At 41.0% G+C, this 121,896-nt stretch overlaps 5 protein-coding genes across 23 annotated transcripts in view; 2 read left to right on the top strand and 3 right to left on the bottom strand.

Moving 5' to 3' along the window:
* The first annotated feature begins 2,190 nt into the window (after positions 1 to 2,190).
* Positions 2,191 to 15,993, top strand: arhgef33 (Rho guanine nucleotide exchange factor (GEF) 33). The gene is made up of 17 exons (XM_073481239.1): positions 2,191 to 2,242; positions 4,680 to 4,717; positions 6,328 to 6,492; positions 7,774 to 7,895; positions 8,123 to 8,271; positions 8,347 to 8,481; positions 9,259 to 9,385; positions 10,923 to 11,055; positions 12,274 to 12,381; positions 12,662 to 12,754; positions 12,881 to 13,029; positions 13,156 to 13,245; positions 13,412 to 13,590; positions 13,957 to 14,417; positions 14,507 to 14,731; positions 15,633 to 15,772; positions 15,870 to 15,993. Exons 1-17 carry the CDS (start codon positions 2,191 to 2,193, stop codon positions 15,991 to 15,993), a joined length of 2,490 nt encoding a protein of 829 aa, XP_073337340.1.
* Positions 15,994 to 21,630: 5,637 nt separating this feature from the next.
* On the bottom strand, positions 21,631 to 61,656 carry LOC141009132 (mitogen-activated protein kinase kinase kinase kinase 3-like). 4 transcript variants are annotated; one of them, XM_073481568.1, is made up of 35 exons: positions 61,424 to 61,614; positions 46,972 to 47,029; positions 46,291 to 46,381; positions 46,042 to 46,106; positions 45,836 to 45,891; positions 44,771 to 44,818; positions 44,234 to 44,276; positions 43,970 to 44,042; positions 43,142 to 43,273; positions 42,729 to 42,791; positions 42,492 to 42,573; positions 41,979 to 42,095; positions 39,782 to 39,860; positions 39,593 to 39,651; positions 37,524 to 37,586; positions 35,126 to 35,178; positions 34,652 to 34,690; positions 32,526 to 32,600; positions 29,807 to 29,858; positions 29,279 to 29,660; positions 27,295 to 27,401; positions 26,961 to 27,002; positions 26,692 to 26,776; positions 26,442 to 26,521; positions 26,209 to 26,269; positions 25,978 to 26,095; positions 25,765 to 25,823; positions 25,541 to 25,644; positions 25,039 to 25,210; positions 24,874 to 24,942; positions 24,651 to 24,743; positions 24,431 to 24,501; positions 23,328 to 23,383; positions 23,148 to 23,201; positions 22,208 to 22,385 (listed from the first exon to the last, which is right to left on the bottom strand). In XM_073481568.1, the coding sequence occupies exons 1-35, from the start codon at positions 61,520 to 61,522 to the stop codon at positions 22,298 to 22,300; spliced, it is 2,988 nt and encodes a 995-aa protein (XP_073337669.1). In that variant the 5' UTR covers positions 61,523 to 61,614; the 3' UTR covers positions 22,208 to 22,297. The 4 variants fall into 4 exon arrangements, with proteins under 4 accessions (XP_073337670.1, XP_073337671.1, XP_073337669.1 ...); XM_073481569.1 differs by lacking the exon at positions 32,526 to 32,600 and having other exon boundaries at positions 21,631 to 22,385; positions 29,456 to 29,660; positions 61,424 to 61,656; XM_073481570.1 differs by lacking the exons at positions 23,148 to 23,201; positions 32,526 to 32,600 and having other exon boundaries at positions 21,635 to 22,385; positions 29,456 to 29,660; positions 61,424 to 61,637.
* A 1,343-nt stretch (positions 61,657 to 62,999) lies between these two features.
* thumpd2 (THUMP domain containing 2) lies at positions 63,000 to 67,610 on the bottom strand. Its single transcript, XM_073482074.1, has 11 exons — positions 67,426 to 67,610; positions 66,682 to 66,820; positions 65,930 to 66,412; positions 65,673 to 65,806; positions 65,305 to 65,382; positions 65,113 to 65,165; positions 64,898 to 64,985; positions 64,470 to 64,541; positions 64,151 to 64,265; positions 63,688 to 63,808; positions 63,000 to 63,490 (listed from the first exon to the last, which is right to left on the bottom strand). The coding sequence occupies exons 1-11, from the start codon at positions 67,582 to 67,584 to the stop codon at positions 63,148 to 63,150; spliced, it is 1,785 nt and encodes a 594-aa protein (XP_073338175.1). The 5' UTR covers positions 67,585 to 67,610; the 3' UTR covers positions 63,000 to 63,147.
* Positions 67,611 to 74,020: 6,410 nt separating this feature from the next.
* On the top strand, positions 74,021 to 78,490 carry LOC141008920 (uncharacterized). Of its 2 annotated transcripts, none has more exons than XM_073481279.1 (7): positions 74,021 to 74,144; positions 74,386 to 74,618; positions 75,351 to 75,545; positions 75,679 to 75,845; positions 75,980 to 76,129; positions 77,674 to 77,846; positions 77,924 to 78,490. In XM_073481279.1, exons 2-7 carry the CDS (start codon positions 74,433 to 74,435, stop codon positions 78,340 to 78,342), a joined length of 1,290 nt encoding a protein of 429 aa, XP_073337380.1. In that variant the 5' UTR covers positions 74,021 to 74,144; positions 74,386 to 74,432; the 3' UTR covers positions 78,343 to 78,490. The 2 variants fall into 2 exon arrangements, with proteins under 2 accessions (XP_073337380.1, XP_073337379.1); XM_073481278.1 differs by having other exon boundaries at positions 75,676 to 75,845.
* Positions 78,491 to 98,232: 19,742 nt separating this feature from the next.
* slc8a1b (solute carrier family 8 member 1b) overlaps positions 98,233 to 121,896 on the bottom strand; it is a 129,536-nt gene continuing 105,872 nt past the window's right edge. For 3 of the 15 annotated variants that reach the window (XM_073481943.1, XM_073481948.1, XM_073481946.1), the window contains exons 5-10: positions 120,603 to 120,748; positions 116,947 to 117,046; positions 104,525 to 104,710; positions 103,910 to 103,999; positions 98,658 to 98,761; positions 98,233 to 98,505 (exon numbers count right to left, since the gene is read on the bottom strand). In XM_073481943.1, the coding sequence (XP_073338044.1) occupies positions 98,233 to 98,505; positions 98,658 to 98,761; positions 103,910 to 103,999; positions 104,525 to 104,710; positions 116,947 to 117,046; positions 120,603 to 120,748 (899 nt within the window). Of the gene's footprint in view, positions 98,506 to 98,657; positions 98,762 to 103,909; positions 104,000 to 104,524; positions 104,711 to 116,946; positions 117,047 to 120,602; positions 120,749 to 120,826; positions 120,844 to 121,714; positions 121,729 to 121,896 lie in introns of all 15 variants that reach the window. The other 12 variants (XM_073481944.1, XM_073481945.1, XM_073481949.1 and 9 more) reach the window with 8 other exon arrangements.

The following is a 121,896-nucleotide window of genomic DNA, read 5'->3' as shown; positions in this document are numbered from 1 at the left end:
AAATTTGAGGTCAATATACAGGAGCATAAATGTTTCACTGAAATGCTGTCTGCAGCTATGAACAACAAAGGAAAGAGTTCTGACCTTTTTTTTTCCCCAACGTGATCCATGTAGTTCTTGTTTCCATCTAATCGTATTAGACTCAGAGCAAGAACCAAAGACACAACAACGTGCTCATTATATTCCTGTTTTGTGCTGCAACTCCTGTGGTAGGAAAACACATGTAGCGCAAAAGGGCAAGTCTACACAAGACAAGGCCGGTGGAATAGCAAATAATGAGGGGTAGGCTGAAGTTTGTACAGCTTTTTTCTACTCTATCTGAAATACAGAGGCAGTATACTCCACTGAGTCAGGGGTTTCTTACTGGTCTGGTACTATCAGAGAGGTTCTTGTGTAGAAAAAGGGCATGGAGTACTGATTCCTTACAATAAGATCATGTTAATTAAACCTATGTGGTTGCCATGATAACATTATGTAAAGGATAATGCCCGACGAAGTGTCCATTATTAGGAATCAATTGACATTGTTTAAACCTTTAAAAGTGTTTTGAACCTCGGTAGTTACTTGACATTGAAAATAACTTTATTTTCAGAACCCAATAAAGAAATCACACACGTTTTGTTCTTGTACAGGGATGAATGGACAGTACACTCTCCCTGCACACATTCACATGTAACCACAGAATCAGATGATTATGTGGAAATTATTAATTTGCTGTTGAATTTAGTAGCAGCTCAGCTGTTTGTCTCTGGGCTTTATTTTCTCGACCACAGATAGAGGGACAACCAAAACAGAGATCCTCCTACTGTGGACAAAAGGAGAGAGACAGACAGGCAGGAGCAGGCAGACAGATACAGTGAGGTAATGACGTGGACACAGAGACAAACAGGCTTCTGTCAGCCATGACGCAGGAGGCATCACACTGACTTTCAGGATAACATACGCATGCACACGTGGACGACGTCACTATTTCTGAGGCAAATACCCAAGACCTGAGGTTTAGAATTGATTTACACAACAATCCCGAGTGAACTATGACAACCTGCACTTTTTACGTCTTTCTAAAAGCAATTTGGCATGTTTGTTCTGGAGAAGCTTATCATAATGTCATGCACTTCAGTTTGAGGAATTGCTGCATAATGGTTGCTCTTCTATAGCTGACCCTGACGTTGGATGTTACTGTTTATATAGAGAAAATAAAAAAAATATTACCCATGGATATATCTTCCCACCTTAAATAATACACATATTGGAATCTACAGTGTGCAATCAAAGCTACAGATCACCAAGTGAAGAAGTTGATTTTGCAAACAAAATGTGAAATGGACACAAGAGATGCATCATAAATGGATTTTTCCCTGAAATTGGGAAAGTTATATTATCGAATATTTATCAATATTGGTGAAATTCAAGACGATAAATAGAGCTGATTATATGAAGCCTAATTGCTTTATTTTACTTAAAAAACAAAGCGTCTACAGATACAGTAATTGATGGTATACACCTTTAAAGTTGGTACATGATCCGCAAAACATTTTTAAAAAAGAAGAATTTTGCCAAAACTACAGGTTATAACTTATTTTTAAGCTACAAAATGTGAAATTATCAGGTATCGGATCAGTATCGGGGGAAAAAAATCATGCATCCCTGGTAAAAACACATGAACACCAACACACGCTCTTAAACCTATCTAGACTTGATACAGCAGCTACAAAAAGGCTTTCTCCCCTTTATTGGAACTGACCTACTGTTAAATCCACTTCAGAGGACTGCAAGTTGCCAGTTCCACATTCACCCATCGCCTTAACTGGCTTCTCCATTCCCAGCTTACGCTGACCAGTGCTGTTGTGTAAATCATCCTATTTAACAGCCAGTCACGCCTCCTTAAATCTAATGAGTTAGCTACGGCAAGTGACTGTACGATGAACAAATGTCTCCCTCTCTCCTCCTTATCTGTCCCTTCAGTCCTTTTCACTCTCTGAAAACAAGGACCTCGTTGTGCAAAAGCGAAATCATAGGACTCACATGCTTTGGAGCAGAGAGAGTGAGAGATCACAGCAAAGGATAGGGTTGGTCAGAAGTAAAGAACAAGGCAGGGGAGAGGACTGAAGTCATCTGGAGCTGGATAAGGACTTCAGAAGTGGACAGCTTGAGAACTAGACTGGACCAGACTAGAAAGGATACCTGAACATGGAGAATGGCAAAACAGAAAGAGAGGAACAGACGGAAAGTGTGCCAGAAGGTAAAACAGGTGTCAAAAGACTTGAGCTCTCTTGAAGGCAAAGGTTCTGGTTTGTGCTACCAACAGTTATGATAATTGTGGATCCATTTTTTAATTGTGTCTTTCAGTAATCAATGAATTGCAGAACTTTGCATAACTGCCGTTTGTTCGTTTCGTCCAAGATGTTTCATTTACAGCCATATAAAACAGAGAAAAGCAGCAAATCTTCGCGATTGAGGTTCAAATTCGCTTTTCCCAGTCAAACTTTTGTTTAACATAAATGCACCACAGACGTTGCAGTGATCTCATGAAAAAATGATTAACCAGGTTTTCTCGAATGGCTGTAGGTGATCTGAAATGTACATGTGACAGGTTTTGACCAACAAAGGTTAATTGGTTTGAATGATGTTGACTGCAGAGGATCATCTTTGATCTCCCTCCCTTCAGTCTTTCTTTTTGTTAAAGCTTGAGGTCACTCTGGGACAGTAAAACTTAATAAAAACTACATGATGACAACTTTTTCTGGCCTGTAACAACTGAGGCCAGCGGCAGAAAGCCAAAGCTGTCAGAGTAAATGTGTCCTGCAGACAGAAAGCCTGTTGTTGGACACTGCATTTTCCTTCTTTTGCTCTTTCGCAGTTTTACGCAGTACAGATGTAGCTCATTGTGCTTGCAGGTCAATTATGCAAAGTAATACATGTTAAGTACGTATTTTCAGATGACCCTCAGCAGTGTTGACAGCAGACTTGACCTGCGGCATTTCCACAACAAACAGAAGCATTGTGCTTTTGTACAGCCCGTTAACTGTCTCCATTAAATAGAAAAGTCCATCATAAATCAGAATATTCTTCTGCAGCACTTTTCTCCAGCAGTACAGTCATTTTGTAAACATGAAAAACAGTCCCTCAAAACTCTCAGTATGTGATTACATCAGGAGACTCTTACTGGAGCTACTCCATTTTCAAAGAAAGATAATTACAGACATACAGTCACATGAAGACGAACATATACAGAGTTAAACGGCATAAAATTAATCTCCCCCTCCCGAATACCAAGTCTCCTCTGATTGGTCAGCTCACACACGCCTGAGCCAGCATCGCTTACAACAACAGAGCAGCTGTGCTAAATCAATTCTTTTGTGCTAGACCAGCCGCAAAGGCATAAATCACGCAAATGTGTGACATGGAGACGTATAGAGTGATGTCGTGAAGTCACGGAATTAAAGGCGGGACTACTCACGAGGCGTTTCAGGAGCAGAGTTTTCAGTGGGAGAGAGGAGCTTCTGTTGGTGCGGACAAGATCTTTTACATGCACAAGAGCAGACACAGCCTCCATCACAAAGACTTATTACTCTGTTTTGGTTAAAAAAAATGTAACCATGAATTAAACCTTTAAGTATGCATGTAATGTGCAAGGATATCTGGTGTTTAACACTGCAAGTTTGGATAGATGGAAACATCTTTTAGTCTTATACTCTAATATAGGTCACATTCACATGGCGGCCATTTTCCTTGCATCACGCTCAGGGTGTGGAGCCTGTATGTAGTCGAAACTGACACATTGTTGTCATTTCACCTTTTCCTGATTGATCAGCAATTAAAAACACAATTGATAGTGAAAATCAAAGAGACATCTGTCTGTATTTCAAGGTAAAAGGTACATTACTGTTTGATAGTATTACAAGATACCATATAGGGAAGGCGTTCATTCATTTTAAAATATCAACTAACATCTCGGACATGTTTATTTAAGCCTCGAAGTGAAACACACTGGATGTTATCAAAAGGTAATGTTAGCTAGGAAGTGGTTGAATGCTAACATTAGCTGATGGGTTCATCAGATATGTTGTTTTATCTTGAAATACGGCCCGATGTTCCTCCAGAATTCACTATCCATCATCTTTTGAGTTGCTGATCAATCAGAAAGCGGTGAAATGATAACAATTTGTCAGTACGACCTGCGACCTGAAACACAGCAGCGTGTAATTATCCCTCCATTTGAGCTGTGTGACGTCAGAGGCAAATGGCTGCCGTGTGAATATGGTCTATCGCACTCCAAAGAGAATAGTTTTGTGTAATAATTCACATGATTCACAATGTTTTAAGTTTATGTTCCTTGATTGAGACTGTCTGGATTGAGTCTGTGAAAGATGCTCCTGTGAGTTAAGAAGCGTACATCCTTTAGCGTGCATAGCATCGACTCTACATTTTTTTATACGGGAAATAGATGAACGAGTGAATACATAGAAGAGTGATAATGAATGAAGACGGTTTTCTTGTGACAACAGTGAGGCTCATTGTTCCCACGACATCCAAGTAATATTGAATTACATTTTCTCCGGTTTAATCTTTAAACATGTTATCCAAGGTCATCCTTTCATGCCTGCTTATGAACATACTAACAACTACAACTGACTGATCCTAACTGGGTTTTTTGTTTTGTTGTTGTTTAGATAAAGAAGAAAATCTGGAGGAGGCTAATCTAGAGATTGCTCAGGTAATCAAGAACTCTTCATTGCCACACAACTAAGTAACCTTTTGACTTTCACCTCATACGGGGTGAAGTTAAAAGTAAAATTGCTGATGTCAGTATTTTGGAGGCTGAAATGATATTTCCTCTCTTGTCATTCAAGCCTTCCCTCCATCAGTTGGGTTACTGTGCTCTCACGCAGCTATTAACCTCCAGCTAGCCAACATTTACTCTTCAATTTTTCACGGGGAAACTCTTGACCACATGATATGAGATCTTCTTTTAGGATCCCAAGCAAACATTAGGGTCATAAGTCACAGACAGGTCAAAGGTCAATCTAGTCATGGGCTAGGCTTTTTAACATGGTATGATTTATACTTACAAATATTTAAGAGATTTCTTGCAACACAGACCGAGATGAGAAATTTACACCCCAGTAAATATTGCAAACAAGAAATTTAAAGCTACAGATGAAACAATATCTGTTGTAGTCCTGCAGATTTAACTGTGACAGGGGATATAGTGATGTGTCTTACCAAATGTTAATACATAACAGTTTGGGAGTAAACAGTGTTGCGCGTCAGTTCATGTGAGTAAGTAAGGATACGAATAGTGCTCGCTTAGCCTGATGGCAACGTAGCAGAAAGAACACAGTGTCCAAGCTCCTCTAATCACAGTGCATGTGGTGTGAAAACATAGTGTGTGGAGAATCGTTTCATGTCACTTGGACTTAAACTCTCATTAGGTCTCATGACTTTTGATGAGTGCATATCCGCTCACGGCAGAGCGCAGACGAGCAGAGCTGCAAGTATTTGACTATGTTTGCACTCACAAATGAGAGAGCAAATAAAGTTTAGGTATCTGCATAAGTTTTGTGTGTGTTCAAAAGATAGTATTTACTTAACTTGGTGTAAATTAACAGAGTAAATTTGGGCTTTTTAGCCTGGAGCTCACAAAAGCTGCCAGAAATTAAATATTACCGCTTTTGGTTTTAGTCTTAAATTGTCTTTAGTGAGGCTTTTTAACACAACTATTAATCACAGTATGTTTTCATGAACTTATAAACTTTTTATTGTTTAAATTACACCCCGATCTTTTGATCTGCATGTGTGCACAGGCATCGGAAACCTCTGATAGCATCAGAAAGGAAGAAGCGGCGGAGGCAAACAGGACAGACGGGCTATTTAGTCTGCTGCCTGATGCCTTTCACATGACTGAGAGAGAGAGAGCGAGAGCATGACAGAGATGGAGAGATTGGACGAGGGAGCTGCTTCAACCCATGTTATGTTCCCATGAGCTGATTCAGTTATCTCTGCTGAATAAATTCAATCAGCTATGAATGAAAACTAAGACTAACTGCAGAGGGAAAGGGAGGAGGAATCCACTACTTACAGCATATTATAAAGGAAAGGAGGAAAAATGTACATTTTTTTTCTTTTTATGGTCTTAAAATAACCAATCAAATCAAGAAAATTAAGGAATTTAAATTAACTCAAATAAATACAGCAACTCAAATAACTAGCAAAAGAACCCAGCAACTAAAAGGATTCACAAAAAGTAAAGAATTAACAACATTTGAAGCAGTCATCACCCCCAAAATATGCTACTAAAAGAACATTATGCCCCTTGTGATGCAGCTGCAGGGCCTGGTGGCTGAGTTGCGTGAGGGGCTCCATGCTGCCCTGACAGAGCTGTGCGAGCTTCGCCAGAGGGACCACGGTCTGGAGGAGAAACTCCAGGCCCATCAGACCGATGTGGATGATAAGATAATGGGCCTCAAGAACTCCCTCAACACTTTCAAGGTGCCGGAGAGACGCTACACTGTGAAAACACACGCAGGCACACACAGTCTATTCTCGGTGAGGCGGAGAGGCCTCCGTAACATAATTTAGAGCATCTGACTGAACCTGTAAACTAATTTCATTTATTAGATAGGAAGGCAGCTCCTTCAGACACTCGCACTGCTATTCAGCAGCAGAGGAAACACTAACTAGGCATGTACATCTTCTACGTAAGAGAAGAGCCGTTTACTGTTTGGACGCACAGACACAGATGTACCAGCGTTATCAGCCTTAGCATGTGCTATTTTCTTTATGAGGTGATATGTGGAATTGAAGTGGAAGTTTGTTACATGCACATGCCAGCAGTATAACAAATGTGTGTATGTGTGAGTCTTATTTATCATGATTATCGCACCACCGATGATGCACACAACTAGCTAACTCTATGTGATAGCAGCACTTTTTGGTTGAAGTTACATTTTAAATACGTTTCCCATAATTCCCATCTTTTACAAAAAAAAAATCAATTTATTTAATAGACCACAGATATATTTAAACTTTACACGTCTTTGTGTTGCAACTTTATGTTTCTTTATGTTAAATTTGTGTCTTGTGTAATGCTGTGCTTATGCTGTGGTCAGGTTTAGGCACAAAACCCACCTAATTAGGGTCAGGAAATGATCATGTTTTGGCTTAAAATGACTGCACTGGTCGCCACAAACATGCTGGATATGTCCCGAAATATCCACTTTTGTTGCCAGAAACACGGCGGGAAATTGTCCTGAGGTCTCGTTAAAAGTACCTGGTTTTGTCGTCACAAACATGGCTGAAGCTGTCCCAGTGTCTTGTTAAAAATAACCTGTTTTGTTACCACGACACGGCTGGAGATGTCCAAGGTCTCATATCATCTAAGTCGCTTTGGACAAAAGCGTCTGCTAAATGCCCTAAATGTAATGTAAATGTCATTAGAAACAACAGGTTTTGTCACCAGAGACAATGGTAGAAATTTTCCAGAGGACTCCTTAAAAATATCTCGTGGTTTCACACTCAAAAAATGTTGAAACGCAGTCTTGAACCGTTGTATCAGTGGTTTGTTTCTCATTTCATCCTGTCGACGGGGCAGCTGACAAATCTATCAGAGCCAAAGCTGCTCTCGAAGAAAAACGCCTGTTTCTTGATTTTTACCTCAAAGCAGTTCATCAAATTTCATTACAAATCCGACCTGGTGGCTCACAGTGTGAAATCCAGCACAGACTCTTATCTGTCACACTGATGTGGTTCCTTGGTTTAATCTGTTTTCAGGAGGAGCTGAATGTGGCGTTGTTCCACATAAAAGATGTTTCCAGCAGACAGAGAGAGGTGCAGAGGAGGATAGAAGTGTTGCAGTCAGAAAACACCAGAGACATCATCTCTGTTCCACACAGGTAGGATGAAGCAAGTGTGTTAAGAATATAGAGTAGATACATTTGAACTATATTTATCATGCTGTTTAATCACCTCGTGAATACCTACTAAAGCCATCAAAGTGTCATTTAGCAAGTCACAGACGCAATATTGTTCCAGAGCTGTTCCCTTAAACAAATACTTATTGATAAAAGTCTGTGTTGTGTAACGTAAATTATTTTACTTCTACTGTTAATTGTTCCAAAAGCAGGAAGAGCTCGAAGGCAGATCTGCTAACAGCATCAGGGGACGACCACATCTGTTTGCCGAGCCCAGCAGAGCTCAGTGTTATTCAACAGTTCTTCTCCAGTCTGCCACACAGCGGCTCACCACAGAGGAGCAACACATCCACACACAGTAAGTCTTTTGGTTTTCTGTCTGTCTTTCTATACATCTATAAGACCCATTCCCTCACATCTGTGTGTGTTGCAGCCTCTACCTCTGAGCAGGAGGCTCAGCAGCAGCAGCAGCAGCAGCAGAGAGGCTGTCCGTCCAAATCTCCAGCGTGGGTCGACAGGAAGAACGGCAGAGATGACGCAGAGACAGCCAACAACCCCACTGAAAACAGTAAGATGTGACATATGCGTTACCTGGAAACAGACAAATATTGTAAATAGAGTTAATATTGACTGAACGAGAGATTAATGACACCACGCTGATGGTTAGATTGGTTCCCTATAAACCTCACCTGCACGAAACTGCACAAAATCTCCAGGAAAAATTCAGGCTGACTGACAAATCAGTCAGACCACTGCCTCATGAGGTGTCTGCCATTCTGACCTGGGGGCTTCCAGCTCATACTCAACACAGATGTTCCTGTACACTATGTCAGCCACCTGGTCATGGCCCTCCATGTACGCCCCGCCTGCCTGCAACTTACAACCTGCTGTTGTGTGCTGGATTGTCTCAGGGGCATCTTTGACCTGCATCTGTGGGTCCTGCCAGGTGTGGTAGACCCCGGCCTCAATGGATCTTGTGCTGAGCACTGGTTCCTGTGCTGCCATGATCAGTGTCTAAGTCTCTCTGGCACATACCGTGCAGGGGTTTGTCCTTCCATGATGCCTTCTCGTGCTCTTTCTTCTCCTCCTCACTGACCTTATGCTGCCTGCTTGCTTCTTGATATCAGTGGCCTCTACTTACTCCTTTGGCCAGTTTATTAGGCTGCCCACCTGGACAGCCACGCCCTGACCGGGATTCAAACCCCCATCTCCTGTTTTTTCTAAAAAACACTATATGTCAGGCCTTCGCTGTTTGACAAGACTCATAGAAGAAGAAGAATACTACATATGACTTATTCGTAACTCAACATAGTTTGATTTAAATTGTGTTCCTGTGTGTGTGCAGATAAGAGACAGAGGGTGGCTCTGGAGCTGCTGGAGTCAGAGAGAGTTTATGTGTCTCACCTGTCTCTGCTACTGAAGGCCAACATCTCCTTTAATGGATCAGAAGCTCTGACTCCCAAAGACAAACGGTAAGTCGGCATTTACACAAAGACAACTGAGTTACAGAGAGCCAGTATCTCCAAATCTCACCTGGTCATTGACAACAACAAAAGACATGGCGGAGGCATTTATACATTTAAGTAGTTACACACACAACCTATGAAAACACAGACTGACCCAGACATCCTCAACTTTATCTGATTTCGTAAAGGTCTGTCTGATATGTTATGAGCAGTAAACTCAATTATATCGCAGGTTAAAATCATGCATAAACACACCGACAAACTCATCAGCCCTCAGACTTTATTCCAGGAGTGGCTACTGATCTAATTTGTGCGCTCACAGTGAGGGGAGGACAGGAAATAAACTAATCAAATAAAAGCGGGTCATAAACACCAGTGAGAAAGAGAGGACACGCTTTAAAAAAAGACTCTGCACAGCTCGCTAATGTAATCACTGCTTAGCTTCAGCACACGTGTTCCCAATGACTGAAATGACCAGTGACAAGGTCCAAATGCTGAGCGGGGCCGAGCAGTATTTGTCAATGATTGCATTTGTTTTGACTCTTGCTCTCCAGTATTTATATTGTTTTTCCTCTATTCTAGCAGCCAAGTGTCAAACATGATTTGATCCTTAAGTTTTACTTTTACTTTGTCTGAAAATGGGAGAATTTACCAGAATTAACTCAAAATGTGGTGTTTTTATTACTGTGAACGCAGACAGAAGCTCGGGAAGTTTTTTATTTTTATATTTAAAGCGGTGTACTTGGTTGTTTTAGACTTTCATGTGAATTTTTGTCAACATCAGACCTTTCCAAAGTGAGTTACAGCAATTTATTATAATGTTACCTTTGGCATTTTTCTGTGAAAAACAGGCATAAATAGGACGGCTATTAAATCATGACGGAGGACATTTACGCAAAAGTGATTTTTTTTTAGTGAAATCACTGCCTGTTGGCCCAGAGAAAGAAACCACCTTGTTTCCTTGACAAATCACTGCTGCAGAACGTGATGGCACAACCACACGAGACACTGAAAATCCAGGAGACTTCACTTTACATGAGTTTTTAAAGCATGTAGATATGATTAGGATGGGATTATTAGTCCAAAAGGTATTAAACATCTTAGAGCAACATCTATTTTCAGCCACCGGCGGCTGTCTAGGTCTTTGAGGGTTAACTGTGTATACTACATGAAAGGATGTTCACAGTACCTCTGTATATGAGACAATTTTGGAAGCTGAAAATGAATCCTTACTTGTTTTGTTTTTTTCCAGTCGTCTCTTCTCCACAACAAGGCCTAATTTCAAGCAATAATTTACTGTTTGAACAAATAATTATAAGTAAATACATTTGAACAAGTACTTTATCTCTATATTTCATGAAAGTGTGACTAAAATACCACACTTTGGAAAACAAACCTCTAAAATGTAACGTGGAAAAAAACAGCATGTCTCCGAAACCATGACAACATATAAGATTTCATCATCATTTGTTCTATATTTATGCAACAAAGTTAAATATACTCTATTATCGATCTCTTTCTTCTTCTTTCTCGCTGTCTTCAGTCCGTTTCCCAGCTCTCTGAGGTTCCTGATCCAGCAACACCTTGAGCTCCTTCATACTCTTCAGGAACGTGTGCTCAAGTGCCAGTGGCAAGGCATCATGGGAGATGTGTTTATGAGGCTCACCAGCAAAGAGGTATAGCACAAACACAGAGGTTGAATACAGGAAATAACTTGTATGAAATGTTGTGTATTTTTCTTTTTCTTTTCTTGCTAACTTCGATTGTTGTTGCTGAGAGTTATTATCCTTTTCTACCTCGCATTGGATTCATTCCTTTGCACTTTCTTCTTTTTGTACTATTTTGGCCAATATACAGAATACTAAAGGAATATTTATAGTGTAATACAATTCAATAAACCACCACCACCACAAACCACAGCCTCTAAAACCACCATAGAGCATTTTGTTGATCATAAAATCTCAAGAAATGTGGGAAAATATTGATGTTTCTGTGGATATTTTTAACAACCATATGAAACAAAAGATGTGTGTTTCCCGTGGACTCATTTGTAAATCAAGATTTTGGCATTCACAGTGCACAGCGCTGTTCCAGCCTCGTTAATGCAGAGGGGTCAAAAGGTTTGGTCTTGTGACTGCCCATTTATAATGAATCTGAATCCATTTGGCAACCGTGGCGGAAATTAAACAAAATGTCAAATTCCAGCAGAGCCGCATTGAGAGCCGGAGTACAGACTGAGGACAAAGACAACAGAGATGCTTGTTATCACTGTACAAAAATGAACAGCAAAAAAGGATATTAGACCTGAGTTGACAAAATTACAGCTCTTTGAAAGACTTGCACATCCACAGGTGTCCCATAAACACAGAACAGTGGTGCGTATATAAAATGATTTTTATGTATATACGAAGCGTTAAAGGTTCCAGTTGAGAAGATTTAGGAGGTAAATTTGCAACAATAACGTCTGAAGTGTAAAAAAACAAAATGGCTTGTTACGAAGGTCAGTTTGGTTTGTTGCTGCTGAAAGCCAAAAGCAGACACAATAACACTGAAGGTAATGAGTCTATACCATTACATCCAATATGTGGCCAATTGGCTCTGAGTGCATGGGAGGAAATGCAGTAATTGGTTGGAACACCTACCTGTTTAGGAAAACTAAAATTAGATTCACAGTTGTGGGTCCTCTCTCAGCGATGGTCTGAGAGCTTGAGAATTGCATTTGCATGGGGTTGTGTAGATAATGACTTATTTTCATTTTTGGGTGAACTTAATGTGGTCAAATCAGTCACAAGTGACTGACAGTGAAGGGAGGAGAGGAAGTGGAATATGTGTGTGGTTGTTACATGAACACACACATGCAAACCCACACTGTATCTCCCTCTGTCTCCCTACAGAGTGATTTCTTGGACTTCTATGTGTCTTACCTGAAGGAGCTTCCAGACTGTCTCTCAGTCGTCACCATGCTCGCCTCCAGCTCCATGAAATCTTCTGCCTTCCTGGAGGTAACGCAGAAAGAAGTGACGAGGCTATGATAGGACATGAAAGCATTAGCATTAGAGAGTGAGAATGCAGGCAGGATAAGATAACAAGTCAAAAAGAGATGACACTGACAACAGTACAGTGATTTACAATTAGTTGAAACTCAAGTTTACAAAGTTAAGTCATCTAGCTGAATAGAGACACATTGCTTATACCTGCTCTACTAACTGGTTTTGTCCTTTCAACCTGATTGGTTGATCTGTGTTGCCCTTTTGCTGATTGGCTGCGTGGTGCTTCTATCAGAGTGACATCATGGGCGACGAATCCAAACCCTCCCTCTACACTCTGCTCCTTCAGCCGGTTCAGAGGATCCCCGAGTACCTGCTGCTGCTGCAGGTTAGATTAACAAATACACCTAAAAGTAAAATAATTACTTCAGATCTGAGCACATTTCATGCATATGGCTTCAGCAGAGAATAAAACTCAAAACAAAGATGTGTGAACATGACTGTGTGTGCACAGGGGCTGCTGAAGCAGACAGAGGCAGAGCACCCAGACTACTACCTGCTGCTGGTGTGCATCCAGCAGTTCAGGTCCTTCACGGCCCAGTACCACCACCTCCTCCAGCACAACCAGGAGCTCCTGCTGCACAACCGCAAGGAGGTGAAAAGGTCAGGATTACCAGACTACAGAAAAATAACATTACACGCAAGCTTGAGAGGTCAAACAAGAGATATTGTAACTGCTTGAACCTGATAAGATAAGTTTAGATAAGCAGGGTTCTGTGTGTCCTGCAGGTCTACCATGAAACAGCTGCTGAAGACAGTGGAAAGTGGGATTCAAGCTAACAACATTGGCTCACCGTACCCTTGCTCTAGTGCAATGCTGTGAGTATTTTTTACATTGTTTCTTAACTAGCTCATGGCAAACTACGTCCGTCTCTTATTTCTTGTTAGACAGTTAGCATACACCGCCTTGAATCAGAGCGTATTTCTTTAAAAAGCATGATTAAGCTTGATGAATCTGCTAATATGAATCGTCTATCCCTCACAGAGAACATGCTAACCAGGTGAAGCGGAGCAAGCAGCGTCTCCTGGAACAGATCCAGTCACATCGTTTCCATGAGTGGGATCAGGAACAGCATCCAGAAAGTCCTTGTTACGACGCGGAGTGGCCGTCTCAGCTCCCGTTCTTCAGCCCCGACCTGGACTCACGGAACCACAAACCAACAGGTCTGTGGTCACAGAAGCTTCTGATTATTGTAATAGATGATCTTTCTTTGGACTTTTCTTTCGATCAAAGTTTAAACCCGTGCAAAATTAAAGAATCCGTTAAGTCCAGGGCAGAGGACTCATTGTCTTGTACTGGGTACTCTCAGCATCTTGGCACCCAGGTACAGTATCTGTCCCATGTCATAATTTTAGACTTTGTAGCCCTGAGCGCAATTATTTTCTTTAGTTTTTAGTTTTAGTTCATGATGTCACTTTGTGTATCCCATGTAGGGATTCTACACAAACAGATATGCAACCCATGTCACTTAAATGCTTTTGGGATGATTGCCCCATCAGTCAACCAGTCAACCAACCTTTGGCTTTCAGGTCTTGGCAGCATCCCAGAGAGCGAGGCATCTGACAGGTCCATATCATGTCAGCATAATCTGCCCTCCAGACCTGCAGACTTCCATCAGGTTCAGCCGGGCTCTGCTCTGGCCGATGCCCTTGGAGAGTTCCTCCTCCCTCCAGATCCTCCGGGCATGGAGAGGCTCTATGAAGAGGAGAGAGGCTCCTTTCATGATGTCTCCATGTTCGACCACTGCTCCTCTGGCTCATCAGACTCCTCCATCGACATTGCCTTCGTGAAGTGCTCCAAAGCTCCCTCAGCGTCGCATCATGCAATGGCAGCGAATGTTTCAACAACTCGTGATGTCTTTGGCAACGGTAGAAGCCAAGGTAATGGTTACGGCAAGCTGCCCAACCGAGGGTGTGCGTCTCCGGATGAAGCTGTGATGATGCGCCGCAATCAACATCGCCCCCTCCAGGCCAGCCAGCGTAAGAGCAAGGTGAGCTTGTTTGTATGTATTCTTAACAATTCTTGAATAATTATATTATTAAAAAAAACAAAAACGTGTATGTTTTCTCTTCTTTCAAGTCACTGAACGGTCTGCAGATGGTCAGCGCAGTGAGTAGTCTGGATGGTGCTCCTCTGTCAGACCATCTCCATAGAGTGGGACTGGGCAGCCATGCCAAGTTGGAGCGCCAGGGCAGTAAAGGCAGCAAGGGGTGCCCTACCCCATCCCATAAGATCCATACCCCGCTGGGGAACAGAGTGGATACCGACAAGCAGAGCGACGATCTTCACGGGCTGCTCAGCATTGTGGGTTTCAGCAAAGATGTGAACACATTGATGTGTCTTTACATGGACTTGATAAACCTTTTCTTTTTTATATTAATCATTTAAAAACCCTGTGCAGTCAATTAGCGGAGGGTTTTGCGGTGGTGTGGGAGGACACAAATGGGTATTTTGGTTTAGTCCTTAAACTCTGCCCAGTTTCCAGTTCCTGGCTCGGTTGCAACAACTCTTGCAGAAAGACTTCTCCATCCACAACAAGTTTGCAGAGTGCTTCTCGCCCCCTGCTGGTGTAATCTTCTGACAGCACGAGGTTGTCTGAGGCATCAAGCAACGTATTAGAAACTGAGCAATTTGGCGGACGTCTATTTGTTAGTTCATGTGTCTTTTTTTGGCCCATATAACAGAATCTGTCTCACCCTGACAGTGAAATGTCATAGAAAACTTCTGTTATAAGCATTATAGTAGTAGGCTTTATTTATAGTGTCATTTTCTAAATTTTGTGTAAATGGCCTGAACATCAGTACTGTTGACCTGCTGGTCTGATCTCCAGCTTATGTGATTGGCCACCACAGTGTGACGTCAGGTTGTGTTTCTCCAAAAGTAGATTCTGTTTTGACTTTTCACTGGAGGGTTATTACATTTTTTTTTGCCTCAAAGCACGACCTGCATTTAAAATGAATGGGCATTATCGCTGACATGCCTAATTTGGTCTGAATGAAGCCTTAACCAGTGCAGGAGGGATTCATTATCTTGTTCGGCTACACCTCGACAGGCCCCAAAACTGCTGATCCTCACAATGAGAAACTAGGCATGGTGGGTTAGATACAGACAGACCATTTTTCCCCACTTTGCTATTAAAGCCAAAGGCAACATTTCAAACCAACCTTGATAAATATTGTAAATATATTGTGTTCAACCCCACCAGGACTCCGGGTTCCAGTCATGGGGGGACGAGTCAAAGTGGAGGAGCGCGACAGAGGAGAACAACACGCCCTTCAGCGAGAGGAGTCGGAAGCAGGACAAAGGAGGCTTCAGGAGCTCGTTCAAGAAACTCTTCAAAAAGAAGTAAGGATGATGATGCTCTCAAGAATTTCTGAGGTGGTTAGTCTAAAGGTTGATTCAGAAATACTTTTAAATTTCTCCTGATCTTTCTTCCTCGCAGGGGCGGTGATGAGAAGAAAGAGAAGGGAGGTGAGAAAACACCAGAAAAGCAAAACAACGGTGAGACTTCGGGGAAAAATCCCAACTTGGTACATCTGGAGATGAACCGTGGCACAGCTGTATGAACACCACTGTATCACACACACACACACACATACACCAACGCTGTCACAGACACACAAACAAAAGAAGTCGATTACAGTTGTTTTTTTATATTTACATCTGCTATATAAATGCTGTTATATAAACAGGTATAAGTCATGTAAGCTAAGCAACTTTTCCTCTAATCATTTGTGTAGTGTAAATGTGATTTTTAGATGAAAGACAGAAGTCCTTCCCCGTCTGTATACTGAGGGAAAGCACCTGATACGGCTGAAATAAACAGCACTGATGGTTGAATTCTTGCTCATGTTTTGTGTTATTTTGACAGTCTTGGTAACAGTAAGAGTACAGTATTACTTACGGAAACCAAAATGTTGTTTTGAGCCCATCTAGATTAAATTAGGAGAGAAATAAAAGGGGAAATTAAAGACTAAATTAGGCTTTTTGTGGGTACAAACTGGACCACTAGAGGGCAGAGTAAGAGACTATCCACCCCATGTGTAAATAGCTCTGCTCTAGATTTAGGTTCTAGTTTTTAATAACTTACTTTCTTTTCCTCTTGTGTAAATTTCGATATCGACAGATGGTCCCCACTTCCTCTTTCATCAGGGGAAATGGCAAATTTGTTTTTTGGAAATTTGGATTGTTCCTAATTTAACAGGCTGAGACACTCATTTTAATGTGTTTCTCTGAGAACGTCTGCTTTATATTTTAAGCTATAATCAGACATTATTATGTTGTGCATTTACTCAGGAGAATAAACTGTTACTTGTGTGTGTTTGTCAAAAGGCAAAACAGGACACGTTTCTCTTTGTGACAATAATTTTTATGCATTTATCAGAATTGTTTTATTGAGAGGTGAATGTGACGATCAGGAGACGTTAAGGATGTTGAATAAAAAATGTCCACACTGAAAACGTGTGATGTTGCTCAGCTGGTCCCTCTTTCATGAATCACTGGTTATTAATACGACAAGAATAAAATAAAAAGGACTTCCTTTTTATAGATGCTGGATCTTTCTGAGACACATTTGTGATCGTGGGCTGTATAAATTTCACCAGACTTGACTTTGATCATGATCTTGAAGGGGTCATACACCAAAAAGGTTGGCAACTACCGATCGAGGCAAACTAAATAATGTGACTGTGTGGTTTGAAATGTAAAATACAAAACCTCAACTACACAAGAGGCGGACATTTAAAACTATTCAGGCCTGTAGATGGTGCCGGTTGGACTGGAAATGCAGCCCTGCACCTGGATGATATGAACTGGACCTGGATTCAGGTTTACATCAATGTTATTGTGTCATTATTCTCTTTCAGAATCAGGAAGCGACCCTTTTTAGTAATCACGGTTCTTACTAATATTATAAACCAACATGCACAGTAGCAGGAAACAAAACAAGAAACAACAACCACAAGACACCAGATGTTTGAGTTCCTTCTTTTTAATGTGTTAACCTGTCATCTCATAAATCTGTTACACTTCTGAACCAAAATATAGGCAATTATACAGTATGTAAAACAAACCCATTTTTATTTTACACTATATACATTTCATAACGTGTGCATTGCATCATGAAAACAAAAGACAAAGGTGATGTAATAGCGACAGAACAGAGGAGACTTGCTGCGTTTTGTTTCATATTGGGAGGAGACCTGGGCCCGAACAATAACTCATCGTTGATTACTTTAATCTGATTGGAGCACCGGATAGACACATGAAAACTACGTGTGCCAGAGAGAAGAGAAATCCCAGGAAAATCATCTTGATGCCAATTTAGTATCCACAAATTTGGCGCCCACGACATCTCAAAGCAATCCACTGAGTTATTTTCACACATGATCTGACCCAGGGAGTAGCTGACAATTTGAAAACACAAACAGACTTTTTAACATTTTTCAGCAAAACCCACAATGGAAGGCCGTGTCGGCACCTGCTTTTACATGATTATAGATTAAACTCGGATCTATGACAGCAGAAAAATGATCAACGCACATTCAATCCCACAGAAACTTGCTATTGTTATTCTGCAAAAAGGGACACTTTCTCCAAAATTAAAACTCATGACAAGAAAGAAAAATGGTACGACTTTTTGAGAGTGCTTGTAGAGACTGTTTCAACTAAACCAATACATGTTTTCGCATGAATTTAGATGTGAAGCTATGATACAGGATGAGTTTTTTCAGGCTTAAGAAACAAAACAAACAAAATAAAAGGATAAAGTAATTTTCAGTGGAATCTCATTCACTTTGTCTTCACGTGATAGCTTTTAGTAATTCCTTTTGTTTTGTTCGTTTACATACGTCGACGGAGAGGACAAAGACATTTTAACGAGTCTCAGAGTCACTAAACTTATACGCTGTTGTTGGCTGTCTTTAAAATCAGACATATTGTTTTTGTTTATCATCTAGAACATTCCACGAGGTAGACCATCTAAATTTGGCCAGAAAATTTAAAACATGTTTTGGCATTATATTAAAAATTTTAAATATATGTTCTTTGACATCGACCGGCCCCTGACGTAAGAGAATGTGTGAGACTTTTTATTTTTTCCAAATATATGATCAAATATATGATAATATATGATGATTAAATGATATTCTAACCAATCAAGGAACCAATGATGAACCAATGAAATCGAACTTATTGAGCCTAAATATGAAAAAGGATTAATAAGACTTAATGGCTGATGTTGATATACTCAGTAGAACTAATATCTTTTTGACAGTATTTGTGTTAAATAACCTGATTGCGTGGATAAAACCTGGTTGCAGCCCTGAAACTATGACACTTCTGTATTTATAGGTGTTGGCTAGAAGCACATTTAGTAGCATGATCGTGGCTTAATAGCTCATTTAGGGTTGTGATCACTTCCAAGGCAAGAAAAAAATAATGCATTTTTAGTTTGATTTTGACAGTTTCCTCCCAAATTTCTTGCCCTGAAAGCGGATCAACCGCAGCTGTCGCCAGTAGAGTTCAACTGATTCGACGTCTATCTCTTCTACGGCTGATTTGTAGTTAAATGACAACCATTAGAGTCCTATGAGAGCACCAAATAGAGGTGGTCAATACTACATGGCAATTAAGTGTAGTATCTTAGTGTCTTTATGGGCATTTTATACATGAAAAGTGAGCGCGAGCGACAAAAAGTAGGCAATTTATATCCTCACAGTGGATTCAAGCTACTCTACACTTTACTGTTTAAGCTACATCACAGCAACAGTGCAATAAAAGCATCAGGAGCTGGAATCAAGTGAGAGGATCTGTTTTTCCACAAATAGTGACATGGTGTGTGGGGGACATGCTACCATGTTGGTAAAGTGACAAAAAAAAAAAAAAAGGTTGCGATTATGACACGTCAACTGGAAGGACATTTCCACGTACAAACCGGGTGATAAGAAGTCAAAGAGGAACAAAAATGTTACATTCTTTTCTTGAATCATCAAGATGGCGACATCTGCCTTTTACAACCACTTTCTCAGCGACTCGCCTCACGCAGAGCTGAAACGTTGCCACCTGTGAGTAATTCTTTCTGGACAGGCATCTTGAAAAATGAAGCCAAACGTTTTAGCTCTGCAACATTTCCGAGTTTAGTGGCGGTGTCTCGTCTAAGCTCAGCTAAGCTAGTGCCCATGTCCTCTGAAGCAACCTCTAGTGTCACAGCTTGTAAAGACTGGTAGTGTACTGCCACATGTAGCGTCTACTACACACCACACGGTGCACATCTACATGCATGTAGTGTGATCTCTCGTACAGATGTTGGCCTTTAAAAAGGTCACAGCAGTGAAGGTTTGGAGGTAAAACTTCTCCAAATATGACTAAAATTAATAAAATATGTGGACTTACACAGAAATGTTCCCACCGCACTGCTGGGTTAGCTTCTCTTCTACTAGAGATACAAGTGATTCATTAATTGTCCCTTCTGATATCGCTGAAACACACGATAAAGTTTATAATCTAAGCTAAAGGGGTGTCTACTATCATACTAGACAATAAAGCACATTCAGCATTAAAACAGCGCTAAAACACATTATTTTGTTAGCATCAACTTAAAAGGTGCAATATGTAAAAAATTGTCCAGCTGTGGAAGTCATACTCCAAACAAATAGGGGGCAGCACCTCATCAGAGTAACTGTAGATGCCATTAGCTAGTAAGCTCAGTTAGCTGTGCAGCTAGCGATCCCAAGCTGAGTCTGCTCAGACTGGAGGCTTGGAGCACAGGAGGAGTGCTGGTGTTTTTGAATGTTTTTAACTAAAATTCTTACATATTGCCCCTTTAACAAGCGTTTAATGTGAACAAAACAACTTTTTTCACTGACATTGTGTTCAATGTATCCAGCATAGTAGTACACACTTATTTACTCGACGTCCTGTTTCAGCTTCTTATAAAAACCTCTATGAGAACGTCCATTTTGTTTTGGAAGCTAGCGGAACAGAAGCTAGCTACGAGTGGGCGTTGGGCCTTGAGCTCGTTATTTTACAGTAAATACTTTTCATCCAGACTAAATGTGATTGTGTCCTTGCTTGACAGATCTTTACCAAACGATTCTTAGTGTTTGTTCGGATTGTCTTCGGAGCACCACATGGGTGAGGTTTTCTGCCACGAGTTGCTTAAATTGTTCCAGATCGTTCATTGATTTCAAACATTTTATGTAATTGCTTTAACAAACTCCTTAAACTCCACCCATGTGGAATTCCACTGACATTAAATATCATGCCAGAACTGATGGCTAAGGCTAATATATATATATACCAGGTCTACTGCATATGTATAAATGATTTTTCCTTCTGTGTAAATCCAGCTTTTATCTCGTTTTTAAAACATCTGTTGTTGCTCTTCAAGTGGCCGCGAGCAGAAAAAAAACAAACTGTCACCTGTTAAAGACCAGATCTGTACATGATGCACTTGCATGTGCATAATCTATGTCTACGCACACACACATACACACACACACTGTGCATACACACAAGGTCATATATTATAATGACATCACATTTGTTTGTCAAATACCTTTTTCTCTGTGCAAATTTTAAACACCAGTGGTTCAAAAAAAAAAAAAATCAAAACAATAAAAAAAGCTCTCTGATTAAAACAGCATTAAAAAAAATGAAAAAGTTGACGTGAAAACAGGAGAAACAAACCAAAACGAACAGAACTTGTAACGTCCGCTGCCATGACGACTGTTGCTGTGGTGCAAAAGACGAGCAGGAAGTTTCGATGGTGGCACATGCAAAATGAAAAATGACCAATCAGTGCTGTTTCCTGTGTTTGCTCAGTCCAATCATGAGTGTTATTAGAGTAATATCCCATTACTAAAGCTGTCCACCTGAGGAGACTGCAGGGCTCGTTGCTTCCTGACGCTCGTCACATGATCAGGTAACCAGGAAGTCGATTTACCGCCCCGTCGCTCCTCCACGCCTGTCTGTCTCTCTGTTCGTCTCCACAGTTGTACAGAGCAACTATACACACGCCTATCTACACGACCAGTCTTTTTAGTGTTCGTCTCTGTCAAAAAAATACTACATTTATATTTACAACAATTAAATAGAGGTCAATTAAGCACTTGTGTGGTGTGGTGACGGGTATCGGAGTTCAATGCTAGCAGAGGTGGCGAAGCTTTTTAGTTTGTTTTCTCTTTTTTTTTTTCTCCTTTTTTATAAAAAAACGGATAAAACAGGAAAGCCATCCTGGTTGTTAAAGTTACATCATGCCACAATAAATAAAGGTGTCGTTAAAAAAAAGTGTGTGGGGGGGAAAGGAAAGTAAAGAGGAAAGGACGATGAAGGAGAGAAAAGGTTTTCTGTGCAAGATGGCTCTTCTGTGAAGCTTTAGCGCAAGAAGCAGTCGCAGTAGTAGTAGTAGTAGTAGTATGTGTAGAACTAGTAGTAGAAGTAGTGTTGAAGTCAGACTTCTGTGCTGGATGTTTCCCAGTGTGCGGTATGCAGGGGGAAGGCGGTGGGATGGTATCAGGAAGGATTTCTGGGTTGCTCTTGAAGACATTCTCCGACTATCTCAACCCGAGCTGGCCTCGGACCAGCAGGAACGGGTCCACGACCCCCGCTGCCTTACTACAACACGCTTAACTAACACTAACACTGCGGTGCATTTTAAATGTCTGCAACTGGGAATCCACATCTGCACCCACGAATACGGCTCATCTCCCATTTACACGGCCGACGGGAGGTTGGGTGGGGGTTAGCGGTGGGGTTGGGGGGCTGAGAGTTTCTCCCGGTTGCTCGCTCGCTCGCTCCCTCGTTTTGCATTAGTGGTAGGCTGTTTTAGAGAGGTGTGTTTATGTGCATGTGTGCTTGTGTGCGTGTGTCTCAGTAGCTGTTTTCATGGCCTGCCAGGATGTAGAGGTTGCTGTGGGCTGTAGGGTTGTCTGTAGGCCGGCTCTCCAGCACCACCACCCTGCAAGACAAACACAGACACAGGCAAAAACACAACATCCGGTTCAGTTTCGAGGGAAAGTAAAACATTTAGCAGTCATTATTTCGCCTTTAAATCACAGATGAAAGAACAGCCCAGTCTGCGTCAGTGTGTTGTTAGTTTTCCTGACTGAAATAAACACAACACTGAGGAATATAAAGTGTGAAGAAACCCAGGATTTATTATAAAATGTACAAAAACCCAGCAACCCACACAGGATTTGGTCCAAGCCTGTAAAAGCCCTGTTATTTGAAAAAGGCAGCAGAGGGAGATGACTTGCTTTGACACTAAGCGCTTCACAAAGTGCACTCTGTTTACCCTGAGGAAACCCTGGGAGGAAGCTGTTAATACTGTTTAACAACGATCCAAAGGCTCAAACATTCACACATCAGATCTCAAAGGGGACTCAGCTGCTCAGTAATGGGACACAGACACCAAAATTACCTGGTCAATACAACAGTAGTGCTTGGTAGTTCAAATATTCATATTCTGTGCAGGTTTTTTACCAATTCCTGACACACACTTTGACTTTTTGCCATTTTCAGTTAAAAATAAGATGATCTTGGTGTCTATGCTGTCATGACTTAACAGGTAAAAATCCTCCCGAAAATTTGCTGATTTTCCTCAGACACTCTCTCTTCCCGATTCTTAAAAGCTCTTCATTAGTGACATCTGACGTCAAGCAGACCTCGAGATTCCCGAAAAGAAAGAGGCAGCGTTTTAGGCTGCAAGCGGTGAGTGTACCTGCGCTGATTGAGGCCTCTGTTCTCGGCCCCTGGATCTCTACAGTCGGCAGGTCTTCAGTGATGAGACATCAGAGAGGATGTTAATGTCTAGTGTGTCTAGTGTGTGTGTGTGTTTTTGTGATAATGTATGAAGTGAAGAGGAGGTGTGTATGTGTTGTGTGTGTGTGTGTGTTCTCACCTGTCTGATCCCAGTAGTCTGAAGATGCGTGTGCTGTCAGAGATCTCCTGGGTGATCTGATGAATAAATGATAAAGAGAGAAAAATAGAGGAAGAGGCAGAAAGTCAAGGTCAGACCTCGCCAAGAGAAACCAGCTCAAATGTCTCTCCAGTATCATGACTGAGTAAAACAGGGACGCTCTGATCGATGAGTTACTGATCAAATTTTGTCTGATATTTATAACAAAATTATTGGATCATGGTCTTATAAATAGAAATAGATGAGGCAAATAAGTGAATGTCACTGAAACTGCTTTTGAACCAACTATGTTTCTCTGTAGCCCAGTGAGGCACATTCATGCCGTATCATACAGGCCATAATTATAAGCCACCAAGTGGAATAAATGCTCATATCGTCATGTGGTTTCACTTGTTAATGAACTATTAATTCCAGTATATGTACCGTGGTTAAAATAGCTAATTAGGCTTTGTTTTCCCTTTGGTGCATCTTGGATTAACGCATGAACGCTTCCAAGTTTCCTGTTCTTCCTATTCTGCCAACATGTCAGTGTAAGACCTATTAGGACCCTTTGAGAGAGGGGATTACGTCTCATTCAGGAAATATTGACCATGTTTATAATAAAAAAAATCTAATAATGCAAGCAGATGAAAAGGGGGGACACGGCTTGCACGGAAAATGTTAAGGGTTATTTTGTTTCATAGTTATCAGAGACTTTTGAGAGAAATTTGAGAGTCTGCTTCTTGCTGAACAACTCTTCATCCAGGTTCATCATCACGAAACAACAGATGATGGTGGAACATAAGATGCAACGAGTCTGGGGCTGCATTTATGTTACAAGGCCAGTTGACGAAAAAACGTATCAAATAGGTGATCTCTTATCAAGATGTTTCCCTGTTTCATGTGATTTTTCAGGGTTTGGAAAATCTACCTCCACTATTTATCAAATATCAGTTACAATTTAGGATTTAAGCAGAAATCGCAATCCTCTTATAGTCTGAGATTAAATAACATCCTGCCATGATGCCTGAAAGTCAACCCCATTAAAAATAGGTCAAAGGTAATCTTACCCTTAAACAAACACACACGCTCAGCATCAATCTCACCTCATTGGTCTTAAAACTCCGTCCCTGCATGCCATGCCTCCAGAATGCCAGTACACTGTCTTGGAGACAAACTGCAAAGAAATGAAGAAAAAAAAAATACAGAATCAGCTTGTATTGTATAAAACTGCAAGAAGATGAATTTCAAGTTCCTTTAACTGCAAGAAATATCGCTTATCCCTCAGTTCATGGCCCTAAATCATGCTGTGTGGTTTCTCCTTACCTGTGGCTTCGATCTGGAAGTTGAAGGTGAGCTCGGCTGACAACTTCCTGCTGGATTTCAACCTTCCCTGGAGGTTCACTATCTTTATACACCCTGTAAAGAGAGAGGGAGGGAAGGGGAGGAGAACAGATGTAGCTCAGTGAAATTCTGGTCTCGTTATTCTGACCTAATGCAGTTAAATATGCTCGGTCCAAATGCACAAATGTGTAAAAATGCTACTCACTGTCGAGGCAGACCAGGATAGTGTCTCTCTCTAGCTGAGTGACGTGGATCACACACGTCTGCGGTGTGTCTGAACAGAAAGATGAGTGTTAGTTTGGCATCAACGCTGAACACAAAACATCTCAAATCAAGTGCTGTTAGTTCAACACAACAGAACTCTTCTCACCCGCTTCTGTGAACCAGGAGGAGGTAGAGTTGGGGTTGACGGTGCCGAACCGGACCACCTGGTTGAGTTCGGTGCCTTTACTGACCGCCACACAGATCAGAGGGTAGGTCTGCTCCGGGACCACCAGCATCTCAAAGACCTCCAACGGACACGGCAACGGGAAGTCGATGTTCTGTCGAGAAGATGAGGAGACAAGAAGGTAAGAAAGGGAAGCCGACTCTGATATTGTTCATTATGTCAGAGGTTACAGGACTACAGACATCTTAAAAAAAACAGGCAGTCATCAGGTCTGTTCTGCAAGTTCATCTGTATCTAAACCTCCCAAAAAAACAAGGTATTTACAGATTAAGGATATAAGGTTTTTCTATAACTTTAGAGCTTTTCAACCTTACAAAACCTTGGACATTAGACTTAAACTTAAAATGTGTCTGTGTGTTACATGTTTATGTTCGTCACACTCTTGAAATAATTGTTTCAAAGGTTTTGAAGAGCAAAAACTGACCTTGATGAGCATGAACTTCTGCATGGACTCCACCCACTCCAACAGCATGACACTAGACTGGAAGGCTCCACACAGGTACTTATGGCCTGTGTACGGGTTACGGACTGCATGGAAGCAAAAAAAAAAACAGTTATTAGCAATTAATATTTTTATATCTTGTTAAGTCTTAGTGGTGGCTTTGCTTGTGTGCATAAAACTCATAATCACCAGTGACATGAACTCACCTACGCAGCACTTTTGGCACCCTTTAGTGTCTGGAATTTTATTGGACACGGCAAACTTCCTACAAACAGACAGACAAAAAAAAATAAAGGATTTTAGTGTCGAGGTCAACATCATGTTGCACAGATCATTCAAGTTGTTCTAATGTTATTGAAGTTATCTTAGTGTTCAATGACTAAAGACAGATGCATGTAAGTGTAAGATAAGAGTCTTACCTGGGAATTATCTTATCAGGCAGCTTGTGTGTGGGAATGGCTACTGGTAACTTCTGTAACTGTCTGGCCTGTTCGAACAGACCGCTCAGACTATGGGAGTACAGCTGAGAGGCTTTTCCTGGAATGGAATAAAACAGAACGGAAGATAAGAAAGATAAAGAATCAATAATGTAGACCTTAAGATACGAGATGTATTGACCTGTTGTAAGAGTAAAACAATTCATAGCTCACCGGATATGGAAAGAAGACAATTGTTCATGACATACAGCCAGGTACACCGCCGAGGAAAGAGCTGCACACAGATACAAGGTAGAGAGCAAATGAACACTGTAAGACAGCTAGCTTAATTCATTTTTCACAGTTTCACTGGAAGCATGCGTCTATTTTATTTTCAGTAAAAAATATCAACCAAAATAAACCTAAATTATTACTGTTAAATTAAAATGCATGATCTCCAGCCTCACCTGTTCCATCGAGGTCTCATGCAGTTCGTTAAGGTTTAACGTGTAGATTCCCTCTTCAGCTCCGAATATCAAATACTGATCTGAAACACAAAAAACAAACATTTTACCACTTATTAAAGCAAAGCAGCAGCTCATAGTAGACAACACTGACAAGTTATTTCTAGTGTAAGTCCAGTTTGATCCAGGATGTAAATAATGACATCACCCTGTAAAATGATAGTCAACACTGTATCTGGTTCTTTCTGTTTACCTCTGGTGTCAGGATTGATCCAGGAAGTGGCACAGTGGATCTTTAAAGGACAGCCGTTGAACACCTTGGAGAAACACGCACCCATCTGCGAATGGGAGGAAGAGAAAAGAGTTACAGAGTAAACCAACTTAAGAATACAATGTAATGCAACAAAGATCTGAAGCAGGTGATTAAACATGTGAACTTTCTCATATAGAAAGGATCTGTTTCCCTGCACCACACCACCACTCACATTAAATGTTGGAGAGCAGAAACAGACTGTTACTTACATGGACTTTGGGTGTAGGGGGGAGGCCGTTACTGATTGGCTTCTAGGATAGACAGATAAACACACACACACACACACATATATATAGTTAGCACTGGACTATTAATGATCCTGTAACACACTATAAGTGAATCTTACACAGGGTATCAAAATTTGACAAGCACAAGCGACTCACAATATGATTCTTGATGCATCTAAGACCCTATTTTACTACCTTCTGCCTGACTTATTCATTTGCACCACAGCATCATGTCTGTTATGAAAAATTTCAGCAATGGCTTCACTGAAAGCTAATTTTCTTTTCTGAGGAACTTCCTGGTGTTGAGCCTCCTTACCGGAACATCCTTCTTGTCTTTCCGTATGGGGACACTAGGGGGCATAGTGGACTGTCTGTCTGCTGGACCGTCCCTGTCTCCACTGTGTGGAGAGTTCAGCCCGTTACCTACAACAACAGACACAACTCAACATGTGACAGAGACACTAAGAGAGAGAGAGTGTGTGTGAATATGCAGCTGCGTGTTTGAGAAAGAAGGTGAGTGAAGAAACAGAAATAGAATCAGCTGCACACTGACACCATTATCGGCTTCAATGAGTGCAATCTAATCTGCAGGACTGCAGATATATCAGAGCTTAAAACAGTAACAAACAAACTACTGGGAGCAGAGAGGGAGGGAAGGAGGGAGCAGGCTAGCAGGAAGAATACAGAGGATCAAATATAGTCATGAGCACAGGAAGGTGTTAATGCACCACGGACATCCTGCTAGATATCGGTCAATACCGGTCAAACTATGACTGGTACGTTTGTCGACTCTACCACTCTCGCACCCTGGCAAGTATCCAACACATCTGCTGGAACTACTCTGTTATAAAAAGGTTTCAGTTGGCTGTTAAGTGGTAAAAATAATGAGGCCTGTTTGATAGGTAGGATCTGGGGCTAAAGACAAAACTAAAACAACACTTAAGACACATATGCACACACACAGTGCAGCTCCACCAAGGTGTGCCTGCTGAAGCCTCTGAGGACCATGCTGGCATATATTTCTAATCTTTGTTTTCCAATATCTGATGAAAACTGTATGAGAATGTGGGTAATATCCAAAATACTCCAATTATGTTGTGAATTTCTATGAGTGTTATTTTTATCAAGCTAGAATTTAATCTGGTTTGTTCGTGCTTTGGTGTTTCTGTTCCTGTTCAGCTTCCAACATCACTCTCGCGATGTGAGTGATTTTGGGCTGTATATTTAAAATTGATTGATTTTAGGGGTAGACGGCTTATGGGCCAGGCCGATTTAGGGGCCCGATATTCAGCATTTTTCTGATTATCAGTATCTGTGCTCTGATGCAGCAGAATCTCTTTGTCTGCAGTCACCAATTACTGGTCTCACTTAATGTCCCGCCCACAACACTATGTGATTGGTTACAAGTCACAAATAAAAGCCCATCAGCACCAAATAATCTGAATCTGCAAAGTAACTAGTAACTAAAGTTATCAAATAAATGTAGTGGAGTGAGATTACTTGAGTATTTCCATTTTTCCTCAGAATTGTACTTCAGTACAGTGCTTGAGTAAATTGTAGTTAGTAACAAGCCTTTAATGGTTTTTCTCAACTTTGATACTAAGATTTTTATTTTTACTGCAAATGTATATCGGTTCCAATTATCGGTTATTGGCCTCACTGATTACTAATAATCGGTATCAGCACTGAAAAAAAAAAAACCCACATCGGCCGACCCCTAGAACATTTGCCTCAAATTCATTGTTTGTTGGACGAAACTCTTATCAAGCCAGTAATTCAGTCATCAAACAATGAAAAGCTTCTATGTCAGATTTAAGAGTTTAAAGCTGCTGACAGGAACAGGAAATACCAAAGTGAATCAAAGTAAAACAAATCAAAAACAGAGAAACAAAGTTCAATCAGTATTATTAAACCCCTTTACAGAAGTCATCGGGGCAGAGATATGTCGACTAACATTCAAACTGAATGAAAACAGACTTTTTGCCTCTTCCTTCTTCCTCCTATGAAGCGAGGGGGAGTGGTAGCAGACTACTAGCTTTGGATTGATTGGGTTAAACAACCAATCAGACTTCACAAAACAAAAACAAAACGATACAAAAAAAAGACAAACACTTATACTGAGCAGGAGCTGATGGACAAAAGGAACTACAAACAAAAGATTTAAAAAGGACTGTTATTGATGGACTCATGGAACAAAGAAATCAGACTACGAGGACTGACTAATGGGAGACCACACAACCAATCGGAGGGGACGACAGGGTCTGCGGACACTACCGATCTATCAAGTGGGCTGCTCTTACTCTCTTCCTTTTCCTCCTCTTTTTCCTGCTCCTCTTTCACCTCCTTCAGCACCTCCCACGCCTCCTCCAGCTCCTCCTCTGTGTGAGGTGTGTGGAGCCACTCCCAGAAATGCCTAAAGCTCCCATCATCCTCTGGGGCAGATTTTTCCTCGTCCGTGCGTTTGGGGCTCTCGTTACCTAGGCTACTGCGGCGGTGGGGCGGCAGCTTCGGGGGCGGGGGCCGCGGAGGGACGTTGGAGGGCTTGGCGGGGCTCGCCGTCTCTGGGACCGGACAGCGTTTGATGGTGCCTCCACCTCCGCCGTCGTCCTCGCTGTGTGATTGGCTATCGTCGTGTTTTTGTTGTTGCTGCTGTGGCTGCGTGGACGAGCAGATGGACTTGGGCTGAAGGGAAATAGCAGAAGGATAAAGAGTTAGCTTATTTCTGTCCCATTCTCAATGACATTGAACAGAATTAAAGAAAACAACACTACAAAAGACTAAACTGAACATTTAAATGGATCCTAAAATGACAAATCATTTACTCGTACCTTGGGAGGAAGCGGAGGCGGGACCTTTGGCCTCATGATAGTGCTCGATTTACTGAAGAATAAGAAGATGGATGATTTGAGACTGCTTGATAAAACACTCAAAAAACAGACGTACAACTGATATTTATGACAAACAAGAAGGGCACTGAAAACAAAATTCACATCAGTCAATGAGTAACCACTGAGGCTGTGGTTTAACTTGTCATTTTAAGGACAGATTTCTGAAAATCACATAGTTTGAATCAAAGATATGCGATCACATTGTTTATATCTCGTTTAAAACATTTTATATGAAAGTTGTTGAGAGATTGTCTTTGAGACTAGATGGCGGGGTTTGACGGGGTCATCAGATGATAAAAGAAAGCCTGAAATGACAAGTTTAACCACAGCCTGACACTACTGGACACCGAGACAAACACAGGATCACTGCTTTAAAAGGTTTAACTCTTCATACAAAGTGAGACCATGAAGACAAACTACAGATGGAGCATGTGTAAAGGCTCTGAGAATAGAGCGCTGATACTGAAAACAATGATAAGATTGTTGCTTAAAAGGATAACATAAATTTTTTGTTTGTTTGTTAGACAGATGAGTCCATCAACAAAAGTGTAAAATGTTTTGTGTTTGACTAATACTTGACTTTATATTTGAGGCTTTTAAAAGGTGCGATATGTAAGGACTGGCCACCTGTCGTGGGTCACTCCAAACAAATGGGGAGAAGCATTTCAGCAGAGAAGGCTGTCACCAAATCAGATTTTCACTACACGATTATTTGGGCCAAAAGAATTCACGATTAAGATTTTCTTGTTGGTATTACATGACAGAATGGTCCGGGGCTAGCTGGTTAGCATGCTTACTTTGGTAGATATCTCTCTTAACAGAATAAATTGACATAAACCTGTTATTTCTCGCCATTCTGTCGATAATTTCAATTGAATTTTGGATGCTTTAAACCAAAAGTCTTACATATTGCACCTTTAAGCATCTCCGAATGCCTTACAAATTTGAATTTCCCTCCAGACCAGCACTATATTCACAAAGACTTTATCCATTTTGCCTTATAGACAGACTTATATCAGAGCACTAAGATTGAAACGGACAGAGCAGATCACAATGAACAAAAAGACAAGAACACCAATAAAAATGAGACAGTGAATCAGCTGAGTGGTGGTCGACAGATATATGGCCTCCACCCTTAATGTGAACTTTATCATTAAAAACTGATCGGTTACGGACAGTTTACACCTCTGAGCTTTTAAAGGGTGGAACAATACATTTAAAGGTGTGGCATGGTGGTGATTGTCACATGGCAAAGAACCTCCTTCAGTGGAGCATTAAGGGTGCTATGAAAACACCTGTGTGTTGGCAAAATAAAGATCTAAATTGAAAGCAGGAGGATTGGTAACAGTCTGCTGATTCTACGTCTACAACCACGATTCCAAAAAAGTCGGGACGCTGTGCAAAACATGAATAAATAAAATAATATAATCACCTGTTTACCTGTGCAATGTTCCAAACAGGTGTATTTGGAGCATTTTACAACTTTTTCCAGTCTTTTTTGAAGCGTGTTGCTTTCATCAAATTCAGAAATGGCATGTATTTACAGAAATCAAGGAGGTTGATGAGGTCAAACATTAAATATTTTGTCTTTGCAGCGTCCTAACTGTTGTGGATTCTGGGTTGTAAAGGTAAGAAAATGGCGAATGGAAAAGGAAGTTGTCCGTGATTATTTGGAGCTGGATCATACTTCTTACTTGTTTTTTATCAAAAGGAAAGCACAATAAAGTTCGTGACAGTGAGCTAAAGAATTAAGTGAGTAACTCCATGTCGCTAGTCAGCATGGAGGTTATGTTTGTGTATTTATTCTTTTTTTGTATTTTATTTTCATACAATCGATTGTCGCTGCAAAAATGTAGCTTATTCAACATGATTATAACCATGAACCATCAGTCTGACTCCACTTTACACTACTGGTTACAGTAATTTTAGGACTTTGGGTTCTTTCTATTTTTGCAATCAGTGCGCTGTGGGTGTGTGCTGAGACTAACGCCTGTCTGACTGCAGTGGAAAATATATGTCTAGAAAGGACACCCTGGTCTACTGCGGACATTTGGCTTTTACACAATAAGGGATGGGGCTGGACGCCAAATAAGCAGCGCACACACACTATCCCACACACACAGCGAGGAGGCACACAGATGGCGATGCAAGCGAAGAACAAAACAAGACAACAACAAAGATTTCAAGGTCATACCCAGACCTCATATTTGAAGCATCGAATTATTGCTAAGAATCCAGGGGAAATTAAACGATATACCAAAGGTATCTGACATTCAGCTGGGTTGACATTAAGCTACCTACTAATGGTTTAAGTTACTCCCTGTGTATAAAATCTAGAAATAACTGAAAAATAAACAATAAAACCTTCTACATTAACAGCCTCCAGGTGAGTTTTTAGGGTTAGGGTTACTGTTAGTAGTTATTACACTCCACACAAGACAGCATAGAAAACACACCGGCTGTAAACACACACACACACACAAACACAGGTGGCATATGTGGCATGATGGTGGGGTGTGAAGCATAGAGATGCGTGGATGAAACTGTGGCAAAGACAAGAAGCCTTCCGCCTCGTCTTACTCCTCATCCTCGTCGAGACGAGGGAGGAGAGACACGAGTGGGGAGAGGCTTTCAGTTCTAAGACTGGTAGGGAACTTACTGAGTGTGAGTTTCATCATCATCTGCACCATCATCATCCTCATCCTCATCATCCCCTAAGTGTGCCACATGGCCCCTGGGGGAGGAGGTGAAGATAGGAGGGGGGTGGGCAGAAAGGAGAGGGATGGGATGGGAGAAGGGGAGGAAGGAGAGAGAAATAGAGGGTTGAGGTAGGGAGAGCATAAGATGGGGAGGTTAAGGGAGAAAATGGAGCAAGCAAAGGTGACAAGAGGAGGAAGAGGAGGAGGGGGAGGGGGAGGGGAAAGGGGAGGGAGATCTGTGTGAAGCTCGGTCCGTAAACTACCTCTAACCCTTAAACTCTGGGCAGATCTGAAAGGACTGAACAGATCCAAACAAGAAAAGAATCACAATCCTCCAACAAAAATCAATAATCGGTGGATGTGATCTTCCAACCAACAGCCACAAACAGACACGTCTACACTCAACCTACTGTTCAAACCTGTACAGTCCTTACAGATCTACAAACCCCACAACAGTGAACTAAACCTCTGACTGCAGTCACTTCTACTTTGCTGTTTTATTAATCAGTGTGAAGCTCTTGCCAATTAAATACAATGCAGATGTTTCACAGTAAAGGTACATCAGGAAGAGGTAGGGGTCCTGCATTTTGGTTTTGATGTGAAACATCTGTACAGGTTGTAGCTTTACACTGATCAAATTAGAAACCAATGAAATCCATTAGTGAATAAAAACAGCATTTCTGCTCAGAAGAGAATGTTGACAATGACAGTCATTATGTAATTGCTCCTTCTTGAGGATTTTAACCTTTTTATTTGCTCATGTCAGCCATGGCACAAGTATTTTTTGCCATCCGCACCAAGAACGATCACCATAACAATATCCAAATAGATCGTTTTAAGAATCTTTCTAACTCAAGTGGATGGTGGAGTCCACACCACAACTATAACGACAATGACAGTGGGGAACGATATCATTTGGGACATTTTCCTACAAAATAATGTCGCAGGAGTGCTTATATCATATTTTTTTCTTCTGTGTAGACAAAGTAAAATTGAAAAACATGCTGTGACTCAACGGGAAACTAGAAAAAGGCAGTCAGACAGTTAACTGGGTCTGAAAGTCTAAACAACAGTACCTTCATCCTCCTTGAGAATACCAGAGGGGTTGGGTTTACCACATCAGAATAAATAAGGTGACTATGACCAGGTGACTCTGACATTCTGCCACGTGTTGTTACTGCACAGTAGCATTCACGTCAGAGGCACCTCGATACGCAGGTCTGCAGACTGATTTACTAACTGTCCTACATCTAGGAACAGATGATACAACCTTAAAGACTGAAACAAGGTCATGGTTATCTACTGTACTCCTACAGAAGGCTACTACTAAAGGAGACAAAAAGGAATAGAAACTGGGAGCAACTCAAACTAAAGAAACTACATTTAAGTGTGTAGCCAAACAACCTTGGATACTATCATACTTTAATCATGATTATTATCAAGATCATATATGTAAAACATCGATTCAGCAGACCTGGCTTTCACATAATAAGGATTTACAGGGAAACAAATGTCAAATTTGGCTTTTAGTTTCTGAAAGGGAATGTTTAGAGGAAATCTTTGAACCCTCAGTGTTACTGTGCAGACCCAAGAATTAAGTGAAACACATGTTATATCAGATTGTCTCAGAGATTACAGCAAAGCACAATAATGGTGATCATCATTATTTCGGGGCAAGTAAGAAGAACGTCTCTATAGAGGTGCCAGTAAAATTACTGAAGACACCTACTGCAGCTTTGGCTAAAAAACTGTATATGCGTGCATGTTTGTATGAGAGTGTGTGTGTGTGTGTGTGTCTGACAGTGTGAGTGCATGTGTGCAAGCCATGCCCTGCAGGAAGCCCCTATAATGCGCAGCATTTTTCCTGATGACATCAAAGCGTGAAGCAAGCCGCAGAGGGAAAATAAAACCCACAAGAATCCAAGATGCCCGGAGCCCGACAGCCTGAAGTCATTACGACAGCGTTAGTTGCGTGTGATTGGCCGAGATTAGTCCTGCCGTTAACAATGATTGGCTGATGGGTGGGCGTGGTTAGAACATCAGCAGATCAAGATCGAGTTCCTGGATGTATCAGGATGTGACTTACCTCTGCTGTAACTCCTCCTCCACAGATTTGAGAAGACTCCTGTTTGAGGAGAATTGTGTAAATGAGTAAACATGATTATGATCAACGAGAAAGAAAAATAAACATATCTGATTTCTAGATGTGTTCACAGGGATTGAAAATCTACATGCTTGAGAAATCTTTCAAGTCCTTGCCAGGCAGTGGAGGACATTCTGCTGCCCTGACGTGAACCTGAGCTTGCTGCTTACAAAGCACACTTTCAAGCAGAAAGCTCACACAAACACACAGATTACAGAACATCCTCGAGCGGCAACTATGAATAAATCATCAAACCTACTGCACGAAAACTCTCCCTATCTCACATTCTGATGGTCTAACTGCAACTGCAGACTAAAGAACTGGAGAAAATTGAAGCATCACAGAGATAAAGACACGAAGGTGCAACTAAAAAAGAGAGAAAAAGACGACAAGAGCGAGACAAAAGGGTTGTCTTACTTGTTTCCTCCCAGTAGACTTGGTGAATCGTGCCCGTACTCCAACTGCAAGTCCTACAAGACAAACAAAGTACATTACAACTGTGACAAAAGACTTCATAACTGGCTCATTTAAGTGACATGTACTTCATTTCTCCAGTGACACAAAAAGGGCTGAAGATGTCGGCTAAGTGCCAGATAAACCACATACACCCTGTTCAACTACCAAATTACTAAAGGCGCTGCAACTGTAGTGGCTGTGGTGACAGTTATAGCAGCCTACAAGAAATAGTAATACACCCAATAAAACAGCAGTTTCACCACAGACATACACAGATGTACACAGTGAGAGTATGACTAACTTTGTGTGCAGATTTGACTCTTGCTGAGTTCACATTGTGGCCTAGGAATATATAATATTAACCACAACAGCAATTCCCTTGTTTTCATAAAGATATTTGACAATTACAGGTTTGCTAACACAGTAAAAACTGTACCTTATTGAATTTTGAGGTGCAAAATAGGTTCTTGAATAATTTCTCCAAAACAAAATTGGTCGCAGTAAGATTTTTCTGGACTCTTAAAGAGTAAGTCCTACTTCAACACCACTAGATGAGGTAACAAGAATAGCAGGTCGTCACATGTAGATACCTACAGTCACCCATTTTTTCCTACAATATTTACTTAGTTAGTATGACACAAGCATTAGTTTCAAACCAGTTCTTCCCAAACTTTTTGGCTCGTGATGCCCTAAAATGAAGCAACATCTATGTGTGAAGGTGTCATCATGTGATTGCCTCTGTGTGAACATGAACTGAGAGCAGTTTAACTTAGGTCCCATTGCGGTGAAAGTGTCTGATATTTCACAAGGAAAATCCAGAGAAAGTATAAATAATAAGGATAATAATAATAAAGAATTTTGCCAGCTGAAATGTAAACTATAGCTAGCAAGTTTTATACGCTGTAGCTAGCCAACTAATTAAGCTTCGTGAGAGTCTGATGTGTAATGCTAACCAATAGATATGCTAGTTGTGAATAGGGATTTCTTTAAACCTGTAACCCCACAAACAAACCTAGTTAGTCAATGTGCACCTTTTGGTTTGGAATTAACAGATAAATGCTGATAAAGGGAAATGAGGCTGGTGAGGGACAGCATCTTGCCCACTGGCCACAAGTTAGATATGTTTACCCAAGGGGGAGCCCAAGCCCTTGGTTGGGAACCAATGTTTTGGACAATTTATGCTAGTAACCGTCAATGTGAAGTCAGGTACTGTACTAATATATAAAAAACAACTCAGCAAAGTTTTTTTGAATGTATGCTGAATAGCTATGATTCATCATTACTCATTTTAAAACCAGGTGAAAGTTGATTCGAGTGCAGCTCGACAATAAGCAGCTGAGTTAAGCACCGTTCTCTGACTGAAATAAAGGAAAGCTTGGTTTGTCATATATTGCATGAAGCCACAATGTGAATGCAGCATCGTCACAAAAACACTTTTAAAGATAGTCCCACAATGCAACAGACATGCAGAGGGAAAGAGACGGACTGTAAACAAACACAAACACACAGACACGCCCAGACACACATGAAAAAGGGCCTCATTGCTTTGGTCAACTACAGGACGTAAGAGGTTAGAGGACATAGAAGCGGTAGAGTAAAGAAAAGAGACACACATTCTGTAGAGAGAAATATTAAAGAGACACGCCACCACAAATATCAAGTAAAGCAAACATTAAAAGGTCTAGTGTGTGTTTATAAATTTCGATATGTTAAGTTTTGCGATGTGTTTAAGCGTGTCAACACACTGCAACACTACAAACCTTCAGAGGTGCAGCTCTGCAACTGAATCTGAGCTCCGAACTTCATATTTATCACAAATATACTATATTTATAAAACTATATTAATAACTTGATTTGATTGACTGATATGTGACGTGTGTGTGAATGTGTGTATTATATCCAAAAACAACAACAAAGAACATCAAGGATTCTTATCACCATGACAACTACAACACCAGTTAGTGAGGCGAAAGCCAAAGCTGGAAAAAGAAGAAGAAAATGAACAGAAACAGATGGACAGACCAAAATAGATGGAAAAAACTGTGAAAATGAACAGAAGTACATGTTGGATATGGAACAGCCAAAACAATCAGCACTCTGGAAAATAAAAAAAATAAAAAAATGAGGAGAGAGACAGCAGCGAAGGCCCAGAAAACAAGAGAGCCAAAAGAAGGACCAGGACCTGTCCTTCAGAAACAGATAAAGAATTAAAGATAAATATGGCCAGAGTAAGACGGAGGTATGAATAAATAAAGGAATGGATAAAGATAGAAGTGAAAAAGAAAAAAGGTGGATGTAGTTGACCGAGGGAGAAGCCGAGAGGAGAGAGAGAGAGAGAGACTGATAGAAAGAGTACTACCAGATTAGATCTCGCGGTATAGTAGAGCTCCTCAACACAGTCCAGATAGGGCTCAGATTCACACTGGTCAGCAAGACAGAGCGAGAGAGACCTCAGTTAATACATTAACCTGGACTGATGGAGGGAACGGGGAGGATGCAAGAGAGGGTGATGGATGAAAAATGGATTAAGGCCAAAATGGTCGCTGAAGTCCGTGAAGGAGGAGGGAGATACTGGAATATTAATCTGAAGAGAAGAGGGGATGAATGGGCGTGGAGACTGAGGGAGGGAGGGATGAGTAAATCGGTGGAGGTGGGGGTTTAAAAGCAGAACGGAGGAGGACAGACATTAATAAATTACATTAATAAATCATAGGTGCTATTTAAAGCTAAGAGATAACTTTGTATGATGTTCTTTAGTGTTCAAACAAGACAATTAGTAGCCTCAGTCTTATTCCAGTAGTGTTCCTGGCTGTATGTCTTCAGAATTAAAACCACATGTTACCTTAATTCAGGTTCCAGTGTCGCTATGGGTGTGTTTGTTTTTGTTTAGTATTACACATGAGAAGTTAAACAGACTGACATTGACTCCTCAAAACATCTGCAAGTCTCTTTTGAGGTAGATGCCACAAAATCCTGATGCTAATCCTCTTGGAAACAGTATAAAAGTTTTCAATAATACATAACAATAATAATGTGGTAGTTATTTACTGGTTTTTAAATGCTACACATAGCAGCATAATCCTCAGAGTCACATTGGGTCAGCAAGACAGAAAGAACCCGGTGTTATTAAATTACTTTCAAGGAGAGGGCAGAAACTGAAGGACAAAGGGATGTAGATGAATGTTGCAGACCTACACTGGTGACTGTGTTTCATGACATCAACATAAATTGATGGATAAATAGGTGTAGACAGAGAGGAGACAACGAGGCATTTTAGGGTGGATTTTCTCAGTAGACTTGAAGGGAGGAGGAATACAAAAGGGAGTTTGTGGAAAAAGTGCAAGTGCAAAGGAATGACAGAAAAAGTGAGAGTGAAGGAGTGAGGGAGCGGAGGACTTTAACAAGACGCTGTGGTCGCACATGAACCCTGCACCATCCCATCTGTCCACAAGTAAAACTTCTTTCAGCAGTTCTAAAAGTTACAGGCACTAACAGAATCAGCTTTAGTTTCTAAAAAGTTCCTCAAAGCTTCTTGTGATGTCGCACATTGCTTGGCTTTCTCAGTCTTCAAGTGCCCTATAAATGTTCAATGGGCTTGAGGTCAGGTACAGGACGGTCTGTAACAGTCGGGGCTTTTTGGTCTTCTTTGGTATTCAAGTAATTCTTGCAAAGCTTGCAGTCCATTTTCAAAGATTCACCTTTTGACCCCACTGTATGTCAATCAATGCTTGTAAATGAGGAGGCATTGTAGCAAGAGAGCTAATAACTCTATTCACATTTCATGTTGTGGCCATGTCGACGGTTGCTGGTCAGTCAGTGTCACCAAAACGCCAAAGAACAAAGGAAGTTTATCGAGGTCTAAGTGTTGGTGGCAACAGAAGGCTAACCCAGATAGCTGAGACATTGTTCTACCCAGCCGTCGTCCAGCATTGACAGGGAGATCCTGAGGTATTCTAGGTCAGGTTCACATTATCCCTCCAGCATGTTCTGAGTCTATCCAAAAGTCTCCTCTGATTTGGACGTGCCTGGGAGGCATCCGGATCTGACAACTGTCGCACCTAAAACTGAGCCTCACAAAGCTCCTTCTGGGTATCTAAACTGCTCACCGTCCCTTAAGGAGAGCTGAGACACTCAAAGAAAACTGCCTGTATCCAAAATCTCAATATCACATCTTTGGATTATGGCTGGCATAGGTCAGGGACATCCCTACATAAAATGTTGCAGTTTTAAAACTGCCAAAAAAAAAAAAACCTACTGTGGATGGGCTTCTTGTTTGGGTCAACAACGACTGACGATGACAAGGATTGGTCAGGGTGCTTCCTGTGTTTAGGTGAGGATCAGCCATGCTGGTGCTCGTGAAGTGACAACCACACAAACGTACCCTCTCTCACACACTCTCACAAACATATAGAACAGCTAATAACTCACCGGTTCATGATGAGGTTCTGTCTCCTTTCTCAACGGAGGATCAAACTTCACTTGACCAACTGAGGAAGAGAAAGTAAGAGACGGACAAACGGGTGAAGAGAAGGGGAAGGGGGGGGCACCAAATGAGATCAGAGAAGTTCAAACAAAGAGTTCAGGAGTTAAAAAGACTCTCAAGGTCTGGTCACTCACAGTTGATCTCTGACAGCGTCTTTCCCTCCCTGGCGCTCCTGCTGGTGGAGCGAATACGATGAGGAACAGAGACCGGAGACTAGGAAAAAGAAAAGACACACGCAGTCAAATTGCTGTTCAAAGAACATGCACAGTTTAGAGGTTACATAGGTTTTAAAACAAACAAACACAATGCTTCTGCTATTTCCTGTTGGTGGGGTATGATGACACAGCAAAACAGCCAGCCGCACTCTGCAACCAGACAACCAAAACATAGCAACAAAGTGGACGGAAAAGACAAACCTTCCCTGGAAACAGTATCAACATATCTGCTTAGTGTTCAAACAGTCGTCAAGAGTCCCTGTAAGGTTGAAATAACTACTGCATGTGTGATGCTCGTTTATTTTCTTGGGAAGAGAGGTACTGTTACAGGAGCTTTGTGTTTAAAGTTCAGGTGGTGATTCACAAATTAAATCAACAATTCCCGAGATGGCAAGCTCTACCTGACGTCATGTCTTTGACACTTAATCTTCATAGGGAAACTACAACACAGCAACCTCAAACCATGCTTGTAAAGCACTGAAAAAAAGACAAACCAAGACTTTACAAAATGCATCAATAAAAGCCACATTTGTTGCACAGATTCACTCATAGATTTGTCAACTTAAAACCACCTCTTTTAGGTGTAATAAAGCAAATTTTCTGAACACTCGTGGTTAATGACTGCAATGACAAATGAAGACGGCTTCCACAACTGACATGCATCATGTCTTTTCAAACCATCAAATGATGAGACAAGATTTTGATATTTTAATCAGAGCCTTTACCGTGCCGCTGATGTTCACATATTTTTCATAACCTAAATGTTCCTTAACATTAAGTCAGGTATTAGAGAAAATGTGAAACTCAACTGCTGTCCCACTAAATTGGACAAAATAACAAACCACAAAGCCAACCCAAGTTGACCTGGACGTGGTTCAGATGCATTACTCTAGGGAGTGTGATGATGTAACAGTTTGGCAGCCATCTTCATGAATTGAGACATTTCTTTACGGGCCAGCCGCTGCCACAGAACTAGAATGAATAGAGCCGATCCTTATTATGACATTGAGTGGTCTGCTGTGGTTTAGCCAGGACAGCAATAATGTTGTCATGAAAGTGCGCATAGCATTTGTTGCGTATAAGTGGTCAGTATGCATACTAAATAGTTGTGATATTTATGACAGCTACGTAGAATTTAAAGGAATAATTCGACATATTTAATTTTATACTAGTAAAAACAGAAAACACTACAGTAGCCATACTTAAAACAAGGCAGTGTGTTCTTCATCAGGCCAAAAATGTATGTAATGTTCAAAAATCAACTAAATTCCTTTAAGTTTATATAAAAATAATCCGACCAGCTGACGTGCATGTCAACAGATGAGCATGAAAGTGAAGTACAATTGCTCACTGGCATGTTAAACTATTTATGCAGCTGCCATGGTAATCCATCAACTGTCTGAAAGTCACATGCCAATGCCAGTTTCCATGACAGCACCAGTAGACACTGAATTGAATCCAGTTTCTATTCATTCAGTTCTGTGGTCCTCCCCCAAATCAAGAAACAACTGACAGTATCGTTTGTGTTAGAATGACATCACTGCAGACACCGCAGCCCACATCGGTACCTTTCTGCGGGCCGCAAAGCGGGGTGCACGTCGAGCACCAGGGCTTACGGGTAGGAAATGACCCCTGTACTTAAACTGAGGAGGAGGTAGAAGATGGGGGATGGAGACAAGAAGACAGGAGAAAAAAGGGAAGGGAGGAAGAATGAGAATAGAAAGGAAGAGAGAAAGGAGAAGTGCTACAAGGGGGAAGAGAAGAGGAAAGAGGAAGAAGATGGGCGGAAGGAAAGAGAAGAAATGAGAAGAGAAGAGTGAAATGGGAAGAGGGCAAAGAAGATAAGCAATGAGAAGGCAAGAAAAGAAAAGAGGGAGAAGGGGAAGGACAAAGAGCAGAAAGATGAGTCACATGTGCCGGGAAAAGAGGGACTGAGGTTGAGGAGGGTGAACAGTGGTTGACGAAGAAGGGATTCAATGAGTAAATGAGGAGAGAGAAGGGCACGATGTGAAGGGAAGGAAGCGAGATCCAGCAAAAACATGATCACCACTCTGTTGACCTGTCTGCAAGCTTGATGGTGTTTTGAAAGCTAAAACCTGAGAGGGTCAAAGGTTACCTCTGGCTCAGGGTCGTCATCGTCAAAGTCATTGTAGGTGCTGTGGTCAGGGTTGTTGGCTTTGTCCAGCAGCTCGATCGCCAGCGTCCTGCTGAGAGGCTGCGACACAAACGGGTGCTGGAAAACAAACCGAGAGAGGGAACCAGTTAGAAAGATAAGTTAAAATAGCTTTTTTTCCTTTTTTTTCCTGGATGACAGCCGACACAATGTGATTAGGTTTGGACTGTATGCCTGACTTCTGTCATTTACATTTTGCAGCAGTGTTAGTCCAGTTTATGTTATACACAGTGACATTTTTATCTTTTATATATAATGGGCCACTGCAGCAATTAATGCTTTTGTTTACATACATAATACAATAAACCACTAGCATAATAACCTTTAATGAGGAAATGGTCCACTCTGCAGTGTCTATCTATATATAGCTTGGATGTGTAACCCTACAACAATTCAAGAACCCTAACCATCGAGCTTCTTTTAAAGAATTGTAAATATGTTGTTTTATTGCTTTACCTGCAGCAGTTTCTCAGCTGTTGGCCTCTTCTTTGGGTTCTTGGTCAGAGCAAGTTTGACAAAATGGTGGAAGTTGTTTGTCCTGCAGTCCGGCAGAGAGAGAAAGACATTGAAAGCAAGGGACACATTTGATACAAATTGGTGATTTCATGTACAGTGTTGCATCTCAGTGGCTAAAAATACTAAATAAATACAAGTGAAGAAAACAGAGACATCATAGACAGGGTTGTTTCTTACCACTTGAGTTTATCTTTCAACTTGGGAGGCTGGAAATTACTCTTGGTCATTAAGAAGAGAGCCCTGTGGAAAAACAGACAGAGACTGAAAGTCAAGACTTCATATCAGAGTACTGCAGACTACTGTGTGGTGGAAGAAGTTGTTATATTTCTACATTTATCAAGGTATAGCTGCCTTTTTCCCATCAGAAAGCAGGAAAAGCACAAGTGTTATAAATAACAATGATGGATTTTATGGTTCTGTATTTGGTAAATTATAAATGTAATCAAAGTGAACTGATGCTTTTTGAGAAGTTAAGCATAAACACTGATGGAATGAGGCTCCTTCAATCACAATAAGAATTTAATTCTAACATTGTTTCACATCCAGTGCAGGTCTATGCCATCATCACACACATGCACACACTCCTTTACCTCATGGGGTGCAGGTCAAACATGGGAGGCTGCAGTTCTGCCAACTCTATTGCAGTAATGCCTACAGCCCAGATATCACACAGCTGGTTGTAACCTCCTTTCCGCTCTACTGCTGCTACCTCAGGAGCCATCCTATGGAGAGAGAAAGAGAGAGAGAGAGAGGGTGAAGAGAGAAGGTGGGGGAGTAAAATGTGTGCTCATTTTAACCAAGTAAACTAAATCAGGTCAATTAAACAGTTAGCACAAGAACAGATTTTGAATTTCCTTCAGTATTTCTGTCTGGCTGCAGCAACCTCACAACATCAGCCTCAGCATGTTTAACACTATGTCTTTTCCATGATTCTGTTTCTGTTGGAGCCCTCGAAGGATCCTAAAATACTCTTCATTGCTGGTTTGTTTCATTGCGGATCCATTTTTGAGTCACATTCTGGTATATTCCTGTAGCATGACCCATCAGACAAATCCCTTCACGCAATGTCACTCTGTATGTATAAACAGAACAACTGTGTCTCTTTTCCCCAATCCTTAAACTCCATGCCCTGTTTTGCTTTTTCTTTGATGTATTCAGGAAGCCTTCTTAGCACCTTAGCCAAGGGACTACTAATGAAGAATAGCGTTTTGGCTGCTTCTGTCCCTTCTCAAATAAACAAAACTGGAATAAACTTCACACTGCCTGACATCAGAGAATTTACCAAATTCCCAAACTTTCCCCAACTGGTCGATCGTCTCTTGCATGAAGTAGGAAGTTTATATACATTTGCTCTACCTGCATACAATACTATATGCAGTACAAAGGGAACAGATGGTAGTAAACAACCACAAACTAACCAGTACGGAGTTCCAATGAACGACTTCCTCTTGGCTAGAGTTGCTGTGATCTGGGCCGATACTCCAAAGTCAGCTACGGGGTGAAAAAGACAGATTTAAGAAGTGAGAAAGAATGAAGGGAGGCAGAGGATAAATAAATAAGTGAGTGTCAGAACAGAAATGATTATAAGCAGAGGGAGAGTGAGAAATTCAGTAAACAAGGCTGTTCAGAGTCAGTCTTTTGAAGCAGAATGTAATCACAGAAGCCTCGCGTGTTCCTCTCACCTAGTTTAACGTAGCCGTTGTCTGTCAGAAGGATGTTGGCACCCTGTCAGAGACAAACACGCCATGTATCAGCACCCAACGCACGGAAATCACATTTCAGCTCAATTTAAATGAACTTGAGAACAGGTTCAGCAGCACAGGTTTGTTGCAAAGTGGTTTGTCATTGATTAACGCAGCCTGCAGCTATTAATCAATCATCATTTCCCACATTACAAACACCATCAGCACCAATAATGCGGGGATCAATTTTCACTTTCAACATCACTAAATGCATGTGCTCGTACACTTTGATGACTTCTCATGAATTTATCATTATTTTTGTTCTCATTAATGATAATTATTACCAGAACTGCCTTTATAACACTTAAACACATGTGGTGGTTTGTGAGGCTGTAGTCTCTGTTGCCATCATACTGAATTACACTATCCTGAAAAACAATATTTTTTCCAAACAGGGAGTCAAATTGTCACTTGGAGGCCTAAAGATTTGAAGGTTTTGCTAACGTGAATATGTCATACAGTTTTCTCCAAACTCACCTTGATGTCTCTGTGCATTTTGCCTTTATTGTGTAGGTAGTATAAACCCTGTAAACAGAACCACACAGCAGCTGGTGTTATTGGCACATGCAGAATGATAATGCAACAGTTACAAAATTACAGCTGGGCACTGAAAAACAGATTGGAGAATAGATATTTTTTTGGTTAAATCAAAATCAAAATATTTGGGAGATTGGGCTCAATTTACAGTTGGCAGCACAGACACATATCTGTGCCTCTACTGCATGTCTGGCTCAAATGTACGACTCTGACACTTCCTCCGTTCCAGTTCCAATTCCAGTTTTGCCTCGATAGATGTTTATTTCTAATTTAAGTTTCACTTTGATTGGATAACAGTTTTATTTTACAATTAATATGCAGAGCACAAGTTGATTTTTGGACATCAACATCACATTTCTTAAAGGCTGACTCCACCAATTTTGCACATTGAAGTGTGTTTACAGGTCTTGGGGAGTACTAATGTATATGTGAATGTGCCGCATGTAATCTAATAAACTGCCTCCAGTGATGTCACTCAGTGGTTAAGTTGCATTGTGGGTAATGTAGGTGCCAAGTTTTGAAAAGGAAGAAGAATGTGTGGGATAAAAAGGTGATATCTCTGAATCTGCTGTATCGATTTTGATCATTTGTTTTTAAACTGTCCATAGCGACCCCGACAGTGTTACAGGAGTGAAATGCTAGACCTGTGGAGTGCTTTCCAAAACCTGGTGCCTATGTTTCCCAAAATGCAAAGCCAGTGAGTGACAACATTAGAGGCAGATTAACAGGTTACATGCAGCTTCTTCTGGAGCTTTGTACTACTTTTTCACATATGCAGTAGTACTTCCCAAGAACTGTAAACACACTTTAATGTATGGAATTGGTGGAGTTACAATTTAAATAGCTCAAGGTGATTTTCTGACTTTAAGGCACTCATCAGAGGCGATGCTTAAGTGTTGACTGGAGTAGTTAAGCAGAGGACTAATCTCCCAAAATATGCCTATTTGTTTAGTCTCTTAGTCAAAAATACAATGACACTGACGTAATATACAGTGCATACGGTACCTGCAGGGTCTCCCGTGACATGTAGGCTATCTGTGACTCTGACAAAGGCCCGGTTACTGGAGGAGTGAAACAAGAAAGAAAGAGACAAATCAGAGAGATGGATGGACAGCGGGGAGTGAGGAAAAGGTGCAAACAAAAAACAGCAGGGTTAAGATTAAAATGTGTGTGTGTGTGTGTGTGTGTTTTTGGGTGCATGCTGTTCCTACCGTGATAGATATCCTGCAGAGAACCTCCTCCACAGTACTCCATACTGATCCATAACTTATCTCTCCTGCACAAAGAACACTGTGTCACTACAGCTTCATACAAAATCCAATTTCCTCTCACACACTTCTTCCGTCCTTACATACACCGGCTCACCGCTCTTTTGTCTCTCTCTGGTAAAATGCTTGAAAGTCAAGCACTTTGACAGCAATCATAACTAATTCATTGCACTGACATACACAAACACTTACCGGAGATAACTGCCAAAATAGGCTACGATATTGGAGTGTTTACAGTCCTTCATCATTATAATCTCCTGCTGGACGACAGCAAAGTCTTCACCTGGAGAGAACACATATGTGCACACAATAATGCTCGTTTTAATTCTTGACGTGGCTATTATTTACAAAGCAACAGAAAATGGGGGAAGTGAGTTTGTTCAAGGATTTGTGTTTGTGTCAGTGTGTTTGTGACTCATAGAAGCCAGTACAAAGCAGCAGAGCAGGTTTCAACATATTTTCATATTTTAAATTCCACATCTAATTGTTTAGCAACAATATCATGACACACTTCCAGACTTCCTGTAACTTCTGAAGTTGTTTCTGAATGAATTCCTTTGTTTAGTGGAGGAGAGGAGGATGGAAACCAGAATAAGGTAAGAAAACTGGGAAAATAATACATCGAGGAGAGAGACAGGGTTAAAAGGACAGTGATAAGGGGAAATAATCGGCAAGTATAGGGTGAGAAGGGGAGAGAACAGCTGAGATTGTGGAAACGAGGTTTGTGAAAAATGATGGTGGGAGGACTGCGAGGACAAACACAGAAGAATGGATGACAGATCGATTTAGAGAAATGTTGATAAAGGGATAGAGGCGAAGATATGGCAGCAAAAAGGGAGATAAAGGAACAAAAAGAAAGATGAGATAACTCACCCGGTTCCAGTTTGATGACTTTGATAGCAGCCAGCTCTCCTGTGTTTACATTACGAGCCTAAACGGAGGAAAAGGAGAAAGAAGTGAGTAATTGGGAGGCTCTGAAAGACACAGTGACGATTTAGCATTGCTGTCCATGCAACTTTAAGGTAGATTTGAGGTGCAGTTGACTCAAAAAAACAAAAAAAAATGTAGAGTATGTGTTGTAGTGTGAGAGCCAATTAGAAAATCCATTACGCGTACACATGACAAAGAAAACTGCATTTTTCAAGACATATCTAGCCTGGTTCCCCTAAACTTCCACCCAGAAACCAATCTGAATCCTTTACATGTTCCTGAAATTGGAAAACTGGGCGAAAAAAGGTGAACCTGGCATAATGCATTGTGGTGATTATTAATCAGACGCATGCAAGCACATATTCCTGTTTGATTACCATTTTACAAGAACAGTGTATTTATGTTAACTGCGCAACTATAACAGAGGATGAAATGACAACAGCTGTGATAACTCTCCAGGCTTTTAAAATCCTGTCTCACTGTATTATAAACTAGTTTGAACTAGTAGTAGAAACTAGTATTTGGACTTTGGATAAGCCTTCAAAGTCATGGATCTATTACTCTAACTTTTCTTCCTTGATCATATACCTGAAGCAACATCTCTCACCAATGCAGCCCCTTGTGGTATAGGTCACGCAACTACGATGGAGATATGATGTGCATCGGAGGAACAGCAGGTATGATGAGAAAGGTGCAACTAATACTAGCACATTTTTTGTATCAGAAATTCGCACAGTCATGTTCCTAATGCAAAAAGAAAGCACACCAATTACTCAGTATGTTGTTTGCAGCCACATTTGCAATTTCAAAATACCAGAATTCACTCATAACTCTTTTAAGACACAAACTCAGATAATGTGGGTTGACAGAGGAATGCACAGACTTCAACAGGAAATCAAGTCAGTATTTCCCGTATTCCTTGAAGGCTGACATTTTGTCAAAAAGCGGGGGGTTTCTGCAGGATACTGAGGCTTATTTTCTATAAATAGCCAGCTGTGTTTACATTTAGCAGCAGTGCTGCTGGGGCGCGAGAGGAACTCTATATGAAATATACATGAATAAAAAGATCTCTCAGAGGCGACATGAATTGCTTCCTTCTCTCAGGCCAAGAATGTGCGTTTATGGCTGTGTGTGACATCGCAGAAATATGTGTGAGAGAATGAGAGAGAAAGCGTCGGAAAAAGACGTTTCACATTAACTGATAAAACCAAGACTTTCAACATAAGAGACAAAACAGGAGCTTCGACACCATGAACAGCCTGGGAGCAATGTGTCATGTTTCTCACACAGCAGCTCTTGATATGTTGTCTAATTCTATGGTTTCGCTATTTCTAGTTTCAGTGGAGGGACCAACAGAAACACCCCCATCTACCCTGATCCTGGCTGCAGCCTCACAGGCATATTTATCCAACATTAGAGGGAAAAACATGCTGGTCTGTTCACTTTATTGGGAAGTTGTCACAGAAAGAAGGAGGGTCAGCTTTCTCATCCATCCAGCCTTTGGCGTTGGATTTATGGCTGAACGATTCACAAAATAATCAGATTGCGATTATCTTTGACAGATATTGTGATTTCAGTGAGTCATCTAAGAGGGAATGGCAGTTTTTGCATTTGACTTTCACTGAAAGAAAAAACATAAATGATAATAATGAGATTATAATAATGAGATAGGCTGAGGCAGCACCACAATGCTTCATTTCTAATGGTAAGTTGTGAAACATGTTATTCTCATCAGCAAAACTGCATCTCTTGCAATTTGGATATTGCCCGTGGCTATATTACAACAATATTTTGTTTAATTGTTCAGCCTTAATTGGAGTCATTTCCATTTTTATATTATCACATCATGACAGAGATTCTCTCCCATTTTTGTCTGATTTACAAATTACAGTTGCAATACATTAAAAATAACGTCTCTGTCATCTTGATGTGGAGCGTTTCAATTTCCATTTTTGGCCATTTCTACGTGAGTTATAGAAAAGTTTTAATCTCCATAAAGTCAAAAATGAAAACATAAACTAGTCATCGGTATATTTTATGCGCCTCATCATTTTTCTTGTGGATTCATAGGTCTACTAGCCCCGTTTCTATCTCTGCCTTAACAGTGCTGCGGTTTTGTTAAGATTTAGTTTTGCATATGCACGTAGGCATTTAAAATTTGATTTTGTATCTTTTGCATTCATAACCATATTAAAATCTCCTCCCATGATGATTATTCCCCTTGCCTCTGTTACCAGCAAAGACAACATAAAGCAGGGACTGAAAAAAATGATAATAATTGCATATATATATAGAAGTGTTGGGAGTTCTTGTCCCAGCGGATTAGGGTTTTAAGACGCTCACTATGCATGTGGAATGTCTTGGATTTGAGTCCAGCCACAGACCTTTTTTTGCATGTCTTGCCTCATCACTCGCCCCCTTCATTTCCTGTGAGGTCTCTACTGTCTAACAAGGCAAAAATGCCATTACACACTTTAAAAGAGTTGCACAACAGAAGGGCAAAGTTAAGTTATAATCAACGGCTTAATCAATGACTAACCTATTACAGTATCAATATGAGCAGTTTTGAAAATCTTCAAAAAGTTTTCTGTGATACAGGGATGCATAATGTGCAATCTAACTGAACTGCTGAGTAGCAATGGCCATCATGGCTTATGGAAAAAAGAGAAAAGTGGCACCAGTGTGAACTCAATCCACACCTACAAGGCATCAGAGTACTGCCAACACAAGAAGAAGAAACATACAGAAAAACAACAGCGAGCAGAAGACGAAATAAAAGAAAGAACTCAAGGATAACCACAGGAAAAACAGCTGCACTATCAATAATAAATCAGAAATATTAAAGACAAAAACAGATTTCTTGTTTTGTCTAAAAGGAAGGCAAAGACGGTATCCTCAGCTCAGGAGGAAGATCAAGTGGAGAAGAAAAACAGAGGCCGACCCACACCAAAACAAAGCTGTGGTGGGAGGGAGGAGATACAAAGAGACGCAAAGAGAAAAGAAGAAGAGGGAAGCGGAGACAGAGTGTCTTCAGTCAGCAGACGGACCAGAGATGACTCATAGCGCTCAGTGCCACTGTTAGCGGCAACAACATTCAGAGTGGCTGGCTGTTGTGACTGACTGAGGGTGAAGCATCCCGCCTGGTGGAGCCCAAGGGGGTGGAGGGTGGACCACCGCTGACCTAAAAGGTCTGCGGAGCTGAAGTGTCCGACAGCAACAGCCTGGATTCCTCTGAAAACCCAACGTCTAGGCAGCCAAAAACCACACGAGCACAAAAAAGAAAATCATGCTTTGCTCATCTGGGCTACTCAGAAAACAAACTACAAAACATTCTCACAAACTTTCAATCAAACTCAACTTTTGCGCCATCAGCATCACATCTGATTAGTTTTCTAGCTTGAAGCAAGGACAAATAAATGAATGACAACCTCTCAGGGCTTCCCAGTGTAATATTGAAAATGCCACAACACAGCAGTACAATCCATCATTCCCTGACATTTCAGAGAAATCCATTCAGTGATGGAGCAACAACTGAACAAACAATGATCTAGCAAAGAAACCAAAACTGTTCATTACATTTGATGGTTGGACAAACAAAAGGCAAAGTTATTTTGGGTGAGACTCCAAACTTAACACCTCAAATGTCACCCAAATGAATGAGTGCCTGCACCACCACTATATTAACACAGCCTCGGTGCCTCACTGTTACATGTTGAGATGACTGGATGCTTGCTGATTGTGACACAGAGCAACAGGAAAAGTGATTAAGGTGTCCTGAATGTGGGGGAACAGGGCCGGGCACACTTGTGCAAATAAAACTCATGTTCGGTCTTAGATAATATGTTTTCCTATAATTAGAGGATTATTAACATTGTTTTCCATATGACAGCTGTTGCCAAAGTAGCCAAATAGTCAACACAGACAGTTTTACAGGAACTGGTTAAAAATTTTTTTAAAAATGAGACGCTTTCACACCTGAGAAGAACTAAAGAAAAGTGTCAAATGAGCAGACATTCAACTTCCAACTGACATCTTCCAGTACAACACCCTGCGTTATGGACACATTTTGGTTGGGAACTAAAAAGGTTAGATACCTAGTCCTAATTTGGAAATTTTACTTAATCAGAATAACCTTAAAAAAGGGCCCAACGGATTTAAAAAATAATGCCAATTTCCCTGAAAGCCGAGGCACGAATCTTGGACAACAGAGTTCTTTCCATGTCCTGTACTGCCAGATCAGCAGTGGATTGATGTGGGTTTTCTATAACACAGTAACGAAGAAATTTAGCTCACATCCATCATTAACACCTCCGTCAGGCCGCATGCGTGTGTGTCATACACCCAGCATATGGCCTGCTCAGTGGAGGATCAGTGTGGCATTTCACTCTCTCCTCTCTCTGACCAGGAAACACAAACAAAGGGCAACAACCTAAGCAGTTGCAGCTCACCATGCTAATCATCGCACTCCGCTTGAGCTGCAGTCCTGCAAAAAAAACAACCTGGGTGCACCAGTTTGAATTTAATCCAAGGTGTTTGAGTATTAATTTAGTTTAGAGAGAATGTAAACCTCTTTAAACGTTCACTACGGCTCTGGAAAACACCATACTTGTACTAATTACAGTTAACCATGTGTGAAGGTAATCTAATCTCCTGACAAGCAACTTGTCTAATGGATCTACTTAGGACTCATTCAGACCAAATCGGGTGTTGTGGTGATTAGCTGCATGTTTGTGCGGCGGTGTAGGAGTGTCGGTAAACAGAGGAGCTTTAACTTCTAGCCCCCGACCCACAAGGTGACGGGTGGCTGCTACGTTGCTCTGGTGTTTACAGTTAATTTTACTGTTTACTGTGGCTTTTTAGAGACACATAACCTCTTTATAATTTGTAGTTATGTATTTGCTTGCTTTTGTTGTTGTCTTGTAAAAGCAATTTCTACAATCGCTGACTATTTATTTGCCAACTTTTGCTTTGTTTTATTGTGTTTATTTTCTTGTCTTGAATGCAATTTTAAACTAATTTAAACTTTAAATGTTCTAATGTGTTAGCTAGGTGGAATGAAAAGAGACCTAGCGTTATGTATTTGACATTTCTGTCACTTTTTTCCTGTTGTCAACTCGTACCTTGTTCTTCTACTTATCAACTTCGGTTTACAGTTACACCCCTACATACAGGGGTGCTGCCACTGAGCAGCTTCACTGCACCAAATCGGGGGTTAAGACTTGGCCTGGGGCAATAACTGCAGCTCTGGTTGGTAATTCAGTTGCTTCGACAGGTTTTTTCCGAGAGATTTGAGGCTTGGAAACAGGTGACCTTCCGATCACAACCACACTTCTCTGACCTTTGAGATAACGAGCGCATTAGGCCATGCAGCATTGGCCTTTTCCTCGTTTCTTCTCACTTACTGACATAGACTAGAATGCATTTCAAAATTTGGAATTTACCACAGAACTTCAACTCTAAGTTTTCTAAAACTTATGAAAACTAACACAAAACATCTTATTCTACCAAAGAAAAGTAAATCTGTATGTTTTTATCCATTCCCTCCAAGGAACTAAGGGGTCAACAGTTCATGGCCATCACTGGATGTGAGCAAAAACTGAGAATTTGCATTTAACTTTTGGGGTTTTATCATCAAAATGGTGAAGGCATGACTCTGCAGCTTGTTTTCTCTGTGAGCTCAGCCATTACACACACACGGCCCCGGGAGAGGAACAGGTGAGGCGAAAAAGCTGTGTGCAATGGAGTGTGTTTAATTAAAGCACTTGTCTTTCAACAAAATACTCAGTCACTCAAGAAAAACACGCATGTATGCACTCACACAGACGAGAATCCTCCACAACCTCTCAGGTCCACTTCAGTTTAGCAAAGTTACTTTTTCTTTTAGGCATTGCAAAGCTGTCTTCTAAATACTGCAAGGTCATCAGCCCAGAGGAGTCATTAAATCAAGCATTTAGTACTGAAATCCTTCTTTTTTTAAGCAAGTGAATGCTCTGCCAATAGCAATATAATGGCATTTGTTTACAATGAACTGGGCTGAAAGGAAATTACTCCATATCAAATTGGGAAGTCAATGCCAGAGGCACAAATCACCAGGCTGCTACCAAATTAAGCTGTTAAAGTAAGAGAACTCATCTTGAAAAACTTAACTCACCACAACACTTGTTGGAGAACATTTGCAAAACAAACTCAAAAATCTCAAAAGTTATTGTGTCTCTGTACCGATGGCATCCGCATTTAGTGTTGGCCTGTGAAGTCACATACCACACGCTTCACGCACTCTTGCTACACTGACCCACCCAAACACTATGTATGTGTATGAATGCAGTCCAGAGAAATTCATCACATCATAACCAACAACAGTCCAGACAACAGGCATTAACATTCCTGCCACCATTGATTTTGCTGTTTACCCAAGATGCATTCAGCTGGTCCCAACTCAATCACATGAGCACACGGTCTAAAAATAGGATTTGACACTTGTGCTACCGTGGTGCCAAGATTTACAGAACCAGTTCGGAGTCATACCAACCCTGGCAGAGGTATGAACACCAAGGCACTCCAAACAAGCTTCAAAGGTTTATTCTCTTCCTGGTTACTTAGTAATGAGTACTTAGTACGTTTGAAGTGTTGCATAAGAAAAGGTTGATGGAAACAGTCAAATTTGTCAATTGCACAAAAAATTTTAACACTTGTTTGAGGTGGTTTTTGCCTTTTTCATAGAAGAGTTAGTGCACTTAATGAGAGATGGAAACACCTTTCCCCGAGTTAGTTCTGAGGAAGCGAACATTTAACACGCAAGAGTGATTGGCTGTTTCTGCTTCTGAGAGAAGAACTTCCTCACATTAATACATGAAACAAAAAGAAATGTTATATCTTTTCTTTACAGGTAATGATCTGGGCTTTTAGGCCTTTAATTTGATAGGACAGCTTCTAGAGGCAGGCAGGAAACAGGGGGAAGATGTATCTTTTTAGTGTTTTCTATATCAATTTTCTCCATTTGAGGTTCGACTGGCTTGTTATGTTTTTTTTCAACTGGAGAACTGGTACCACTTACCAATTATCTCAATGAACCAACTCCTAATAATCACAAAATGGTAGTGAATGGAAACAATCATTCATTTGCCATTTCCTTTGGCAATATTCTTGAAATTCAGTTACAACGCGTGATAAATTTGGACGGAAACCCGGCGATTGTCCTCAAAATACTTGGCCACCAAAACAGATCCTCATCCAAGAGGACTTATTTGTATTTTTGCATTTATAAATATTATGTTAGAGAAAGAAAAAGGCTGAAAGAGTGAGCTTCAGATGGGCTCTGAACTGAAAACTCAAAAACTCATCAACATCCCAAAGTTCAGTACAGCTTCTCAACCTAAACATGTTGGCAGAAATACAAATCTATATAGTACTTGTCAAGCCATCCGAAAGACACCCAACTGTGATTAAAACCCCCCGGCAAAAATACTTTAAAGCCATCTAGTTGTCATGCGTTAACATGCTTCATGTTATCTCCTGTTTGTCACGATAAGGCATTAATAAGTGGCTCCACTTTTTTCATAGGCTTTTAATACAAGCTGGAACTTAGTCCGATTAATTAGAGGAATTCCCTTGTTAGACTGAATGAACCCAGCTCCTCTAATTCAGAAGAGTAAAACCTGCTGAGTGGAGGTTTTCCAGTTCAAATGCTGCAACTCAAGTGCTGTAAACAAGATTGTTATCGGGGGAAGGCCCACTAACACCTGTTGCACCACTATTTCTTTTGTGTGCTGACCCACCCTGCAGAGACATGTCATACCATTCACAGCCTGCACTGCAGTCCAACAGCTTCCCCCTGCAGACATTTTGTTAATCATTTAATACAGGAGCAAACACAAGCTACAGGACCTTTTATTAAACTTCATTAACATGGCTCGACTGTACTTTAAATGGCTGGCCCAAGTTAATGGGAACCACACTGTCCTGGCCACTTGTTTACGTAGTTAACATACAGTAAGTGCTTTGAGGGGGAGGTCAGACATGTCTGACGTGACAGTCAGTGCAGAGGAATGGTTATAAAATATTTCACATTTGGCTGTGAATGTATCTGCAAAGTGAAATTTTAGACAAAAGATAACAATCGACTAAAATTAATGGTGACTTTTTATTTACAATGATAATCAAAAGACTTAAAAGTAAGTGTACACTGGGCATCTCAGATTAAATACTTAATACACTGCCTGAATGTAAAAGGACTCCTGAAGACCATTTTTACAGGCACATCTGGTTTTGTCCCATGTCACCACACCATGTCATTAACCCACTGTAGCTATCCAAGTTACCAATATTTAACTGCGCCAACGGCAGAGAGATAAATTCCTGCTCAGCACATAACTGTACTTGACGAACAGAAAACTAGAATGCCAGGATATGGAGCTAAATTTACCATCTGGATCTGAAGCCAAAGAGGATTTCAGGTAGGGGGGGCTGTGGCTCTGATCGTGATCAGAGTATCCTGATAATGACTTAGTCCTGAAGACACCGGAGGCTTCATCAGTTAAACTTTAGAATATAGTTTATTAACAGAAAAACATTCCTCCACCAAGGCCAGGGAGTCCTCTTTAATACAATCAAGCCTAATTCAATACAAAAAAATAAAATATTAAAATCCTTAAGCTCTTTATTTGGATCCACATCACATCAGACTCACTCAGATACAAGCCACCTAAATACATCTGATTTTGATGCATTCATCATTCTCTGATGTCGATATCTCGGATTGTTTAATATAATGAGAAAAACTTTATCCAGATCAACACCATACCTTTTATTTGGCACCAATTTCCTCGTCTTTGTAGGATATTGTGAGTTGACTTTCAGGGTTGCTTTTGTGTACTTTGGTTCCATAATTTTTTTTGTCCCTTTCCAGAGAACATCCTCTTTTATACCAACTTTCTTCACTGGTAGCTAAAACAATGCTCTGCAATAGGAAATGGGTGTGTGCAAACCCAAATTTTCAGACTGACTGGCTGTTGTCACGTTTACTTCTGCTGTGTGGTAGGCTGTTAGATCTATCAGTGTTGAGTAATTAATGTCAAAGTTTATCATCGTTATCGACATAAATTTTATAACGATCCAATATCAAGATTGCTTTATCGTCCAACCCTATTTTCAACAACCAGAGCTTTTGTGAAGGAAGGCCAGGGTCTGTGCATTCACCTCAGTGAGCAAAACAAGTGGAGGAACAGTGACAAAAACAGGATGGTTGTGGGGCAGCCGCTTTAATTGTGACTCTGCAGCCATCTGTGCATGTGTGTCTATGCATGTGACGATACAATCATCTGGTTTTCTGTGTGTATGTGCGACTAGTGTGGAACAATAGGACATGAACACACACACACACACACACGGAGGAAGTGAAGATTCCTGCATTCCTGGACCACAGCTGCCCAGCTGTGCCACACACACACACACACACACACACACACACACACACACACACACACACACACACACACACACACACACACACACACACACACACACACACACACAGGTCAGGCCAGAGGAAATTGTTACCGACACAACATTTACCACCGTTAAGTAGTTGAGTCTTAGCCTATATTAAATGTAGGCATTAGAGGTTCGTGAATGCATGTTAAGCCACTAAACATGGCTTTGGTCATTATGAAGTCAGGCTTATAAAGTAACGTGGAGCACCAAAGTCTTATGATTTAAATGAGAATTGATTTAATGATAAGATTTCAATTCAATTTTGGGGGAACTGAACAGGAAGTTCCGTTTCCTCATGTTATTTTTATCGATTACATGTCTGAAATAACCGCATCAGCTTTGGGATATTTGGCTGGCTGTGCTGGTAAAAACTTCAAAAAACTGATGGCATACAGAAAGACCGGTAGCATTGCTTGGCCCTTACGTAAACTCCAAAAATACCCAGATGGCTGTGATGTTTCTAGAGCACACACACTGCTTCTGCTGAAATTGATTTGTCATTAACAGATCTCTATCCCAACCGAAGGCCGTCGTCTGCCTCCACTTCCTCAATCCGAAGCCACAAGCACAGTCACCTTGAGAAACCGAGCCAGTCATCCTCTTTAAACATAGTTACGTCAGATCCTGTGTATCGGTAAATACTTGGCCTTGAGTGAAGACTGCTATTACACCAGAACCCCTGGAGCAGGTTTTCATAGCTATAGAGACACATATCAAGCTGATACTGGCGTTCTCACTTCTCTACTCTGCCCACATAAAGTGACGAATCAATATTAAATTGTATCATTAACATCAGCATGCGAGCTGGCCTTTGGCAGAGAACCGGGCTCATCAACATCCGATATTTCCCTTCTCCAGTCTGTTTGGCTTCCTTTAGTTTGAAGTATCACACAGCAGTCCAATAGGTAAACATCAGCATACAGTTTACCGTCATCATGTTGCAGGAATTCTTAAGTTTAATTGAAACAAACTGGTGTCTTCTGCTGGCCAAAAATAGTGAGAAGCAGCCTAACGCAGGTTAAAAAAATGGGATACAGTCGGCTGAATTACATGTGAACCAGGGGTCATGTTTACCAAATATTTTCTGTCATTGACAAATTTTTGAGGACGATCTACTGTAACATCAATCCAAACACAACACTATCAATAACCAAATGTAGTACGATATATTGACCTTTCAATACTTAATCCCATTCCTTTTCTGATGTAGTCGTTTTTGAAAATGAAATGTTATTAAATATGCCCTGACCCACTATCATTTGATTTTCTTCAAATATGGAGGGCAACGAGAAAGTCTAAGGCAACTTCTGATGTGAACATGTCTAGTTGGTGTTATTGACACTTTACAGCATGATGAGAAGTCAAACTGCTCAGTTGGTATTGTCCAATATTTTAATTTCACAAATTATTCTGGGAAAAATCTCAACTAGGAATTGATTTTTGTCTTAATTTAGGTGGTGAATTCTGATTTACATTGTGAATGTATTTGGTGGCTTACACAAATACTGGTACTTCAAACATCAAAGACACCAGTTTGTCACCTATCAGCCCTTTTCTTGGAGGAGTCGAACGCGTGATCTCGTGGTAAAGAAGCCTCCATCAGTTTCTGAGTGATACGGACAAAGCGGCAGGGCTACAAACAGAGGAGAAAACAAGCTTCACACAAGCTTTCCTGCTAACACATTCCTATGCAAGCCACAGATTTTCACACAGCGGTAGAACCAAATATAGGCATCAATGTGGTTTACCGAGTGCCCTGGTGCTTAGGAGCACATCCTTTAATCCAGAGGTTTCAGGTTTGAGCCCCCAGTCCTTCAGCAAAGCCGCTGTTGTTTATGAACTACAGCATCAGCTACATTATAATCATCTACAGTATATCAGCTTTATGAGAGGATGTATCGACTGTCGGCAAAATAAGGAATCCTTAACAATAACTCTGTTATGATTATGTCAAATAAAATAAATATTTTTGCTCCGTACAATTGTTTTCACATTAGTGCACATGAATCAGCTGTTCACTGTTTGTGACAGGTCCAGCAGGCTGTTTCGAGCTGCTGGCCTGCTGAAGAGATGCTGTCAGATCTACTGTATGTGTGTGCAACAAGGTAAGATACCGAACCCAAATTAGAAACAAACTAGATTAGCTGCAGCAGGGAGGGATACAATATGTAAAACACAAAACAGGGAACAAATAATGACAGAGAGAGTGTTTTCGAATGCACTTCTTTGGGAATTAATGGCGCTATCTATGCATTCACCAAGTCTGGAAATCTGTCCCGTCTCCAGTCTAGAGGATACATTTATATTCCTGTAATTACCACAAAGAGCCTGGAGGTTAACCAAACATCATCTACTCCTATTAAAGCGTTTAATGAATTTCCAGACTGCCAAAAGCCTCTCCCTCACACGGCGGTGAAATTAAATTCCTGCAGTTGTTTGGGACGGCAGCACAAACAACTACAGAGTGTGGATGTTTATCGTCCTGAACCGGACTGATACACTATGAGAGCCGATGTGCAAATAAACCAGGTAAGGCTGACACAACATATGAATCTATGTAGAATAATGTTCATCTATTCTAGCAGTAATCCAAATTAAAATATGAACCTGAAAAAAGCAACACATGTCACCTTTGAGAAAGGACAAATATGTGACAAAACAGCAATATACTGTAATAAGAGGCTGTAGTGCTGCAGGGATGTCCTGGGTTTGTTTGTCACAGACCCCATAAAATGTCGCATCATCATGGTTTTAACAGTTTTTCTCAGTTAAAATAAAAATAGTGATGCAAAAATAATCACTCGCAATCGTGAATCAAATCACAATCATACTTGCCAACCCTCCCATTTTTCCTGCTTTTCATTGCCCTCTCCCGTTTTCCTTTCAGGACCCAACTCTCCCATGTTTCTCCTGATTTATGACACATTTTCACACTTTTTCCCTACTAGAGCAAGTCAACTGTTCTGCTGCCTCCTCAGTGAGTGACAGACGGACAGGGAAATGTAGAGAAAGAATATTTAAACACATTTCAAACGCCCTGGACAGATAAAAAATTCCTGTCTCTTATGTAGAGTTTTAAAAGAAAGGGGCTGTAAAATCTGCCGTATGGACTTTTCTGTCAGTCATAGGGGTCGCACAAACACAGGGCAGTGGCGTGCACAGATTTTATGGGGCTGGGGCAAAATTGAATGAATGAATTAAAAGAAGAACTGTTGGTTCTGTGTAAAAAAAAAATAATCAAAGAGTATAGTCTAGACCTGCTCAAATTGGAAAGTGTTATTAGATAACTGTTGATGTGAATTGGCACTATGTAATTGAAGGTTGATTGATTGACTGATTGATTGATTGAAAAGTGATACTGCTTGCACAGAAGGGTGAATTATTCTGTGTCTTTCCTGAGAATTAAAAGTAAAATTAAAATTATTTGCTGCATTGTACTCAACATTGTTATTTTCATAGTACTTAAATTTTAGAAAAATCAGGGGGACATCACCCAGAATCCCCTGCTTTGGTTTCAAAATCCTCCCTACTTTGTAGGTCTCAAGGCTGGCAAGTATGATAACAATGTGCAAAATGATCACATAATGATTTTTTGTGCAGCCTCAGAGTGAATCCAGCACAGATCCATCCTGCATGCTGGCATTTGTTTTTATGTTCTGCATCATTACTTTACTGTTTTCTGTGAGAGTATAAATTTTGCATGACATGACACAGTTTCGTTGTTATATTCTACTAAACTGTGTGTTATATGATGATGACTGCACAGTGTAATAAACACGGTCACAGCCAGAGTGACTGTGCTGGAGTTGGGTTGTAATTCACGAAGTTCATTTCCTTCAGGGATGCAGGCTGTCTGCTCCCAGCACAGGCCCTCAGTGAAGTGTACGACACAAGATAACACTTATAACGCGACATAAATCAGACAGTCTGCATTCACATTAACATCCCGGTTCTTTATGAACTGTTAGTGCTTCTTACTGGTGTTAAAACATGAATAACAGCAGTGAGGGGTGTTGAAGTTGTGCTTGTTGTTGTTGTAGCTTGTTCAGCCCTCAGCGCTTTAGCCAAACTGGATTTCCAGCTGTCAGTCCCTGTCACGGCCAGCGGAGACAGTTTTAACTAAATTTAACGAAAGCTGGGAGATATTTTGGTTAATGGCGAACCTACTGGGTCGTCTCTGGTTCCGTGTGTGTCCCAGTACGCGGAACAAGTCGCTGCTTGTTGTCATTTTGTCACAATGTTCCCACGAAACTGCCAGAAGCCTGGTTAGCTTCGAGTTGCTATCGGGTCAACTGCGTCCGTTCTCGGACAGCTAGCGGCTACACGTCCATTATCGGACACGTCTCAGTCATCCGTCCTTCTTTAATATTAACGGTAGATAATCAACACTATATTTAGTTAAACGATGCTAATAAACATGTCGCACAATCCTTCTAACAACCCACACTTAAAGCGTACAAAAATATGATTTCTGTCCAACAAAATCAAAATTTGTGAGCCCGAGTCCTGGATACAGTCAACGTTAGCGTTAGCATATTGTTATTTATGATTTCTTTCTACTGTAAAGTGCAGTGTTTCATTGCTAATCCTGATTTCCACAATCGGGGGGGGGGGAGGAGGCCAAAACAATAACAGCCAACACAAAAAAAAAAAAAAAAAACACCCTTGGCTGTTTGTCCGACAATGGAATCGAGAGCAAGAGTAGCAGATTAAACGCTGCATCAGTAAACATCAACACGAAGAGAGACACCCCAACTCAGAAAACAAGCTAACTGGGGCGATATCATTTGTTTCCTTGCTGTTATGTCAAACCCCCCCGATGAGCTACAAAGAAATGCTATTAATGTCTAACCAATGCGTGTCCGACAATGGAACTCCGCAAGTGCTTCCCTCACTGCAGTTTTACCTTGTACACATCTCCGTATGTGCCGCTTCCTATCCTCTGGATCAGCTCGAAATCCTCCTGCGGATTCCGCCGGGACAGGTCGACACTGGAGTTCATCATATCCACGGCCTGTTACGGCGCCGATCGCGCACGGTTGACGAGCCCCGACGATACGTGAAAACAGATATTTTTAAGAAAAACATACGGCGTCAGAAAATCCTAGCCCGACTCCAATGTAGCTCCAACATGGCTTCCACTGCGCAATGAGCATGCGCAGTGGACATCATGGCGTAGCCTCTCCATGGAGTCTGGAGAGGGAGATGGAGCAGCTGAGTCTGAGGCTGGCCTCATGAGATAAATGTGGTGATAAAATAACAAATAAAAAACTAATTAGTAACTTGTTAATTTGTTTGTGAAGGTTAAAATTTAAACCACCATACACCTATTTTTAATGCATATTGATTGATTTCACCTGATCAATTCCAGCACTATACAACGTGAAGCCATGTTTTGTAACCTGAACAGGCAGCAAAAACACAGTTTATAGCTAGTGAGTAACTTCATGAAAACACTAAGCCCTGTGTAGCCTCGTCTGGCCCCACTGTATAAAACTGGGCTAAGCAGGGCTAAACATTGGCAGATGGCAACACTGTGATTCAGCCTATCGGGGTCCATGTTACAGGCTAAATGAAAGTCCCATTATAAGAAACTTTACAGTTGCCATTTCAGTCCAATCACAGGATAAACTAGTGTCATTCTACAGCTTCCTCACTGTCAACAAAAGACCAAAACATCAAGTTGATCCTACTAAGTATTGTCTGTGTAGCAAATAGTAAATGTGCCATAGCCCTCGCTGTGTATGGAGGATATGTTAGGTCATAATTCAAGTTAAAAGTCCAAATAGAAAATTAAAAAAGCTCAAATAAAAAAAGATTGTTATCATACCACACTACAAAGAATAATCAGGACAAAATTAAAAAAGAAAAAGCTAATTGAAAATGTAAAATTTGAATATGACCAAAAGTATCCTCCGTAATTGTTGCTCAAAATCAATTAGAAGCCACACCGTCGCATGTGATGGCATGTATCTTCCTTAAACACTGTAAAGTTTATTATTCACACATTTAAGTTATCACCATGTCTTCTTCTTCTGTGATTTAATTCCTCTTTACAATCATTTATATGATGTGTATAGAGATTTAATTTAAATGTATTCTTAGGTCCACCTAAATTATGTGCTGCTACACCTAAATAAGTTACAACCAGTGTAAAAAGTTAGTCTGGAGCCCTGCATACTGTACATTGTCTTAGTATTATTAATACTCAAAAGAGCAACAAAATGTATTAAGGGAGGGAGTTGGCACAGTTTTGGGAATTACTAAGAACATAATAACTTAATGAGAATCAGTCCAGGTTAATCGTTTAAAAGTACAATCCAAGACCTGTGCCTTAAGTAAGGTGCTTTCAATTGCAGTTAAGATGATTTCAGTGTAAATTAAATGTAGGATAGGAGGATGGAAAAGGATTTATATCTGGAAAGGCAACATTTCCAATCCATAGCTCAAAGAACTTCAAAACTCAAACACTTAAAATTCCATTGTTTCAAAAAATATATTTCATTATATCATTTACAATAGAAAACAGAAGGGAAACAGAGAAAACAAACTATAGTTCAACATATTTTCATTATAGGTTACAAAGAAAAGTAACAAATTAATTTGAAATGTAACTTCCACCAACACTGATCAAGTGTCTGTCTTGACATATTTATGGATTAGTCCATCTATCAGGCCTAAGCTGACTCTCAGAGTTGTCTGATGCTTCAGGGAGGAGAGAGGAGGAGGCAGACTGTGTTGTAGCCCAGACTGACAGCCCGTTTTCTGGGTAGGCCGGGAATTGATCCCCTGGTGGATTTGGAAAGTCTGCTGCCTTGTGGGAGATAGTGAAGGAGCTGGGCAGCCTTGTGTCCCAGTTTGAGGTGTTGTTTCCTGGTTAGACGTTGTGTCTTGCTGTAGCAGGAGTTTCTTCAGCTGACAGGATAACTGAGGGCTCAGAAGGAGAACCAAAGTACCACCGGGACAAAGGACCCTAGACACAAAAACATTATTATTAAATTACTTATAGTTGGTAATAATTGCTTGGATAGATTTTTCATACCTAATTGCTATTGACAAATTAAAATGAGATTTACTTATGCACAATGTACGAACACACATAGAAAAATGAGCAACATTTTCTGAATCACTGAACAGAAACAATGGAAACAGACACACAGAGGCACAAACCTCTCCATCTCGGTGACGATGAGTGGCAGGTTGGCAGCCATGTTTGTTTTGGTGCCAAACTTCCTTCCAAATGGCAGGTCACAGACTACAGCATCTACACTGGCACTGGGCAGAGGCAGCACTGCATACACAGAGGAGGAGAGAAGAGCCAAGAGGTAATTTGATACATGACAGCAAAGCAGGCTCCACACTCAACCCCCAGTCGCTGATCCCACCGGAAACATGGGTGAGCTAAATAAAGACTTGCAATTGAAAAATTAGTTTCAGAAGTACACATTATGGCACTCTACATATGTAATTGCTACTGAAACATAAAGAAACATGCAGGCAGGTTTAATTTTTGACTACTGGGGCACCAGGTGTCCGTCTCTCCGGAAATTAACCTTAGCTTAAAGCCAAAATCAAAAGGTTTAATGACATGCATTTAACATTTTCTAGTCATCATTTTGTGCAGGTTTTCTACCCATAGATGAAGCTTTCAGCAGATGTATTCTGTTTCCAAGCTCGGCAAACGCTATGTTCTCATTGGCCTTCTGTAGCTGTCCATCATCAATGTCCACACCCAGGAAACGGGCAGCCTGAAGAACAGAGAGACAGAACAGGTTATTATAGTGGTATAAAAGTAGACACAAGACATTAATCTTTATATGTATTTTCCAAAAACACACACTTTCAAATGTTTTATAGATTTTGTCTAATTGCAAAGCTTTCTGAAGTTTACTTTTCAGACATTTGTAAACTTGACAGACATACAGGAACTTTGTGCAGATGTCCGTTCTGACCTTGTGTTCCTGTGCTGCTTCTATTAAGATGGTTCCCACCCCACACATCGGGTCGACCACACAGAAGCCTGGCTGGGAAACAGGAGATAACATACGGCATGACTGTTACTGAAGGGCAGTATTACATCATATTCTGACCGATGTGCATGCAAATGCTTTGGCACACAGACTGTCAAGTTACAGACAACAAACATTATGCTAAAAGTTTGGAAATGAGGACAGCTTTAAGGCTCAGTGGCCACATTTAATGAGTCTACACTGTCCTGTCTTTTAAGGGGACTGGTTGAGAAGACAAAATAAAGGGCCTTGCTTGCATTATATAATAACGCCATTCGCTTTGCATGCATAAAAGCATAAACATAATAAAGTAGTTTCTTCACAGATAAACATTGCAGCAGCAGGGACAGGGCACCTGTGTGTGTTATTACCTGTATCTGAGCCAATGAGGTCATAGCCCAGGCTACAGTAGACCTCAGTCCTGTGGTTTTAATGTAGCTCCGGTTAGCCAGAGGTAACCTGAAGGAAACAGAGAGAAGATCTATAAATTATGACTATGTATAAAATTAATTTGTTCTGCCAAGAGGACAGCATTCAGTCATTAGTAATAAGTGTTGAATGGAGAGAGAGTGTTTCTGTCAATAACCTTGTTAGTGGAATCCCCATCAGGCAGTGGTCATCACTCAAATAAACATTCACCTGCAGGAAAGAGTAAACAACTCATGATGTAACATTTGAAAAGACAGGCGACATCATTATCCAAAGAAGGAGTATTTACTTATTTATAGCCACAGATCAATATAATCAGGAAGATTATTAAAACAGTAAAATAGTTTACCTCCAGCTGTGGATTCTTCAGATCAGTCTTCCAGCCCAGCTGTCTGCTCAGACCTACTCCAATCACTTTGCTCACCTCCTATATTAGAAACAGCATGCAAACATACAATATTTCCCTGAACTAAGCAGTGTGAATAAAAGGTACTATCAATGACAGGTGGATGTATAGGTTATGTAGTAACAAAAAACATAAAACACATTTATTTTTGGCCTTTGTGTCAGCTTCTGATAATCTTGGTAAAGCTGCGCTTCGTGAGGCATCAGTTTGTCAACACAGAAGCTTTAAATGATACAAATTGTCCACTGTAACACTCAGAAATGGGCATCCATATTCAATGGAGGTGTCAGTCCATAAATAACTTCCTCTACCTGTGAGCTGAAGTATCGGGACAAAGATCCTGTACACTTGCAGCTGATCCTAAAAGACACCGGAACTGAAGAGGACTCTGGTTTGATCCTGCTGGGCTGCAGTTGAGTCTTTTCTCCTCTTCTAGTCGTCTTCTCTTTATTCGGATGAAGGAAAACACAAGAAGGAAATAAAGAGGTGACGAAAACAGGAATGAAAAGTTGATAACCTTAAAAGTTGATGTTATAAAAGTTGAAATAAAAGCTGAAAAATGTTTTACCAATTTCCAAACTTTTTACAGCAAAGTCTTCCACTATGCCATCCATTATTCTGCTGCTACTTTCCACACTGAGGTCCAGTCCTGGTGTCCTTTCCTTCTCAGACGTCTTCTCTTTCTCTACATTCTTCTCACTACTAGATTTTCGAGCTGCACCCCTCCTTTCCTCCTCTTCTTCATCATCCCTCTTTCTCTTCTTTTCCAGCATCTGTGCTCCAATTTGTTCACCACTGCTCTGCCTCCCATTCACACTCTCTTCCCTCTCTCCTCCTGCACTTTTTCTAGACTCCTCGTTGCACTTCTCCTTCTTTTCACTCCTTCTCCCCTCCTCTCTGTCCACCGTCACTTCCACAACAGTGCTTGGTGCGTTGGCAGTAGTCCTTCTGTCTGCCAACTCCCCCTGCAGGCGGCTCCAGGTCATTACAGCACTAGTCCACTGATTCTTGTCACCCAGCAGTCTGGACTGCAGCACAGAGGCTGCCTTTGCTAGAGAGAAAACAACACAAAAGTCAATACAAGTCAAAAATAGATGAAATCCAGGGTGGTTTTGTCTCTCTTTGGGATTTTATTTTTAGAGATATGGAATTATTATGTAAAACAGGTCATCCAAGGTTATGCACTGTGCATTGATCTGATTAATTAAATTAAAATAGATATGAATTAGACTTTTAAGGCACACAAGAACTGAAAGACTGGCAAGTAATTTATGACCTGTCAAGATATGCATCTGTGTATTTAATGTATCAGGCAGGTACCTGGGCTGGTGTGGGCAGACAGGCACACAGGTGAGGCTTGTTTGAGCAGGAGGAAGAGTCTCTCTGCAGCCTTCAGCTCACTGACTCTGTTGATCCCTGCAGAGGAGCTGAACAACACTTTACCTGGCATCTGACAAACCTGTACACAACACAGCAACAAAAGAACAGGTTTAAAGTCTGGGTTTACAGACTATAGCCAAAGGGGGAATAAATCAATCCAATATTTAATTGGATATTTAATATTTCGTAGTATCTCGTTGAATAATCCAAAAAGAAACCTTGAAACCTGATTTTAAGATGACTGGATTCATCAATAGCTTCCACGTCCTGTGACCCAGTGACTCCAAACCAATGCCGAATTGTATTACTAAATAGGATAATTAAGACACACCTCTTTTTTTATTAAATTTTACTGCTTCTTCTATTTTATATGAAGAAAAAATCAAGTCAGCATGAAGAAAAAATGTTTATGTCTCCGGAATGAATGTCTGTCCAACATCCCAACTAAAACTACTTTTCGGTACTTTTTTACAGCGATGCCGCGACAAACTGACTCGTTTAACAAGGAAAGAAACATCTTTACGTATTGTATTTAATGCCGAATTTACAAGAAAGCACCAATGGCTGAGAATTTGCTGCGGGCGTTTCACGAAGTTTGGTCAGTTTCTCCTCAAACAACAACTCTTAAAATCAAGCGATTTGTAAAGGGAGTCTGGGATACTGCCGTCACTGGGAAACACTCACGTCTTCAGCTGTCAGCTTCTTCTTCACCTCGTCCATTAAGAACCGCTCCATCCCGTTACCGGCGGTGCAGTAATATCTAACTAAACCCCCCTCACTGCTCGGTTCAGTCATTGTGTTGTTAAATGTGTTCAGGGTGAATAAACGCTCATATATGCTCATAGAAGTTTCTACGATTTGACACAGAAAGCCGCCATATTGGCTTGTTTGTTTATACCGGAAACGGAAATGCGTCATCACGCTGCAGTGACCAGTCGTGGCCAGCAGGGGTCTCTCTTACACAGTGGAAACAGCTACTGATGTGACAAACTGGAAACGTGTTTTTACAACAAACTATGTGCGCAGTTATCATAACATTAATTAAAGTGTCAAAGTACAAATGTGCTCAGACTTGTTCATGTCAATCTTCTTTGTAATAATGGCATGTTAATGTGATAAAAGCCACGACAACAAGCCTTCATTTTGTGATTAATTTAACGCATGTATTCAAGTGGCATCAGACACACGCATACTGTCACACCACCCAAATGCCTGTGTGCACACATTAAATATTCAGGCACACGCACACTTTCAGCAAGAGAACAACAAACTGCATAAATGTTCAAGAGGCACGCTACACATTCATTAGGACGCGTACGCCTCTGCTGCAGTGTAATACCTGGAGGCAGCTCTGAACAGGTGTTCCTCCAAACCTGAGAAGAGACTTCCAATAATAACCCTGCAGCAGAAATTTGCACTTTCACACAATTCGCACTTTCTTTTCACTCTCTTGAAATCAGAGAGATCCTCCTTCTATCTCTGTTCGAACACTTCGCTCTCTAAATCCCTTTCTTATCTCTCCCCCCCCTCTCTCTCCTCCTGCCCTGTCACAATCTCCCTGTGACACTTTTTAATCTCCCTCTTCTCTCTCTGTGACATTTTAATGACCCCAAACATATTTAATCCCCTTACTTTATTCGATGAACAGTGTGACGCTTGTTGCCTTGTGCCATAAACCCCTCAGACGCTGACAGGCCGGTGCAACCTGACACAGTGTAGTGTACGCTCGTAACAATGTGAAGAATTATGGTAAATGAATGTGTTTATATAACAGCGAACAGGAGTATTGCTCTAGATTGATGTAATATTGCCTCAGTGGGATTTGAAGGGGATTGGATTCCCACCAAATCAATAAATGTCATTTTTCTACATTTTTTTCTTATTTTTCCAAATAATAATCAGATATACTATATATGGAAATCTGGGGACGAGCATCCATCCATCCATCCATCCATCATCCGTAAATGCTTATCCTTTGCAGGGTCGCAGGGGGGCTGGAGCCGATCCCAGCTGACACTGGGCGAGCGGCAGTTTCATTTAAAAATGATTAATTGACATTTAACAGCTGATTACCTTAACCCTGTACATTCTGTTAAACAAAGTAATCCAAGCTTTACATTCACCATTAATCAGAATCTGTCAAGAAGACTTATGTGAAATACAGTGAGACTTTTGTTAGCTTGAATTCCTGAGCAAATAAAAGGTGAAATAAACTTTACAGTATGTGCTCAACTCACTCTATGTATATATATATGATGTCTCATAAGCCCCCTGGGGAATACAAATATTATTTTGTTGCCTTTGCGTTTGACAATGTCTAAGTTGTGCCCCATTAATTTGGATGAATGTCACAGAAGCTCCTGACCCCAGAAGTTCATCTCTGGCCACTCCCGTCCAATCACCACTGCACAGTCATGCAGTTCATGAAAAGCAGCAAGCCATGATTGGAGTCAATGTGCTGTCATGTCTCTCGGCAAAGTCAGAGCAGTGATGAGGCGCCATACTCACCCAATCTGACACAATCACACACTTTAAAGTCTCATCTAGTGAAGCAGAGCATATTAAGATTTTTTTATTTTTTATTTTTTTTGCCCTTTATTGACAGGACAGTTCAGAGAGATGACGGGAAACGGGATGAGAGAGAGGCGAAATGACATGCAGCAAAGGGCCACGGGTCGGACTCAAGCCCTGGGCTGCTGCAGCGAGGGCAGGGCCTCTGTACATGGGACACATGCTTTACCAACTGAGCTACCGGGGTGCCCCACATTAAGATTTCTTTTTACCAGAACGAACGTTTTTCCAATGATTGCTGCATGCAGTTGTAATGCCAGTCCAGTAATGATAGTCCTTCACAAAGAAATCCACAGTCCAGCAGCTTTAAACAACTTCAACAAAACATCCACAGGCTCGTAGGCAACCGAGAGAGACGGGGAAGGTCTCATTTTTCCCGTCACGTTACAATCTGCTCCCAATTCATCCAGTGGATGTTGAGATATTCAACCTGGAGAAAAGCGCTGGAGGCCTTAAGAGTTCTTTTCAGGTTTCTAGTTTTCAGTGATTTTTGGCTTTTTCTTCAGATAGAGTGGGCGATATGTCACGACTGTGTGTCATTAGAGCTTCTCTTTGACAGCAGCTCGGAAATGTACTTGTTCATTACCTAACATTTATTTGAAATATGCTTTCCTCCATCATTTGGCACGTAATGTTTTTGTCTAGAAAAATTAATAACTCCTAAAGAGAATGTTTTTCTTCTTTGCAGTATCTTAGGTTTCATGAAAATCTTTCTTTTTGCACTCAGCTCCTCCTCTTTCCAAAATACAGGACATGTTGTGTGTCACATAATCACAATCCAGCATCTCACAGCCAGAGGCCCTGATATAAACTTTATTAGGCTGCAAGATAGATGATGATTACAGCACATTTAATCAGTGACAGCTTGAAATTAAGATGAATACAGTTGGATTTACGAGACTTTAAACCAAAATGACACAATTCAGTTTCCCTTCTTCTTTGTCCTTCTCATTCTTGTTCAAGTTTATCTCGTGACTACTTTCATCAGCCCATAATATTGGACGTATCCATGTAGAAAGGAAACATTAATACTCCTTTCAACAGCTGCCATTTGCAATAATTAGCTCCACTGCTGCTAAGTGAACACAACAGCTCCACAAAATGGATGCCTGGCACACCAGCCATGGCATGATGTATTACTGTACATTAAACTTGTTTTTATTCTCCTCCACACCCCATAAATGATCGCAGGGAGGGAGAGAGGGGGATAAAGCAGACAGAAAATGGAGGATGGAAGAGGAGAAATGATGATGAGGGGGAAAGAGGCACAGAGAGTGTAGAAAACGAAATAGAGGGGGAAGGATAAATACGTGAGCTGTGGGCATGGAGGGGGCAAAGACAGCAGCAGCTTTGTGTGACAACTTCACCATGATGGACTAATTAGTGCAGCCTTGGTTTTTGAAGAGCTGACGGCTGATGGGTTTAGAAAGGGACAAACAGTGTTGGTAAAGTTTCAGACATTGCAGGATAAAAGTGCAGATTTAGGTCTGCATAGATAATGATACACACAGGCAGCAGACTAATGAGCATGTTTTGGCAGCATGTAACAATTGATGTAATTACACATTGTCAACAGTTTAGCTCTGTATCCTGTAGGTAACGAAGCAAACTTCCATTATAATTCACTTTTCCGTTCCTCTGAAATACCCTGTAGGTACCCAGTGCTTACAGTATAATTATTTACTTATTACTTATTGTTACTCCCTTGTTCTGCTGTACCTGCATACCTAAGTATTTTATATGTCCTGATTAATGAGACGAAATTACGCCATAAATTCAGGAGGAATTTTAAGATTTTACACTTTAAATCATAGGCTGTATTATGAAGTGTTACCAAAAAGTCCATTTGTCCAAGAAGAAATTGTTGTGAATTTACAATGATTTAAGATAATTATGACTCTATCATATTGTAATTTTAGATCAAAATACTGTATTTTCATATTAAAATGATGTCTGGTTACTGTAGAAACACAATTTTCATTTTCATGTATATTACTGTTAACATAATTACAGTATACTACTGTGAATCTATTACAATAATAAGCCAGTTATTTACTATGAAATTAAAATAATAATTTATACTGTGTATTGTAGAGACCTCCTTCTGTCAACAGCCAAAACACACTGATTCTTACTTTTAGGAGATTGTAGTTTGAAAACATATTTTCTGCTAATAGATATTCCTAAATCCCCTTAAATCATAAACCCGAACCTTTAAGGGCAATTAATGAAGTTTGGTGATGTCAACGTACAATTGATGTTAATACCACTGATCCCTAAATTCATCACAACAAGTCCAAACCTCAGTGGCAAAAAGGTTTCTGACATGGACGTAAGGACACACACCTGCTGTCACTCCCCTTTGTTTTCATGTACTGTAGTTGGTGCTCTGGACACACACACACACACACACACACACACACACACACACACCAAAGAGATGTAAATGTCAGAGGTTCACTCCCTGAATCATCTATTTTCTAACAGGAAAATTAAACTTGAGTTTCAAGTGACATTATCACGCGAAATTACACATTCTGTGTGATGATTAATATTCAGTGAGGTTTCAAGAGGGCTGTCATTTAAAAGGCCAGACAATGTGTGTGTGTGTGTGTAAGGTAGGAGTCCATCTGTTATTCTTCTCTAATTTCTCTCTTCCATCAGCTTCTATCACCTTTACTTTATCTTTTAATCCTTTTCTTTTGCTTCCCTTCTCTCTTCTCTTCCTCCTCTTCCCTCTCTTTCCTCATCACCTCTTTCCTGCCCTCCTCTCTATGTACTTTCCTTTCATCTCCACTTCACTCCCAGATGGAAATGAGACCTTTACAAAGAGACAGAGTGAGAATGCTCCAGAGAGAGAGAGAGAGAGAGAGAGAGAGGGGGCGCTGAATTTTCCGCGTGTACATGTGTGCGTCCATGCCCGTTTCTGAGTGCTGATGTGTGTGTGTGTGTGTGTGTGTGTGTGTGTGTGTGTGTGTGTGTGTGCGTGTGTGACGTAAGCACATTTAAATATTTACTGCTCTCAGAGGAGTGTGAAGTGTGTCAACAGGGCCAAGCATCCATGGAGAGAGAGAGAGAGACACACACACACACACACACTCCTGGCGGCAGAGCTCAGCTGGTGAACACAGCATCAAACTGACAGCAGCCATTAAAATCAACAGTAACAGGAGAAATAAGGAAGAGCAGGAGGACGGAGAGCAGACTGGAGGGAGAGGCGGATGTGGCCTGGCTGCTCAGAAAAATCGTTGTGATTGTGTCTAAACACGGCTGAATGAATCCACTAAAGTTCGCTGAGTGTTTCTGTGCCGTCACCTCGCCGGGTTTATGTCCGTCGTGGAAGTCCTGAAGCTTTTTCGTATTCTTCGGTGGTGAAACAAGTTGGCTGTCGAGCTGTGTTTACTGACAAACAGATTGTGGTCTTTAGAGCAACATCTGCATAAAACCTTGCTTGTTTCAGTTTCAAATATGCAAGATCAGTTCTACTTATTCCCCCTAAAACTCACTTATGATCTTGATTAGATAAAGCATGAACTACACAACTTCTATCTAACACCCTTTTAGTAGTTCAGTATGTTAAATGTGCAATTGTAGTTAGGGTGTTATTGTAAAATAAGGTAACCCAACAAACAATATATACCTTCTGTGGGTCATTAGAGCATGAAATAAGACCTAGCTGGCATCACATCATCAACCCACGTGGGCAGGCTCCTGTAGAGCCCAAACAGGAGAAACCAGAACCAGTGGAGCCACCATGAAATCTGAGCTCAAGATTGTCTGGGCCCCAAATGGAGTAGCCCAGATGAGCCCCATATCAGCCCAGGTGTAAGCCATTTGGGCCCCATAACTCTTCCTCTGCATTCCAGTAATAAAAAAGGACGGTTCGAGGAAAGGAAATGCATTTATTTATTAATTTATTTGAATTTTATTTAACAGGGATGATGCAGTTTGACATACAGTAGTTCCAGTATACAGAGACTATAACTGGTGCACTGCAGACACAGTTTAAAATCATTTTTGATAACTTAAACTAATTTAAAAAACAAGTTACATATGATGAGGAAGGTTCTGGCAAGTTTACAACACGGTGTGGGGCGTCTCACTCAGCTGCACACAGAGACAGAGACAGAGACAGAGCCCTTGTCCCAGTTAACAAAGAACTTCTCTCAACGACATAAAATCCCAAATCCCCTTGCCCCATATTTTACCAAGTAAAAAAAAAGACAACATCGCACCACCGCCAAGGCCACTGTTCCATTTAGCTAAATAAAAAGCTGGACGCCCTTGGCCTATTTCCTCAATGTTTAACACAGCCATAAAGAGTTTGTAGCTATTACTTTGATTCCCAAGGACCTCTGGCTTCTTCCAGGGAGTCCCCCAGCACAGGGAGGATTACTTTAATTTCACTATCATGCATCCACTTAAAGACGGCACTTTGTAAGAGAGAGTGCAACACTGTAACAGAGTACAGGCAACAAAAACCCTGTCAGATGGAGATTACTTGGACAAAACCCTGTCAGGCGTGTGTCCTTGGCCTCGAAGACATGACAAACTCTCCCCGGAGTTTACAGCAGATGCATTTCCTGCTTGGTGCAGCTAGGGGGAGGTGTAGCTTTACGGCTGAGCTACTTTCTGCTGCTGTGTTGTCTTGGTTAATCTCTTCACTGCAGCAGGCGGAGGGAGGAAGGAGGAAGAGGGGAGAGGCCGGCTGACCAAAACACAACTGGCCGCAGTGACAGAGAGATTAGATGTGACTGAAAGGCTGCTGGAATGTTAGTGTGAAACATTAGGGTGCCATTTTGAAGAAATTTGGAAAATGTTACATGCTGCTGGTATGATGAGTTAAATATATATATTTTACATGTGTCATGAGCTGTTTAGAATTTAGACACACTTGTATTAAAGCCCTTAAGGTCATAGTATATTAAATTATGTTTATAGTCATGTAAAAAGAAAGTATATAGGCTGCACTTACACTCAGTATGTTGTTCACAATTGGCACCAGTTATTCCATGCTGAAGGTTTGTTTTTGTGCTGTGTTACCTGCAGTTTAGTCAGTTCTCTCTTCCTCAGGCGCTGCCATCATTTAGGAGTATTGACTGGTTTATACGAGTATCATTATGGGCCAGCTGTTCTCATCAGAGGAGGAGCTCTCTCAAGTGAAGGATGCAATTGGTTCCTTCCTCTACGACGCCATGTTGGAAGGCGGCGCCGTGCCCGACCTCCGGGTCGTCCACCCTCTCCTCCTCGCCAATCACGGCGGGAGCTTTGACTCCCGGGCCGGCCTCCAGCAGCAACTGCAACAGGTTAATGAGAGTTAATGGCGATATTATGCTCATTTTTAGGTTCATAGTTTTAGCAGCTCCACTAAATTACAGTAATTCTTATGTGCCAAACTACCTGCTAGGCATAAATTATGCAAATGTGTGACATAGTGATGTCACAGAAGTCACAGAATTAAAGGCGAGATGAGGCGTTTCAGGAGCAGTGTTTTCTGTGAGAGAGAGGAGCTCCTGTTTGTGTGGACTTTTTAACTTTCAAGAACCTTTACAGGCACAGGAACCTATTTAAAACACTGAAGGAAAGGAAACAAGTGAAAAAGCATCGTAGATCTCCTTTAAAAGAAAGTGTAACAGTATATGTGAGTGATGCTGATGCTGCATACAAGCAAAACACTTGGAGAGGTGATATGTTCCCTCTCAAATAGACTGAGTCAGAGGACTGCTTATTGATTTACCTTCGACATTCAGTGGAGAAGAAGATGAACATGAGGAGAAAAGAACAATGTTTTTACCCTGAGACAGTTAAGGAAGAGCGGCTGTGCAAAATGAAGCACCACTCAGTGTTAGAAATGTGGTCCTGCTGGGGATTTTAAAGAGGTTACAAATCAATACAGCGGCCAGCGAGGAGCAATATGATGATGACAAAATGCTCCTCACAGTTGTTCTCACAAAGAAGGGAGACAAATCTATTCAAGCATTTTTATTTTATTGAGACAGATGGTGAGAATGTGTTAGCATTTATCTCTCCTCACTCAGCTGCAGGGCGACATCGGGAAGAAGGCGCCCACCTACCTGAGGGATCTAATTGGCCGATTGTCGACCTTCTCAGATGAGCCCCGAGTGGCCGGCCTGGTGGGATTAGTGGTTAGTATGGTGGTGGATATGGCCTATACATCATCAAGACAGTCATCAGATGTGAAAGGGAAGTCAGCGGGATCTTCATCAAGCCAGGTAAGTAGAAAATAATGAAGAAGAAGTTGGTCAAAGTAATAAATATTAAAATTTCTTTCATGAAGTTATGAAAGGACACAGAAAAACTCCCCAAAATTGAAAGATTGTATGCATGAATTTCTACCTCCAGCAGAGAGTCTTGGAACTCCAGGAGTTGATGGAGGAGTACCTGAAGCGCTTCAGGATCAACCTGACCGACAAAAGCAAGCTGATCCAGGACTCCATCAGACTTGAGGCCCAGGTCAGCCTCACCCTCACTCAGCTGAAAACATGTCTGCTCGGGGGAGACTGTGACTCCAGGTGAGAGAATACAGCAAATTAAAACACACAATGGTTGCATGGACGAGAGAAGAGTATGATACAGTGGGATGCAGTAGTTAAGTAGTAGTAGTAGTTGTTTTGGTTCTTGGTTCTTACACTGTCTGGTCCTCCAGGTCTCTGAGGCACTGGGCCAGCGGAGCAGCATTTAACGCCCAGATGTTGGTTCACCTGGCTGCTCTCGAGGGTAAGGCTGAGCCCTTTTCTGCCAGGGCAGCACTGCAGCAATACAAGGAGGACCTCGCACAGATCATACCTGCCTACAGGTAATACAGCAGCGAAGTACTGTTCACTCTGCCTAATGATTACTTTGTCTTTCATACTTTAAGAACATCTAGTTGCTCATCATACTTTTACTTAAAGGTGCAATATGTAAGAATTGGCCACAAGTTGAGTTCATACTTACAACAAATACATAGCAGAACATCACCAGAGTAACCGCCAACTACTGCCAACTGTAGCTGCTGTTAGCTACTTAGCTCAGTTAGCCATGCAGCTAGCGGTCTTGGCTTGGAGCTCAGAGTACAGGAGAAGTGTTGGTGTTTACACTGCTAGCACAGAAGCTTTGAACCTGGATGGGCCAGAGCGAACTGCTTAGCATGCTAAACACAATACACAGAGGTCATAACGTCCATACTGATATTCCTGCACATCCTGTTGGTAATCTTAGTTTAGTCTTGAATGTTTTTCGACCAGAATTCTGACACATGGCACCTTGAAGTAAAATGTTGATTGCAGTACTTAATAGAGTATTTTAACAGTGTGGTATTGCTTCTTTGATATGAATACTTCCTCCACCACTGCTTGTTTGTGAGAAAAGGTGGAAGAGTCAACTATTTGACTCCAGGGTTTTTTGGGTTGCATATTGCAGTGACTGGGGTTGAAAAATGCTCGGAGTTGACTCCTGCAACAAATAGAGTTGCATGAGCCAGTCACAGGGCCTTGGAGTCTACTTTTTCCTGATGATGTTTTGGTGCAGCTGGAGCCCGTGGGTGGACAACCTACTGCAGGAAGTGCACTGCACAGCACACAGTCCAACTACAAACAATGAAGATTTTTTTTGGGACGAGGTTGTCAGACAGCCAACACATTGCACTTCAGCGGAAGCAGGAGCCTAATAAAGCACACTGACAGTGGAAAACCACAGCCACACAGGGCCAGGCTGTCTGCTGTGAGACAAGCTTTCCAACCTGCTCCAGATCTGACAGCAAAAACACTAAAAAGCTATCACGACTGTCAGGAAAGTCTGGCCCTAAACTTCAGCTTACATTTAGACTAAGAGTATTCGGTGTGACAGGTGATAGCTGCGATCGTGGCACAGTCTCAACAGCAGGAGAAAACATTAAAGCCAAAGTTTTCTCAAAGGTGCACTCTGTATTTTGTGGGAAGAAAGAAAGAAAAGAGAAAGAAAACAAAACTATCTTCGTTTTTATGGCTGAATAAACTGAATAAACAAACTGAACTTAAAAGACAGCACATTACCTCATTAATATTGTAAATATTCAAATTCTGAGTTTGAATTTCTTCTCTAAAACTACATAGAGCCCCTTTAGTGGACGTTTAAACCTAGTGACCACCGGACAGCCCCTGTAAAATTGCAATCATCAATCCAGGTTTCTGTATTATTAAATATGCATTTTAAAAGCCCTTCATCTGAAAGAAGATAAGTGTTTCTTAATAACACATGGACAACTTAATGAGTCAGTTTTGGGAAAAAAAGTGATAAAATGATGATGAATGTTGAGATTTTCTGTTCTTTCCTAATTCTTCCTGCCTTCCTGTCTCCCTCCAATCTATTTTTTCATTATAGGCGTTATAAATCTAATACAGTGTGTGTCTTGAAATGTCGAGGGAGTCTTCTGGCATCATGTGACCCCACCGGCGAGGCGCCAGATGAGGGATCCATGACCGGACTAACTGTGACCGACAGAGAGACAGGAAAGAGTGTGACCATCCCTCTATCCACCATTGAGACAGAGACAGGTACGTCTTTGAATTAATCAAGAAAACTGCTTTTCTCAGTCAATTTGCATTTAACTGAACCAAGCTGATCTTAACAGGGAGAAGACTCTCAGGGCCTGATGCCACCACTGCACCTGAGTCCTCCTCCGTTAACCTGGACCTGATCACCTCAGATCAGTACGCCCAGGCATACCTGGACCATTTGTTCTCTGATAAGGGACCCGTAGCAAAGCTGGAGAACTACTTTGTCTTGGCTGGTGAGAATCTGGGAACGCTGAGGACTGAATGTAAAAACAAGACAGGGGTGAGAAATGTGACAGAAGAAAGTGATGGAGAACTCCGAGTGGACACGGGAAAAGATGATAAACAGGTCAAGACTGAAATGAGAGGAGGACGAGAGGAGGCGGAGGAGAGCGAGCGGAGAGATGAACGTTTGAAATTGAGTATTGTGGAGACGCAGCCGGATGGGAGCCTCGATCAAAATCTCAACAGTGCAGCAAGTACACGACAGCCATGAGCGGGCAGCAGCGAGCACAAAATGTCAGTCGTTATTTGAAGATAAACATTCAGCTAACCTCAGAAACATGAAGGCTTTTTGCAGTGTTAAAAAACTGATTACTGGATGAAAGCTTAATAAAGTTTTATTGATTTGCCTGCAGTGTTAAGCCTCTATGGATTTTCTGAATCTTCTTTTTTGTTGCTGTGTATCTCATGCTTTGTTTAAATAAATAAAGGCTATATAGTAAAAAAAAAAAGTGGCATCAGCCTTGGCTATGCAAATATTAAAACTGTGACACATGTTAGTCAGTCAGTTACATGTTTACAAGTGTTGTCTAATAAGCCAAGTATTCAAAATATGTGTCACCTATTTCTGTATATTTACTCAATACCAATACTAAGGAAAATTACAAGAATGGCACTCAGTAGAGCGCATACCTCCGCCAAGGCCCAACAGTCTACTTTAATTCAATCAAGCCTAATCCTCTAGATTTTAAACCACCCATAATTGCTTTACCATAATTTAAGTTTACCAGATACGTCACAGCTAACCAATAACCTTCATTGTACTCACTTATAGATACCAGCTACCTCGATACTTTTTCAACAAGCTCCATGCATTATTCCTGAGAAATTAACAATAACGTAAAAGAAAAAAACCCATGGGGGTCTATTCTGGATCGAGACCCATCCTCCATCCAAGTTTCGTGGAAATCCGTTCAGTACTTTTTGTGTAATCCTGCTGACACGCCAACCAACAAACAGTCTCCTTGGTGGAGGTGATAGCAGGAATCAAAGTTACAACAGATGTGCTTGCAGAGCCATGTTTCCCCTTGACAAGTAGACATCAGAAGCATAATAGCAACAGGCAACAGGTCAAAGCATTTATTGTCACAGTTAAAATCAAGCTTTCCTGCACAATGAATTTCTTCCTTTGCCTTCCACTCAGAATGCTGTTTACAGTAAAACATGAGGTGCAGACAGTACATGAAAAAATACAAGAAATTAAGAAGTAGTAGTTAGGTTTTCAGCAAAAAGGACCCCGATCCAGAACATGAGACAGCAGGGAGTATGTTAGCAAAAGGTAACTTTAATAAACTTACTGGAGGTGTAACAGATGTAAAACAAATGTAACAAATGTACAAAGACAGGAAGTGTAAAGCAAAACATGACACATGAGGATGAAACCTACAAAATAAAACAGGAAATAACAACTAAAAGCCCCAAACCATGATAATAATAATAATAATAAAAAAAATATAATTTCAGACAGTATTAAGCCTTTCCTGGCACTAAATGTAGTTAAGTATCAAAATTATTAGAAAAAGTCAAATTATACATATAACTACATGGATGTACTGTAAATGTAAGAGTCCAATCACACTCCTGTCAAAACATCCTGTCAGAAGCACATCAACCTGTCCACCACCTGCACAGGACCACTCCTCCCGTGTGCGTGAACAGAAATGCATGCTGGGAAGCAGGACATTTTGAGTGACATTCGCAGGAGACATGGCACTTTTCGTGTTTCTCACTCAGAAAGGTTGAAAAGATGCTTTCTCTCTCAGTATTAATGGTGCGCAATTCAGCAGGTGGGCGAGCGGCACAGGAAGGAGCTCTTATGTGGCAGCGCAGTGTGAATGTTTACCTGGGAAGGAGTGTGTGTGTGTGTGTGGATTTCTGTGTGTGGGTGTGTTGGCAAAAATGTGTGAGAAAGAGATGGAGAGCGCATGCATGTCTGTATGTCGAGGCATGTGCACATATATTGTGTGTTAATAATGAAAGAGTGATAAAAGCGGTGCATGGAGAGGAAGGTGTGTGAGTTACTTAGAGAATAAGGGATAATCGTGCTGGCAGTTATGTGTAGAAAAAGGCAGAGTGGTACAAGTGGTTGATGGTTTTTATGTGTGTGTGTGTGTTTGAGGTCTTGCTGACTGTCGATGAGTCACACTTCACAGCTCCAATTACTGGTCCCTGCTCTGCTAATGCTGTCTGATTGGTGTTATTACTCTCTCTCGCTTCTTTTATTCTCTCCTTCTCTCTCTCTTTTTTTTCTTTTCTCCCACCGGCTATCAGACGAGTGTGACTTTATTATTCAGTGAAATGATGATGATCGCACGCACTAATGAAAGCTGGACACGTCATTCATATACACAACAGAGCAGCGGCGCATGTGACGTCGCAAGAATTTTGCAGAACGCTCACGCAGTTTACTTTGTACTGTCTGTATTTTTCTTTTTTTCTTCGTACTGTCTGTTTTCTTTTTAATCGTCTGTCTCTACTTTCCAACATTGATCTTGGAAACTGCCCCTGCAGCTAATTGTCCATTTATTTCAAATGGCTTTCACTGGAATCTCTTTGTCCTTGAAGTTTACAGCATCTTTTTTGCAGTTCGGCTCAATATTGTCACGGCTTTCCAAGAAAACATCATTACCTACAATGCAACTTAGCCACTGAGTGACACCTGGTAATGAGGTCCTTGTCGTCATTATTATAGGCCCAGACACTACACTCAGCAGTTTCTCTGTTTTACCCCATTATGCACAATCTCTAAGATCCGGTCCTTTGTGTCTCTCAAGAACCTGGAAACTGTCATTCGGGCATTCATCACATCCTGTTTAGTTTACTGTAAGTCGCTCTACTGATGCCTGTTATCATTCCTGGAAATCTTTGTAAAATTATCCTGAAACAACTATCCCAGTCCAGCCCAAAGTAAATTCAAAGCTGTTGTTGAACTATTTGGTGTACAGGCGTGGTTTTGGGCTCTTTTGAAAGGTTACAGTCTGACTTCCCCCCCGAAAAACACTCAGAAGCTTGGTAAGAGTTTGAACACACTGAGTTATTTATTTATTTTCACTCACCTGCAAAAATAAGCCTGCAGATGACCTATAACTGTATAATATACATCTTACATGATCCAAGTTCAAATTTAACAACAATATCACTGAACATGAACACTTAGCACATGTTTTTCTAATTAAATATCAGGGTACCTGGGAAAAAATAATAATTTTGTGACCATAAAATACCCCTGCCTAAGAGTAACAGATGCATTAAACTTTAAATTATAGCTCTTTATTTCCTTTATCTAACTTTGTGCATATAATATAGTCAAAAACAAGTGATTAGGTGGAGAAAAAAAATTATGCAAGGTTAAGACAAACTGGTATAATTTCCAAGCTTAGGGCTTTAAAACCCATTTAAATTTAGCAGTGGGCGGTAACAGCAAACACAACCTTTCCAGACTTCAGTTAATTCAAAATGCCGTTACGCTGGTACAACGCAGCGTTGGTCTCCTGGGGGTTGGTGGTTTGAGATGCGCCTTCAGAAATGACACAGCAGGGTACAACATCACAAGCGTAGGGACGCTGACCAGGCTGCCGTATTTGACGAGTCAGGAGTTAGATGATGCCGATAAACCTAACCTTCATTTCTTTGAGTTATGGGAGTAAATCTGAGCGCCCAGAGGAAACACAGGCACAGTGAGAAGATGGAAACTTCACAGGATACGGACCCCACAACAACCTGACTGGTGCATTCAAACACAGGAGCGTCCTGCTGTGAGGGGATGGTGCTAACCACTGCCAAAAACTAATTTAATCACAGTAAGCTTCACATTTGGACATCTCTACATGTTTTAAAGCGTACGTCGTACAGAGTTTTGTTTAATATCTTGCGTGTTAATTGTAAAGATTTAGATTATTCTGTGTGAAGTTGTCTCGTTTTTCTCACCTCCCCTTGTCCAATGCCTCTCTTCCTTCCTAGCTCTTGTGGGACACTCATGAACAAAAGGTCAAACGGTGACTCCTGCATCTCAAATTAAACCTGAGAGGGTCAAAATGCCCTTATTAAAGTAGGGTGACTACATGATGGCCTGTGTTTATCCGGGAGTAGATACATGTGAAGCTAAGAGCCTCTACGTCTGATCTGTGTGTATGTGTGTGATGTCGGCATGTTGCTGTTCCTGTCTCCCATCTCAAGTAAGTATGTGGTTGTGTGTGTGTGTCTGTCACGTGTGCAACGGTTGGTTGTCGTGAAAGCGTCGCCGCGGCAACAGAAAATCGCCACAGTAACTCGACATCATCCTGCCGCCCACTGCCTCTCAGCAGAGAACAGTCGCTGACACAGAGTAACCTACTGAGCAGTGTGTGCGCGCGCTTGTGTGTTAACTCTGTTGTGTTTTGATAACGTGTGTGTGTCAGTTGGCGTGTTCTCGTGTGGGTGTGTGCAAGTCAAAGAGGGGAGGACTCAGTCGTCAACTTCTGGTCAGAGACAGGGTGGAAGACGAGCAAGTGAGACAAGAAACAGAGGCTGAGAGAGGAGTAAACCAAAGGAGACGAGAGGAGAGAGAGTCAGGAGGTGACAGACTGAGGGAGAGAAGAAGAATCTGATGTAGAGACATGGAGAAGGAGATGGAGGCTGGTTGAAAGGATGCTGGAAATTTAAAGCCCCTGAAAACTTGTCTTTAAATCTTAAATATTTCTCCATAATTTTGCTATTCATTTGAGTTAATACTCAAAAATGCTTACATCATGGTTTGGCTTAAATTACCTGTTTTGGTTGCCATGATCACGGATGTAGACGGTCTGACTTCCTGTGAAAAATAGCTGGTCTTGGTCACCACACAAATGGCTGGAAATGTTTGCACGTCTCCTTAAATGATATCCAGTCTTGATGCCACAAAAACACACACAGTCACAGTTGAAGCTGCATTAATAGATTATTTAGCCATTTGGGGACAATGGTACAACATGACAAAGTTGTTATGTCTAACGTGTTCACAAAAATGACCAGAAACAGGGTTGTTTAGGGTAAAAACAATAATCTAAAAGAAACTCTATGTAGAGATGAAGGGGACTGAAAAGTTCTGAATCACTGTGGGTTCGTAACTCTGAACGTCATCAGTCACATTACTGCACATATAGTCATTCGATCCATCATTATTATAAAAAAAGTGTTGATCAGTGCAGCCTCATGAGCTGAATAAGACTTAAGTGTTAAAGCCGAATACCAGTGGTTTTGCATGTTTTAGCCCATTAACTCCAAATTGCATACACTTCACATTTTATTGCAGATATTTATCGGCTCTCAGATTGATTTCCTACCTTTGAGGCAGCCTTTGGATTCAAGTCATTTCACAAAGGGAAAATTAACTTTCACTGACTTGGAACTTGCTTGAAATAGATCATCCATCACAGTGAACAAATGTATTTATCAGAGGTCTTTTATTGGCAGCTGGGAGTACAGGAACTGTTGGTGTGTTCATGGACGTTGAAGATGCCAAAATCCCACTATCACGTTTTGAGCATCAATGTTCGTTTTGTCTTTTGGCTCTGATTTTACTCTGCTGACTGCAATGCTTTTTGGCAGTCGGCTCTCACGTGTTAAGTGTGCCATCAAGGAGGCAAAATGGTCCCTCCTTTCAACTAACATTACAAAGTCACCCCATAGAGACAGCTTTATTCATGATGACGTTATCTCTTTTGGTGATAGCTTTCAAATGATTGTAAAATAATTTCAAATCAAATCATTTTAAAAAGTGGATCCTTTATTTCAGTAAATTCAAAATTCAAAAGGAGGGAAACAACACTTGGAACACAGGTGAGCAGGAAGTAGAAAGTGACAGCAAGAAACAAGAGGATATAACTACTAAATAAAACAGGAAATAACTAACCAAAAACCAAAAACATGACAGATATAGAATTAATACAGGCAGTGCATGAAAATAAATGACTACGTAACAAACCTGTTAAAACTAAAATTATAAAGGCTTTATTGTCTTTAAAATAGATTTTAAAAATCAGATGTGCTGTTTGCTCATGCTTCACATGGACACATTTAACTAGACTAACTAGACACACACACACACACACACACACACACACACACACACACACACACACACACACACCGGATCTGGGGTAGAGTTCATGCTCTGGTATTTGCCTGACATTTAATTTCAATCCGTTCCATGTGTGTGAAACACCTGCTCTAACATGGCTACAACACACACACACACACACACACACACACACACACACACACACACACACACACACACACACAGTATGTGATGTGGAAGTAAAGCCTGTCGATCGAGCCAACCAGGCAGCTTGTAGTTTGCATGTTCAGTATCGGTGCCTGATAGGCTTTTACAAATGTGTGTGTGTGTGTTCTACCTGGACCTTTGGTTATGGGATGGAGAAGTGACAGCCTCATTACTAAAAATTAACCCCCTGGCCTGCGCAGACATCCAGACAGCCCCCTTCCTCTCTCTTTTTTCAAAAAGCTTGACATTTTTACCACATAAATGCCACTTGATCTGCAGGGCGGGAGAGAGAAAAATACGTGTTGGAATACTTGCAGGAGAGGATAATCAGGGAGGTAGCTCCAACACAGACACAACAAGGAAATAATCACTTCAGGAAAATGATTCAAATGTGCTTAAATGTTGTTTATTTTAATCGTTGCACTGATTGTAATGGGGGAAGTTCAAAAACTTCAAATTTCTGCATGTGGCCCAATTCAGTTTGGATCACTTAAATACAATCTCTATCATATAAAACCAGCTTTGAATTGTGTCTAGTTTCTTATAACAATTGCTAATGAGAGATAAAGCTGGAAATCATCAGCGTAACAATGATAACAGATATTAAAAGAAACAAACAAAACAAAAACAGTTCATTGTCTTGCACTCACATGTTCTGTTGTTCATTACATCTGCCGGCCTGGTTCTACTCGGTTAGACTTGGCACATCAGCCCATTACAGCAGGGATTTGCATTTCCATTTCAACAGGGCTACATGCTTGAATGTGTATCTTTAACTGGTAATGTGCTTGTGTAGTGGTCAAAGGGGCGGCTCTGAACACTCTTTCTTCCTGCAGCACTATCGGAAAAAGCCGCTGACAAAATTCCACTAATTCTGCGGTGCACACATTTCATTTCCTTTAAATTCTTCACAATAAAACTCCTCCATTATTTAGTTATATATAAGCTTTTATTATGACGTGGCAAAGTCAGGAAATGCTGGCCCTTACTCTGGAGCAGGTCCATCGTGGGCGCAGTTCGGCTCAACTCGGTGCAGTCAAGCGGCTCGGTTTGAGTTTCTGCTGATGTAAAATAATGAAAACATATAATTGTGAACATTATGTTCCATTTCTGCCCCTTAATACTACACACATATGGATGTGTCGAATCTGTTTTAGGTTTATAGATCTATTTGCCAAACGTATATAATAATACTTGAAGCGATTAGAACGTTGTCATCACCACAAATTAAAATTAAATGTGATTCAGATGCCTCCTGGATGTTTGGCAGCGTATTCCTATTAAGAAATCTGAACACAAGTCTGGCAGTTATTGTTATTCCACTGCTGTCCAAGCTGTCATCCTGGACCTCTGAGACAGGCAGAATAATATCTGACTCAGAGACAGAAAGAAGGCATAAAGAATAAAAGACATGTACAGAGGGGGGTATAAGGAACAAATTAATGTCTAGACAGTGAAACAATGTTAGATTGACATATTGAAACATAACGAGTCAGTGTGAATTTCCCCTGCTCTACTGTAGATGTAACCCAGACAGCTAACCCACTTAAAGCTCTCTAAAGTAAATGCTTTACACCAGGAAGGCACCGGAGGAGAGGAGAGGCAAAAACATCAAGCAGCATATAGAAAAATAAACAGACACACATGAAGACAAATAAATCACTAACCCACACAGTGAAGCACTTTTCATCATGATGTTACATCACCATGTTTCCAGTCTTTGTGCTCAGCAAGGCTAAACACATCCTGGACCATCTCTCAGCCGAACGCATAGAAGATGAAATTGATGTTAATCCTCTTATCTCACTCCAGCCAAGACAGCACATTCCCAAAATACCCCAGTGTTCCTCTAAAGGCTCTGCACACCCACACAGGTCTTAATCAATGACTCTGGCTGATTAGACTTCTGCTCGTTTAAGTGATGATACTCAAACTTCAAGGATAAGTTCACCCAAAAATGAAAGTTTAGTCATTATCTACTCACCTTCAAGCAGATGGGGGGAGTTTCGTAGTCCACAAACTATTTCTATTTCTGGAGCTTCACAGCAAAACAGCATTACAAGTAAAGTAGCTGGGCACAAAAAATACATAAAAAGGCGCCATACAGCTTGTTTGGCATATTACAAGTCTCTGGAGGCCCAGTGGATTTGGAAAGACATTATTTACCCCCTTTTAAAAGTTATTATCTTCACTATAGCTGTCTGAAGCTGATGCCCAACCTCAACCGCATGTCAAGGGTGTAAATAATGTATTTTCCAATCAATTTGGGACTTCAGGCTTTCAAAGCAGCCCAACCATGAAAATAAATGTCCAGAGACTCAGATTTCCTATGCTTCTTAGAGTAAATGCATTTATTTAGATTCTGAGACTTATCTTTGCAATACTCAACATTTTTTATATGTGCTTTCGAATTGAAATGAAATGAAGTGAAATGTATATGAAAAGTCTCTTGGAGAACTTGTAGACCTTGGAGACGTTTGAATGTCTCGTCACTGTATTTAACGTAAAGACTTTGAGCACTGACAGCTAAAACAAAGAGGAGTGAACAGTGGAGAGAAAATCGAGGCTGGCATGTCTCTTACTAAGTGCTTGTGTATGTTTGACAGCCAACACAGACTTTCTGACAGTTTCGGCATTATTCATTGTTCAGGAGGCAACCATGCATACGCATACAGTTATAAACCCACACTTTTTTGTGCTATCCTGCAAGCAGACGCTGTCCAGATAATAACCAGCGCAGAAATCAAATGTGACAGCATAATGAGATTTTAGATGCAGCAATGGGCAGCTAGTGAAGAGACTCAAGGCAAACACCTGTACACAAGAAACAGCACCATTTGCTGACTCACTCATACATACATCCTCTGCAAGCAGTAAACATCATATAAAAATAACAAAAAATTCTCTTGCACTCTAAATGCACAAACACTAGACAAACTAATTTATCACAGAATAAAAACACACTTCCCCAAACAGGAAGAGGATTTCATTGAAATGGGGAGAATCCATCACTCTGCACACAGAACGGGCGCGATCCATCACAGTGGCAGCATGGGAGGAGAAGAGCCCGACACAGCTCTTCCATCAGTCGCATGTTACGTGGCGGTAAGGGCTTTCTACTGAGCAGCTGCGTAACTTTCTGTCCATGTGCACGACATTGACGTGTTGCTTAAAAGCTCTGCAGGTTGTAATTTTCGAAGCTGAACTCCACTTTGACCCTCCACTTCACCAGGAAGATTGGCTTTTCACAGCGAAGGCTTGTAAAGGTCAACAATGAGTTTTTATTTTCAAAACTGTCCAGCTGGTCAGCGAAGTGCAGAATGTAACAGTGATTTTACAGGCAATTTGCTTCTACATGCATCTGACTTCAATTTTAGCCCATTTAAATGTTTATGTGACGGAACTGACCTTTAAAAGCAATTAGTTGGACAATTAGATTTGAGAGTCTAATGAGTGTAATGAGGATTTTACTGAAGAGCTAATCCCACTTCGAACCAGTCGTAGATCAACTATGCAAGCAGCTTATTATAAACCATGTTTACATGTTAAATTGTGACCTCTAGTGGATGTATTAATTATTACTGCAGCAAAGGAGGAAGTCAGGTGACTAGGTATAAAGAGCAACAAAAACCACATAGGGAGGAAGATGGGATGGATGAATGGGTCAAACAAGCACAGGGCTTTGATCTAGACAGCTGATGGTGTCCCGTGTAAAACCAAAAATGTCAGTGTCACACAAAAGGGGATGGAAAAGTCCTCAAATCCAAAATACGAGTAGCAAAAGGCAGACGACAAAACAGGAGTAATTCAAGATCAAAAAGCAAAACAAAGTTAAAACCTGAAATAACACGAGGCAGATGGAAGCAAATGCAGGAAAACACGATGAGAAGATAGGACCAGGAAACACAGGAGCAAAGCAGACAAACCAAGGAGGAGTGAGGAGAAAACACTGGCCTAAATACACAGGGGGTGATTAACTAATGAGACAGATGTGTGCACAGAAAAAGGGCAGGAAAACAGACAAAGGGAGGAAGTGGAAAGTGAAATATGACACATGAGGATATAACCACAAAATAAAACAGTGACTTACAAGTACATAACCTAACTTAAGTTATTCACATATGTAACTTAAGTAACATTAGTAACATACTTCTTTAAACCCAAACGCAAAATCTTTTTTCCGAAATCTAACCAATTAGTTTCAGTGCCTAAACCACAGTAGTCCAAGGTGGGGCCCGTGGGCCAAAGTTGGCCTTCCAGGAGAATATTTTGGCCTTCGGGATGTTTCTAGTGTGAACAAAGAATATATTTTGAAAAATTGCTTTTTTTGTGAGGTAAAAAATGCTCTTTAAATTTCTAGAATCCCTAATTAACATTTATTATTCATCAGAGCATGGCAGGCAAAGTGACATTTTGTCATGTAATGGAACTTGGCATCCTAATATTTTGCATCTTAACACACAATACAATACAATACAATACAATAGGGGCTTGGGTTTTGGCCCATGGCCCAACAATATATTCAATTTTTGGCCATCCAAGGAAGGTTTGGGTATCTCTGGTCTACACCCAACCAAACTGCGAGCATACGATGAAGGTCCAGTATGCCACTGGTATGCTTCAATGGTAATGCAGTTTTTTCAGAACCATTTTTGATCGACCTATTCAGCTGTTTAGGCTTGAACAAAGCACATAAAACAAAGGTTGGAGTGGTGGCGTGAGCTTATCAGCAAAGTAACAGAGAGGTGTCATATTTTAATTGTATGAATATGTTTGGATGCTACTAGTCAGCTGGTGGCCACGCAGCTGTGAGTAAGCCACTGATTGTGCAGCATGAATGAACCAGGTGTCGCCAATCAGCTGATGCATGTGTGGCTTCAGCGCTCTGCATGAACTCATCTGAAATGGATGCTGAATATAATTTAACGTTTTAACTTTTTTTCTCCCCTGTTCGTCACAGTGTCACATCTAGCTTGAAATGAGCATGACAATTTCTGTTTTCAACGCCCTAAATAACAAACACAACAGCACTGTGCAGCTTTCAGCTCACAGGTTTGACTAATAACAATGACAGTGAGTCCGACTGCACAATAGCAAAACCCTCTTATCAAAGCATTTAAATGGAATTCTGCCATAAATCCAAAAGCATATTTTTTTGGAGCGAAGCCAAGGTGATGAAATGTGATTGAATACTGGACATACAGCTCCACCTGAGCCTAACAGGACCATTTTTACTTAGGATATTTGGGCCCAAGTTTGAAGCCACTTTTGTGAGTAAGGTACAGGCCTAATGTATAAATCTGTCTATTAAGTCTATCAGTTCCATCTCATGAAGGACTCATTGCTTGGCTGAAATATAATCCAAAAACGATCCATCCACACATGGCAATATATCTCTTAAAATTACCAGTGCGTTGTGGCCAACATAGGTCTTCATCAGGGTCACTGTCAGCAGTAGCTAACACACCTAGATTGCATTGCACTAATGAGTTTAGTGGGACGTTGGCTACCTGTCAATGTGCAAGCCTATTGATCAAAAACAAGAAGAGAGAATGGGGAGGGAAGAGAGATATCCCTCTGCTCCCATGTGAAATAAAGGCATTTCAATTTTGCACAAATACCTCAGTGTTCCTTGGGTTGTTTTTGAAAGACTCTTGCAGCACATCCATTTCACAAAACACAACATTTTGTTATATTATATTTTCAACGTTATTGTTTTGACCCCCATGGCCACCGTACAAAAGTAATTCTTGAGTAAAAGTATCTGATATTAAATTAACTTAAGTTCTTTTAAGTAATCTTCAGGCAATTAATGTAATAAAGTACATTATTAAGAGTAAAAGTAAATTATACACATATTTAAATGAATGCATGATGCAGCATGCAATCTGCAAAGTAACTAGTAACTAAAGTTATAAAATGGAGTGAACAGTACAATATTTACCTCCAGAATGTAGTGGGGTGGGAGTATAAAGTAGCAGAAAATACTCAAGTAAAGTACAAGTACCTCAAAATTGTACTTAAGTGAAGTGCTTGAGTAAATGTACTTAGTTACATTCCATCACTGCTGGTAAATGAGTCACTATCAAAGTAACCATGTTCTTTTAGTGTAATGCATCCTGATATTTTGTCTTCAACTTATAGAAACACACCATCTGCAGTGTTTCTGTCACACACACACACACACACACACGCATAACAAAAAATAACAAAGACAGCAGGTCGTTACATCCCTTTACCTTACTGTTGTAAAACAGAATATGGAGAGTAAAATTGCAAATACACTTTAACCGAGCAGTCCTTCACTCGTTAACACTACAAATAAGTATTTAGTTAACAAAAACAAAAGGTGCTGCTCAAATTTAAAGCTATAAGTGTGTTGAAGACGAGAACTTCATTGGACTCCGTTCACTTTATATAAACCCGCTCCGATACAGACAGCAGATTTAATTAGTCCATTAGTCAAACATTTAATTCTCTCTAATGTTCTATCCTTTGGAAGGTTAAAGGGAGCTTTTGTTTTAATACATGTTAATAATTTATCGCTTTTAATTTCCTCGGACAAAGAAAGATTAGTGGACGTATGCTTAAAAAAAGCAGCAGCAGCAGCGTAAACGGTGACAATGCACGTTCATTATTATTTTCCAGAAGAATATAATCAGCGGTGATGCAGCCGTCGCTTTTATCTCCGACACAATGACAGAATCAGTCAGATGACAGTTAATGAGATGTCATCCATTCAAGGAAACGTCATTTTCATCATCGACGGTCTGAACACATAACGGAAAATGGATGGTTTTGTTAGAGCGAGTTGCAATCACATTTACTTCCACCAACATCTAAACTGCAATGCACATTTGCATAATAATTAAGCTCTTATATAAAATCTTTTCAATCCAGATTGGATGTAACACACACACACACACACACACACACACACACACACACACACATACACGCAGAAAGGTAGTGGACTCGCAGGGTCTCTGAAACAGGGTATCCCAAACTTTATTTTATTGGTTTTTATCAGAAGTACCATGGAGAGCAGTCACAGTTAGTGGCAACACACATACAACATCTTTCCTCCTATCAGTTGGTGTTCAACAAAAAATTAATAGAAAACAAATGAAAATTAACACTCGCACGCACACACAGAGGACAGCGGCAAAAAGAAAGAAAGAAAAAAAAAAGAGATAAACCGAAACATAGAGAGAGAAAAATTATCTTCATTATTACCAACATCGTAACTGTTGCGGTTATTATTCCATTTTAAAAAAAAAACACACCAAATCAAAATTTGACAAACATGAAATTCCCAACTACACCCTGTGAGAGCGAAGAGAAGAACAGAGAAAAGATGGAAGGAAGTGTGGAGGTGGAAAAAGATGACGGATTAAAGGAAAGAAAGATGAAAGAGAGGGATTTAAAAAACACGAAGAATATAAGACATTTCGAATCAGACAGATGGTGACAAATGGTCCTTTTGAGAGACAGACGGAGACATCGGCAGATATATTGTACTTAAATATAGATGGATATACATGTACTGCAAGGAGACGGATAGAAAACAGCAGATATGGAGATACTGTTGAGTCAGAGGGATAATCAGACAGACATACACCAGACAGACTAAAGTGACACTGTCTGAGTCAGAATCAACGGTGAAAGATTGACAAAAAGCCCATCTAAAACGCCCCTCGAGTAGAAAAAATAAAACACGACAGAGATATGGGAGGAAAAAAGAGACGGATCAAATAAACCAGCCATAGAAGAAGAAAGAGGATGAGCGTGAAGAGCGAGAGAGCGAGGCAGAGATAGAGAAACAAGCTTGAAGCAAACTACAACTTCTCCAAAAAAGGCAATATATGTCATTCTTGAGTGTAGTGAGTGTTTCCTTTAAATAAATATGTAGAATTAATTCTCTACGGTTAGCGTGATGGCCATACAGTCCACCTCACTTATAACACTGTACAGTATATACACAATATTATTATTATTATTATTATTTCTTTAATGACAAAATAACCTTTAGATGTACATACAGTATTCCTCGCCCTCTGTCAGAGAATACAGCCACGGTATTAGAAGTAGCAAGCAGTGTCTTTTTTTTTTTTTTTTGTACAAATAACCCATGCAACTCCCGTATAGATTATTTATTTAAGATACATAACTCCTTTAAGATCTCATCTTTCATTCAATAACAGCAGATATTGCCTTTTTAACCCAAAAAAACCTTAATTAATTAATCATGTGCAATTACTCCAAAAAACAAGACGTCGTCGCCTTCGTTTAAATTAAAAACAAACTGTTTTTTTAAGCTCTACGTACATTAAAAAAAAAAAGAAAAAAAAATGTAACTGAACAGAATAAAAGATGAACAGAAAAACCTGAATCTGTACAACATTCAAACCATTATTTTGTCAACACCAGGGGAATGGGATACGATTTCTCTATAACTATATACAGACATGTTATCATTCATGCACAGTGTCAACAAGTAGCACATTGACATTCCAAAATATGGAAAACATGGCATAGGGAGACGGAGGGTAAAAAGGGTCATTTGGGAAAGAAAGGGGAAGAAAAAGAGAGAACAAAAGGTTTCGCTGCCTGTTTCGGTTGCTTTGGCAGCAGAAAGAAAGGTGGGGAAGAGACACAGAGGGGACAGATAGACACCATAACAATACACATGCTGGGCAGGAGAAGTCCATTTCAATCTCACTGACCCAGAAATCAAGGTATGGCTGTAACTTCATGTTTTTTTTTCTTTTAATGTTCATCTTCCTCCTCCTCCGCCTCCTTCCTCTCTTGAACATCATCCTCCTACATCGTTAAATGTTACTTAAGGGTAAAGAATAGCTCTGGTAATGTTTTTGTTTTTTTCCAGCAGTACATTTAATCACTGTAGCAACGTCTCAGCGTGACGTCGCTCGGCTTGTACCAGCGGGGGTGTTTGTCCTTCCTTCTTTTCGTTCGTTTGCTTGTCAGTCTGTTTGGTGTCGCATTCATTTATTCTTCGGTCTGTCAGACAGACAGACGGACAGTCGGTCGAGAAGTGAACGAGGCAACGAAAAAACGCATCATCAATCTTTACATCAGAAGCAACATCGTTAACGGTTCACAACTGATTCGACGTAATTTTTTTTCCACATCAGGTACAACATTATCATTGTGTACATCAGAGTCCAAAAAACAAAATCTGTTGGTGTTGTTTACATCAGAAGCAACGTAGTAGGCGTTTCACATAAGCGACAAGAACCAGTGCAATGCTTTTCCTTCACTTAAAACCACTTCTTGAAACCCCAACAGAAGAATAAAAAGAAAATCTATTGCAGTCTATAGCTCGTTTTTCTACTCCTTGCTTGCTCTTAGTGTTGTATTTACAGCGGTGGCCTGGCTAACCTTTGACCCTTCGAACTTCAAAAGTCCAACCAAAGCAGGAAGCTAAATTCAAGTGCTATTATTCCTGTTCCTTGCCCGGAGAAGTTGGTTTAACTTCCCACCTTGGTCCGAACCCTGTCGCTCCCTTCACGTCAGACTAGCTTTAAAGTCAAGGTAGATACACTGAAGAGAAGCGGTGCAATAAAGCCGGTGTAGCAAAAAGAACTAGCTTCCTATCAATGAAATGTGTTAGCTTCTGGCAGCAAACTAATCTGAGGCAAACAACTACATCACTGCAAGCTTTAAGCCACATTTTAAGTAAATCCAACACGATTTAGCGATCTCTACGATAATTCATACCCTGTTGAAGTTACTCAAAAAGCGATGCAAACAGCTCCGACAACGTTATTTCTTTGCGCAAGCTCGCGTTTAACTTTTTACAGTGTATAAACCTTTAGCTCCTTGCCAGTGAAGAGACAAATGCATACAAATTTAAATAGAAAGATTTCTGGTTAGGTTAAAACAACATCAAGGCATTTTTTGTCTCTTTTCAGAGTGTTAATGAAACATGAATAATATTTGGTGTTTTAAGAAAGATCCATTGGTTAGAAAACCCTTTACAGGTCGAACTGTAAGTATTAAGTTTTTGATAGAAAGATTTCCCTTTGGCAAAACAGGGGTAAACTGCCACTCCAAGGCCTTCACAAGAGAACAGCTACTCTAATGGAGAGCCTCACATGGGGCAGAGTTTGGCAAAAACAAGCAAAATCTCATGTTCATTTTGACGGTGAAAAGGTAATTGAATGTTTGTAAAAATGTTGTTCCCAAACTGTGCAACACTGAAGCTGCAATTAACAAAAGTCTGCATGTGAAATGTGAATTTGGCTGGATTTCAGTATGCAAGCCATGTTACCTGACCTCTGTGTTGCATCACCTCCTGGACCTTTTTCAGTCATGCTGCAGTGGTTCTCCAGAATCAGTAATATATCCCAAAAATAAAACAACCTGGAACCTTTATAAAGATTATTTTTAAGATACTGTGGATTTGCCAAACTCATCCAATCCAGGGCTCTGCTCAGCTCTACTCTCTCACAGGGGTTGAAAGCTGTCTGTGACAAGACTTTTGCCAAGTTTTAAATGGATTACATCTAGCCCAGACTACCTACTTTACAGATGACGTTTAAAATACTACTTATTATATTATACATCAAGTAAAAAAAACACAACATCAGCAGGAAAGTTCTGGCCAATTCAGATGCATATAGTGTAGTGCCATTCAACAAACTATGGACTTTTTAGACTGCCTACGTATACAGTAAGTTTAGTGAACGTTGAGATCTCTTGTGGTTTCTGCTGAACGAGTAAAATGGTTAACAGTCTCAAGTGTAAACCTCTCTGACAGTCAAGTTCGGCTTGAAGATCATTGTTCTACGCGAATTTCAGGACAGGCGTTCGGGCCACTTTAGGACAAAAATACACATAGAAATATTTTCACAATGTATTTCTTGTCTGTGACATGAGAGAAGATTCCCAGCCAGTTAGTGTCTGATAAGGTCGGTTTGTCAGTTGTTGCTTTTGCAGTTTTATGTGGCTCTCATTTAATGTTTAGTATTCGGATAGTGTTCTGAAATCAGTTAATTACTAGCTAGCCGAGGTCTTGCAGGGGGTTTTCAAATAACAGTACATCTCACCTAGTGTTTTCAAAACCCCCAGTTAAACCATCACCACAAATTCTCTAGATAAAAAAATGAATCGAGCCAGACTCGTATCCTATCACTCACACAGACTTCTGCTGAAATTCAAGCTCAAAATTCAGTTACAAGAGGGCTGGGACAATGTGTTATACTAAAAAACAGGTCACAGGTAACTTCATTGCAGATCCTAATTTTGCCTGTATCATAAAGTGAGATTACATGTCTGCATCAGTAGAATTGCTTTGCCTTCCATAACTGTTATGATCAGAGAGAAAGGAAACTTTTCTTTAACATCTGTCTTTTTGATTAAGCTTGAATTACCGCTTTGTGGTTTCTATCCCTCCGTGCACCAGTCAAGTTGCAATTCCTGAGCTATGGTGTCGAATAATGGGAAGAACATTTTTAAGAGGATATTATGATGTCACAGTGCATTTAACCTCTGAGATTTTGGATATCAAATGTTATAACTTCATCATTTCATCCTGTTGGATATTTCTGTGAAATTGTATGGCCAAAAATGTGCTTTGCGAGGTCACAGTGACATTGACCTCTGACCTTTGGCTTCCAAATTTAAGTCAGTTCATCTTTGAGTCGTAGTGGACATTTGTACCAAATTTAAAGACATTCCCTCAAGACGCTCTTGAGATATCGCGAATGGGACGGATGTACGAGTTGGCCACGTAGCTTTCAATAATCAGCAGTCTGCCACTAAATCCTTTTACAAACCCAATCCTGTAACAATCCTAAATAAAAGTAATTAATCTTATATTAAAATAAATAAACAGACCCGCTTTGCTTATTCAGAATCACCAGTTTAACCCAAAGAGATCCTGACTAAGCTGAACTCACTTTGTGATACAGGGTTCAACACTTGTCTCCAAACCTCTATGAGCTTGTTAAACAGAGTCTGGCTGATTCTGAGATTAGATGTACTCTATGCTTTATGTCCCTACAGGGCTACCATAAGTTAGATGTTCACTACTTACTTAAGGTTAAGGCCTTGCCTGAAGGGTTGTATATTTAAGAAGCATATTAATGAGTGGAGGTGGCAGGGGGAATTACTGGTTTAATTTGGAATAAGGCTGACTGCAGTTCATCGGCAGTCTTTGTAATCAACTGGGAAAGACTACGGAAAGGTTAAAGACTCGTCTGACTGACTTTTCCAATATTTAGCTAATTCTGGAGACTTGGGTTGGCAATGTCTGCACTTAATGAAAGTGTAATGGTGTCCTTGTTTTGTCACACTGCAGCAACTGAGTTTAAGGAACACAAATCGATGTTAACTAGCCCCCTAAACACCAATGCATGTGAAGAGTTATAAATCCAGGGTCAGGGTTAGGGATTAGTGGTTGTTTCTTACAAAGCCCTTGAGGATTTTGATTGGTCCACTGACCAGCCAGGGGGGAGGTGCTTAAGACACACGGGGATAATGACAGGAGCTGTTGAGTGAACCAATGGGAAAGCGGCATCAAAGTGAGTTAAACGATTACAGAGGCGGTTGAGAAACAGGCAGCCTATGAGGTTTCACAGAGGGCGGTACCTAACTTTTTCAAAGTCTATTGCAAAGTTACGACAGATGCACGATCGTGGCAATCTCATTGGTGGAAAACCAGGTAACAGAATTCCACAGTTAAAAAAACGAAAGGAAAAAAAAAACACACGTAAGATTAACCTAAATATTTCTGCAATGATAATAGTTTCTCTAACAGTTTTAAACGGTAGAGTGGCCATTTTGTCTTCTCAGACGCGGCCTTATTAAAGGTAAAAGCAACACTAACCCCTTCTTGATTCAAATTAGACCTTAAATCATTTACATCTACAGTATAAAGCAACAGAGAGAGAGGGCCCGATCAGGAGCGCATGGCGTAACCGAGACATTCAGAAGGAAAAGAGTGGAGCTGTAATGTACGTTCAGCTCTTTGTATTTACATTTCTAACCTCAGTGGCGTTCAAAACATTTTGCTTCATTGAACGTACCCTCCGACAAAAAGAGTCAGCTTTTCTACAGGCTGGGAGAGTGTGAGTCAAAAAAGACCTCGATTACGAAAGCATATTCCAGCAACACGAGAGGCGTTTTTTTTTTTTCACAGTACTTGACCATCTTCCCACAACACACAAGCACAGAAACACACAGTCACACACCAGCACACGCACAGTTTGTTGTCGTTAAACGTTTGTGGCAATATATCCGGTTTCTTCTGATTGTGTTTTCAGTATCGTTTGGCCATGCATCTACATACCGATACAGTTATTCTGTCTTTATCTATCTCACTCATGCCTGTTAGTGTAGTCGTTCGCCAACTTTTGTTGAAGCCACATGTCCTAGGAGCTGTGATGGTGTGGTGTCCTCCTCTTGTTAAAACTCATTTTGATTGCTGTATGGTCGAACCAGCTGGGACACATATGGGGATTAGTTTGATGATTTTAAAATGGGGATGGGTTTAAGACAACTTGATTGGTTTGGATTATAGATCGAGACAAAAAAATGTATTCCTTAGTTTATTCCTTCCGTCTCCCGAGCTCTTTCTTCTGCTCCTATGATTTTCCTGTAAGTCGTTGTCCTTCCATGCATCCGTACCTTCCATTCTGTTTTTAGATGCTTCAATGTGTCCTTCATTACTTCATCTGTACATCCATCCATTCATCCGTCATTCAATCTATTGCGTAAAGGGAGGGGGTGATAGATCAGTGAGACAGCCTTAATTTCCAAATCCATCCATTCATCCACCTCCCCTTGGTTTCTTCCTTCCATGTTCTCCTTCACCCTTCATCATCTTCCATTATCTTAGAAGCCCTGGATGTGGCAGTAGGCCTCCAGTGAGGAGAAGAGGATGTAGAGGAGCCACAGGCTGACGAACAGCATGGTGGTCAGGACCTTTGCAGTCCGGGGCCCGCCCAACTCTCCACCGATCTCTGGTCGCCGTCGGTACATCAGCGTGCCGACGGAGATAAAGGCAAAGATGGTGAAGAGCGTGACGGAGAAGGCCAATGGACCCGGATCAACCTTGAACTCCTCTCCATTGCTGTTGTGGTAGATGGCGGCGATGGACCACGCCACCTGTCAGACATCAGCAGAATCAAAGTGAATAACATAACTTGTAGTGACTCATAAAATAACATCTCAATTATAACAATTGTAACATGACAAGAGCCGCTGCATTAACACGAGCAGTGAATCAATTAGTTCATCTTTAAATGAGCTGAACTCACCCCGATGCCCAGGAAAACATTGACAGCGTTGGAGCCTGTGACATTACCAATGGATGCGTCTGCATACTGATCCTGGATAGCAGCTACCTTACTGGCAAAGGTATCTGGGTGGAGAGAGAAAGGGAGGAAGGCAGATCAAATTAAGGCTTTTGTGTCAAAACATGCTGCTTTACTGGATGCTCATGAAAAGTGTCTTGTTATACTGTAATTATGGTGGAAACCAAACTCTCCAACTGCAGCAGTGTTGCTGACTTTTTTCTAGTAAGATACCATTAGGTCATCTACAAACACAAGTCTCTGAATTCAATTTCTAACCAAGAGACATAAAGGGAATTGTTTCAGTGATTTCGGCAGCTCTACGGCATTAAAAGTAAACAAGGTTGGACTACGTCTGCAACCATGTTTTACATTTTTGTTTTGGGCAAACTAAAATGTTTCCATATTGCTAGTATGTTTGTAACCATGCCTATGTGTACATGCCATTATTCTGAATATGACGATATTCAGAATTTAATACAGGTCATGCAAACAGCATATTCTGTCTGGATATTCCTAATTAGGCCACTTAAGACCTTTGAGATATACCGGTAATGTTCTTGTTTAGGCGCATTCTCTGGACATGTATACAGCATTGTAAACAAACCAGCAAACAGTTTGCAAAGCTGTAGAGAATTTTGAAAAACTTGCAGAAGGGTGACAACAAGGGTTCGCCACTGGAGCAACATGACTGCAGTTTGAAAAGGAAGTAAATTCCTCCATAGCGCTTAAATAGGACATGCATCACTACATTAAACATCTAGGTTGGCATGCAATACAGTATAGACAATCACGCCACTAAGAGAATATTCTAGTGAAGCTATGACCCTTTTATCGTGTGCCATTATCATGCCAGGTTTTAATTGTACACATGTCCTCGCCACTTAGTTGAAGGTAGGAGAAAGAAAATGTTCTCGTGACCCTGGTTTCCCCTTCAGCCACTATAATTGAATCAATACAGTGTAGACTTAAAAAAGTCAAGGTTTTAGAAAGATGAGGCCTTCGCAGAGCCACAGTGCATTGGCATTAATAACACAAATTCACTATTCAATGTGAATTAAATGTCACTGACTGAATGTTCTGCTCTGTACAAACAGATTTACGTTTGGAGTTTAACTCGACCTCGACATGCAGTCGTTCACGGTGACAGAGAAGGACGTTCTTGATAAACGCCGAACACTTATAGTTATTAATACAGAACACTGTGCAAATCCTTTTTTCTTCATTTCGACAAGGAACCTTAAATTAGAAACCAAATCTTTAATCCTGTTACAGCCTTTTGTCGCTGGCAGCCAGAACAGGCCGGATTTGGTCCAAGATCAATAATTTACAAGGCTGAATCTCAGTTTGCAGGGGCAAACAAATCTTGGCCTGACAACTAATCAGCGTTGCGCTGCTTAGTCCCAGAATTTCCCCCTGGTTTCATGCTTGCCAAACTACAGCAGCCCCAGAGGCACAATCTTCCTCGCCAAACTGAAAGGAGCGGTGAAGACCTTGCCAAATCTCAACAATAGGCTCTTCCCTGAGAGCACAAAGGCTTAGCAAAAAGCCAAATGGTCAGTTAGCACTCCTTTCTCTTGCTAATTTCCTGGACATCTTCTCTTCGTTGTTGATTCATGTCCTCTTTCTTTAATCTGTCAGATACATGGAGAGGGGATAAAAACGGAGCGAAAAAGCAACGAAGTAAAGGAGGAACAGGGAAAAAAGAGGAGCAAGGGCTTTCTGGAAGTTGTAGCCAAACTGGCGGAGGACAAGAGGATGATGGCCGGACCAGAAGAGGAGAAGAGGATCAAGGAGGGGAGAGGCAACGGGCCAAAGAAAGAGTCCGGCAAAGATAAATCTCCCCTTACACCTTAAAGCTTCAAGGACAGACCTGCTGGGCTTAGACGTGTGTGTGTACCGAGGCTATATTTGTGTGCCCGCCTGCCTGCATGTGTGTTCATGTAAACTGTCTGTGTGTGCTATTGAACGACGCCACCTGGGTCCAATCTGTTGCCATGCTTCCACCAGCTGGGTGGGTTGTGTACTGTATGCGTGTGTGCATCAATTGGTCTTTGAGTGCTTGTGTGCCTGATTGAGTGGGTGAGTGCGTGGGTGCTTGCATGTTCGGTAGCGGCATGTATGTGTGTCTAAGGTTCCACCCTGCAGCTCCTTCTGTGAGAGTATGCCTCCCTGGAGAGTTTTCTGCCCTTTCCCTCTGCCTGTCTTGTCAATCAACCAGTGTCTCCATCTCTGTTTCGTCTTTCTACCTCATGCATCCTCTCAATATCCTCTCGCTCCAGCTCTCCTTCCTCGCTCTTCTCCTCCCTTTTTTTTCCCTTCTTCCCTCTCAAAATGGAAGGACTCATAGGGGAGCATTGACGTGCCCGAGGCAGTTTTTCTGCATGAGGAGATAATTTCAGGCTGGTGGCGAGCGAGGAAAGATCAGGGATCCATCCTCTTGGGACCATGAGTATCCACAGGGAAGTTCAAGGAAAACAGGTCCTTAGTGCTTGTGATACCTTGTCGCAGATCAAATCGTTGGTCGGTATAATCTGAGCAGAAGGTGGCGATACTGTATGTCAAGGGGTTACAAAAATAGCTACAAATCATCTTCTTGGGAGATTAGATAAGAAGTGCTTGCCCCTCAGAACAGAGTTACAAGAGGTGGTGGTTGAAATCTCCCTCTTTGAAATGGCACAACCCTTCAAGACCCTCATTCGTCATCAGGTATTTTGCTACGGGACATTTTCAACATGGCGTCTATAGCTATGGTGATTTCTCTTGCGTTACTTTGGCAAACCTGGTGTTATCACAATGCCATTCAAACAGAAGAACATGGAGGCTCGTAATTCATTCACAACTTCACGTTTTCTTTCTAGCCATCAAATAATAAAGCATCATTACCTGGCCACTAGCTGTGCTTTATAGGCTGACAATAGCAACCCGCTGTCTTACCCTGTCTGCAGTGATATTAGAAGAGCGGTACCAAGTGCACCAAATGTGGTAATGATTCTAGTTGCACCTGAAGTGAAATAAGTTAAATAAAAGAACCATCACAATCTGCAATTTGCTCTTTTGGCATTTTTTCCTTATAAATAGCTCTGAACAATAACAATTGTGTCAATTAGTCTTCTGTGAAATGACTAATCAGTTCGCTTCTGTTTCTGCTTTACACAAAGTCAGTCTTCATATACAAGACTAAGTATTTGATATTGTTGAAACATAACAATAAATGCTCTTTAGATGCTGTATTGCAGAGACCTTACATTTATTGCACAGTTTTATAGACTTCCTGAGGCCAACATTAAAAATGATCTGCAGTATACTTTAAATATACTTGAGAGTCTTATATTGATGAGGCTCCGAGGTTTTACCCAAACAAATACGCTTCTCTCTTTAAACAGCAACACTCCTGCTGGTTTCTTCCTATCTCCTTCTCTGTGTGTGTGTGTATGTGTGTGCGTGTATGTGTGTGTGTGTGTTTGTGTTAGCCTGCCTAACTGTGATAAACGAGGTTAATCATCATGGAACTACAGCACAGGATGGGTTTTATTAACTGTAATAGCCACAAAACCTGAGGTCTGTTTCTTTGTAAGTGTGTGTGTGTGTGTGTGTGAGTGTGTCTGTGTGAGTGTGTGGGCTGGGGTAGGTTCTGTTAATAAGGCTGAGAGCCCCAGAAAGGCTGAACCACTTTGTTTCCAGCTCTTCACATCGGGTGTTTGTGTGTGTGCTTTTGTTTCAAGCCGCTGTATGTGTGCTTGTCCATAAATTGAACTGTTAGTTAGGATGCATTTTTGTTTTGTTATATTTCCTGTATGTGTACAAATATGTTTGTATTTTTGTGTGCTTGTATGGTTGTGTGTGTGTGTGTGTGTGTGTGTGTGTGTGTGTGAAACAGTATATACTACATCACTTTTATCCCTGAGCTCCCTGAATTGGATGACAGAGACCACCTGAGCCTGACATGACAAATAGCCCTATGCTAATAACACATCCCTGTACAGGTATGTGCGTGTGTGTGTGTGCATGTGTATCTGTGTGTGTGTGTGTGTGTGTGTGTATGGGTAAGTGTGCAAAACAATTTAAAGTTGTAATATGTTTGATATTATTAGGATGAATGAGTGTGTGAGTCTGTTCCTCAAAGTAATTACAGTTGTACGGTTGTTAATGTGTTTGCACGTTATACATCTGTGTCCTGTGTGTGTGTGTGTGTGTGTGCAGAAGCAGGAGTCCGAGGCCAAGGTTAAAACATATTTAGCCAGCCGTTGCAGTCGTCGGTCATTCCTCACATTTAGCAGATGATCTATGCTGCTGTCTGCAGACTGCACTGTTTCCTCTAATGGACTCCAGCGTATAAAGACACACTGGAGAGACTGGGAGCTCGAGGGTCAGTGATGGTAAATACTCCCTCAACGTGACAGCAGAGGAAAAAAACCTGAGCTGTGCTGTTTCTTTTTATTGTTTCTCATATTTGTCTTTGGGTGTTTAACCACTGCACATCAAATGAAACAAATTAATCTGCAAAAATTGAAATCATTTAATTTGTAGCTGTTCCTGCAAATATAGCTGTCATGCAGAGAGCCTCTTAAAAATCGAGTGCTTATTAAAGAACACAGCAAGGCTCTGAATATTAACATGATGCCGGATTTATTGCTCTCATTTTCAAGTAATGAATAATGGCTGAAGGCCCATTGTAAAAAAATATATATATATTTTTACAATGAAAACCCCTGTATAAGTTGACTTCTCGACTAAGGTGGGGCAATACATCTCTTTCTGGTCTAACAAACTCAAAATTTCAAAAAGTTTGTGTTGTGCCAAACTATCTTCCCAGATATCTCCACACTTTTTGGTTATTTCTTCTTCTTCCAGTTTTTTTAATGAGGCCTTTATAAAACAGTCACCAATGCTGAGATGCGCTCTATAAAAGTCTCTTTTTCTGCAGTATACAAACCGAGGAGAATAAAACTCCCAGTAATAAAAAAAAAGAAGGAAGGCATTGAAAATGTCGAGGTGCAGTCCCTGAAGGAGATCATTGATGAATGCAAATATATTCCTAAAATGAAGACCTTGGGGTGTGTTATGCTCACAGAGGCCTAATGAAGCTCAGTGCCAAATGTGTAGAGAGAAAGGTCTTTCACTAAAGCTGGTTTAAAAAAAGTCCTGAAGCAGGATATTCAAGATAATTAAAACAGCAGCAGTGTTAAATCAACATACAGTGAATACACACTCACCTGGTACAGAAGTTCCCAACGCAACAAATACTACTGCTGTGACTGAGTCTTTCAGGCCCACTGTGCAGCCAAAATGAGAGGCCAGGTCCCCTGTAATAATATGGAAGAAAGATTATAAAAATGTTATGCTTAATACTTATTTTATCAAAGCATGAATTCTGAAAAGCATTTCTAAGATGCTCAATATTCTCTACATACAGATACAACATCTTTGAACATCTTTTCTGTTACTCTGACACTACTGTTAATCAAAGGATTCAAGCTAAGTTGTATTTTTCTCACTTAATTCCAGTCAAATCCATAGAAATGTAACTTATCTTCAACCACTATTTTTACGTTTTGATATAAAGTTTTATTAACAAAGTGATATGATTTCCTGTATTTTAATTGTATTTTTTTCTACAGTTTTGCAAATAATGTCTTCGAATGAATGTAATGTATAGTGAAATCACGACAAAGATAATCAGTTACAATATTTGTGTGTATTATATGTAAAATCTTATTGTATTTTTTATTTTAATGTAGTCAAATGCTGCAAATTTACAGGAATTTATTGGAAATGATTTTGCTCAGAATCATTTATGTTAGAACTGGTTCTATCAGCTGACATCGTACCAATGACGGCGGTGAGCAGTCCGATCATACAGATGGAGACGACAAAGCAGGCCCAGCCGTTCCAGTACTCTGTGGGCGGAACGAAGGCGAACAGAACCTTCCAGAAGACGGTGAGGAAGTGCATGACGTAGTCGAAACACGATGGCAGCTTCTCCTCCCCGCACTCCTCGTCGTCGTCATCCTCACCTGTCAAGAAGAGAAAAGTTAAAGACGAGGGTTGCCAGGTTTGATTCCCTCGTAGTTCTCACCTGCAAAAGTTCTTGAGCAAAATGCTTGTTTAGACTTTAAAAACCAGAATCAATTTGAGAGAATTTCTGAACTTCTGACCTACAGGTGTATGTGTCTGCTTAATAGCTGAAACTTTACATTTCAATAACTTTTCTCACTTGATGAAAGAAATAAACACACAGACAGAAAGCAGTCTACACACTCCTCTGTGCAGTTGGCTGCCGTTCTGCTCCATTTACAAATGAGTCAAATGAATGAATAAACGAGACTACCTGCTGGTTCCAACAAACATGTTGACTGGGTACATCTCAGCGAAAAGCCTTGATCTCTTATTGATTTCACGCATGTCATTAGCTGGCTTGATACTATTAACCTTCTGGGAGGCGGTGATGCATTCAAATGCTCAAAAGAAACAAACAACAAACCACCCGCACCCTAAACTGAGCTGTGTTTGGAGGTATCTGTTTTCCCTGCCAAGGTGTAAGAGAGGGCTAACTTACAGATCATTTGAATGTGCGCTTGTTTCTTGTATTGTCTTACAGTTTATACCATCAGAGGTGGTTTTAGAAGCTCCATGCAGGAAAAATCCTCCACCTTAATTGTTTTTTAAAGTAAACATTCAGACACAATTTTAATTGATTGCATGTGGGTCGTCAAGAGAAATGCGCTGTGGAAAATGTGGAAAAACAGATGCACAGAAATGCCAAAATGAGATACGCTCTCTCTCATGCACCCTTCTATTTCTGTGATGGATAAATTACCTTCTTCTGAAATATGTCATTCGGGATTGAATGCATGAATGCATCAGCCTTGGCAAAACTGTCATAACAGATAATAAAACAGCAAATCGTCTGCCAAAAAAGGAAACTCAACACTTGTCCTTAGCTCGAAAATCTCACCATGACACGAGCACTTTCCACAAATTTTGTGCCGCTGTTGACACTCTTGAGTCCTGACCTTCTGCTGTAAGCATAATTTTACAAGACAGCCTGATATTTAAGTCATTAAGCACAAGTCACGAACCACATCCAGGCTGTGTGCTGTGCAATTACTATACATTAGCATGGGTTAACACGAAGATTAATATACTCTGATAGGGTTGGTAGTTTCCTCAGAGGTCAGGTACCTTTGTTTAATGTAATTCAAAATGAATGCTTCCTATTCAGGGTGAGCACTTTGAACAAATCAAATCTTCTATAAATGAACAGTCCAAGGTCAGTGCAGAGAGCATCGGCCTCATCCACTATTATGGTTTGGCACACACACACACACACTTGGTAATGAATTATAAAACAAGACTCTCTACCTGAGTTATATCACTTTTTACTTTAAGCAGCTCTCCTTCACTCCCACACAGTCTGTTATGGCTGACTGGAGCCATTTTTCTTTCTCTCTGTGCTCTTTTATTGCAGTCTTGGGTCTCTCTCTTTAGTCTTTTCCCTTTAATTTTATGCTCCTAAATGTGCGGGCATGACGTGGGTCCTATGTTCAACTTTTGTGGTATCGTATGACAGTCCCCATATCAGTGGTTTTGACTCATGCCGTGATACAAAATGCCTCATCTTGCATCACTCTGTGAGCTGACCGTTTGACATTTAGCTGTAGCTAAACCAAATGGTCATTTTCAAACTGAGGCTGATGCAAGTTAACAACTCAACCTTGGGTGAGAAACGTAACTGCTGGCTGATTATGACAGCTGGCAACTTTTTCCAGAATAGAAAGTGTGCATGTGCATCCCACTATTCGTAGAGAAGTGGTCAGTTAGGATGGTTGGCCTGCAAAGCTCAGGACATGCACACCAGAGAGGGTTTGAATCTTCAGTCTCATGCGGTTAGGCAACAAAAACATTTGAAAGTCATGGTGTTGTTAAATGTTAATTATGTAAACACGTCCTGTGTCCACGCTTCAAGTCACTGTTGACTTTTTCAATATTTAGCTAAGACCACGATCTTTCCCTGACATTAAGCAGGTGCTCTGAGGGCTGAAACAGATCCATAAAAAGAGCTCTGTCATGCTTTAGTAGCTATTAATGGAAATATGATCAGAATTATGTTGTAATTTCTCAGAGACAGGGTTGAACCAGTACAGCACAACCAATCCATTAACCCTTTTTAAATCACCGGACATATTTTTTCTAGGATGTGTAAAGGGGACTCCGGTAGAGCCACACTCTCTTTTTCAGCAAACATGGCTGACTGTGAGCCAAGGAGGAAGAATAAGGCACATTGTGACCAATTATGAGTGTTTTTAGAGTCAAAAATCCACTGTTTCAAGATTTTTTGTGCGTCTTTGGATCTTATCCTACTCTTTGTCTATAGTTTTAATATATGGATCCAGCATCTGAGCATGTGTGTTTCAATAATCAATTGATCAACCATGGCGATACACTCTGCTTTGTGCAGTTTGTTTGCTTTTTATTCATTCTTTCACACACTATCTCTCCTGCCTGCCTTTTATTTCTATGTTCCCTCGCCCTTCCTCTCTACAGTATCTATGCGTGACTTGAACACTCCCTTCCCTCCTCGTCTCTCTATTTCCATGCTCAGTTAGGCATTTTACTGATAACGTGGTCATCCAATAGTAAAGTGTCATTTTCACCCCTTCTCGCTCTTACGCGCTCTTTTCATCCTTGGTCACATTTTTGCTGATATAGCCTTTATATAATTGAATATTCTCCGTCACTCTCTTGCTTCATCCCTCTAAATCTCCCTTCATCCCTCTACAACCTTCTGTCACTCTCTAAATGCCACCAACAGCCTCCTCACTCAATAGTGTGTGTGCTTGTGTGAGATCAGTGATGTTTTCTTATTTGGAGCACAGCCAAAAAAAAAGTGAAAAAAGAGAGAAAGAAATAATGCCCAGGCATCAATAGATAAAACATCTATTTTAGTTAGCATCTCATGCTAATCTGGTAGCTGCTAACTCGGGTTTTTCTATTGAGAGGCACTCGCATCAAGAAATACCTAATCTAACACACACACACAAATATCAATACTCTCTCTCCTGCCCTTCAGAGGAGTTCGATGTGTGTTATCTCCTGCTGCTCACTGAGCGTGCCCAGATGCTTCCTCCTCATAGGCCAGAGCATGTGGATTGCAGCTCATCTCTACATGCTGCTAGCCAAGCGAAGTGTGTGAACATGAGTGTGTATGGGTGCTAAAAGTGATATGGTCGGTACTCTGAGGACTTGGAAGAGTCATTCATACCACTGCTTGTTTACACAAACACACACACACATATGGGCACACACTAGGTTTTGAAATTGATGTGGCCAAACCAGCTCTGGTCCAGAAAACCTCAAGAGGATCCTTCAATCATTTTCCACTACAGAAGAAGAAAGAAAGACTGGATAATTCATGTTAGGCTTCATACAGCTAGCCACACACACACACACACACACACACACACACACACACACACACACACACACACACACACACACACACACACACAGACACACTGAGATCAACAGAAAAAAGCCTACACACAGTCTTGAAAACAGGACAGAGTCCATACAAGCACAGATTCTGGCTTGGTCACAAACACTCAGATTCAGTACGTGCACAGACTCTGAATGCTAAGAACATCACACACCCAGTGCACTGTGGGAAATATCCCACACACAGTAAAGAAAGACAGCCTGTCATTCATCTTTGCATCTTCAAACGTAGTCACAGTTTGTGCCTCTCAAGATTACGTTTGAGTCACAGAAGTAAGACTAATAGTTGTCAAAACTATAAAGAAGTCACATTTTGAAGTGCCCAGCAGATGTCTTTTAACAAACCTCCCTACATTTATGAAGACATGTCCATGATCCTCAAAGCTTTGTCAGTCCTGTCGGTATGGAAAAAAAACAACCTTTTTTTTCTTTTTGCTTTGCTTTGCAGTGAATCTGAATTTTCACCAGTTTCTAAAGATGTGTCATGACCAAACAAACAAGCATTGTCTTTTCTGTGTGACTGACTGTGTGTGTGGATGTCTGTCAGAACTCATGCTGACATACTGTATATACACACACACACACTCATACTTTTTCATAATGCGTTGACATAATGCATTCCTAAACCTAAACCTTAATCATAAGCCATAACAAAATGTCCTCACTTCCCAAAAGCGTCCTCACGAGGTTTACTGGTCCTCACTTTGTAGCATGTACAAGAACACACACACTTATATAATTAAATCCTATGGAGTGCTGATGAGCCAGTCGAAAACAGCGTCATTGTTTTTTCCCGAAAGACTGAAACTTACGTAACATTCTTAAAAGAAATCCATCCGAATTTGTTTTATCTCTGCTCCGTCAGGCGTTTCATAAGAGCGGTCGTCACAGCCGGTCCATCAGTGAATCAGCCAGTCAGCCTGTCTTTTGACGAGCCAATCAGTCAACAAATCAATTAAATAACCAGCCACTGAGTGAGTCAGCCATTCCTTGTCACTCACTGTCTAAAGGATGCAAATTACAGATTGTGCCCAGCTAGGACAGACAGGTGCTGACGTGAACTGCAGCGTAATGAGGCTGTATTTTCACATTTGGTCAAAAAGAGGATGCTGATTTCTCTGTTGTAAATCAAAGACACAAAATCCAATCAAAAAAGTTAAATGAAGCTTTGGCATAAGTTCATTTAGCATTTAGCAATAAGAAAAATAAAGAATAGTGCCTGTTGCCCAGCTAACATCACACCCCATGTTGCTTATCGCTGCAGGTGGTGGGTCCACAAGGTGGTGGCTTGTTTTACTGTGCTTTGACAGACTGAGCCCCGTGGGTCAAGGCCTGGCCATCAGAGGCTCACCGCTGAGCTTCTGTTCCAGGTCTGGCCTCAGAAGGGGGTCGAGATAGGGGAAGGAGCTAAAACATCCGCAGGGAGCTCAGAGCAGGACCACTGCTTCTTTTTGTCAAAAGAAAAGAGCTGAAGTGGTTCACACATCTGATACCTCAGGATCCCTCCTGGGCACCTTCCTTTGGAAGTTTTCTGGGCATGTCCAACTGGCAAGAGACTCAGGGTTAGACCCAGAACATGCTGGAGAGATAATATATCTCATCTGGCTTCGTAACACGTCTAGATCCCTCAGGAGGAGCTTGAAACTGTTAGTGGGGAGAGGGACGTCAGGACTTCCTTACTTAGCCTGCTGCCATAAGAGGCAGATAATGGATGTAGGAAAAAATAATGCCAACCTTATTATCCTTTTAAAAGCATATGCATACGTCTTCTCTTTGGTCTCATACCTCTCCCGTATGCTGAAATCCTCCAGCGAACACAACTGATGTCAGTAAAGCCCTTTGTCTATATTTACGCCTTTCACTGCTTTCTCTTGAATGCCAATACCTACGTACAGTCCCCTCGGGTGTGGACACACTAACAGACATGAGTCCATAAATTACATACACACAGAGCAGCAGGTGACGAATAACGCAGTATGGACTTAGCAATTAGGAAGCAGTGGAGTGTGGAGTGGCTGCACATCAATCTCTTTGTCTTCCTTTCACTTTTCTCCCTCTCTGTCTGTCCTCACAGTCCCTCCCTCTCTCTTACCTGATTTCCTTTTCATTGATTTTTTCCCCCCGCCATCTTGTTGTCCTGTTGTTTGTGGCCGTGCTCTCATTCAGACAGCCTAGTTCAACCAGAATAAGTTGACCATGTTTTGCGCATCTCACCTACCAACTTGGTTATGATTTGGCAGCTCAAACTGCTTGGCTAAGTTTAGGGAAAGATCGTGGTTTAACAGATCTTGTCTGTATCAAAGTTGCAAGCTTTGTTTCCAGAACAAATATCAGTGGAAGACAACTGACACAACATCTGTGACGCTTCGTGACGTCCCGACAAAAAGACTTGCATGATTTTTGTTTGCCTTCCACTGCCTAGTCTTCTGTGACGTGGACTCATGGAAGAACAGATCATCTTTTCATGCACAATGGCAATGTGAAAAAGCCATGATGTTTTATTTAATTTCACTCAACCTTTAATAATTTACCCTCGGGTCAGGAGCTCTGCATCAAAGGAATCACACCTGCACAGTAAGCCCACACTCTCGCCTTCTTCCTATCAACTGGGGAGTTCATATGCAGAGCCCGCCGTCACGGTTGAGAAACAATGAATGGTTTCAGGTTTATTTTCATTCATTACAAACTGATAGTAAACGTTTGTTGGTGCTGTGAAGTGAAGAAGTCGGCCCTGGCACCTGCTTCCTGATCACCTACTGTATGTACATCAGTCATTAAAGACACCAAGCTATGAATGGTTTGGTGGTCACTTACAGACAGTCAAGAAGGTATGGTAGAAGGACTGATTGCAGCAACCAATAACAGCCTCAGCCCAGATTGCATTTGGAAACATTTTAAATTAGATTATAGTTACATTGACAAGAATGAGTTACCTTTAAAATATGTCAGTTGTGTAATTATGAAACTTTTTTCATGAAGGTCAATGCAACTTGAAAGCGTGTCTGATAAACAGGGTTTCAAGTGCTCGACCTTGTGGCGGACATACTTATAAATACACTTCTGGACTTCTTCAGCAACACCACCTTTAATGTTGGAGTTTCCGTAACTGTTGGGTTTGTTGCATTTTATTTGTCTTACTAATATTTGTGGAAGTCAAATGTTTGTGGCGGCGTCCATTTTTTCACTAAAAGCTGCCATATTTTCATTGTTTTAATTTAGTAATCAAAAGCTAATCCAAAAGTATTTAGATTAGATCTCACCCAACCCTGTCAACACACAGCCTTATCTTTACAAGGAACATATTGTAGGGAATCACAATGGAAACAGAAGCTTCCTGGTACCTTCATGAATGGATTGTAAATGATAACAAATGCATCAAGGATTCAAACCTTTCAAGCCACCAAATGGCGTCTTGGAAGGCTTGTCACGTCTGGTATGTGCACATCTCATGCACACACAACCTCTCCCTGTGTATTTGTGTTAGCTTATCTGTGGGAAAATTCTCCATTAGCCAGGCCAGTGTACACACACACACACACACACAGACACACACTCAGACACAGCACCTGCACGCTGACATTTCAGAGAGCTTTAATGGATAGCTAAATGCAGGTTTCTAGCTTTGAGATGAATGTCATGTTCTCGGCACCATTATGTGTGCATGAGTGTGTGCATGCTGTATATGTGCTGTTAGTTCCACATTGCCCTTATGATGTGGTGACCTGGGGGTTAAATCTGGGTTGATTTTTAAATGCTGTTTCATGGCTGCCATTTTAGCAGTAAAGCTGTTCGAAATCTTCAATCCTCCCCTAATTTAACTGATAAACTGATAAGCAAAGATAATTTCTTCGCCACATATGAGGCCAAAATAATTTCTGGAGGGCTTCCGAGCTTTGAGACCTTGATCTGATGCTTCAGCCGGAGGGTAAGGCTGATAGAGACAATGAAAAGTTCTAGATGTCTTCAGTCAAGAAGAAGAAGAAGAAGGAATATTTGAAGTGATTTTAATCTTGATTTTAATCTAATACGTTTGAGAGGAGATAAGGGAGGGTTAGGCCGGATGATGGGAGGGAGGGGGAGTCAGTGTGAGAGCCAGAAAGAGAGAGGGAGAGATAGAGAGAGATGAGATTAGACAAAGCTAGCTTATCAGTGTGTATTAAATCCACCACAGCATCAGTGACAGACGCTCTGGACTTGTTCAAAACCCTTGAACCAGCGGGGTGTGTTTGAAGGGATGAGCTGCCAAGTTACAGCGTGTCTCAATTTGGGCTTATTTTGTAAGTGTGTGTGTGTGTGCGGCTACACGTGCGCTCAGTTTGTAAAGAAAGTGTGTGTCAAGTCCACATGTTCATGTTTCCATTGCAACAGCACAAGAGCTCCTCGAACAGATGTTTGAGATCCTAAGTAGCTTTTGGTCCGAGTTTGTCAAGAGATTAATCGTCCTTCATCCTAATCTTTTCTTCCTTCCGAATTCAAAACCCTTTTTTACCCACCTCCCAGGCAGTAATGGGAGTAATTGGGGCCATTTTAGCTAATTTCCCTTAGGTGTCGTTACAAGGTTGAAAGTCATTCATTAATAAAGTATGATCTTTTATAATAGATGTTTCCATACTCTTTTCTCCTTATGTTGTCTCTTTGTCTCTTTCAGCAGCAAGTTTATTTAATGTTTTGCTGTCACACCAGAAAATGAAGTCGGTACTCTGGTCTTTTTCTCCTCTACCTCCTTTTTATCTTATCTCCAGCATCCACCTTCCCATCCATCCATCCATCCATCCATCCATCCATCCATGAGAGGGAAACAACAGGATCCAAGCTCAGAGGAGTTGACCCCGACCTGGCCCCTCATTTCCTCCTCACACCTCACTCATGGGCTGAACACATTTATATTCCACAGGAGAAATCATTAATCTTTGATCTTCCTCCTGTGTTTGGTAATGAAGTGAAGGAGGCATGGAGGGAGAGCGAGGGAGACGAGGGAAGAGGGGCAGTGAATGGGAAGAGAAGGAAGTGAAAAGAAATGTCTTACTAGTGAAGGATAAACTAAAGTCACTTAATGCAGCCTTATCTTTGCTGATTAATCAGACATGAGGAGTTACTGTACTGTATATTGAACACAAGGCTTAGTCTGCAATCTGACCACAATCCCTACTTAAAGTAGGCGTAATTGGACTGTCATCTCAGCCCTTTGTTGGTGTACAATACCAGTAGGAAGACATGAACACGCATCTTAAAGGATAACTCCCACCCTTATATAAAAAATCATGCTGATTGAAATGCGGGTACGGTTTTATGGTCTACAAAAACATTTCTGGAGCTTCACGGCAAAACAGCGTTGCAGCATTTCCGCAAAAAAGGCTCCGTCCAGCGCAATCCAAGTCTCCTGAAGCCGGAGATCCAAACTAGATTTAAAAAGACGTTATTTAAATTCCCGATGCACAGTTGAGCTTGTGTGCCCACTTCAGACAGGGTGTGCACTAACGCTTTTAGCTTCACAGCAACAATGAAGATTTCCCCATTTCTTTTTTTAGCTATGAAGCTCCAGAAATGTTTAGTGAACTGCATCGGCATGCCAGTGAGCAGATGATGATTGAATTTTCATTTCTGGGTTGAACTTATCCTTTAATCTGAGCATCACACAGCATCACACAGTCACACACTTGTTTCTAAGTGTGTTTTTAATGAGAAAAAGCACATTTCTCTGAGCCAGAAGAGGAAACACTCTGGGGCTCAGATAAACACTTACAAACAGGCTGGGTGTGAATGAGTCTAATGGGAGCTGGTGGTAATGATCACAGATGTAATAGATTTCAGAGTCATTCCAGCTCCTCGTACCTCTAAACAAACTTCTATCTCTACATGTTGTTGTTAAGTAATTACATTCTGCATATTCATATTAAACTCAACTGTATAAACACTTTCCATCTGTGTTGTCAGCACGCACCTGATCTTTACCATCTATTTTTTCATCATCTCATTGTGCTCTCTCTCTTCTCTTTCTATGCTCCCGTTCCCATTCTCAGCGAACACAGAGAGCAGAGAAAAAGGTGCTAGCGGTGTCTTTCTGCTCTCATCAGTTGTTTTGCAGCTGGATGTCTGTCGAGCCAATAAGCTGCCGGTTCGATCTGTAAACATCCAATCGACTCTCAAGCACTTTGAACTCCCCAAATCCAATCAGCGTCAGGTTTAAAGGCCCTGACAAAAAATGTGATCTGGTTTTGTGTCTGATTCTGCTTGTCAACTCCCTCTGTGTGTGTGTGTGTGTGTGCTACAGCTGATGGGTTACAGTTTGCAGGTATATCATGGTCTAACCCTGATATAATCAATCATTGTGTAAACACAGTCTAATGAAGCTGTATATGTGTGTGTGTCCTGTTCCTGTTGCCTTTTTACAGCACTTTATGTAACACACGCATGCACATAGGATCCGGTTCTGTGCACGCAAACACACACACACACACACACACACACACACACACACACACACACACACACACACACACACACACACAAACAAACAAGCACACAGCACTCTGTCAGCCTAGACAAGCTAATCCCAGATAAGAGAGCGAAAACAGGCCTTTTCATTAATGGCATCAGCTCACCAACAAAGGCGGGCTGACAGGCTGGCTAACTAAAGAACAAACACGAGGCAACACACACACACACACACACACACAGGATGAAGTTATTTGAAGAAACAACAGTGATTGAGCTGGCCTTAGACGAACAATGCTCTAATAGAAAACGTGGTTCCAAAGACAGCAGCGGCAGCAAATTGGGTGCTCGCTTTATCCCAACTGTGCATTCACGGTGATAATCTGCAATATTTTCATATAAAATAAACACCAAACAAAAGCGGAATGAACATTATGCTCCATTTTAACTTCAATTTGCTATTCTACCTCTTTGCAGTTCTTTAAAGTGTGACCTTAATTTCTTGATGTACTTAGTCGGAGCTGTGAGAAATAAGCAAGCTACATTTTTGTCTTAAATAACCTTTGATCAGTGCAAATGCACACACATCTTTGCCCTTTTGGGGTTCAGCACAGACTCCCTGTTACACTAAAAACCGTCCCATGTGCAACAGCAGCAGACAGGAACCAAAATTACCCCGAGGAAATGGGATGTGAATAGGGCCACGCGCCTTTAGTATTCATTTTGATATACGTTCAGCTCATTACAAACAGTACGATGTAGAAGATGATGATACTACTTTCATATCTGTCTGGTAAATGTATGACAGCTGGCTGACGGTTAATTTAGCTTAGCATAACATCAACAGCTAGCTTTATCCAATAATGGAAACAAAACCCAGCCATCAGCAGCTCCAAAGGCTCACTGATTAACATGTATTGTTGAATCTGCACAGACACCTACATGTAAAACCAACACATTGCAGTTGCCTGGCAAACTGAAGCTGACAACAACACAAGAGACAGAGACAGAGCCAGGCTAGCTGTGATCCCATGTTCCCAGTCTTTATGCTAAGCTAAACTAACCAGCTGCTGGCTGCAGAGTTATTATCTTATTATGAGTTATGAGAGTGGATTTAATCTTCTTATCCAACTCTTGGCAAGAGATTTGTGCTTATTTACAAATTATGGAGCTACACCTTCTGGTTACAACCAATTTGTAAATAAGTAAATGTTACAAAAGCTTTAATCTGCTGCTCTAAACAGCTGGTTTTAAGCTCTTTTGCAGGTTAAATCCAGAGAATATCCACAATACATCCAGACAGAGTGACTGACAAGAAATCCAGCTCATCACTGTTGGATCGACTGGTGAATCTGAGGCAGAAACACCACAGCTGATACTCAAAGTGTGTCTTTCTGTGTCTCCTTTTCCATTAATGAGCTGCAGTGATGCTTTCCTGCCTCCAGAGGGCAAGTTACCACTACTAACCAGTGAACTGTGCAGATTCTGCAGTCAAACAGAAAAAAATAGCTGCTTCTTTTTTCTTTTCTCTATTTTCTGTTCATTCAACCTGTTTTCTCTCTGGTCTCCTTTTCTTGGTTTCAGTTTACCTGTTGCATGAAATCCCTAAATCTCTTGTTCTCCCTTTTTAATAGCTTCCTACTTTGTCTAACATGCATTTTATTTCTCTTTATGTATCCTATCTTCCCACTGAGCATGTTTGTCATTGCAGGTTCTCTCTCTCTCTCTGCATAATACATGGTCTCCCTCTCTCACAGCAGGTCTCCTTATCTCCCACATGTATGCTCTCTTTATCCCTCTTCATGGGAAATTAACATTACTGTGGCTTAAAGCAGATCTTGACAGTGACAAGATATTAGTGTTGAATATTCCCCTCTCTTTCCCACATAAACACGCATCCACGTTCTTACTTTTCTGTCCTCGTGGAGGCTGAAAACACACAATCGCTTTCCACGATTGCTCTCAACATAATCTCCCATCTGGTCAGTGTTTGTCTGCCCAAATCATCAAACAGGGCCACTTCATTTTCCAGTAACCATAACGAATACACGCACACATGCACACACTTGACTCCACGGGACCATGAAATCACCCCACTTCATTTTATTGACAGTCAGCCATTATTCGATGCAATCGGCATCATGAAAGTAGAAAACCACACATACACACACGAGATTTCTGATGTTTGGTCGTATTGATCGCACACAGAGCTCATCAGTAAAAACGGCAGCTGTTCATATGAAAAACTTTGAATGCCACACACTAACACACACATCTGCCTCTTCACAAATCGATACACACATCTCTGGGCCGGCCTTACCTGCGCTCACAGTGATGGCTTCTATGAACTGGTCCCTCCAGCTGTTGGTCCCCACCAGCAGAGCCAGGTTGGTCTTCTTTATCAGCTTGTCCACTGTGTTCTGCCAGAGGACAGAGAAATAACGAGGGTTAGATGAGAGTCACCAGCTGGTTCACTGAGCGTTAACATCATGAAATGATTCATTTCGCAAGAATTTGCCATTTGACATTTCGTCGGCGCGAGAAATCTGTCGCTTTTGTTGCCGATTGCTTCACGAAACAGGAGACTGGCACCGTTCTGTCAGAGCAAACACAAATGTTTTCAGAATTTCTGCTGGCAGAAGACGGTGAAAGGAGTGACAGACTCATGGAGCAGTCAGTGACAACATTTCTTTCAATGGGGCCATGATGGACAGGAAAAAAGGGGTTTATTAGGAGCAGAATGTCACACTGTTGTTGTCTCTGCCATCATCATCCACCACTGACAACATCGCAGCTACCGCTTCACACTGTTTGTCTCCGGGTATATCTTATATATCTATTTATTACATCACATTTATACATATTATACATACTATATTGTATGATAGTATATACAGAGGCAAAAATCGTTTAAAATTCTTCCAGGGAACCCCAGTTTTTTGCCATTCAAGCATTTGTTTGGTGGTGGGAATTATTAGTGTGACACATCAAAAGCCCTGATTGACAGGCCCCCAGGACGAGCGCCAGGCTTCGAAGCCAGTTTTCGTAGTGGCCAAACCGTGTAAACGTGATGCACTGTGGCCCAAAAAGACTTTTAACATTGTGACAGAAGCATCTGTAAAATGGTGGATACATTTTGTGTCACATCTCCCGCAAAATGACTCGTTTGACATTGCCATAATTTGATCCATTCGGTCCAATAACATTTGGAAAGTCTAGAAGAGCCGATTAAATTATTTTATCACCAACCACGTTAGCCGGGCGGAAGTTAGCCGGCTCGGTCGGCGGCAGAAGCTCTACGGGCCGCACAATGCAGGAGACAGTCGAGTCATTTTGGCTTCATGCGCCGCTGAGCAGCTTTCATAGAAATGAAAGGGACTTCGCCTCCATGGCTGTGTCCACGTATAATTATAACGTCCTTGCGGATTGACTGCAGTGTAAAGGAGAATAACCACGGGGGAAATGGATCGCTTCCTGTGCAGAGCAGTTCACCTCATTTTTTAAGTTTGTGACCTGCCCTCACATGCGACGTGAGGCGATAGAACAGTCAGCTTTCATCAGCTACTCGCTCTCTGATGTTGGATTGGTGTGTCTGGGCCTTTAGGGTGAAAGAAATCATCTTATTCCTCTCAGTGTCACATATACACTGTGTACCAACTGGGTCAAACATTCATTTAACATGATAATGATAAGAATATGATAAGAATATGATAATGTTAAGAAGATAATGAGTGAAATATTCAAACCCGTTCATTCAAATAGAGATATTGTGGATTACATGTCACACAAACAGTCATGCACACTGATACAACCCCCTCAACAGACACACACACACACACATCACACACTAATTAGCACAGCGGTGGGGATTGCTCTCTCTTTTTCTCTCCACTTCAGAAAGAAACCGGGATGCTAATTGTGTTGAATGAAGCTCAGGGGTGTAAATAGTGCCTCTGTGCTGCTGTGCGCACACACATGCACACACACAATCAGCGTTACTCCGCCTATTGTATGTGGAGTGTTTACTTTAACCGCACTTGGCAAAAGGGTTTTGTAACATCGACTTTGTCATTCTGCGTAACGCTGTTATTTGTACATCTACTGCTTTTTTCCCTCGTTCCCTCTCTCGGATCACTGTCGTGTCAGCTGAACTGGGGTGAAACACATATATGCTCGTGTATCTGTGTGCACACATGTGAAACTGTCACGAGTATGTATGTGCTATAAACCCCAGTGGTGACCCAGCTGGGGGCAACAAATGACCATAGACCTGATGCTAGACCCATAATTCATTGCACTCGCTTTTTTTCCTCTCTCCCCATCCAGAGTATCTCTCCTTCTCACTCATATTATTGACATTTTAGTCATTTCTCTCTGAAAATAACATTTTTAAAGCATATTGATGAGGAGGAGGAATGGATTTAAAAAGCTTTTTATAGAATACTGCAAATTCAAGTGCATTTGTTGATTAATAATTGCAGCTTAGATAAAAAATAGTCAATTTTAAGATACTTGCACGACCCAAAAATCTTTCTTTAAAGTCACTCAAAAGGAAACCAACTTCTTTTCCCTCTCTGTCTGGACTCACTCCTCTCTTATGTGCCTCCGCCTGCCAGAACTCGAGTTGGTGGAGAAAAGGTGCACTCAGACTGAATGTGAAGTGAATGTTACAGAGACAATGGTTGACGCCAATTCGCCCTGAGCTCCGTGAACTGAGGTTCAGACGCGACACTGTGCTCCTTTCCTTTACAACTCCACTTCAAACAACAGAGAGAGCCAGAGTTCGTGGTGAGATTTGAAATAAGTCAGAAAACAGACTCCACAAACAATGTTCAATCTCTACAGCTGTCAAACACCTTGTTTGTTATCGATACTTTAAATTTCTTTTCGTGGAGTTACTGTGTGAATTAAACTGACTTTTCAACTTCTAAGTAAACTTTCTGATAATGCAGCTTTTCTCTATTCTCTGAGCTGTTATGTCAGACACTCTCTCGCTGTTGTACTCCACTACCTAACACTACCGGCAGCACTTCAGATAACTATAGGATCCAGCTCACAAACACACACACCTGCACACACACACACAATGTACACTTGACAAAGTATAGCAACCTGTCAAGTGGTGAGCTATTACTGGGTGTTATTAACTGTCCGTCTAGAGAGAGCGTGTAGGTGGAGCGGCAGCAGAGAACATGCATTAGTACGTACACGCACACACACACACACACACACACACACATACACACAGACATGGTAATTACATCCACGCTTGTCTTAAGAGTCTGCGTGGGAGAAGGAGAGCAAGGAAAGGATGAACATACAATGATAACACAATTTCCTGTTCGTGTTGGAAAGGTTTACGAACATGTGGTTATAAAATGTGAGCGAGGTAATTTATGTGTTGTTTGTGTGTATATATGTGTGTCTTCACTATCATAAATATTCAGGTTCCCACTGCAATTACAATAAGTTTTGCATGATATTTCAGGAATGATCGTAAGTGTGCTGATATGATGAAGCAGATGAGGCTGCCACAGGGGCGACTGCATTTTGAGTCTGTGGCATTTCTAAGCATGACACCACGGGCTATTTTAAAAGAGAGCTGGCGACATTTCTAGTCATGTTTGTGGCGATGAAAACAGGATATTTATCATGAGAGGTCGTGTTGTGTCTGTGGCGACAGAAGTGGGTGTTTTGGAGGAGACCTCGGGACATTTTCCAGCCATGTTTGTGGTGACCGAAATAGGTATTTTAAGCCAAACCATGATGTTCTCCTAATCCTAACCAAGTGGTTTTTGTACCCAATCCTAACCAGAGTTAGGAGCAAATGTCGACACAGATACATGCCTGTGCTCAGACAAACCATAAATTAGTTAATTAAAACACATGCTCTTGCCATCTCTGCCGGACTGATTATTGTCCAATCAGATCTGAGTTTTTCCTTCATCTGACCACAAGCACACTCCCCTGCCTTACCTTGAACTCGTACGACTCCTCTATGATGACCTCCAGTTTGACGTGGTCTCCCAGCATGGGGCGGCCCATCTCGGCGATGCGCCTCTCCTCTTCATCTTTTCCCGCCAGCGGCTCCTCTTCCTCCACCTCTTCCTTCGGCTGTTCCTCTGGAAACACCACAAGACAACGACCAACAGCGGTGTTAGAACGGGACATACTGATATTTTATTTCACTGGGATATCACGCTTAGTATCAATACTGCTTTTCCAAGGAGTCCAGAGTGCAAATGCTAAAACAGACTTTAAAGTAACAAGACAGTTAAAGAGATTGAAGCGGGCCAATCAAGTGTTGGTAATCTTGTAGGTATAGGGGAATAGTTTAATGGAATGAAATGATTTAAATCAGCGATGCATAATTTACAACTCTAGCATCAACCTTTGTGTTCAGTTAATATCTAGAAGTTTTGGTGCTTTCATTGTATGTAATTACTTTCACACTGTTCAGTAGTTACAGTGGCATCACTAAATGAAAATATACGTCCAGTTCCTCTATCGTCTCATTATCCCTGTCTCTCTCCGTTCCCTTTTTCTTCCTTTATCCCTTTTCTTTATGGTGTGTGTCAGTAATTGAGATTCACTGTCGAGCCTCAACTCACTGCTGGGATCAAAGAGAGAGGGAGAGAAAGCGAAAAGAAAGAGAAAGGCCGTGATCAAATTTTCCACGGGGGAACAGTTCGGTTATTCATGCTATTGCCTTCCATTATAGTGCAGTGCATTGTGGGTCCACATCAGTTCATTGGTCATTTGTTCCCCTCACTTGAGTAACGGCATGGAGCTTATAGCTCAGTCACACACACACACACACACACACACACAAAGCATGCAAATTTCTGCCACGAGGACTTTCATCAAACTTCATGACTCCATCGTAGGAAACAGGCACAACTGGGCATTGTGGCTTCCTGTCTGTCATTGAAGCAGCAGAGATGAAGGCAAGAAGAGCAACAACCAAACAAAACACAAGTCCTCAAAGTCCAACTGAAATAAAATCACATGTTTTTTCTGCTATAAATCACATTTTGGGTGATGCAGTTGGTTCTCTGTCCACGTCGATGGATTAATTGTTTCCATACAGCCAATAAAATTGCTTCATTTTAAGCCATTTTAGCATAAAACAGCTAAATGACTGTCCTATCATACAGGGAGCAACCTCATGTTTTTTCTTCTATCTTAAGATTTCTGTTTGACTTAAAACTGATGTCCATTAATATATCAGCAGTAAATCCATCCTTATGGTTAAATTCATCCCAACAGG

This window comes from Pagrus major, chromosome 15, assembly GCF_040436345.1.
Source record: "Pagrus major chromosome 15, Pma_NU_1.0".
Lineage (NCBI taxonomy): Eukaryota > Metazoa > Chordata > Actinopteri > Spariformes > Sparidae > Pagrus > Pagrus major.
The sequence above is the reverse complement of the archived record's forward strand: the minus strand, read 5'-3'. Positions and strand labels throughout refer to the sequence as shown.

Bases quoted from the DNA above. Each gene is read 5' to 3' on its own strand.
- LOC141008920 (XM_073481278.1), top strand. From the start codon at position 74,433: ATGGGCCAGCTGTTCTCATCAGAGGAGGAGCTCTCTCAAGTGAAGGAT. The intron at 74,619-75,350 runs GTTAATGAGAGT...CTCCTCACTCAG, and splicing joins TCCAGCAGCAACTGCAACAG to CTGCAGGGCGACATCGGGAA. The intron at 77,847-77,923 runs GTACGTCTTTGA...TGATCTTAACAG, and splicing joins CACCATTGAGACAGAGACAG to GGAGAAGACTCTCAGGGCCT.
- thumpd2 (XM_073482074.1), bottom strand. From the start codon at position 67,584: ATGAGCATATATGAGCGTTTATTCACCCTGAACACATTTAACAACACA. The intron at 64,266-64,469 runs GTCAGAACGGAC...TCTGTTCTTCAG, and splicing joins AAGCAGCACAGGAACACAAG to GCTGCCCGTTTCCTGGGTGT. The intron at 63,491-63,687 runs GTTTGTGCCTCT...TTTTGTGTCTAG, and splicing joins ATCGTCACCGAGATGGAGAG to GGTCCTTTGTCCCGGTGGTA.
- LOC141009132 (XM_073481568.1), bottom strand. From the start codon at position 61,522: ATGATGAACTCCAGTGTCGACCTGTCCCGGCGGAATCCGCAGGAGGAT. The intron at 45,892-46,041 runs GTAGGAACAGCA...TCACTCCTCCAG, and splicing joins TCTGCAGGATATCTATCACG to TAACCGGGCCTTTGTCAGAG. The intron at 25,645-25,764 runs GTGAGTTCATGT...GCTTCCATGCAG, and splicing joins GTGCCAAAAGTGCTGCGTAG to TCCGTAACCCGTACACAGGC.
- arhgef33 (XM_073481239.1), top strand. From the start codon at position 2,191: ATGGAGAATGGCAAAACAGAAAGAGAGGAACAGACGGAAAGTGTGCCA. The intron at 12,755-12,880 runs GTTAGATTAACA...GTGTGTGCACAG, and splicing joins AGTACCTGCTGCTGCTGCAG to GGGCTGCTGAAGCAGACAGA. The intron at 13,030-13,155 runs GTCAGGATTACC...TGTGTCCTGCAG, and splicing joins AACCGCAAGGAGGTGAAAAG to GTCTACCATGAAACAGCTGC.